General features: G+C 38.0%; 1 protein-coding gene across 4 annotated transcripts; it reads left to right on the top strand.

Annotated features, from left to right (window-relative positions):
* Positions 1-24,313: 24,313 nt before the first annotated feature.
* MINAR1 (membrane integral NOTCH2 associated receptor 1) lies at positions 24,314-71,711 on the top strand. 4 transcript variants are annotated; one of them, XR_011170324.1, is made up of 6 exons: positions 24,314-24,426; positions 30,268-30,466; positions 55,801-58,149; positions 61,780-62,034; positions 62,436-62,502; positions 67,491-67,591. XR_011170324.1 is itself a non-coding variant. In XM_069098670.1 (6 exons), exons 3-5 carry the CDS (start codon positions 55,852-55,854, stop codon positions 62,799-62,801), a joined length of 2,694 nt encoding a protein of 897 aa, XP_068954771.1. In that variant the 5' UTR covers positions 24,314-24,426; positions 30,268-30,466; positions 55,801-55,851; the 3' UTR covers positions 62,802-62,817; positions 67,491-67,625. The 4 variants fall into 4 exon arrangements, 3 of the variants coding, with proteins under 3 accessions (XP_068954771.1, XP_068954769.1, XP_068954770.1); XM_069098670.1 differs by lacking the exon at positions 62,436-62,502 and adding an exon at positions 62,661-62,817 and having other exon boundaries at positions 67,491-67,625; XM_069098668.1 differs by lacking the exon at positions 62,436-62,502 and having other exon boundaries at positions 67,491-71,711.
* Positions 71,712-144,179: the final 72,468 nt, after the last annotated feature.

Here is a 144,179-nt window from a genome sequence, read left to right on the forward strand (position 1 = left end):
ATCTCATTTTATAGATGGGGAAAGTGAGACCGAGTTAAGTGACTTACCCAGGGTCACACAGCTAGTGTCTGAGACCAGATTTGAACTCAGGAAGAGGAGTCTAACCTGATTATAAGTCCAGTACTCTATCCACTGAGCCACCTTGCTGCTAAAAATATATCCTTTAGGCCATCAAAAATACCAATCTACAGTTTAAGGCTAGAGAGAAATTTAGGATTTTGCTGCGTAGTGATGACACTGCACTAAGGGAGACACTGCAAATATAAGGAAAGGAGGCCAAAGACAGAACCTTGGAGAATATTCACATTAAGAGATTACTTTAAAAAGAGAGGGGAATTGTTTTCTAAGCAAATATAAACTTTCATTTTCTATCATAAAAGTCCACATTTTAAACATCTGTAATGCCAAGCACAAGCAACTTCCAGGTTCAGATTACAAGCATAGCAAACTCCATTTATTCAGTGACAGATTAAGGCAAAACATTCACAGAAAATCAAAATCAAAATACAGAGTAACTCAGTCATTTAGCAAGTTCTCAATTCAATCACAAAATACTAAGGTCCAAGTACTCCACTCCTGGAAAGTACATTCATTTAGTCAATCACAAAGTCTTCTCTCTGTTCAACTGGAGACTAGTTTCCAATCATAAACAAAGCACATTCATTTGGTCAGTCACAAAGTATAAAAGTCAAAAGTTTTCCACCCCTGGATCACAACTGAATTAAAATACCATCCATTACCACCAAGCACCCTCTCAAAGGGGAAGTATAGAGCACATAAGCCATTTGCCCCTAAGCCAAAACAAGGTTATGATATCATCACAGCATTCAATACCCAAGGAGAGGTCTTTTCTTCATCTTGACAGGAGGCAAGTTCTCAGCTCTGTTCTTGGGAAGACAAAGCTTAACAAAGCCACAATATACATTGCCAGTGTCCTCATCAATTCACTCTCTTCCTGCAGAATAATCTCAGGACCCCTGAAAACATCAGCAAGACCCTCCTCCAGGATTTTTGTAAACATACAACAAGGAAATCTTCCTTCAGGGCTTCTGAACCAACAGCAAGTTTACAGGACCTCTGCAACAATAACACTGTCCTTTACCAGCAGACAAATCTGGCAAAGTAACATCAAAACAGACAGAAAAAATATTGGCACCACAGTCATGCTTCCTCAGTTCTTGGCAGCTCCAGGTGGCAGTTCTCAAAAGTCCTGGGCAGCTCCAACTGGCCTTCAGCAATATGGGTGTCTTTGGCTGGCAGTTCTCTCTCTCTCTGGCCCCCTGCAATTCTCTCTCTCTCAATCTCTCTCTCTCTCTCTCTCTCTCTCTGCCTCCACGACACTGCTCCCAAAAGTTCTTCTGGCCTCCCTGTGCTTGGGCCTCTCTCTAAATTTATGGCACCAGCTTCTCCCAGTTCAGCCAACTCTCTTCAAATCAACAAATCCATCCCACAAGTGGGATTCACAAGCTCTGGGTTTTAACACTTAACCTGAAAAAAAAGCCAATACAAGGAGATCTTTAAATTTTATTGCCATTACAACATCAAACTCATAAGATAGCAATTTATCTAGAGAAAAGAAAAAGAATTGGGAGTTTTAGTGGATGCTGAGCCTCATATGAATCAATAGTGTTTTACAGCATCCAAGAATACTAATGCAATGGAATATATCCCCTTTGTCCTTCTTTACTGCCCAGCTGAGATGTCTCTGCACTCTTAGATAGATGGATAGATAGATAGATAGATAGATAGATAGATAGATAGATAGATAGATAGAGAGAGAGAGAGAGATAGTACATATACCTGTATGTGTGTATATATGCACACACATATATACATATACACACACATATATGAGAAATACATTGATACATCGATACAGGCAGAAATTAGGCTCACTCACAATCTTGGAGCAAATCCATAGAGCCATAGAATGTCAAGGCTAGAAGGGACCAAGAGAGATTATTCTATATGACTCCTTATTTTATAGATATGGAAAGAGAGATGAAATAAAGTTCCATAAGGAACTCAGATTTCATTGATAGCCCTTTCTCTCCCAACATGTGTATTCCTATGCCAGTGTTTTGATATGATGGGGCATGCCTGTCAGTGTTTCAAATTATAATTCTCAATGACCAGAGTTATCTTGTCACAGGACACTTCCTGCAACACTATAGGAGGCATTAAATTCAGTGACTATTCTAAGACAAATACATTTAAGCCAACCTGCAAAAATATTGCTTTTGCTCATCTAAGGTTATCCAGACAATTCCTGGGAAACAATTGGGTCCCAAATTTAGACCTAGTTCCTTGTCTTTCAGATCAAGATCCCAGACTAGGAAACAGTGAAATCTTATCTTATCAGTAGGACAACACTTAATGCACTAGAAAATTAAGTTCAGATTATTACTACCCATAAAAATGGATTTTCCACAAATAATCTTTTCTTTTGAATTTTCTTTCATATGAATGATTCCTTTCAAGTTTCACTGAATGATGATTCAATTTCATTTGAAGCTCAGTCTAGTATATAAAATGGTGTATCAATGGTTGAGAAACAAAGCTGTGAGCCCTGACTTTACTCCCCACACAGTAAGCAACCTTGGTGAAGTCATTCTATCAGCTGGAAAACATTAATAATGAAAAATGCTTATGTCCTACAAACCGCAGAAGGATATTTTGAGAATTAAAAGTTGGCAGTATATTGAAGATTCCTTGGGTAAAATGTAGCAGATAACACATAGTCACTGTGCCTTCCTCTTCTATGAGTCCCCAATCACAGACAGTAAAGTATTTAAACCAGGACAATTAAGATCAATTTCATATAGCCAGTGAAATCAAAACTAATTAGGTGTAAGTATAAACCTTAAAGAAACAGGTAAACTTTGGTTTTTTAAATATTCACAACCAATGGATAAAAGTGGAAGAAAAGAGAAATTGTCATCTGCATAGATTCCATTAAATGTGGGGAGGGAACTGACCACCATCAAACCTGCCTCTTGTCTTGGGCCCAAATGTGTCTCATCTGATTGTGGTCATTGAAAAAGGCTTCAACCCTTTCCCCTTCCATGCTCTGCCTATGCAGTGTTCTCACTCACCATCATCTCTACTAGCCCCAGACTGACAAGAAAAAGTGAAACCTCATCTGAACCTTTCAACCACTTGTGCAGCTGCCCTGTTGGTTGGGTCAAAACTCTTGGTGAAGAGGGACCAGGAGTCCATCCAATCTATCATCTTCCCAATCCTCCCTGCTGTCCTACTCCATACTCATGCACATTATATGAGCGACATACATTAACTTGGAGAATATAAGTATGAAGTAGTTGAATCTTGGCAAAAGGAACAGCTTGGAATCATTGAAATTTCTTTACAATTTCCCAAATGGGATGTAGTCCACGATTCTGAGGTCATACAGTACATTGGGAAGAATGCTGGCTTTGAAGTCAGAGGACCTAGGATGAAGACCATTTTTGATAGCTTACTACCTGCAAAGCCTTGTAAAAGTCATTATCCTTCATAGGCCTCAGTTTCCTCATCTGCAAAATGAGGGAGTTAGACTAGATAACTTGTGAAGTCCCTTCTAGCCATAGTTCTCTAATCTTCCTATTAAATTATATATGTGTGTATGTGTGTGTATATATGTATATATACATGAATGTATATGTGTATATATATGTGTATGTGTAGGTGTGTATATGTGTGTGTTATCCAAAAGAGGACTTTCATAATGTTGAACAGACTTTCTTATTACAGTGGATAAAATGATATGGCAAATTGTGAGCTCTACCAGTGAAGGAAAAACCGACATTGATTAGAGCAGCAGTTCTTAACCCTTTTCTGTGTCATGGATCCTCTTGGCAATAAGGTAAAGCCTATGCCCCTCCCCTTGGAATAATGTTGTTAAATGCATAAAACAATATTCATAAGGGTACAAAAAATCCATTTAAATTAAAGATGTAATTTTCTCACATCCATGTTCATAGACCCCCTGAAGTTTCTCCATAGACTTGTTGGGGGTGGAGTCCTTGGACCCCAGCTTAAGGACCCCCAAATTAGAACCATTGATGTAAGTAGAGAAGAATGCAATAAATAGTGAATCACTCAAGTACTAGCTCTCTGTAAGCTTTTGTGCTGTTAGAGAGTACCATGTAATTGCCAACTGACCTCCAGATATGTTCATTAATTCAACCACTCTTCACCTAGACCTCCAGCAAGGGGAATATGAAGCTTTCAGGGAAAGCTGTTTATTTACCAGCCAAGAACTTGAATAAATGTTGTTATCCAAGTGACATTAGAAAGAGAGCATTGAATCAGTAATGATTTGGGGGTTCAATAAAGAATAAAGTCAAGACAGTATCTCCCCTTTATTAGAATATAGTATCCCAAAAGTTTTAGTGCATTTTAAGCTATTGAAGCTTAAACTGCATTGGCTTTTGAAACACTTTGAATATGTGTGTGTATGTATACATGCATGCACATGCATATATAAGTTATATATATGCACACATACACATACACAAATATATTAAACTAGATATTAGATAGATAGATGATAGATAGATGATAGATGGATAGATAGATGGATAGATAGATAGATAGATAGATAGATGATAGATAGATAGATAGATAGATAGATAGATGATAGATAGATAGATAGATAGATAGATAGATAGATAGATAGATAGATAGATAGATAGATAGATGGTAACTGGAAAAGATCCTGGTGATTATCTAGCCCAACCCTCTCTGTATATAGATGATTAGACAGTCCTAAAAAGTTCAAGAAAGATCTGAGACTAGAACCTAGGTTTCTTGAATCCCAGCCCAGTTCTCTTTCCACTAAATAACAATGAATACTATCAAAAGTAATTTTTCTAAGGACCCTTCAGACTTTCATCTTACACTACCTGTTAGGCAGGAAGGAAAAAAAGAGTCATTCTGAAGTTTGATCTGCAAATGAAAACAACAGCAACAATAATCCTCTGCTACTCTCCATGTCAAGATGTGTTTCCTGAATTAAGTGTGGTTACCCTTTCCTTCTACTGAGTAAGTGATGAATAATTGGATCTAGTTTACCAGAACAAAGACAGTCAGAGCACCTCTAAGTCATTTTAAAAAGATCCTTTTCCCAGAGGAAAAAAAAATTAGGCAAAGAACATTCAAAATATAAAAATACATAATTGTAAAAACAGAGATTAGGGAATAAGGTAAAGAGAATTAGGAAACAGAAAAATAATGTTTTTCTTATAGGTATACAGTGTGTGTGTGCCTGCAAGGGATTGAAACATTTGAGTTATCTCATTAAAGCATTTAATATCCCTATTAAATAGAAAAAAAACCCAATATTATTAATTCCACTTTTGCAGAAAAAGGAATAATAATAGTAATACTTTGTATTTGTACAATAGTTTTGGATGTTTACAAAGCACTTTTACATATAGTATCTCATTCACAACAAACATATAAAGAAGGCAGAGAAGGTACTATTATTATTCCTATTTTTAAGATGTGTCAGGGACCCAAGATTCAGAGACTATACCTAGACTTTGCCCTGAAAACAGTCCCTGGAAGATAAAGCACTTTCATCTCTGGAACTTCTGTTTGGAGACCTTGCTCTCTTGATTGGTGAGCACTTTACATGGCCCACCATGTCAGGCCAGAGTGGCTGCATTCCTGCTTCACCAGACTTCCCTTGTCATCTCACCAGCCTCCTTATTGCTGCTGCTGCAAAGAACCTGTATCCTTTTGTGCTGCCCTTCCCTGAGCTCCAGCCCCTCCCGAATTGGAACCATAATCAAATAAACACTCTGATTGTTATTTTAAAGTCTGTGTCAATCTGTTACCCCATGGCTCTATTCACCATCATTGTAACTTTCCAAGCCAAACTACCCCTCCCTGAGTGATAGTCCCCCATGAGAGGAGATGTGAATGCTTTGACAAAATAAGTGCTTAATTAATGTTTTTTCATTGGTTCATTCACTTCTACAGATAATCAGTGGCAGAGTTAGGATTTGAAGTTATCTTCCAAATTAAATTCCATCCATTGGCTTATTGGTAGAGGTAAGAATGATCTAAGCAGTTAGTCAGGAGGACTCATCTTCTCAAGTTCAAATCTGGCCTCAGACACTTACCAGTGGTTTGACCTTGTACAAGTCACTTAACCCTGTTTGCATCAGTTTCTTCATCTGTAAAATGAGTTGGAGAAGAAAATGGCAAATCACTCTAGTATCTCTGCCAAGAAAACTCCAAATGTGGTCATAAGATCAGACACTATTGAAAACAACTGAACAATGAAAGAAATAATCCAGAAATAGTGCTTATCAGCAAACAAATATTAATTTGAAGGGAATAAAGATAATTTAATTCAATTCAACCAATATTTATTAAGTTCCTATAATGTTCCACACATTGTCCTAGTTGCTGGGGATGCAAAGAAAAATTAGAACAGTCCCTGCCCTCAGGGGGCTTTCATGCTGCTGCAGATATAGAGATGTAAAACAAAAAGTTTTACAAAACAGAAAGTAAAACAAAGTAACGTCAAGTGATAAGGAGATGAAGTGTTATGTAAAGGAAACAGCTTATAGGACAATTTGACTGAAATAAGACTAGGAAGGCAGTTGGAAACAAGATTCTTAAGAGTTTTAAATGTCAGATTGAGAAGTCTATATTTTATTCCAGAGGCAATAACAAGACATTGAAGATTTTTTTTGGGGGGGAGAGGAGGGCACAGTAACATGGTCAGATCAATATTTTAGAAATCTCATATTAACAGTAGTATGGAAGGTCGATTAAAGAGGAAAGAAATAAAAATTTAAATGATCAAATAGTAAGCTATTATAATAGTGCATGCAATGGAGCGGCCAGGCAGCACAGTGAGTAAGAGTACCGGACCCAGTGTCGGGATGACCTGGGGATCGAATCTGGGCTCAGATACTCAGCACCACACCCAGAAATAACTGGCCGTGTAACCTTGAGCAAGTTACTTAACCCTGATTGCTTAAAAAAATAATAATAATAGCACATGCAAGAGATGATGAACATCTGAGTTAGGATAGAGGCTTGGGGTCTTGTGAGTTGAAAGGAGGGGATGGAGATGAGAGAGTAAGGACTGGAAGAGTTAGTGAGAAAGAAGGTGGCATTGCATTTGTGGATCTGGGACAAAAAAGAAAGGCCAGTGAGAAGAAAAGTAGGGGAAACATTTGCAAAGAGGGGGAAATGAAGGGAAAATGATACAATCTAACATACCAGTTCATTGTAAATGAATTACTATTACTAAAGACTGCAAGATTTTCATCAATTATCCCTTTATTAGGGGAACTTATTGCTTCTCTATAAAATATACTTGCTCGTTCTTGTTTTTCAGTATTCACTGAGCTCTGATAATAGATTTTCAGAAGCTAGAGAGAGGTGTTATAGAATCAGAACAATAGAAAGAAAGGGTCTTAAAGCATCTGTAGTCTAATCTTCATTTTACAGATGACTAAATGAAGAATATCAACTGTCTTGGCCATAGTCACACAGATGGGACTTGAGCCCTAATTTCTTGTCAGCCACTATACCATTAGGTCAGAGATTTTAAAACTTTTTAAACCTCTTTAACAGTGTAAAGTCTATGAATCCCATCTCAGAAAAAAAAAATAAAATATATAGGATTACAAAGGAAACCAATTATGCTGAAATTCAGATATCAACTTTTAAAAAATTCACAGGCCCCAGTTCACAAATCCCTGTCATGAATGGGTCATATGATGTTTTTCTTGTTGATAATTTGTTATTTTAATTGTTTTCGTCATCTCAATCACGTCTGACTCTGTGACTCCATTTGGGGTTTACTTGCCCAAGGTCACACAGCTAGTAAATGTCTGAGGCCAGATTTGAACTCAGAAAGAGGAGTCTTTCTGACTCCAAACCCAGTTCTCTAACACACCACCTAGAAACCGTAATTTATCATTAACTTGGAGTACATCACAGTGTGATATATGTGGGAAAGAGGGGCAAGGACTTCATTTATCAAGATTTTGTGGCTTCCCAGAGATCTCTTTTGATTCTCTATTTCTTATCTATACTCCTTCAATCACCCTTACTCAATTAACCTGAGGCACAAATGGCCTCACAAGAATTAGAAAAATTCCCAATTCTCCCAATAAGCATTCAGAATTTGGACACAAGTATCTTAGCAAAGGTGATCTTTCTCCACATCAGCAGTTCATGTTACATCCTAACCTGAACTAAAGGATGAAAATGATCATCCTCCAATTTCCCTCTACTCATATCTTTTATAATAGGATAACAGAATTGTCAGTTATAGTCTGACCATGTTCCCTCCCTATTCAGTAAACCTAGGTGGTTCCCTATTACTTCCATGATCAAATGTAAAATCTTCCTTCATAACTTAGCCCCTTCTTATCTTTACTCACCCTTATGTGATCCATTGACTCTGGCTTCCTTGCTGTTCCTCAGACATGCTGCTTTATCTCTCAGCTCCAAGCATTTTCACTGGCTGTTCCCCAAACCTAGAACTCTCTCCTTCCTCATTTCAATCTCCTGGTTGAATGTTCCTAGTTTCCCCCACTTCCTTCAAGTATCAGCTAAACTCCTACCTTCTTCAAGAAGTCTTTCCCAGTCCTCCTTAACCCTAGTGGCTTCCTTCTGAGAATATTTCGAATTTGTTTTATATATATATATATATATATATATATATATATATATATATATATACACACACACACACACACACACACACACACACACACACATACATACATACATACATAATTTGTACACAGTTGTTTGCATCTTGTCTCCCTCATTAGACTGCTTAGTCCTTAAAAGCAAGGATTTTTTTTTGCCTTTATTTATATAATAATACAATGCCGGATATATAGCAGGTACTTAATAAGTGTTTGTTGGCTTACTAAATAACTTGGAAGAAATCTCTGAGACAGTCAAGGCAAAACCAAAATATGATCCCATCTACAATGTATCTCTGACAAATGATTAACCAGTCTTCATTTTGAAGACTATCTGTGATATGGTAATCACTATTTCTTGAAGTAACCTGTTCAATTTTTGTACATTTGTAATTATTAGGGAGTTTGTCCTTATACGTAGGCAAAATATGTCCCTGTACCTTCCACCCCCTTGCATCACAGTTCTACCACCTGGGGCAAGAAGAAGATAAATATTTGAAATTTTATGAGATAAATATTTTAAATATCTATTTTACAAATATTTTATATTTGTATAAACATTACATATTTATATAAATATGATATAGTTACATAAATGTTAAAAATAAATTTTCTATGAGATAAATATTTAAAATTCCAAATATTTGAAGACTACAGTTATATCAGGCTTAAATCTTCTCTAAACTAATTATGTCCAATTTTTTCAAGAAGTCCACATATATACCACAGTCTCAAGTCCCTCATTCCCCATCAATCAGCATACATTTATTAAAGGTCTACTATGAGCCAAGAACTGGCCTAGGCACAAGGGAAATAAACATAAAAATGAAATGATTCCTGTGCTGAAGGAGCATCCAATATATCTAGGGAGACAACATGCACATAAATAAATAGAAATGAAATGTACAGAAAGTAAGAACAAGGTTGGAGATGGGCACTGACAGCTGGAGATGTGAAAAGGTCTCACATAGGAGTTAGCACTTAAATCTGGCCTTGACAGAAGCTAGAAATTCTAAGAGGCAAAGGTGAGGAGAAAATTCCTGCTAGGCATGGGGACACTCCTCTGATCTATTAATATCAGAAACTTGTAAAAAAAAAAGTGCTTAAGAATGGCCTTGAATATCTTCTTAGTAATGAACCTATTCTGACTCATAATAAAATGGGAAAAATGATTTATTATACTGTTCAAGAAAAATTATTATAATCTTTACATTCAGCCTTATGTGATTAAAGGTTGTCCACACCCAGAATGTCACTTGACCCCAGGAACTCTCTAGGAATGCTAGAAATGGCTAAAAAGCATTTTGAGTTCCCCCTTTCTTTTTTGTTATCTTGAAAATTCATTGTAAATTCAACTCATATTGTGCCACTCTTGTGTTCATCTTCGGTTACTTTCCATCACTTTCATCTCGGGCTCATATGGTTTTAAAATTGTACATTAAAGAATCCCTTGTCCACCCACATCACGTTCATTATTGTAGCAGCAAGCACCCCAAGCGTCCTCAGGGTTTGCAGCTACCACAGGTTCTTGGATCTGCTTTGTTAAAGGAAAGCAACTCAAAATGGGTTAACAAGCTTACTTTAATCAGTCAGACATATATCGTTTACCTTGTTCAGGAGAAAAGGTCAGCACCCTGAACCTCAAAGTATACAGGCATAATTATCAAGACAGAAACATCAAGTAGACAGATTTTCCAAACTGTCCAACCATTACATCCATACCCAGTCAACATCTGGGTTTCCACATTCTGGGTTTTTCAAAGCCGGGGGACTCTCAACAACGGCTTCCCAGAATTCAGATCAAATCACAGAACACTTCTCAAAGTGAGTCCCAAAACAAAGCTACACATCAGGGCTTATATAGCCTTCTCCTGGCTCAGAGAATGTAACAACCTTATTGACCCACTGGCCAATCAAAAAGTATCTACTGAAAAACAAGCCTCCCACCCCAGGCTTCAGGTGCACATTAGCCTAGGGGCAGGGAAGATCTTTAAAATTTACATTCACATTACAATTATACACCCCAACCTCCCTTTATTTTTCATTGGAATCAATTTTTACTTTCTCAAAAATTTCATTCTTGAGATACAGACTTTCCTTTCAGAATTCCAGGCAATGAACTTTTGCCTATTTTATTTTTGAGTCTTTTGAAATTCACCCTCCTACAGTCCCTTCAAACTTAGTCTGGTGGTAGAGTAGAAGTAGTATAGTAGTAGTAGTAGTTGTAGTAGTTGTAGTAGTAGTAGTAGTAGTAGTAGTACTAGTACTAGTACTAGTATTTATATAATGTTTTTGTCTGGGGAAGTGAAAACTTCTCAGGCAGTTTTGGATTGTTAACTTCCCTCTTCCTCCCTCCATTACTGCTGTCAACCAGCAGCAATCCCTTTAGGAAGTCTTTTGACCCCCACCTTCAGTCCTTTGTCTGCTTTCCCACCTCTGTGGGCCCCTCCTCCCAGACAGTGGGAGTCAGGGACAGCCTGAGCTCACTCCCCAATGAATGGGAGTGAGAGGCAATGGGGGAAATATGACCCTGCTGTGTTAGGGTTTAAAAACTTTGTTTGCCACACATTGTGTGCCTCTGATCGCTCATGGGAAAGACTGCCCTCTTCTCCCAGGGAAGAGAATAAATTCCTGTTCTTATCCTAAGAGATCTCCATGCTCTTGATAAAATTTTGGATGAGGATTTTCATCCCAAATATTTTTAAGGTTTGTGAAGCACTTTACAAATATTGTCTTATTTGATCCTCACAATAATCCTGGGAGCTAGGTGTTACTATTACCCCCGATTTACAGATAAGAAATTAAGAAAGACAGAGGTTAAGTGAATTCCCCAGGGTTACATAGCTAGTAGCTATGGCTGGGTTTGAATTCAAGATTCCTTGATGACTGTAGGTTCAGTATTCTATTCAATATACTACTTATCTGCCTTGTGCTTTGGATTGCTTGCCCCAAGAGCTCCCTGCCTAGTTATACTCTTGGGATGAGGTGCTATTTACCTAGATATTTGCTAGGGAACAATAATGGCAAAAGCCCTGAACCTTTACCATCAAAGCCAGAAAACCTACGTTTAATTCTTGGTTTTGTCCATCACTATTTGTGTGATCTCAAGCAAGCCTCAACCTCTCTGAACTTCAGTGTCTTCATTTGATTTTCCCATAAAATATCAGAACTCATAGAGACCTGATAATCAAATCCCTCTGTTACAGAGGAGGTATCTGAGTTTCTTCAAGGCAAAGAGCCTTGTCCAAGGTCATGAAGTGAATCTGTGGCAGATTCTAACCTAGGTTATCTGTCTCCAAATCTTCTACTTTAACTTTACCTTTGTAATATTAATGGAATCTGAAGATCTTCCAAGCCCCTTTGTATTGGCAAGTAAACAGGTACTTAGAACCTTGTTTCAAGTTAACACTGTGTTTAAGCTATTTAATTAACACAGAAGTAGTTAACACTTTGGGAGGAAGTTGCTGATGTAACAGGAAGGGGCTGAATAGGGAGAAGGAATACTTTATAGAAGGAAAAAACCCAGCTGGGAAAGTCAGAATTTCTCTCAGTGAACATCTGGAGGCTGGAGCTTCTCCTGAGACCTTTCTTCTGCTGAGACTTTTCCTTTGGAATTTCTGCTGAGAACTTCCAATAACCAGGCTGAGGAGCTACTATGAGTGAGAAACGAGGATCCCTTCTTGAGGAAGCCTGTTCTGTTGTGAAGGCTTGGGAACGTGGGTGTTCACTGCATTAAACATGTGTACCAACTTTGTGGCTACTGTAATGACTTTTACTTTCTGGTTCTGGAACTCGGTTTTCTGGTATTTGAATAAAGGCTTTGGTTCCATCCTCCATGAGGAGAGTCTGTTACATTTTGTGATTCACAACTACACCAGCATATTCATAACCACCATGGGTATTGTGAATATTGCATTATTGTTACAACCACAGCTTCCATGCCCAAAATAAGGAAAATAATACCTGCTTACCTCTCTGTGGAAGTAAGGAACAAATGACATAATGGATGTGAAAGTGATGCCATAAAGCACTATATAAATGTAGATCATTATTCTTATTTATTGTTGTTGTTGCTAGTTTAGAGATAGACAGTTTGCTCAATGGATAGAATACTGGAGCTAGAGCAAGGAAGACCTAAAATCAAGTGTATGACTCTAAGCAAGTCACTTAACCTGTGTCTGTTTCAGTTTTCTCATCCATAAATTAAGAATAATAATAGCATATACTTCAAAGATTGTTGTGAGGATGTTATGAGTTGATACTTGTAAAGCACTTAAAGTTCTATGTAAGTGCTAATTATTATTATTATTTTCAAAATTATCTCCTTGAAATAGCAGCATGACAAGTCTGACTAGGTGGGAATATTCCTTCTGTAGGTCCCAGGATTGATTTTTTTTAAAATGAAGTGTGAACATTTCCTGGAGCCTCTTCATTTCTATGTCTGCAGAATCCCTTTAGTCTCTCCTGATCCAAATGACCTAAATCTAGTTGATATTCAGGTGCTAATGCAAAGCATGTATTTCAAGTTTGTCTCTGTCCTCCATGCATATTATGGAGGAATTTCTTCCTTGGTTTTTATATTTATTTTTATTCAAGGTCCCTGAGCCCTTTTAGTAAAGGGCATGTGTTAATAAAATCTAATTAACTAATTAAATAAACAATGGAAACCAAATTTTTTCCCTGGTTGGACCAGAATGAAGGCTATTTGCATTTTTTTTTATCATGATTCATATTAATGAGAAGAGTTGTACATTTTGGCTGACCTTGTGGCATCACAAACTACTTTCTAGATTAAGACAGGAAAGCTGGGTTCTAGTCCAAATTTGCCATGCACTGTCTATGTGGCCTTGGACATGTCACTTAACCCTTCTTGGCCTAGGTTACAGCTATAAGATGAGAAATTAGATGATATGTAAGGATCCATCTAGGATCTCTGGGATTCTATATCCTCTATCTTCTGAAAAACTTCCACAAGCATCCGAAATCACTAGTATTGAAATTGTTCCACTGAATCCATATAACAGAAGGCTACTATTACAGTAGATAGGAAACTTGAGAAGTAAAAGAGAAATCTTGTCACTCCTAGCGATATATTTTTACCCGTTAAGGCACAAACACCAAAGGCCCAGGGAGCAATAGAGATGAACTTCATGTACTTCACCATTTTTCCTGCAATGTCAGCCTTGAGTTTAAATATAACACAGAGGGACCAGCTCCCTTCCTGGAGCTCAGGAGGATACAAATTAGGTACTTCACAGATGGAGAAGGCATCAAGGTGACTCTGTGAATTAAAATGTCAGGCCTGGAGTCTAGAAGACTTATCTTTGTGAGTTCAAATCTGGCCTCAGACACTTACTGACCCTGGGCAAATCACTTAAGCCTATTTGCCTCAGGTTCCTTATCTGGTAAAAACAAAAAATTGAGCTAGAGAAGGATATTTGCAAACCATTCCAGCATCTTTGCCAAGAAAATCCCAAAAGGAATCATGAGAAGTTGGACAACACTGAAAACTACTAAACAACACCTCACAGACATTGAGGGAAGAAGGGCCTCTCTGCCCAGCTCATATTTGTTTTTGCAATCTAGCTTATTCCAAGATCTCCACGCCCCGCCCCCCCCAGAAAAAAGTAACCTGATCAGTCTCTACCATAGACTGGGCCTTACTAAAGCTAATTCTCTGGCAGTTTAGGCCTCAAAAGGTAATGCCAATCTACCAGTTAACAAAAGGTTTACTTAGGATATTCAGAAGAGGCCAGGGTTGCTCATCGAAGACAAAGTATCGACTCAGTTAGGCTCAGTTTCCCAGTGTTCATTCTGCTGGTCTGCAGTCATTGTGCCTGAAGGAGAAGCTCCAGTCACTGGTGTCCTAGCTATTTTACTCCCAGTTTTCTAGTAAACTACATCAATGGCATGAGTCTTAGTGTCCCAAATAAGTTAAATCTTGAGAAGAATTTCAGCACCTTTAAAGGAAAAACTAACCTAACTTGAAGAGAGTAGGAGGAAGTCTTAGGATGTTGCTTCCACCACAGCCCCTGTAGTTGAATTCATCCAGAGGAAACAGTCAGAAGGGAAGCCTCGTTCTGTGCAATAAGCAAAAATATCTGAGTATATGGTGAAGCAGTCAGAGTGGTGGTGCCTTTAGCATCAACACACCCTGGGTTAGGTCCCAGCTCTACTGCTTAGAATCATAGATTTCAAACTGGAATGGACCTTCAGAGACATCTAGGTGGTACAAAAGATAGATTGCTGGGCCTGGAGTCAGGAAGATCTGAGCTCAAATCTGACCTCAGACACTTCCTAGAGATGTGACCCTGGTCAAGTCACTTAATCCTGGTCTGCTCAGTTTCCTCAACTGTAATAAAATGGAGATAACAATAACCAGTATAATAAAATGGGAATAACAAAAGAGCCTATCTTCCAGAGTTGTTGTGAGGATCAAATTAGATGATATTTGGAAAGTACTTAGCACAGGACCTGGTACATAGTAGGTATTTGATAAATGCATGTTCCTTCACTTTTTGCTTAGAGGTTTTAAGTCCAATCATCTCATTATGTATGCGGAGACTGAAGTAGGTCAAGATTAAGTGATTAGGATGCCCATTAGCTTGACTGGGAGTCCTGAAAACCTGAGCTCAACTTCTTCCCCACATACTTAGCAACTATAAGATCCTTGGCCAATCACTCCATCCCTTTGAACCTCAGTTTCCTCATCTATAAAATGGAGATAAAAAAACACTTACTTAATAGAGTTGTTTCAGGGATCAAATGAAATAATGTAGGTAATGTGCTTTGCAAATATGAAAGCAACATATAAATAGTACCTATTATTATTTCACAGGGTCACAAAGGTAGAAATGGGAAGGGTGCTATTTGGACCTAGCCCCTCCTATCAACTGAGTCATTCGCTATCTTGTACCACCTGTGTGAACTTCAGTAAGTCACTCACTTCCTGTTTGGGGCCCTCAGTTCACTGCAAAATTACTGCAAAAAAAATTACAGCAAAATTACTGCAAAATGAGATCACATTATATCATCTTTGAGGTTCCGGGGAAATAGATCCAGGAGAGATCATTTAAAACTTATTGGACTATCTGAAATCCATGATCAAAAAAAGAACCTAGAAATCATCCTTCAAGAAATTCTAAAGGAAAATTGCCCTGATGTTTTAGAACCAGAGGGCAAGATAGAGGTTAAAGAATCCACTAATCACCTCCTGAAAAATATCCTAAAAAGAAAACTCCTAAAGGGCGACTAGGTGGTGCAGTGAATAGAGCACTGGCCCCGGAGTCAGGAGGACCTGAGCTCAATTCCAGCCTCAGACACTTAACACAAAACCTAGCCATATGACCTTGGGCAAGTCACTTAACCCCAATTGCCTTCCAAAAAGAAAAAAAGAAAACTCTAGGAATGTTATAACCAGGTTCTGGAATTCCCAGATCAAGGAGAGAATATTACATGCAGCCAGGAAGAAACAATTTGAATATTGTAAAAACACATTCAGGATAACACAGGATCTGGCAGCTTCTACACTTAGGGATCAAAGGGCTTGGAATATAAATTTCCAGAGGTCAAAGGAACTGGCACTAAAACCAAGAAACACCTATCCAGCACAACTGAGTATCATGTTTCAGGAGAAAATATAGTCATTCAATGGACTAGAGGACTTTCAGGCAATCTCAATGAAAAAACCAGAGCTGAATAGAAAATTTGTCACTCAGATACAAGAAGAAAGAGAAGCACAAGAAGGTAAACAGGGAAAAGAAATCATAAGAAACTTATCAGGGCATCCAGGTAGCACAGCGAGTAAGAGCACCAGCTCCAGTGTTGGGATGACCTGAGGATCAAATCTGGGCTCAGATACTTAGCACCACACCCAGAAATAACTGGCTGTGTAACCTTGAGCAAGTTACTTAACCCTGATTGCTTTAAAAAAAAAGAAACTTATCAAAGTGGAACTGTTTACATTCCTACATGGAAAAATGATAACTGTAAGTTATGAAACTTTTCTCAGTATGAGAATAGTTGAAGGGAACAGAAATGTATGTGTGTGTGTGTGTGTGTGTGTGTGTATATATTTATACATACATATATATGTCTATATAGGAGGGTATATGGGCATATGAATACTTGTGTAAGTGTGTTTATATATCTCTACAGGTATACATAGAGGGCACAGGACCGATTTAATAGGAAGGGATGATACTTAAAAGGTGGAATTAAGAGGTGAGAGAGGAATATAATGAGAGAAGATGGGGAGAGACAGAATGGGGTAAATTATCTCATATAGAAGAGGCAAAGGAAAATGGTAACAATTGAGGGGAAGAACAGGAAGGCAATAGAGAATGGGTCAACCTTAGTCTCATTGATTTTGGCTTAGGGAGGGAATGACATACACACTAAATAGGGTATCTCACCCTATATGAGAGTAGGGGAGAAGGGAATGAGAAGGGGGATGATGGAAAGGAGGGCAGGCTGGGGGGTAGGGAAGTTGGAAGCACCCACTTTTGAAAAGGGACGGGAGCAAAGCAGAGAATAGAACAAGTAGTAGGAGGGAAGGAGGGAGGGAAATATAGTCAGTCTTTTACAATATATACACTATGGAAATGTTTTTTTTTATAGCTACAAATGTACAACCTATATTAAATTGCTTATCTTCCCAGTAAGGGTGGGTGATAAGGGAAGAAGGGAATTAATCAGGAATTCAAAGTTTTAAAATCAAATGTTTAAATATATTATATATATATATATATATATATATATATACTTTTATTAATATTATTTTACATGTAACTGGGAATTAAGATACACAGGGAAAATCAGGGAGAAAAATTGTAGCTGAAAATCTCACATAAATGAATGATGTAAACTAGAAATTAATAAAACTTTTTTTAAAAGCAATTGTGGTTAAGTAACTTGCTCAAGGTTACACAGCCAGTTATTTCTGAGTGTGGCACTAAGTATCTGAGCCCAGATTCGATCCCAGGTCATCCTGACTCTAGGGCCAGTGCTCTTACTCACTGCGCCACCTGGCTGCTCCTAAGCAATTGGGGTTAAGTAACTTGCTCAAGGTTACATGGCCAGTTATTTCTGGGTGGGTGCTAAGTGTCTGAGCCTGGATTCGATCCCAGGTCATCCCGACTCCGGGGCCGGTGCTCTTACTGTGCTACCTGGCCGCCCCTAATACTTTTGATAAAGTGGAAAAAAAAAGAGTACAAAGATCTCCATTTTGCAGATGAAGAAATTGAAGGTTGGTGAGTTTAATTGATTTTTGCATGGTTCCATAGCTAATAAATATAAGCAATGAAATATGAACCCAAATCCTTCTGAATCTTGGCCCACCATTCTAGCCTCTGTCATATTTCTTTTTAGGAAAGAAAGAAGAAAAAATAGAAGAAAGGGCAAGGAAGGAAGAAGGGAAAAACAGAGAAGACCATTCACATGTTTGATGTTTTATAGTTTACAAAGCCCTTTATTTTGTGTGCATTATTATTACTTTTACAAGACAAGAGATACAACAATGCTGTTCTTATGTAGATGTGTATTTTTCTTTTTTGATTTCTGTTACTGCATGATTCTTTATGGATCCCTCTTATATGTTTAACCATGATTATATTATTGACAATTTTATTTTTAGCAAACATTTCAATTAAACAAACATTTAATAAGCACTTACTATGTGTAAGGAACTATGCTGGGAGATGGGTGTATAAATGTTGATAATATCCATGCTATATTTTCCAATCTAATAGGGTATATAGATAATAACTATGCTATGAGAACCTATGATAGGTCCAAAGGAGTACTAATTAAAGTACTGTGAAAGATTTAAAAGTAGAGAGATTCAGTGGAGTATTTGTAACCAGTTTTTATTAGGTTGAAGAGAGCCAATTCTTAAATTTTCAGTTTGTACCTCTGAAATTTACACTTTTGAAATCAACAAATACTACAAATCAGAGCTTGATTTATTGTTCTGTTGATTTTTAGGCTTAAGAAATTGATGTATAAAAAGGTTAATAATGTATATTAGACTTAAAAGTATGTTGAATTAGACAAAATTTTGGGGTAGATTTATAATTATAGATCTGTGATTATACCCCAGCATACCCCTAGAGAGAGCTCTTGTACCTAGTCGAGTCTTGAAGGTGGTGGCCCCTTAGTTGGACCTTAAAAGAAGAAAGTAGCTTCAAGATGCAGTTATTATGAAGGGTGATCCATTTTACCCAGAGAATGTAGCATGCATGGAAGCTGCTGTGTAACAGCAAGGAAGTAGGATACCATTCAGAGGTGAAATAAATAAAATCACTGGTTTAGAGCTGGAGAGAACCTTGGAGGCCATCAGCCAAACTCACTCACTTTATACAAGAGTCACAGAAAGGTTGATTGACTTTCCTAGGATCACCAAGTTCATGCAGAAGTATCTGAGGCAGGATTTGAACCCTATTCTTACCAGTTCTCATGTTCATTCAGGTGGCTTGCCCATGGTAACACACCCAGTGTGTGTGAAGATTGAACATAAATCTTCCTGGCTTTAAGGCCAGCTCTCTATCCACTACTTCATGCTGCCTTCCTAGAGAATGAAACTACCTACAAATTGATCGAGACACTTTGCTATCAAATATGACCAAAGTGAAGAAGTCCTTTTCTACTACCTCAATTATGCCTCTACACTTTGCCGTGATTCTTTCTAAATAGAAATGTTCACTCTTAATTACTACCTTTCCCATTTGAAACATTCAAGACTTTTAGACAACATTGATTACAACACGATGGTCATAGGCCTGAAAAAGCAATATTGAATGCTGGTTCATTCTGAGACATTTGGCACAATAGATCACATTGTGTCAGTCCTATCTCTACTGGATAAATCTATGTTAAAAGACATCCCTGACCCTTTTCAAGTTAATCAAATCACCTAGTTCATTGCCCCAAACCTCAGATTAACTTACGTTTTGAGCTGAGGTATAGTGGCATGACTGGAAGAGAAACTGCCTGAGGAGCCAAAATCATCGGCATGAATTCTCTGTCTACAAAAGATGCCTTTTGACTCCTGTTGTTATGCCAGTAGACAGCTGCCACTCTATCTGGGCCACACTCTTTGCAGAACATCAGGAAACTGTTTACATGAAAGCAATAGCTGCAAGCTATATCTCCCAGTCTCGAATTTATTCTATTATTGGAAAGGTTGGAGAGTAGTGTATCACATATCAAACTACATAGCATATTTCAACAAAAGCACTTCATTTCCCATGGGAAGTGACCAAGTAATCTTGGACAATAATTCATATTATCTTTTTTGTTAAAATAATTATTTCATGTGAAAAAATTCTTGATTTGTCAATGCCTTTTCAACAGTAAAGTTTGCTTCATTTTCAAATCAAATCTCTACTGAAATAACCATTCCTCTCTTTGAGTTCTGTGCAGCACAGCGATTGGCAGATGTATTTATTCCCAACAGTGGATCTCCATTTGCCTGAGCTGAGTTTAACAAATTTGCATATAAGACTCATAATCTGAGCTGTCAATATGGCACTTTATCACCTTCAAGCATACGATCAGCCTGAAAGACTAATGTGGACCTCTGAAGAATGTTCTCAACTGGAATACTGTAGATGACCAAACAACAAAATTTGATAGTTTTCTCATTCTTTGACATAATGTTCTTTATTCAATCAATCAATCAATCAACCAATCAACCAACCAAGTATTTATTAGCTCTTAAAAAAACCCTTCTCTCAAAGAACCTATGTTCTAATGAAGGAGACAAGCATACATAACATCCTAAAAAATTCTTAGCAGTTTGAAACTATTAAATCTTAAAACTAAATTGAAGCTTAAAAAATGCACTGATATTTGGGGTATGCTCTATAAGTATATACAGAATAAATGTAAAAAGAATACATATAAATAAATGCAAAGTAACTAAATATATGAGAGTTTGGGAGGGAAGATACTAGTCATTGAAAAGGATCAGGGAAATGTTGTTTTCTGGAATAACAACATGTAGACATATTGCTTGATTTTAATCTTAAAGGATAAGAGGGATTCTGTGAGGCAGAGTTGAAGAGGGAGTTCATTCCAGGCATGAGGGACAGAATAAAGATAAAGAGGTGGGAGGTGGAGCACTGAGTGTGAGGAATAGAGAAAATGCTCTTTCAGCTGGATCCTAAATTGTAGGAATAGTTATAATGTATATTGAGGCTGGAAAGATACATTGGGGTCAGGTTGTAAAGGACTTTAAAAATGAAACAAAGGAGTACATATTTTATCCTTGAGGAACTAAAGAGCCACCAGAAATGGTTACGTAGGGGAATGACATGATCAGATCCACACTTAAGGAAAATTTTTGTGGCAGGAAAATATTTGTGGTACTCTAAGGACGACTGAATTAAGAAGAGACATGAGGCAAGGGGACTAACTAGGAAGCCACTGAAATAATCTCAGGGAGCTGAGAGGTAATAAGAGCTTAAAGTAAGGTGACGGCTGTGTGAATATATGTAGATGTAGAAATGGCAATATTTATCTACTGATTATCTATGTGGGATCAGAAAAAGTGAGAAATTGAGGATAATGCTGGGGTTGCAAACCTGGGAGATTAAAAAAGTCAGTTCTTCTAAATTACCAAGAGAACAATTTCTCAAGACTTGCCTTGACCATCTCTATTAAGACTTAGCTAGAGATTTATGAGATGAAATAGATGTTGCTCTGTCTACAATTACTCTCTACTCATTTTTAACATGAGTCAATCCTTGCTAGGGATAATGGAGCTGGATCAAGATGGATTTCAGCCTCTGTAAGTGAGATCATAGGGATTACATAATACAAGGCCCAGAGTGCAGGGTGAAATGTTCTAGCATTGCCATATTGACTGATTGTGATTGTTTTACTCCTAGAATAAACTGAACACATCAGAACCATTAGAAGTACTTGAAGATTACAAGTACTGTCCCTGACATTTTTGCTCTCCCCCTTGAAACCTCAGCAGTGTCACAAAGCAAAGAAAGTGATTATTTTTATTTAGCTTGTGCAACTGCTGAAATGGAATACTCTTACGGTTCCATACCACCAGCATATACGCACCAACAGCACAGTCTAACCAAAGGATGTCTTCTTCCTTTTTGGTTAAATGATTGTGTTAGCTAAGGGTATTATATGCATATTCTAGGAACTGTTGTAGGGCAGTGCTATAGTTTTATTCCTTATGAGTTTTTTGCTGTTTTGTTCCATTTGAGGCACTGCGTTTCTATGCTGCAGAATGGAGTTTTGTCCAAAGTATATATTTTGTTAATAAAAGAATATCATATGAAGACCTCCTCAACCCTATTATTGACTCTGACATTGATAACAACATAGCAGTTATTTCATTTGGTCCTTACATCTGTCCTATTCTAAAGATGAGGAAACTAAGGTTCAGAGAAGTTAAATAACTTTCCATTGTTGTTGTTGTTGAGTCATTATCAGTAGTGTCCAGTGCAGCATCCAGTCATGTTTGACTTTTCATGGACCCAAAATAATTTACCCAAGTTCATATGGTAATTTCTGCCAAATGTGAGTATTTTCTTGCTCACCAAAAAGTAGGCTCTTTCCCTGACTACAAACTCAGATCAAAAATTGACCCTTAGAGGATTTTTCCACTACTCACATTGGGTTAATTAGGATTTTTGCTTGTGAATATGTGTTTGTTCATACACGCATACGTGTGTATGTTTTATACAGACATAAGATGATATGGATGCAATTTTTTGACAGGCTTTCATACCCTTTTCTCTAATTCAAAACTACTCCTTCAAATGATCTTCCCCAAATGATAAAATACTTATTTAAGCAACCTTCTCCTCTTACCTCTGAATAAAGTAGTAATTCAGCCAAATATCCATTTGGGAAACATTTTAATTATCAAACCAAAGGACTAGAAGGAAGAAACTGATATTAGCTCTTTTATTAACCTCTCCAAGCCTCAGTTTCTCCCTAAACAAAATGGGATTCTTAGTCATAGAATTATGTAGAGAGACTAATGGAAGAATAAACACCATGCAATCTTTTAAGAACAAAGGGTATTAATAATCCGTGTGCTTTTTGGCTACTTATGGGCATGGGAAGAACAAGGAAATGGAAGAGTCAATATCCTAAGGTTTGGCACCTGGGGTAATAAAGTTTCTATTTTCAACAGAAAAAAATAATCCATTTTCTCTGATCAGAGGAAGTTTTGTATATCAATTATATCTATATCTATGTTATTCTCTTCCTTTCTAGTCCTATACACATGCATGCATATATGTGTGTGCCTCTGTACCTCAACCAATGAAATGTAGTTGTGTTCTGAGATGGCACCCGTGAACTTTAAGGCAGTTCTTGTGTCCCAGTACTCCCAGGTAGCAAATCTTTAACTGGTGTTTTCTTTGCTTCTCTAAAAGGCTTGGACAGTTTTCTCTTCTATGTGATCATGTCACCTCCAAATTTGTTCGAGTTTTTACATTGCTGTGCTTCTTCGTTGAGGTGAAAGACGCTCCACTGTTTTGTGCTTTTCCAGCCCATTGGGAAAGGTCTTGAATTCATAGTTGCTGCAACTAGGTTTCAGTCCTACTGCATTGATCTGTGTGATTTATAAAGGGTTTCCCTGGAGAGATGGATACTGTTTTACTTTTAAAACACATTCTAGCTTAGGTATGTTTGGTGAGGAAGTATGTGATCACATGACCAGCCATCTTTACAACCTAGGTACCAATTAGACCAAGACAGGACCCTGGAGGGAAAATCAATAACAAAGCTGGTCACTTTGCTCTGGGTTTTCCAAATGGCTGCGGAGTTCCTGAAATCCGGAACATTAGCCTGCAAAGGGATACAGAACTGAGGGTGCACCAAAGGGAATGATATTTTATTTAGACATATGTGCATGCATACACACACACACACACACACACACACACACACACACACACACACACACGCTATTTGCTGCTCAGCTGAAGGCTGCAGTCACCTTCAGAAGGGAAGTCTAGGAGAGGAAAAATTGTTCCTGAAAACTGGATCTCAAATAGAGGGTTCCTTCTCCCGCGCTGCAGATGGAAAGGATCCAAACAAATCCAGTTCAGTGCAGTTGTTGGTCCTCCCTCGTGGTCCACAACAGTTCCCTCCCTCCTTCCCTCCTGCCGCTCAATCGGTCCTGCTCCACTCAAGTAGGAGCCCAGGCTGCTACCCAGGTTTGCAGATGGTTTCTACCCACTCCTCCCGGACCCACCCCCTCCTGCAACTGAGCTCTGCCCCTCGCCCAGAGCCACTCGCCTGAGTGCGAGGGGAGCCCGCAGAGGGAGATGGAGGACGAGAGGCAGCGGCAGGTGCAGTCGGGGCTGAGCCCCAGTAGTCCGCCTGCTTCCCACCTCCAGCCTCGAGACTCCCTCGCTAGCCCTCCTAACTGGTCTTGAGCCGGCGGGTGACGTTGCGGCGCAGCCAGAGACACAAAGGCGACTAGTGGAGGCAGTGGCGTTGGTGGCGGCAGCGCGCCGGGCTGCAGGAGGCAGTCCCGAGTCGACCAGCGGGAGCAGCCGCTCGCCGGGTCCCGAGCCTTCCCGGGGCTGCCCGCAGCGAACCTAGAGAGCCGGAGCACCATGGCAGCCCGCGCAGTCCGCCCGCCCCCCGGACTCCAATCCGGGCCCGCCCCCTCCCCGGGATGCCGCTCCTGCTGCAGATGAGCCTGACCTGGGCCAGCCCAGTTCCAGACAAAGCCAGGTGGGGAGCCACGCAGGTGAGGAGAGCGAGCGCCTACAGCCTGGAAGCGGTGGCGGCATCAGCTACGAAGGGGGCGTGAGGGAGGGAGAGGAAAGGACCCGGGCTAGTCCGGTCTCTGAAGGAGGCAGGGGGTGAGGGACTCGGGGCTATCCCGACCTCCTTCCCGGGGGCTGACTTGGCCGGCAGGAGACAGGCAGAGGTTTGGTGATGCCTGGGACTCACAGCTCCTCCGCATCTGTTAGGGTTCCGGGAGGATGTAAAGAATCCAGGAAGGGGGTAAGTACCATGCCCTGGACAGAGCAAACCTAAAGGCAGCGGTGAACGAGGAGAAGCTTTCTTCAGTAACTTGAGAGGTTATTTGTTATATTGTCAATTTGCCCCCCCTCCCCCCACAGTTCTTTACACAAAATACAGGTGGACATAGAGGTGCAGGATGTATAGGACATGTGCATGCGTGTGAAAGTCTGTACTTAATGCTTTCCTTTAAATCCATTTGATCTCTTGAATAAAGCAATTCATGTTCAGTTTATTATCAGTGGGATAAGGTTGGTGGAAGTGTGTTAAAATGGGGAGCTTGGGATGGCTGGAAAGGAAGAGCTGGTTTTCAGGCTCAGGAAATGTTAAATGTCTTGGGTGGAATAAAATTCACAAGAAGAAAGCTGGGTTGTTTGGTTTTTTTGTTTGTTTGTTTTGTTTTGGTTTGGTTTTTTACCAAGTTTTCGGTGCCTGGGGTCTTCATTCAAATGAGAATGCTGACCTCCAACAAACCTCTGATGGGGTACCTTGTGCATACATTTAAAAAAATTTAGATCTCCCGGCACATTGACATGTGAGACTTATACTTGTATCTGGCTGGTGAGATGAAGATTTTCAGTTAAATATACCCGGAAGATGGCAAAGCTGTGTGTGGAATGTGCATTTCTATATGCCCGAGATGCCATACCTATGTAATAAATAGTTAATGACAATGATTCATAAATCATAATGTGAAATTCCTGCAGGTCATAGATCAAACTGTAATCATGATTTGTACACTTCCTTGGCACGGAGCGGGCATCCTCAACCAGCATTTCAGTTACATAACAGAATAATACAAGCGTGAAGCTGAGCATTGTTTGGCAATGAGGTGCCTCACAAATTGTAGCCTGTGTTTAAGGTGTTGTACACACAATGGCAATGAACCTTTCATTTATTAACCCCTTTAGGTTGGAGTAAAGTTATATTTTGTAAGAACAAGGAAAACATCCAGAGCTACTGGAGAAATCTCATGTGATAGAATTAATCCTTTATGTAGAGGATTTTGGGGGGACCTGTTTATTTTGGGTGAGGAAATGATTTAGAGTGGAAATCCAGAGACAGCAAATCCCATGCCAGACCATCCTAATTTGTTTGTAATGATGAGGTGCTGCGCCCTTCTGTGTTTAATACAGGTTTTATTTTTATGCATCATAAGAAGAGTTGCCAAGGGCTGTTTGCCAGTCTTAATGTGGCCAATTATAAACCCCACCCAGAAGCTTACAAGCTGCCACTGCCCTCCTTGATGAAGAGTGAATATAAATGACAGCCCCCTAACCCCACTCTCCCCCCCCTTTCTTTGACTGTTGGAATATTTCAGACTTCTCTGAAGGTAGAAGCCAGCTGGAGCCAATTCATCCATTAGGTGCCATTCTGAACCACAGATCTGTTGTTACTAACTCAGTGTGAGCTTGGCAGCTTTGTTTTGGTGAATGTTGAAGTTCGGGAATATTGGTGTAGTGTGAATTTCATGGAGCACCTCTGTAAAATCTAAAGCCATTTCACATAAGCCATGCAGATCAGATTGGGGGAGTGGGGGAGGGGGGGGATGGAGGGAGATGAGCATGCAGAAGCAGCGATTTTAAGGTTTGGTTTTTGTTGTTGATGTTTTGATTGTTGTTTGTTGTTGTTACCATAGCTGGAAGAGACAGTTTAGATAAGTACCAGATTAACAGTCTGGTTTGATCCTTGTCAGGGATGTTTGTAAGAAGCTGCAAATGGGTGAGAATTAACTTGGTGTTGACAGTTCAATGGGAAAGGAACTGTTCAGATTTATTTATGAGTTCAGTAAGGTCAAGGAGGCAATGTCAGTACATAAAAATACTAATGAGCAATGAAATATATAAATTCTGGATATTAAGGGCTTTTATTTATTTATTATGTTAGTATTATGTTCCTTTAGGCATTTATTTAATTTTACTCTTTTAGTATCTCCAGTGGTAACTGCTTGGGAAAGAATTCTGTGGCCTTTCAGTTTCTGAGACCATTTAAGTCATTGACTATCTGTGATATCATCTCTCTCCACCTGTTGTACATTTTCTGTCTAGCTATGTGAAGAGTTTGGTAGCTTCTACTTATCAGCAAAATGCCATAAAAGAGGTTAATCAAAGGAGATTTCTTCTGGGGCTGTGTTTTATAATCCATAAAGGATTGTGAAAATTTGAGGGATTGTTTTTTATTTCTTATACTATTCATGATATGGCAAAGAAGTTGGTGGAAAATATCCACCATTTTCAAATCTTGACAAATATGAGGCAGAACCAAATCTTGGAACAATGACTTAATTTCATGATTAAAATGAAGGAAAAGTCACAGCTCTACTGATTCCAGTTTAATACACATTAGGAAGAAGTCCTAGATGTCAAATTCTGTGAGAACTGCCTCCCTACAATTTAAACCCTGAGACAGAATCAATATGGGAAGAAGAAAGTAAAGAAGTAAAGGGTTGAAGAAATAAAAGAAATCCACTCTTAGCTGCCCTCCCTGGTCAGGGAATAAAGTGTATGGTTAATCAATCATGTATCTTTGGTGTATTTTACTTCTTCCCCTCTTCCAGTCAGTTTAAAGTTAAACAGTAATCAAAATGAAGCTACTAGTGAATGGAACTTCTAAGAAAGCTAAAGCAATCTTGAACCATGTTATTACAATTCTACAGTCCAATTGGAGGGAAATGGAAATCTCAGTAGAATTCTTATTTTTATGTTTTATTCATGCCATTGTTGTTATTGTTGTTGACATCATTGTCCTATTTCCCAATACTACCCCATTTTCTCTCTCTCTCTCTCTCTCTCTCTCTCTCTCTCTCTCTCTCTCTCTGTCTGTCTGTCTGTTTTTCACACACACACACACACACACACACTAAATCAGTTAAGCAAAACTAATAACAAATGAAATGTTAGAGTGCGAGAATTAGAATTAAGAAGAACTGAGTTTGAATACTACCTGAGACACTTTCTGGCTATAAGTTTCTGGACAAGTCATTTCCTCTTTGACCTTCAGTCTGTTCCTCTAGAAAAATCTGGATAATAAAAACATCCAGCTCACAGGGTGGTTGTGAGAATTAAATGAGATAAAGTGCTTTGTAAACCCTAAAGTATTTCATAAAATGAAAATAGTTTTTTTTATTAACAACATTACCCCTTATCACACTAAAAATTCCTGAAAAGTGAAGAAATCCACTTTATCCTTTGTTCCCCAGGTCTAAGATCTATCACTGCAATTGATCTAAGTACATTTGCCTTTTAGCATTGTTTTAGTATCAGAGGTTCTTAACTTGGAGACCACTGGATGGATTCAGGGTGTCTGTGAATATGGATGGGGAAAACCTGTATCTTTATTTTCAGCCATATCTAATGAGATTCAATTAAGAATGAAGATAATAGTTTGTAGAGATTCATAGATTTCACCAGACTACAAGGGGTTTCAAGATACAAAAACAGGTTAAGAACGCCTGCACTACACTGCCATCATTGTGTGTGTGTATACACAAACGTATAGTTTTTCTTTTTCTGCCTACTTGTTCTGCATCACATCATTCAAATCTCATGTTTCTCTCAATTCTTCATTTATCACTTCTTACAACATGATAATATTGTGTAACATTTATTTATCACAGTTTATTCAGTCATTCCTCAAATAAATAATGGCTGCACAAATTTTTTCCAGTTTGCTGTTATCACTAAGAATGCAAGTATGTGTACTTTAAGTATACATGGTGACTTTCTGTTTTTGACCTCTGTTGAATATCAATGCCCAGTTTGAGAATCAAGGTTAACTGGGAACCATGTTTTATGAGGAACACCAACAAAGTGCTATATATTCAGATAAGGGTGACAAGAATGGCGAGAAGTTTAGAAACCACGTTAAATGATGAAATGGAGTTGTTTAAATTAGAAAAGTTATATTTTAGTTAATTCATGATAGGCATATTCAAATATTTGACCAGCTGTCATTTGGTAGAGAGAGTAGACCTTTTCCAAGTTACTATAGTAGACAGAACTGGGACCAATTGCTAGAAATTATAAAGAGCAAAATTTCAGCTACATAGGCAAAAGAACACTAGCAATTAGAGCAGTCAAAAATGCTTCATGAAATAATGAACTTGCCATCACTGAAGGTACTGAAGAGACTGTCAGAAATGTTGGAGAAGGAATTTCTGTATTATACCAAATGATCCTGGAGGTTCTTTTCAATTCTTAAAATTTAGTGAAATATTCTAGTTAATACAGAAAAAAATATATATTATATATATATATGTACTATATGCAGGTCATTAATGAGTGTCCATTTTCAAATTATATATTTTAAGATAATGTGTTGCAACAAATCAGTACCAGTTATAATATAATCTTACTTTATTTATTTGCAAAACATATGAACATCTTACAATCCCTGATATTCTATGAAGTTATTATATTGCTTTGCCACTAAATAGAAATTTCTGGTCAAATATTGGGTTAGTAAGAGTTTCCTGCATAAATATTCTTAGCTTCTTGAGTAAGAAGTGTGACTATGAGAAAGAATAAAAGTTGCCTCTGAAAGTTAATCTTAAAGAAGTAGAAAAGATAGAGAAATGGGAAAAAAATCATTTCCATTATCCTTTAGGTTTCCTCAGTGTCTAAGGACTCTCCAAGAGAAAGTTAGTCTCAAAAGTAATTACATTAACTTTCAGAGATAAGAAATGTGTCTTTTGATAAACAATATTTCTAGTACAATGAATTGAATGGAACCTCTTGGCCTGGAAGAACTGACATGTTTAATTTACTCCAAGGAGTAATTTATTCTTTGAGAGAATCTGTCTGACCAATGTCCATGTGGAAAAATGAGCCAGGAAGGCCTTAGGTTGGGAAGAAAACATTTCTCTAATCCAACAACTGAAATTGAACTTAGTTAAGAATGTACACACTTGTCAGTGTTATTTAACACATTGCTAGGCAATATAGGCTACTTGTGCATTAAATAAGTGGACATTGTAAAAACTAAGAAATACAGCACTTTCTGTATTGGTTTTCTCTCTCTATGTATATATGTATATGTGTATGTTTGTTTATCGCTACATATGTGGCAAAGTAATAACTCATATTTATATAATGCTCTCAAGTTCACAAAAACCTTTTACTTTTATTAAGCATTTTCCATGTAATAATTCTGTTAGGAAAAGCATTTTTATACCCATTTTAGAGGTAAAGAAACAGAGATAAAGAAGGTGTTTGGATATACCTACAATCACACAGATAGAAAGTGTCAGAGCTAAGATTCTAGCCCAGATCTCTTGACTGTAAATTCTCTTGACTCTGTACCATATTCCTTCCATCATAAGTCAAAGAGTTTTACCATACCCATATAAAACAAAATGTTTTTGGAAATTTTACAAATAATAGGTTTGCTTTTGATATCATAAAACCTTCCAGTATAAGATAAGTCAATCCAGTGATAATTATGAGGTTCATTTGGAGAAGAAAAAAAATGAAACCTGGAGCTAGAGTTCCTCAATGGCTAAACTGAGACCATTAAATTAAACCAAAGATACTAACTGCATTGTCAATCATGTGTTCTCTTTCAGATACTCCACTGGACTAAGAGTCCGCAGACTGGATTTCTATTCCTGGTTCTGCCACAATTTAGCTGGGTGACTTTGGGCAAGTTCTTTCCCTTCTCTTTCCTCTCCCATATTTTCAGGGGGTTGGACTAAATGTTCCCTGAGATCCCTTCCAGCTCCACCATTCTATCGGTCTATGGTCACCTCCCTCTCTTGCTTTTGGGTAAGAGTACTATATATAAATTCTTGACTTATACTGTATTCATTTGTCTCTGAGTTAATAAATCATCTCAAATTCATTGTGAAATCCAAACAATTCTTCCAGTAATCAAACCATATAGTGCCATATGCGTCTTGTCTAGAGCCTGCATTAGTGTGTGCATTTATTTAACTGATGTCAAGTGTTAATAGATTCTTGTCTATCTGAGTATTAAGACTGATTTGGGCACTGCAGAATGTATCTGCACTACAGCAGGGAGTTTGAAGCAAGCTGTCCTTTGATTCCTCCTTATCTGAACTAGGTCCTATGGAATTGGTAATACTCCTGAATATGTGAAGAACAAGAGAATGTGTGACTTGTGCTCAGCAGACTTTTCCTGTTTTTATTATCTACTATGGTAGTGACAGTAATGACCAGGTCAAGATGGCAAAATCTGGGCTGCCTTTGTCCTACTGGCTGTCTGCCAGTGCACAATCAACCTGGTAAGGGTGATAATATTAATAAGGTTTTTTTTTCTTTTTTTGGCAGGCACAAGTCTCCACTCATTTAAATTTTAAAACAGAATTTGAACAATGACTATGCATTAGTGAGCATTTTCAGTGACATCTGAAGAATAGAATCACAGGATTCGAGAGCTGGAAGGAACTAAAGGGGTTGCTTTGTCCAACCTCTCCATTTAAATGATGAGTAAATCAAGGTCTGTTGAGAGGCAGTGTAAGATAGTGGATAGAGAGGCAGGAAGACCCGGGTTCAAGTCCTACCTTTGACACATATTGGCTGTGTGACCCTGGGCAGGACACTTAATGTTTCAGTGCCCCAGGAATCTTTCTGAGACTCTAAGCTGAAGAGCAGTTGGTAATCTATATTGGTAGAAGGAGTTTCCTCACTGGGAGTACCCTAAAGTAATATAAATCACAAGTCTATCTCCCCCCCCAAAGGATGAGACCTTACTTTCAGCCATGAAATATTTGAAGTATACCTAAAAGAAAGTGTCATGTGAAATGAATATCAGAGATTTTGAGAAACCTAGGAAGATTGATATGAACTAGAAAAGCTAAGATTTACATGGATAAACAGTGTTAAGAGAATAGATCCAAGAGAGCAAAATACATGATTACACTAATGTAGTGCAAATAACACCAAAATTCTCCCAAACTAAAAGTAATTACAATAATCCATTCTCACCTCATAGGAAAAAGAAACACTGTTTGACCTTCATGGTAGTGAGAGAACTAGAGGAGAATAGTTTCGCATATACTGTCAGATGCAATTATTGATCATTGGATCTTACTCAACACTTTCTTTGTTACAAAGGAGGATTAAGTAGAAAATATGTTGGGAAATGCTCCAAATAGGAAAAGATACAAATAAAAGTTATGAAAAAATAAAGGCAATTGGTCATAAGTTGATATTTCCCAGAGTGCCAAGTTCTCAAGCCCTATTTACTTTTTTTAGAGTAGTCTGTAGCCTGAGGTATATCTAGAATTTGTCTTTGTTGTCATCTCAACCCCTGTGGATTGAGATGTTTTTGATTAAAGGAATTAATTTGTTTATTTCGGTTTTCTATCCTACCTATTTTTACAAAATATTTGAAGCAGTTTACAAAATTACAAAACACTACAAAATGGTACATTTCAAAATAAAAAAAAAGTTAAAAGGAACAGAGATATTGATGACATCAGGCACATGAGATAGGTTAACTTTTATATCCAAATATTATTAAGTTTCCTTGTGACTGTCAAAAATGGGAAATGCTTTGACTTATATAGTATTCCTTTCCTGAGAAAATAAAACAGACAAGTTCATCATGAGACATTTTTTATGGTTCTGAATTGAAGGAGGAATGTGTCAAACTGCAAAGGGTGCCATGAACTTTTTTGTAGGGTGCATTTGATAACATAAAATGTAATACATTGTAGGTGAAAGAAAGTTGTCCTTGTAGTCAGAAGACTCATGTTCAATGTCTGACTTTTCTATTTATTAGATATATGCAAAAGATGTAGAAATATTGCTCAAATAGATGCTTCTTATAAACCCTGTATCAGGGTTGAGGAGATTAATATTAAATCATAACTCAGTAAAAGAATTCCTACCATAAAACAAGAGTGGAAATGAACCTGACCTTTCCTCTTAGTCACTTTTCCTAATCTGAGCTTTAGAACTATTCCTGGTCACCAAGCCTATTGGAATATGTACTCAATTGCAATTTCAACTCACTTCAATTTAACAAGTATTAATAACTGTCTACTGTATGCAAGGTAGTAGCAATATAAAAGATAAAAATTAAATAGTCCCTGCTCTCAAGGAGCTTATATTTTCTTTGAGAGTAAATGCCATGTACATAGCTAACCAAGTTCATAATATATACAAATAAATAAGCAATAGTTTGGAGTGCAGTATTGTTACCAATTGGAATGATAAGGAAAAGCTTTCTGTAGGAGCTAGGATTTAAGGCATCCTTTAGGATACCTGTATTACATGGAGTAATAGAATCAACCTAATTTGAACTTCAATTACAGACTGTACTGAGAAATTTCTGAATGACTAGACCCAAATTTTAGAGCTCAATATTGGAATTAAGTGCTTCAGAGTGATGATAGATCTGTGAGCCAAGTCAGTTTTATTGTAGCAAGCACTGCTGTGAACAAAACGGAAATAACAATAATAGTGCAGTGAAATTCTTCAGTGATGCATTCCAAGGAAGGAAAAAAGGGAGGGAGGGAGGAAGGAAGGAAGGAAGGAAGGAAGGAAGGAAGGAAGGAAGGAAGGAAGGAAGGAAGGGAGGGAGGAAGGAAGGGAGAGAGGGAGGAAGGGAGGGAGGGAGGGAAATGGGTAGGGAGAAATGAAAATGGGTGGGGAAGAATGAAAAAGAAAGAAATGTATGCTGGCACATGTTTATTTGATGTGTATTGGGTAAATTTTATGAATATTAATGTAATGTGATATGTAGGAAAACATCCAGAAGACTATTTATATGTGAATTTGGCCAGTTCTTTGACACAAAGGTTCATTATGAGTATGTTCACTTGACTTTTGTGTTGTAGATAGCTGGGGGTGGGGCAGAGAGGAAATGGTAGAAATGATATTCAGAGGATGTATGCACAAAGGTTCAATGGCAAATTGGTGATTTATATTCTAAAATCCTACCCCTTTCTATTTTGAGAGGAGACCTTACTTAATGGACAGAGTTGTATGTGGAATCAGTATGATGTAGATTCAAATCCAACCTCAGGCATCTACTAGTTGTGTGATGGTAGGCAAGTCACATAACCTCTCTGAGCTTCAGTCTCAGCTGTAAAACTGGCATAATAATACCTGTGTAATCTACCTCATAAGGATGTTGTGAGGTTCAGTTGAAGTAATGAATAAGTCTGAAGACATAAGGGCATAATAACAAATGTGTACTTCTCCTGGATCATTGAAAAATAGTTTTCTGAGTAATTTTAAAAGGTTGGATCAACTGAAAGTTATTGTAAATATTGTCAGAATATTCAAGCCGGAAGAGAAGTTAGAAATCATTTAATCTAAAACCCTTGTGTTGTAGATGAGGAAACCTCAAAAGGCCTAGAATGATTAAGTGCTTTGCCAAAGATCTCATAGCCATGTGGTCACCAAGCTTGAAAGAGAATACAAGTCTGGCTTCCAGGTGACCGAGGCTATAGCTTTTCTTTTTTCTACCATGCTATGCTGCTGCTATATCCCATATGACATTTGGTGTTCAAAACATTTGAAAATAAAATTCTCTGCTCAGAAACTCTACTGAGCACCATACAGAATGCACTGCCAAATCCTGCTAAGGCTAAGAAATCATTATTTTTAATGATTCTTAATCACTATCTATGAAGGTTCAATTCTATAGAAGTAGATAGTTTCAGAGTTTGGGTTAAATCTATGTTAGTGCTTATGACATGTCATTGAAGTGGCCTTTAAGAATAAATCCCTGCTATCAGATTTAAAAAGAGAGGCAAATTAAGATAATAGAATATACAAAAATATTCAAATATTTAAGCTTTCCTTTTGTTGGGGATTGGTGGAAAACTTTGGATGTTAACACTGTATAGTGGACAGAGTATGAGTTCTAAAATTGGAGAAACGAGGTTCATATACCATTTTTGACATGATACCTGTGTGATCTTGGGCAGGAGTGATCAACCTCATTTAGCCTTAGTTTTATTATGTATCAAGTGTGGTGGCTGGACATGGTCTAGCCCTAAGTTCATGAAAGAGGACCTCAGACTCATGGTTGAAAAGAGGAATTTTCTGTAATAGTCAGTTGGGGACCATTATAAGCTTTTGAGCAAGACAATAATAAAAATATTTCGTAAGTAAAACTCTTGCTGCTTTCAATTGGATAAATTCATTCATTCATTAAGAAAGTGAATATTGAGTACCAATATAGAGGTATCAAACATGAATCAGTTTAAAAAATATTTAATAAAATAAATACAAATATAATAGGACATAATTAATATTTGCATATGTCTAAATCAATATTCAGGCTGCAGGAATGCTTAGACTATTGGTCTAGACCAATGTTGTCAAACTCAGATAGAAATAGATCTCTGTAGCCACATATTTATTTAGAAAGCCACACATCATTATCTATATTATATTTCATTTTTATTTATTTTTGTTAAATATTTCCTGATTACAGTTTAGTCTGAATTGGTGGGCATTTGGGAAGATTGCTTGGGGCCCACAGGCTGTGAGTTCGATACCTCTGCTACTTATTATGTATATGATTTTGGACAAGTCACTCACCACCTGAATTTCCTCATCTGAAAAAAAGAGTCAAGGATTACATAATCTTGAGAGAGTCTTCTAGATCTGAATGATGCTAAGAAGCGACAGAAATTCTGCTACATAAGAGGAACCAAAGAAGATAGTAAGGCAACTAGGCAGCACAGTGGATGGACTGGTAGGCCTGGAGTCAAGAAGACTCCTCTTCATGAATTCAAATATGGCCTCAGACACTAGCTGGGTGATACTAGGCTAAGTCACCCTGAGTGACAACCCTTTTTGCCTCAGCTTCCACAGCTGTAAAATGAGATGGAGAAGGAAACAGCAAATTATTCTAGCATTTTTGCCAAAACTCCAAATGGGATCATGAAGAGTTGGAAACAACAGAAATGACCAAACAACAATACAAAGATAGTACCTGTCTGTTGCTTAGGACCTTCCATATATTTCCCAGTCCTCTGGAATTATAGTTTAATTAGGAATATTGACCCTGAATGTGTGAAACAACTAGGAAATGATTCCAAGCTAGCATATGACTATGGAGTATGGTCTCTGTATTGGCTGAAGGACAAGAGAACAAAACATCTTGGAAAAGGTAAAGCTTTTGCCAAGTTTGACTGAAAAAGCCAAGAAGAGGTGGGCCAAAGGAGGGAGGATGAGTAGCAGTGGTCTAGCCGTAAAACAAGAATGGCCCAGTAATATATAAGATATATCAAGCACAAAATAATAAGACCTGCTGCCATTAATGGAAGTCAGAAGTGAATTGTTGGTTTGTGAACGAAGAAATGAGGCTTTTTCTGTTTTGTTTCGTGCTAAATTTTAGGATTGGCACTATATCCAAGTAAAGATTCCCTATAGGACAGATAGAAATATGGGACTAGAAAAAGAGTGCAAAGATGTATCAAGAAACAAAGATTGGAGAAGAATCTACATAAATGTACCCCTTTCAGTTCTGAGAATAGATTTAAGCAACCCTTACCTCTTCGTTATTTTTAACATTATTATATGACTTTTTTATTCTGGAAGTCATTTTCTTTTTTTTTCCAGTCCCTTCTGGTCATAATAAATAAACGACTCTTCTTTCTACTAGGAAAAACAATTAAGTAAAACCTAATGGTATAGTGACCAGATTTGAGAGCATATGTGACATTCTGCATACCTTTTCTGCCATATTTCTACCAAAAGAAAAGATGTGTATTTCATCATCTATTCTCTAGAATCAAGACTGGTGACTGTATTTCATCTGAGTTCAGCTTCCTTTTAATGTTTTCATTTACAATGATTTTGAAAGCAATTGGGGTTAAATAACTTGCTCAAGGTTACAGGGCCAGTTATTTTGTGTGGGTATTAAGTATCTGGGGCCAGAACCAATCCCAGGTCTCCTGACTCTGGGGCTGGCGCTCTTACTCACTGCACCACCTGGCCGCCCCACATTTACAATGATTTAATGATTATGTACCATATTAACTTTATTCAGTTTCCATCACTTCATACAAGTTGCCCCATGTTTCTCTAAATGTTGCATATTCATTATTTCTTACAGAACAATAATATCACATTAGTCATATTTCAGATATTTTTTTTTCTCAGTCATTCCACAATTGATTGACTATCATTTGCTTTTCAGCTTTTCTTTCTTACCAAACCTCACTTTTTTCTCCCTCAGGTAGAAAGTTTTCTTTTAAGAAAAGAAAAAAGATTTTGTAGACTGATTGTTTCTACATACCAGTCTGGGACCCCAGAGGTCAATGGAGGAGACAAATAATGAAACTGCTTTTCTAAAACACTTGGAGCAGGGCACCAACAGTAAATTTGAGGAAAGATGACAAGCCCTGTAAACTAGGCATACATACACAACCACTCATACTCAATTCATGCTGGGCAGATAGTAAAATAATTTTGATCTTTAAAAAGATTTCCTCTTTGAATCTCCTGGAGACCAAAGAAGTGAGTGGCATCCAGCTGTCAAAATGGTTTCACCATCTTGGAAATGCTTATTTCCAATTAATGCCATCCTGAGTCTCTAAGTAGTTACAAAAAATCAGGAGTTCTGTGGACTTTCCTCTGCAGAAATGATTTGCTGATTATTGTTGTCATTGCCGTTGTCATTGTTATTTTAAGTAGAACTGGTTGTAATTCTACTTTCTTTTTCCTCTAGAGGCCCTAAACCATAACACTATATTTTAGCAGAATTTATTAACCTAGTTTGTAGACAAACCATTTCATTTCCTATGTTTTCTAATGGAAGGGAGACGTGATACATTCCAATTCCTCTTTGATTTGCATGTACTGGGCATACGATTTATACTGAGAAATTCACCAGAGTGACTACTCTATTATCACAGCATCACAGAGTTGGAAGACTCCTCAAAATTGAAAGACCTCTGATCTATACCTGAACAACAAATCATGCTATCAGGCTCTTTGTGATCATTTCTTTTCTTTTCTAGATGTTCAACAAGCATCCCTCTACTATCACACTATAGAGTTTGACAGGAGCCTTAAATTCATGACATATGAGTATGATATATGTGGTCATAAAATAGGAGAACAAGGATTCCCCACTATTACATATCCAAGAAGTGTCATCCAGCTTGTTCTTCAGAAGTCCAATGGATGGGGAACCTACTACTTCCTGAGGCATAAAGAGATGTTGGTTTATAAACGAAGATATGAGACTTGTTTTGTTTCATGTTTTATTTTAAGGATTGGTGCTATATTCAGGTGAAGATTCCTTATAGGATGGGTAGAAATATGGAACTAGAGAAAGATGAGAAGGCATATGAGGAAGCAAAGATTGGAGAGTGATCTATATAAATGAACTGGGTTTAAGCTCTGAAAATAGATTTTTTTTTTTTTGCTTTTTGGAGGGGAGAAGGTAGGGCAGTTGGGGTTAAGTGACTTGCCCAAGGTCACATGGCTAGTTTTTGTGTTAAGTGTCTGAGGCCACGTTTGAACTCAGGTCCTCCTGACTCCAGGGCTGGCATTCTATTCACTGCATCACCTAGCCACCCCTGACAATAGATTTAAACAACTCTTGCCTCCTATTTGCTTTTTAAAGTTATTGATGACTTTTTTAGTCTGTATAGCTTTTTGGATAGCTCTAATTTTTCAGAAGTTTTTTCCCCATTTGTATCAAGATTAAATTTCCTCTTTTCAATTCCTACTCTTTGTTCCTAGGTCTTCCTGCCAAGGCTATAAGGCAAGTCTGTTTCCTCCTCCATAAGACAGCACTTCAAATATTTATAGATAAATATGAGCCCTGCCCCCACCTCCATCCAAGTCTTCTCTTATACAGGTTAAGCATCCTTAATTGCTGTGAGGATTACTCATATATCATGAACTCCAGGTCTTTCACCATCTTTCATGCCCTTTCCTGGATGCTCCCCAGCTTATTAGTAAGTGTTCCTCATCCAATGTGAAGCACATAACCAAACACAGTACTTCAAATGCATTCTGACAAGGGGAGAGTACAATAGGACTGGCCTCTCTGGCATTGTGCATCTTCTATAACTTGATTAACTTAGCTTTTGGGACTGCCATGTCACATTACTGACACAGCAAGTTCACAGTTCTACAAAATTCTCATATCTTTTTTCAGATGGATCACTTGCAATCAATGCCTACCATATATCTTGTGCTTGTGAGGTTTTATTTTTTTTTAGCCCAAGTATAAGGCTTGACATTTATCCCTATTGAATTTCATCTGATTAGATTTGACCTAATCAAGATTAGATTCAAGCCTGTCAAGGTCTTTTCAGATCTTGAGTATGTCATTCAATGCATCAACAATCCCTCACAGCTTTGCACCATCTGCAATTTTGCTAAGCATGCCATCATCTCTACCTTTTATCAAATCATTTATGTAAATGTGAAATAGCATGCTTTCCTAGTGAAATCCACTAGAGATTTCCTTTTAAGTTGACACAGAACCATTGTGATCACTCTTTGGGTCTGGTTATCTAACCAGTTCCATATCTACCCAATAATTGTATACCTAGTCAGTATCTCTCCATCTTATCCAAGAGAATAACATGAAATGCTTTGCAAAAATATCTAAGACATTTCTTTCCTTTATCAATCTAGTACCCTGCCTCCCCCAAAGAATTAAGGTTAATCTGGCATGGTGTGCTATTGAAACGGTGGTGGCTCTTTCTAGATACTTACTAACCATCACTTTAATATTAAGGATAGGGACTGGATCTATCATTTTATTAGTATAAGGAACTTCCAGGTAAGGAAACTCCCTTTACCAATGAAAGTTGATACTTCTATAACAGAGTCTTAGAGAATTGCCTAGAGCATTACAAGGTTAAACAACTTACCAGGATTATAGAGTCAGCAGACAGAAGTAGTATTTAAATCTAATTCTTCCTGCCTTTTAGGCATTCTCTATCCTTTACTCCATGCTGCCTCTCAATTATTTCTAGATATGCTCTATGATTTTGCCAAGAATTAAAAGTTAAGCTCACTGGTCTGTGGTTTGCAGAATTCTTCTTCTTTTTCTCTATTTCTCCTCCTCCTCCTCTTCTTCAACCTCCTCTTCTTCTTTGTCCTCCTCATCCTTCTCTTCCTTCTTTTTGGAAACGGAGACATTTTCCCTTCTCCAATTCTGTAGTCTTTTCCCTTTTTCGAAATCTTTTAAAGGTCCCAGATAGTGACTACAATTAAACTTGCCACTTTTGTTAGTACTTGAAAATGTAATTCACTTGGGACATGAGATGGGAGCTCCTCAAAGGCAACTCTTTTCTTGCTCTTTCTACTTATCTTGGATGTCAATTTCTTATCAACCATTTTTATTCTTTCTCTCAGTCCAAAGATCATATTTCTTGGCAGAGAAAACAGAAACAAAATAAAACTTTCATTTCTTTCATTCCTTCATCTTTTATCATCATTCCAGATACTCTGAACGCACCATTTTACCTTTTCCCCCCCTCTTCTTTCCTCATTTGTATTATTTTTTGCTTTCTCTGATAGCTTCTACTCATCCTGAACTCTAGTTCTGACTACCAAAAAGATCCATGATACAAAAGAGATTAAGAACCTTGGCTTCAGAGAGCCTCAGTTTCCTTACGTATAAAATAAAGAGTTTGAGTTAGATGATCTTTAAAAGCTCTAGTATAATAATGATAATAATAATAAAATAAACATTTATATAGCACTTTAAGGTTTGCAAAGTACTTTACAGATGTTAACTCAATTGATCCTCACAATAACCATATGAAGTAGGTGCTATTATTATCCCCATTTACATGTGAGGAAACTGAGGCAGACAGAGGTTGTTACTTGCCCAGGGTCACATAACTGTGTCTGAGGCAGGATTCAAACTCAAGTCTGTTGAAATTAAAGTCCTACACTCTATCCACTGTTCTATCTGATAGTATTGTCTATTATAGATATTACTTTAAGTTTGCATAGTATTTTTACAAATATGATCTAATTTAACCTCACACCAATCTTTGGAGCTAGGTACTATTATTATTATCTTCATTTTTACAGTTGAGTAAACTGAGTCTGAGGGAAGGTCAAATGACTTGTCTAGGATTATACAGCTAGTAAATGACTGAGGCCATATTTGAACTCAGATCTTTTGGAGTCAGGTCTAGTCCCCTATCCATGTTACCACCTTGCTAACCCTATAACCATAGGACTGTTACCACCCACTTAACATTACAAAGACCAAAATTTAAGTGGAACTCAAAGTACCAGCTATGTTAAATGGTGCAATTAATTTTTTTATCTGTATTGCAAAGAAAAGAGTCAGGATGAAAAAAAATATTTCAAAGTAAAATTATAGTAAAATTTTGCTTATAATTTTGTGGATCTAGTAAGAAATAAAATTCTACTCATCTGCATATCAGCCCCTTCACTGTGAGATTTCTAGCTTTACCCCAGAAACAACCACTTCTTTTCAATCCCTCCCCGAGCTGGAATGATATGATACACATAGCCTTTTTGTTCATGGAGAATTCTTGAGTCTCTTTCCCAAAAATCTAAGGCCAGATCGCCATTTCATATGGTTGCTATCAAGACCAATTGTTATCCTGCTAATAGTATTTATTCTAAATGTCTTTTCATAGTCAGTAAGGGATGTGGCCATTAATCAGCCAGCCAGTTTTGAGTGTTGTCTTGATTCATGCTCTGAAAGTCATCACAGGGACTTTTTCCCCCTCTTAGCAGATATTGCTACAGATATGGTGCTGATGTATAATGGCTATTGATATTGATTTTGTTCAGTTAGAAGTAAAAAGCTATCACATGATGAACTAAGTCTTTGGAAAAGAGCTCCTGGTTTTCTGTGCATCAAGAAGTGTTGATTTCTTTACCCCTGTGATTTGACTGAAATATTCATCAAATTATACCAAAAGGTGTTTTGATTTAGAGCTTGGGGGGGGGTATGTTTTAATACCCATGAGGCATACATAAATCCTCTTCATGAATTTGTTAGGTAAAAGGAATTTGTAGGTGTATATGCGCGTGCACACACACACATATTCAGTATGTCTTAGCCTTGGGTGTGGAGAAATGATCATGCAAATAATACTCATCTTGTTTGAATCAGCAACGATTTTTAAAATTTCTTCTGACTTATGTTTGATGGACTAGGAGTCATTAATGACAGTAGAGGCTAGAAAGCTAGCCTTAAAGCCAGGGAGATCTGAGTTCCAGACCTGCCTCTGACATATTTTGAGTGTATGATGCTGGGAAATTTAGTAAACTTCTCAGTATGTAGTCCAGTGGTATCCGGCTCATGTAGAAAAGGATGCCTGGGACTGCCTATCAATTTAGAAAATTATAAATTAATCTTAGCTGTGTTGTATTGTATTTTCATTTTAAGTGTTTCCCAGTTGCATTTCAATCTAGTTCAAGCTCTGCTCATTTTGTAGTTCTGGTCTAGGCAACTCTCTGAGACCCTAAGGGCTAACCTCAATAGGTAGAGGGGGTGTTCCTCAACCTGGGAGTTCCCTATATCAGTAAAACTACAGATCAAGTCCCTATCTCTAATAATAATAATTTTTATTATAGTTATTTATGTTTGTATATTAAGTTTGCCAAAGTGTTTTACATACTTTATCCAATTTGAGCCTAAAACCACCCTTTTATGTATGTATTAGAGGCATTATTTCCCCCATTTTACAGATGAGGAAATTAAGGCTGAGAGGTAAGGTGTCTCATCCTTATATATGTCATATAGCTAGTGTCGGGTGGCAAGAATCAAAAACAAGTCTTCCTGACTCCAAGACTTTCACTCTCTCCCCTATTCATCACAGAGGTAGAGCAGTCTAAAACAAAACACGCTAAGACTAATTAATCTTGTCAAGAAATAAATGAATGCTTGCCTTCCTCACTTCTACCATCTACAATTCCTAGATTCATTTAATATTCATGTTAAGAGCCCCATGACGTGAAGCCTTCTTGGATCCTTCTAGTTTATTCATCTCCATCTCACCTTACCCTCAAATTACATATTATTCACCTTGTATATAGTCTGTATTTTATTGTTGTTGTTATTGTTGCCATTCAGTCATTTCAATTTTGTCCAACTCTTTGTGACCCCATTTGGGGTTTTCTTGGCAAAGGGACTGGAATGGTTTGCTATTTCCTTCTTCAGTTCACTTTTACCAATGAAGAAACTGAGGCAAACAGGGTTAAGTGACTTGCCCAGGATTACACAGCTCATGTCTGAGGTCATATTTGAACTCAAGTCTTCCTGACTCTAGGCTCTATGCTCTACCCACTGTGCCACCCAGGTGCCATATTCTGTATTTACTTATCTGTGCATATGTTGTTTTTCCTTACAAATCCCTTTGGAGAATTTCTTAAGAATGAGGATTGTTTTCATTTTTGTCTTTGTGTGTTTAATACCTTAGCACAGTGCCTGGAACATATTAGGCATTTAATAACTGCATATTACATCAAATTGAAAGTGCTAGATTATCCCTGGAAGAGAGCATATAAATCAGGCTCCCTCTGACATTGGGACCAGGGTAATATAAGGAAGATATTAAGAGGCTTCCCAAGAGAGTGGCAAATCCCCAAGGTTCTCAAATGGCTTGAGATGGGTAAGGGGAGGGGTAAGATATTGACGATTCTTTTTGTGTATAACATATAAAAGAAATATTAGACATGGTCACTGCCCTCAAGAAACTAAAAGCAAAAACAAGGAAGACCTCCATTACCCTGCTTGCCACCATGCTTATGAAAGACAGATGCTTCATTGTGCTGTGTTTTGCTCAAATACCACCTATCACTTAAATCAGTGATCCTTAACCATTTTGTATGTCCTTGCCCCTTCTGGTAGTCTGGTGAAACCTATGGACTCTTTCTCCAAATACTGTTTTACATACATAAGACAAAACACACACACATTTAATAGTATAAGAAAGGAACCTAATTATATTGAAATATATTTATCAAAGTTATTTTTAAAGAGTTTAAGAATTCTTGACTTAAGGTGTGTTCACCAAACACCAGCATTTCTCTGATGAATGTAATGCCCTATATTTATTAAGATTTCTTAGATTTTTATACTATTCCCTTCAAGTAGCACTATAAGCTTACTTTCAAATAGGTATCAACAAAGAGATTAGGGGTAACCCCATTTTAGACAATTCACTATTGAATAATCTCTTGTTGTTGAGTCGTATCTGAGTATTTGTGACCCCATTTGGGGTTTTCTTGGCAAAGATGCTGGAGTGGTTTGCCATTTCTTTCTCCAGCTAATTTTATAGATGAGGGAACAGATGAGATAGAGTTAAGTGACTTGCCCAGGGTCACACAGCTAGCAAGTGAGGTCAGATTTGAATTCAAGATGGGAGCCTTCCTGACTCCAGGTCTGGCATTCCATCCACTGCACCATCTAGCAGCCCCAAATAATCATTAGCCTGACTCAAATATTAAGCAACTGAAATGAATATTAACTAGAGTAGACATCTTTGGTGCTTTAGGGAAAGGGGTTGAGGTTTGCTAGTACTCAAAGAGTTAAGAGTGAATTTGCCCTTCAAGAGGAATGGCATAGACAAGGCATGGCTCAAACAATACTTTTTGCAGCCAGAATCATTTCAAACAATTTGCTCTCCAAATTTCACAGCTGCCCAACTCCAAGATACTCTCTGCCAACAGGCAGTACCCCTGCTATTGCTGCAGTGAAGGAATGATACCACCCCCACAGTCCCTACTGTGGTTCTTATAAGGGTTTTGACTTTCTACTCATCAAGGGTGATCAGGCAAGGATGATTTTATGATGTTCTAGAGCCACTAATTGATGACAACATATTTTAAGTGGGAGGCAACTCATACAATATAGAGTTGGAAGGGTCCCCAACTGTTAATTACAGTATTTTCATTTTGCAGATTAGGAAATTGAGGTCCTTAGTGATGAAGTGACTTGCTTGTGGTCACAGAGGCAGCAAGGAGCAGATCTGAGATTCAAATCTTTCTGTGAATCCATCTGACATATTCCATTCATAAAGCTGTACTGTCTACCTAACATGGAATCAAAATAAAATAGAGTTGGAAAAGACTTTAGAGATATTTTAATCCATGGGTTCCTGTTTTGGATCCAATGGGTCCATAGATCGATTTCAAAGAGTCTGTGACCTTAGATAAAAAACAACTTTATTTTAACTAATATCTAATTGAAATTTAGCATTTTCTTCAGTTTCTGATAGGGACAATAAACATCAGTATGAGAAGGGTTCCATAAGCTTCACCAGACTACCATAGAGATAGATAATGCAAAAAAAAAAAAAGTTAAGAATTCCTGCTTTAATTCAATCCTTCATTTTACTGATAAGGAAACTGAGGCTGGTAATGGTTAAGTGACTTGCTTTGGAGTAAACAATAATGGCCAAATATTAAACACTGAGTACCACCTGTAGAAAGATGATTAGTGAATGTAGGACTCTATCCTTTATGTACATTGTATCTATCTATTGATGTGCATGTCATTTCCCTTATTAGACTATAATCTCTCTGAAGGCAAAGATTGTTTTCATATTTTCTTTGTGTCCCCAGTGCTTCCAACAGTGACTGGAACAAGGGGAACACTTAATTAATCTCTATTGATAGATTGATGATTAAAACTTCGTCTTACAATGATGTCACAAAAGGGACTCATTTTTGGTTAATGTAAGACCCTGTCCCTCCATTTTGGGTATCAGTGTGTGAAACAATTGGCAATGCCTGGGTCTTTAATGCAGAATGCAAGACATATAAATGTTCAAATAAACTTTAATTGACTCAGGAAGCCTTAAGCAATTAATTAAGGAATATCATTCAAAAAAATACTGATGTTTAGCCTTTACAGCAAAAAGTAAATAGGACCTTGATTTCATGAATTTGTCAATTTATCTTGATATGAGAAAGTAGTTTGTCCTTAATATTGATCCCAGTTGCCCCTTAAGTCTTCCCCCATTAGAATGTAAGCTCATTAAGGATAGAGGTCATTTTACTTGCTTTTATTGGTAACTCCAGCACTTAGTACAATGTATGAAAATAGTAAGCACTTATTTAATATTCTGTCTACCTTCCTACCTACTGACCCACTTTTCTCTATCTATTTCTGTCTGTCTGTCTATCTATCTATCTACCTGTCTATCTCTGGACCTGTGTTTTCATGACATTTCTGATGAGGAGGAAACTTCCTCTACCAATGTAGATGGTACTCAATCTACAATTTAGAGTCTTAGAGCATTGCCTGCCCATTCTGAGAGAAGTTAGATTAGTCACTCAGAGCCACCAATCATTTATATCAGAGGCAAGACTTGAACACATCTCTCCCTGATTCCAAGGTTACCTTTCTATCCACTCTATCATAGCTGCCTCTTAGAGTCCATTACACTAATGTAAAAGTTAACTCATTTCTTTTGAATACTTGCCTCTTCCCCATTCCTGATGATGGTATCACCAGACTCACAGTTACCCAAACTACAGTCCTTCTTTCTTGCTTTTCCTACCCAACCAGGTTTGCATAATACCTTCAATTGACCATGATAGTATCTTTCATACCCATCCCTTTCCATTTCCACTGAAATAAATCAACCAACCAACAAATATTTACTAGTGCCTACTTTGTGTCAGACACTGTGCTAAGTACTAGGGATACAAGTACAAAGAATGAAGCAATCCCTATCACAAGGAGTTTATATTCTAATGGGTAAGACAATAAGCTCATGTATAAATACATGTATGATACATGCAACATAAATATAAAGTTAATAAAAACACAATTTTACAAAGTAATTAAATACAAGGTAGTTTGGGAAGAAAAGTAGCAGTTGGGGGGATCAGGAAAGATTTCACTCAAAAGATGATGCTTTATCTGCATCTTAAAGTAGGAGAAGAATGCTGAAGGGAGGAAGATATCAAGAGGATGCATTCTAGGCTTTTGGAATAGCCAGTGCAAAAGTACTGTAGATAGGAGATGGGGGTTGTATTGTGAGGAAGAGAAGGAAAGCTAATTTGACTATCTCAAAATAAGGGAGGAGGTATAATGTTCAATGGGGCTAAAAAGGTTGGTTGGGGGCAAGGTTTGCTAGAGTTTCAAAAGCTAAACAGAAGAGATTATACCTCATCCTAGATGCCACAGGAAGTCACTGGATTTCTCTATTAAGGGAGTCTAGTTATCTTCTTTCACCTGGTTTAGAGCTTGAACACCCATAGAAACTACCTAGTCTAATCCCTCATTTTACACAAGATGGAAATTGAGACATAAAAGGGGTTAAATGCCTTGCTCAGATTCAAAGCCAGTTTCCTACAGAAATTTTCTGCATTTAGAAATTTTCAGAAACATTTTGAAAATCTACTAAAAGGTTTAAAGTAAATCCTAAATGTCCAACTAAAAAAAATGTATTTTTACATCTTTCAGTATTTGAGTAATGGATTCAGGCTAAAATTCAATTGAGATTTTTTTCCCCTACTTCATGCCAGTTGATAGCATTAACATACACTTAGATGATCAAAAGTGAATCTTATTTTATGTCTAAAAAATCAAAGTTCTTTTTGACTTTCAAAGCGATAACTTGGTACGATATAAGGAGGACCTGGGAGCAAATTCTGCCTATGCTACTTATTCCCTGTGTGATCTTAGAGCAAGTAATGTTACTGCCTTGGACCTTGGTCCCTTCAACTGAAAAATGACAGAGTTGAATGAATGGTCTTTTCTTTCTAGAACATTCTTTGATTCCCTAGAGGTTATTTACTACATCTTTTACTCATTCAGCAACCTATTTGTTTTCACTGAGAGGTAATTATTTTTCCATCTTATGAATGAGAGACAAAAAACCATTGTGTGTCCTCAGTGGTCCCTGAGCTATGTATCATTACACAAGAAGAAATATTATTTTCTCCTTCAGAGATTGCACTATTGACCTCCACATATTTCACCTTTAAAATAAAACTGACCAGAGTCAAACACGTGTTCTGTCTTTTCCTAACCCATGTTAGGAGCTACTGTGCTTCCTTTGTCTTTGAAACCATAGCTTTGCCTTTTTAACTAGAATCAAACCAGTGTAAGATTGGAGAACAAACTGCTTTCCAGGAAGGCTCTCTCAAGACGCTGCCTTAAAAAAATGAAATCTTAGCATAAGAAGGAACTTCAGAGATAATCTAGTTTATCCAACCAACCAACTTATGTTTAAATAAAGAAGAAGAAGAAATGCACAGAAGATGGAAGCAAGGCAACATTATAGAAGTTGAATAAGAGATAGTGATAAAGCCTCGAAAAAAGAGTGTCAAGAAGGCTAAAGTTCAGGTGAGCAGAGCCAAGATGGTGGAGAAAAAGCAGTAACTTGCTTCAGCTCCTGGTCCAACCACCTCTAATACCTATAAAATATTACTTTAAACAAATTTTAGAGCTACAGAACTCACAAAGTGACAGAAACAAATCTCTCACTGAAGGCAGCCTGTCAGGCAAACAGGAAGGGACTATCACACCAGACTGGGAACCCAGCACAGTCCTGCTTGAGCCACACAGCCCTGACCCAGGGTGGCCCTGACCAGGGGTACAGACCAGCCAGAGCAAACTTCAGGAGAGTGAATCACCACCAACTGTGGTGGTTTCCAGATTTCTCAACCCATAAATGCCAAAGAGAAAATAAAAGGTCAGTGAGGAACCCTTTTGGAACTGGGTGACAGAAAAGCATGGTCTGGTCCCTGCCCCTAGGGTGAGAAGTAGTGGAGGTGTAGCAGCTGCAGCTGCTTCCCCATTACTGTAGGAGTACCTGTCCTACAGATTGTAGAGGGACCAAGCAATAATTCTGAGGGTAATCACTCTTGCTTTGATGAGCTTGGATCTGGGTAGCAGTGGTGGTCCTGGGGTGAGAAACATCAATGTGCCATTGCTTGTGGTGGCTGTAGAGAGAGTACCCTCCCCAAACCTCTGACAATAGTTGAGAAAACTCCAGTGATTTGGGACACCACTCTCTGTACTAAGGAAGTAGAGTTCTACCATGGCAAAGAGCTCAACAGTCAAGTAATTGGCTGGCAAGATGAACAAGAAGAGGAAACACAATCAAATCATAGAATCCTTTTTTGGGGACAAAAAGGGTCAAAACATGGAACTAGAAGAAGACAATAAAGTCAAAACTCCTGCATCAAAAGCTTCCAAGAAAAATATGAACTAGTTACAGTCCATGGAAGAAGGATTTTGAAAATCAAGTAAGAGAAGAGGAGGAAAAATTGGGAATAAAAATGATAATTATGCAAGAAAACCAGGAGAAGAGAGTCAACAGTCTGCTAAAGGAGACCAAAAAAATAACACCTTAAAAATGGACTAACTCAAAGGGCAAAAGAGGCCCAAAAAGCCAATGAGGAAAAGAATGCCTTAAAAAGCCAAATTTGCCAGATGGAAAAGGAATTTCAAAAACTCACTGAAGAGAATAATCCCTTCAAAATTAGATTGGAGCAAATGGAAGCTAATGATTTTATGAGAAATCAAGATACTATAAAACAGATCCACACAAACCTGGAAAATAGATCCAGGAGAGATAATTTAAAAATTATTGGACTACCTGAAAGCCATGATCAAAAAAAGAGCCTAGAAATCATCCTTCAAGAAATTCTCAAAGGAAATTGCCCTGATATTCTAGAACCAGAGGGCAAAATAAAAATTGAAAAATTCATCGATTGCCTCTTTTTTTAAGCAATCAGGGTTAAGTAACTTGCTCAAGGTTACACGGCCAGTTATTTCTGGGTGTGGTGCTGAGTGTCTGAGCCCGGGATTCGATCTCCAGGTCTATCTCAACACTGGAGCCGGTGCTCTTACTCGCTGTGCTACCTGGCTGCCCCCATCGATTGCCTCTTGAAAAAGATTCCCCAAAAGAAAACTTCTAGGAATATTATAGCCAAATTCCAGAGTTCCCAGGTCAAGGAGAAAAATATTACAAGCTGTTAGGAAGAAACAATTTGAGTATTGTGGAAATACAATCAGGATAACACAAGACCTAGCAGTTTCTACATTAAGAGACTGAAGGGCTTGTAATATGATATTCCAGAGGTCAAAGGAGCTAGGATTAAAATCAAGAATCACCTACCCAGCAAAACTGAGTATAATGCTTCAGGGGAAAATATGGTTATTCAATGAAATAGAGGACTTTCAAGTATTCTTGATGAGAAAACCAGAGCTGAACAGATAATTTGACTTTCAAATACAAGAAGCAAGAAAAGCATGAGAAGGTAATCAGGAAAAAGAAATCATAAGCAATTTATTAAAGTTGAACTATTTACATTCCTACATGGAAAAACAATAATTGTAACTCATGAGACTTTTCTCAGTATGAGGATAGTTGAAGGGAATATATATGTATGTATATATATATATGTGTGTGTGTATGTATATATACATACATATATGTATACATACATACATGTATGTATAGGAGGGTATATGTGCATATAAATACATATGTGAGTGTGTATATGTGTATACATATATACATAGACAGAGGGCACAGAATCAGTTGAATAGGAAGGAATGATATCTAAAAAATAAAATTAAGAGTTGAGAGGGGACTATAATGGGAGAAGGAGAAAGGGAGAGATAGAATAGCATAAATTATCTCACATAAAAGAGGCAAGAGAAAACTGTTACAATGGAGGGGAAGGGCAGGAAGGTGAAAGGGAATGGGTCAACTTTACTCTCATTGAATTTGACTTAAAGAAGAAATAACATACACACTCAATTGGGTATCTTACCCTACAGGAAAGTAGGGGGGTAGTGGATAAGAGAGGAGATGATAGAAGGGAGGGCAGATTGGGGGAGAGGGTAGTTAGAAGCAAACACTTTTGAAAAGGGACAGGGTCAAAGTAGAAAATAGAAGAAGTGGGGGGGCAGGATAGGATGGAGGGAAATATAGTTATTCTTTCACGATATAACTACTATGGAAATGTTTTATGCAACTATACATGTACAACCTATATTGAATTTCTTGTCTCCCTAGTGAGGGTAGGTAAGGAGGGAAGAAGAAAAATAATTTGGAAATCAAAAATTTAAAAACAAATGTTTAAAAAAATTTTTTTAACATTCAACTGGGAAATAAGATATACAGGCACTGGGGTAGAGAAATCCATCTTGAGGGGGGAGGATATAAAAGAAAGCAGATTGGGGAAGTGGTATTCAGGAGGCCCACTATCTTGGGGTGTGGGGTAGGGGAAAGAAGGGGAGAAAATTTGTAACTCAAAATCTTGTGGAAATGAATGTTGAAAACTAAAAATAAATAAAATATTAAGAACACTGAAGTTCAGAATAAGGTGAAGCTGGTGAGGAAGCTAAGGTCAATAAAGACAATTTTTAGTATATAATAGGGGTAAAAGGAGGCAGAGATAGGACCTTGGCTGGGCACAGGGGTGGGAGTAGGGCAATGATAAATGACAACAGAAAGAAAACGTTACAGCTCAACTCTTACCTCATGTTTTCTCTGCAAAGAAACCAACCTTTAAACTAGAAACAACAAAACAAAACTGAGTAATAGGTATCTGATATTGAACGTAAGGAAAAATATTGTGAGAGAACACATAGCAGTCCTTGATTAATCTAAGTTAACCAGCCCAGATGAATGACATGCTTGGGTCTTAAAAACAAACAGTTGATGTGACTGCTTGGCCATTGTCAGTGGTATTTGGAAGATCATAGAAAATGAGAAAGCAACAACAAGTTTGCAAAAAAGCAAATGTCACAATTTTCAACAAAAGCAGAATAGAATCTTCAAAGTATAGGCTAGTGAACTTGACTTCAATTCCTAGAAAAATTCTAGAAAGAGAATCATTGGCTACAAAGAGCCAGCATTGTTTGATCAAAATGTCATCGCACACTATCTTCATTTCCCCTCCTTTTTTTGAACAAGATTATTTACCTAGTAGATGAGAGGCATGCTGGGATAAAGTTTATCTAGGTTTTAGCAAAGGTTTTGACAAAGTATCTCATCTTTTTCTTGTGGGTAAAATGGAGAGATATGAATAGACATCTAGGTGGATTCATAACTGTGGTTGAACTCAGAAAGTATTTATTAATGCTTCAGTAGCAACATGGTAGGTTCCCAATAGAATAGTTCAATTATCTGTGCTTGGCCTCATGCTATTTAACATTTTTATCAATTATTTGGATAAGGTTGTAGATGAAATAGTCATTACATTTGCGAATGACACAACATTATAATGACAAGTATCACACTGGATGATAATCTGTATTCAAAAGAAACTTGATAGGCTAGGTAGGGCATTGGGCTTAAATCTAAGTAAATGAAATTCAGTAAAGATAAATATAAAGTCTTGCCCTAGGGTATGAAAAATTAACTCCACAAATATAATATGAGTAAGGTATGTGCTTCTTGTTGTTCAGTTTTTTCAGTTGTGTCTGACTGTTTGTGACCCCATTTGGGGTTTTCTTGGCAAAGATACTGAACAGTTTTGCTGTTTACTTCTCCAGCTCATTTTACAGATGAGAAAACTGAGGCAAACAGGGTTGAGTGACTTGTCCATTTTCACACATCTAGTAAGTACCTGAGACTAGATTTTGAACTCAGGAAGATGTCTTTCTGATTCCAGGCCTTGTCAGGCTCTACTGACTGCATCATCTAGCTGCCCCAGTGGCATGCATAGACAGCTATTATTCTAAATTGGATGTGGGGTTTTAGTAAACCATAAGCTTACAAACCAGCAGTGTGATATGGTGGCCAAAAAAACTGATGTAATCTTGAGTTATGTTTGGAGGAGCTTCCAGACATAGGGAGGTGATAATCTGACCATACTTAGCACTTGTGTATGGTATTTAGTCTAGGGCATCACAGTTGAGAAAGGACATTCATAAACTGGAGAGTGTCCAGAAGAAGGAATTCAGGATGGTAAATGACTATCCTTGAGTTCAAGATATTTGAGGATCAGCTGAAAGAACTGGGAATGTTTAGCCAAGAGAAAAGGCTCCAGTGGAATATGAGAGCTATATTAAATTGTTTAAAGGGTTGTTGTGTGGAGGAGACATTGGGCCTGTTCTGTTTGGCCCAGAGAGTAGAACTAGTGGTAAAAGGTGGAAGCTTCAAAGAGGCAAGTATAGATTTGATGTCAGGAAAAACTTTATAGAAATTAGATCTATCCAAAAGTGGAATGTCTTGCTTTTATAGGTGGTGATTTCTCTCTCCTTGGAGTTATTCATTAAAAAAACTGGATGGTCATTTGTAGAATGTAGTAGGGATTCCTCCATGTATGAGCTGGACTAAATGGCCTCAAAGGTCCTTCCACTTTCTTTTTTTTTTAAGCAATCAGGGTTAAGTAACTTGCTTAAGGTTACACAGCCAGTTATTTTGTGTGGGTGTTAAGTATCTGAGGCCAGAACTGAACCCAGGTCTCCGAACTCCGGGGCCAGTGCTCTTACTCACTGTGCCACCTGGCCGCCCCATTCCTTCCACTTTCAAACTCAGTAATTTATGCTGTGTTCCCATTGAGAACATCCCTCTACAATGTTCTTGATATGTGGTTATCTAACCTTTGTCTACACACTCCAGTGATATCACACTCCAGTGATAATGGACTCACTACTTCAAAGGTTAGCCATCCTCAAACAACACTCATAATTACTGCTACTAACAATCATAACTAACATTTTTATAGAACCTCAAAGTTTACAAAACATTTTCTTCCCATCAACCTTGAGAACTATGCAATAAAGTTATTATTATCATCCTCTTTTTACAAATGAAGCAGTTGAGGTTCAGAAAGGTTAAGTGACTTGTTCAGAATCACTCAAAGTTCTTCCTTACATACAATGGAGATTTATCTCTTTGTAATTTGCCTCCATTGTTTCTAATTCTTGTCCTGGATAAACAATAAGCACATCCTCTTTCATAGGATAGGTGTCCCATACTTGAAGACAACTGCATATTGTTTAATTTACCCAAGTCATCTCTTTTTTCCAGACTGATAGAACCTGGGACTATTCCTCATGTGACATTGTTCTAGACTTCTAATACTTCTGGTTATCTTCCTCTGGAAACTCTAGTTTGTCCTTATTTCCTTTAAAAATAATGATAACTAGTAATATCTAATATTTATATTTAACATCTTTATATTTATATGGCACTTTAAGATTTATAAAACACTTTACAAATATAATCTCATTTTATCTTCTCAATAACTCTGGAAGGTAGTGCTATTATTATCCCCATCTTACAAATAAGGAAACTGAGGCACACAGAGGTTTAGTAATTTGCTTAGGGTTACCTATCTAGTAAGCATGTGGGCTAGATTTGAAGTCAGGTCTTTCTGATCCCAGGGCCAGCATTTCATAAACAGAGCCACCTATGGTGTTCAGAAGTGGAAAAATGTATTTTAGGTATGACCTGAGAAGTGAAGAGCAGAGTGGACTATCCCTTACCTGAATCATTTATTTCTCTTGTTGGAGTCTAAAGTTCCATTTGTGGAGTTTTTATCTTTGTACGTTTGTTTTGTTTTGTTTTTGGCAATGCCATCACATGATTGTTTCTTACTGAACTTGTGTTAACTACCCCTGCCAGCTCTTTTCAACATGAACATCCAGTCTTTTTTTTTTTCAATTCAATTTTGCAAGCATTCTTTAAGCACCTACCTTAATTTGGTCCCTTCCTCATTTGCTGGGGATACACTGACAAATGAAATGGTCTTTGTCTTTGGAGAGCCTACATTCTATTTGTGGTGGAGGCTAGGTAGGAGAAGGCTTACCATAAACATACAGATAAGTAAATACCAAGTAATCCTGGAGCTAAAGGCTGCAGCAGGGAGAAGAGAAACCACTCAGGGGAATCAGAAAAGATCACCTTGTGCAGTTGATTCTTATTTGGATGCAATTTAATCCCTTACTTATTTCAACTTCAAGTAGCAGAGTCTGTCCACCCCCATCAGGAACATTTCCTGGTAGGTTTTACATAAAGCAGGACTTAGTTAATGCCAAATTAAAATGCTTAGAACACTGTAACTGGATGTTGTGATGTACCTGCCTGAATTCTAATTCTTCTCCTTTCTGAGATTTGCTGTCTCTTTGGTCATTCACCCCTCCTACCACCCACTCTTTTTCCCATGACCTGCTGTCCCCCATTATATATATATATATATATATATATATATATATATGCATATATATCAATTCAAATCAATTTTAACAAAATGTTATTAAGCATTTACCATGTACAAGATAGATGGATACTAGTGATACAAAAAAAGTAAAGAAAAGAAACCTCTTTTGTTTTTTTCCTATGACTCTATTTCCTCTTCCATAAAATAGAGACCAAGCTATCTGCCCCTTTGTGTCCCTCAGGAATCTTACAGAAGTGAAAGAGTTCATGTTTTATAAAATTCTTTAGGAGAAGCTGCTATTCATGACTCCATTCCAATCAATAAGCATTTATTAATCACCTACTGTGTTATGTGTAAGGCAGCATGCTATACATTGAGGATACAAGGACAAAAATGAAAAAAATCCCTGCCCTCAGGGAGCTTGCAATCTACTGGGGGGGGGTAGAGAGGAAATATATTTATACAGATGAGTAAATTCAAAATATATGGAAAGTAACCTGTAGGCACAAAGGTGGAGAGGATGTTGACAACTGGGGAGATTGAAACAGAATGTAGAAACAGAATGAAATAGAATGAGGTGAGCCTTGGAAGGAGCTAGACATTCCAATATAAATGTAGAGAGTTCTTCCAAAAAGAAAAAGATGCAGCCATTGAATATCAATGTTTATTTTAAAATATTCTGCTCCCTGCTGCACTGTGGTAGATATTCATTAACTAAGTCATCTTTAAAATCGATGGCCAGTGAAGCATGAAAAATGCCTGTTCTAAATGTGGTGTGACTTAGAGAAAATCAAGTGTTGTCAAACGCTATGATGTGTCTATCCTTTCTGATGACTCCCTAGACATGGAGCAGACGATGACAGTTATGTCTCGTGAAATCTCATCACTCTCATGACTTGATGTCTGTGATACACCCATCCCAGATGAGTTAGTGTAGTCATTTAAACCTATAGTCATGGAATGCTATATGTGCTTCATAAATTCTTACTGATATCTCTATGGTTTATTTGTGACCATTTGATCTTTTTTCCTCCTTTGGTGTTTGTTTGTCCCTGTAGAACTGACCTGCATCTTTCAGTGTAGACAGTGAACCTTAATCAATCCAGATCATGGAGACTAGCCAGGAATCATCCCTCTTCTTGGTGAAGATTTTGGAGGAGCTAGACACCAAACAGAATACAGTTTCCTACCAGGACCTTTGCAAATCACTGTGTGCTCGATTTGATTTATCTCAGCTAGCCAAGTTGAGAAGTGTGCTGTTTTACACAGCTTGTCTTGATCCAAATTTCCCAGCCACTTTATTCAAAGACAAAATGAGATGCACTGTGAACAATCAGCAATCAAAGAAAATCATGGTGGCTGCAGATATAGTAACAATATTCAACCTGATCCAAATGAATGGGGGTGCAGCGAAGGAAAAACTGCCTGCAGCAAGACAGAAAGTTAGGAAGAATGAATCATTTGAATCATGCAGGTCTGACACTGAGATATGTAATGTGATAGACTGTGTGCCTCCTAATTGTGAGCCGAGAGATAGAGAATTTAACCGGGGCTATTCAGCAAGACGATCGTCGAAGTGTAGGAAGATGGACTGCAAAGATTGCCAACAGTTTGTACCTGCCTCAGAGCCTAACTTCCTGTTGGGAGTTAACAAGGAGACAAAAAGCCGGGCAGCCTCACTTGACAGGCTGCAGGCCCTGGCATCCTACTCCATTGCAAATTCTCAACCATGTGAAATGCAGAGCACTTATTTTCCCATGAACATTGAGAATGAATCTATATCAGATCAAGACTCCTTACCCATGAACCCTGGGATCAAAGAAACCTTCATTTCCAATGAGGAGCCCTTTGTGGTCCAGTCCTGTGTGCAGAAGAGAAACATTTTTAAAGAAGATTTTCATAATCTGATCACAGTGTCACCGAGCTTAGTGCCCCCTGGCAAGAAAGCAGATGATGTGCTGGGAGAGCCGCAGACCAGAAAAGAAACTCATAAGCCAGCCTTCTTTAATCACAGCTTTGAAATGCCATACAATAGCCAATATTTAAATCCCGTTTACTCTCCTGTCCCTGACAAAAGACGGGCAAAGCATGAGAGCTTGGATGATCTCCAAGCTTCTACATATTTTGGACCCACTACAGTTCTAGGGGCCCAAGAAGGGAAGAGGTGGTCAGGAAGGGCAAGTAAGCAGACTGCCTGGCCAGCAAAGAGCTGGAGCTTAAACACTGAGGAGGTTCCTGACTTTGAAAGGTCATTTTTCAATAGGAACCCAAATGATGAGAAACCTCGATATCAGGGTTCAAGCAATCAACCTTCCAATTTTTCAGCCCCGGACAGGCACCAGACATACTTAAATCCAAAAGATCAACAAGCAATTATCCCCACCAGCTATGCAGTGAAACAAAATGTTCACAAGCCTAAAGATATTCCTTCTCCCATTGACGTCGAGAAACATGAGCCGATCAAAAAGTTTAAAGACAAAAGCATTAACTGTACCACGGTTCAGATGAGCATTGACAAAACAAGCAGTGTGGGGACTCAAACTGACCAGCACATTCTGGAGCTCAAGAAATGTAAAGACCTGTGTGCCTCCAGTCAGAGCAAGTATGGTGAAAGGCATTCGATGAAGCAGTCAGACGAAGACTCAGAAATCGTTAGCGATGACATCAGTGACATTTTTCGGTTTCTGGACGACATGAGCATCTGTGGTTCCACTGGAGTGATACAGTCCTCTTGTTACAATAGCACTGGGTCCTTATCTCAGCTGAATAAATCAGACTGTGATAGTTCACCTGAGCACAACCTCACCAAGATTGCCAGTGGGAGCACCAGCACCAAGATAGATAAGGGGGTACGATCTGAAAAGGACAGTCATGAAGATGAGTTGAAAACAAGCGTTTGCAAACTAGTGCTCAGGATTGGTGAGATAGAAAGAAAACTGGAATCTCTGTCAGGGGTCCGAGAGGAAATCTCTCAAGTTTTGGGCAAATTAAACAGGTTGGATCAAAGGATACAGCAGCCTGAGAAAGTCAGTGTGCAGATCGATCTAAATTCCTTGACAAGTGAGGTTCCTTCTGATGACAGTGCCTCTCCCCAAATATTCCATTCCCACAACAGTTCACATGGAAGCAAGTTGGAAAACAGTCCAGACTGGTGTTGTTCTGATGCTAGTGGAAGCAACAGTGAAAGCCTTCGAGTCAAAGCCTTAAAAAAGAGTCTGTTTACCAGAAGGTCCTCAAGGTCACTGACTGAAGAGAATAGTGCTACTGAGTCCAAAATAGCAAGCATTTCCAATTCTCCCAGAGACTGGAGGGCGATCACTTACACCAATGAGGTTGGCCTCAATGAAGAGGAGATAAAAGACAGAGGAGCTGCAGAAAATAAAGACTGGCACAGAAAATCAAAAGAGGTAATTTCAATTTAAGCTCATGTAATCAATATTGTAGTAAAGCATGGCCACAAGCTGTAAAATATTCTCAGCTTGTCTGAAAGTCCAGCCATTGCATTACGGGGCACCCCCTCCCTCTCTGCCCACTGCATTTCCATCTGGATTTAGCCAATCTTCTCTTTGCTGTAGAAAGCTCCTTAAACAGCTCAACAGGATTGAGCTGTTCTTGACTAAAGGAGTCAGTCAGTCCCAAGATGTACATGCTGGGCCGTTGCAGGGAGAAGATAATTTGATCCAAATGTCACACCATGGCCTGGAACCCCAGATTCTGGGCTGATAAATACTAGGTTCAATAGAGGGATATTTCCCATTCAAATCATATCTCTGGCTCATTTTGTCTGTATCCAGAGTATCCCTTGGGAATCTCAGCTTCCTTTCTGCATGTCTCCCTGATAGACTCTGGCAAATCTCCCTGAACCCTTTTATATGCCCAGTGCAAAGAGTTGGCTCTGATTCACAATCGTCTTAGCCAACTGAATCATCCCCATGCTGAGACGTAATAACATGGTGGGGGGGATGGAGAAGCAGGGTACGGTGGAAAGGGCACTAGCTCTGAAGTCACAAAATCTGGGGTTCAGATACTGCCTCTGATGCTATGTGACCTTGGGCAAAACACTTAGCCTTACTCAGCCTTGTTTTCCCCATCTATGAAATGAGGGGGTTTAAGGAGATAACCTCTGAGATCACTTTCTAGCTCTATGTCTATGATCTTTTGTTCTCTATGATATATCTAAGAGGTACAATCAGGGTCCATATGCAAAATCAAAATCCCAAACAATGACTTAATAATCCCTTTAGCCTCATGAAGTTAGTCAATCGAGAAAAAGTTATTAAGTTCTTAAGGATGTCAAGAAAAGCCCACATGTGGTTGCTGCTCTCAAGGAGCTTATATTCAAATCATGGAAACCACAGGCAAAAAAATTATGCATACCAATTACATACATGATTGGTTGATAACCTCAAAAAGAGAACCCTAGAATTGTGGGAGGGGGTTAAGGGACATGGAAAAGCCTTCCTACAGAAATTGAGATTTCAGCAGAGACTTGAAGGGAACCCGAAGATTTGTAAGGAGACAGAGAATTTTTCTGATAACTATTGCGAATAAGCTAGGTCATGGCAGATGGCCACAGAATAGACAGTATTTCAGAAGATACCAGAGTCACTAAAACATGTTTAAATCCTTTTGGCAAAAGCAAGATTTCTTTCAGGTGCCCCATTCTACCCTCACCCCACCCCAATTCCCAAAAATGTTCAAATAAAGTGAAAACCTGTTAATGTCATGTGAACACTTTGGGAATGCAGTTGTTGATGGGTTGTTGGGTTCCATATAGGCACATTTTCTCTCCAAAAGCCTCCATATGTGGGCAACCTACCAAGGCTCAAATATGTCTTCTTTCTCCCCTCTTTCTTGATAGGAATGATTAACCTTTTAGTCAAGGTTCATTCTTATAGAGTCCCCCACTAACAATATTCATTTTAGATATTGTATAGAGAACCCCTTTGGTTGAAGTTTCAAGTCTGATGTGCCTTTCTTCCAAAAGGCCAGAGAGCAGAACCATCACATGTAAGGATGAAAGGTCATTGCTCACTGGTATATGGAAGCAGTAATGAACAAAACTGGGAAAAGAGGGCAAGACACTTACTGAAACTAGGAACCATGGAATTTTGAAAGGAAGAACATAGAAGGCTTGAGGATTTGTGAAATGGCCCCAGAGAGAGAAGGGGAACATTTGTATTAGGAAGTTTTGTAAGGGAAAAAAAGGAAAAAACATAGAAAATATTCATGTCATCAGAGTGTAATATGATTCCAATGGAAATTTGGAAAATGTCAGTGGAGTAGATGAGTGTATATGAATTTTTACAAGTTTCAGGATAAAAATATCAAAGCTGCATAGTACCATAGAAGGAGTGTTGGAGTTAGAATTAGAGGGCCTGCGTTCTTGACCAAATCTTGACCTTGCTGCTAACTACATGTGTGAACTCGGGTAGTCACCAACAAGCATTTATTGAGGGCCTACGATGTACCAATCATTGTGCTAGATGCTGGGGATACAAATATAAAAAGCTAGATAGTCACTGCCTTTAAGGAGCTTACACTCTGGGTTTTTTTGTGGTTGGATTTGTTGTTGTTATTGTTTGTATTTTAATAGGTTTTTATTGGATCCTCTTTTTATATCATGTAGATTTTTCCCTTCCCTGCCCCCAACCTATCCTCCTCTTCTTCCCAAAGACCTATCCCTTAACACTGTACAGCTTATGATGATTTAAAGAGAAAAAAAATATTCAGCAAAACCATTCAACACATTGAAAAAATCTAGTAGTTATATGTCTTATACAACTGTAATCCTTGACCTCTGCAAAAGAGGAGAAGTTTACATTCTAGTGGAGACAGACAACATGTACCAGGAGTGGTGGCCAGAGACAGATGTTTTGGTCTGGAAAGTCACAGGGTGGTGAGTGGAGCCATAGAGTAATAACATATCCTTGCCAAGAGTGGTGATATGGGTTTGACTTCTTTCCCAGATCAAGAGATGGAAAGTAGGGGGTGGGGTGAAAATGGGAAGTATCTAGCCATCTGGCTACAGATAGTGAACTCTTTGCCAATCAGGAATTCAGCAGCCCAGGGTGGGAGATAGAATGCTTCTGAAGAGGAAGAAGAGGAGAAGGAGGAGGAGGAGAAGAAAGAGGAGGCTGAAGCCCAGCACCTCATCAGGAAGATAGTCAGTACAACATAGAATTTCTGGAAGCTAAAGACTCTGAGACTCAGAATCAACCCATGGCTATTAATTGGCAGAACCAAATGTTCTGATCCAAGGCCAGTGCTATTCTTCCCATCACAATGGCATAACCAAACTCCTCTCTCTCTTATCCTCACATCCGTTACTGTCTGTCTCTGTCTCTCTCCCCTCTTTCTCCATCTCTTTCTCTTCTGTCTATGTGTATATATAGAGAGAATCTCATTTATGTGTGTAAATATATACATCTATTTAGATATGGAGAGAGAGGTTATACCCATATCTATTTTTTTTAATTCCTGGAATCTTGCTATATTACAGATTAATGTAATGTAGAATTTGATGTATGTCACATAAAAATCACCAACCAAAAGGAGATAGAAATTAAAAACAGCAGAAAACTCTTGTAACAAAATTATCTCACCTAGAAATGACCACCATCTGTAAGCATGGACCCCAAAGATGATATTACTATAAGACCCCATTCTTTATAGATGATTACATATAACATTGAGCATTACAAATTTCCCCAAAGGGAAAACAACTATTAAGTAGGAGAAGCATAATAGTTTTCCAAACTTTGCAGCTTAGCCTTTCTTATGCCTTCAGTAATGTTTCCTTGGCAATTTGATAAAATAAATACATACAATCTTTTTCTCAGAGTAGTGATGCTGTTATTGTGGTGGTGGTGTTTGCTGTTATTGTTTTTCCCTTGGGGATGTGGGGGAGGGCATCCTGGTTAACATAGCTTCAATTTTGAAAAGCAAAGGTATATCCCCTGAAAGTAATGTATCCAAGTCCTTTCAAATCATCTGGGTTTATCCCCCCTTGGGAATTCTTTTGTATCACATTGCAGGCAGACAGACAATATGAAATCCCTCAGCCCCACCGAATAGCTAAGCAGCCTAAAGATGGCTTCTTAGTGGAACAAGTCTTCAGTCCTCACCCCTACCCTGCATCACTCAAGTCGCACATGAAAAGCAACCCAATGTACACAGACATGAGGCTGACCGAAATGGCTGAAGTAAAACGAGTCCAGCCTTCTTGGACCATAGAAGAATATGCAAGGAATTCTGGGGAAAAGGGGAAGCTGACGGCTCTGGATCTCCAGGTGAGTTTTGTGCCTATTTGCAGGAATCACCCCTTTCATACACCCACAAATCCTTAGCCAGACTTTGTAGTTAAAAATATGGTCAGGGCTCCTGCAGTGAGTAGTAAGTCAGTACCTTTTCACCCACCCTAAGGACTCTGATATACATTGACCAACAATCATGTGTTTCTAAATTTGCCCAAGTCATAGAAAGAAAGAAGGGGAAAAACATATATGAAATAATATATATGAAAGTGAAGTGTATTTAACCATGAGAGTGATTGTTTGACATTTGCTTAGATAAAGATTTGTTTAAAATTCTAGCATAAGCCATGTCAAATACAGTGTCTATAATATTTGGTCTCAAACCTCAAGACAAACTGTTTAATGAAATACAAGCTGATTTCTCCTTCCATATGTAGAACGTGGGATAAACATATTTTTGGGACCCAACATATGGATTGTGTCTCCATATGGAGCAGTTCTGAGGTAAGAGTCACCACCAGAACTCTATGTGCAGTCATAACTTAAGAGGCATGTTTTCCATGTACTTACAGGACCAGTTTTCATTTTGGTGGGCACCTTTCTTGGCACCTGCAGTTAGTTTCACTCACTCCCCAATTGTCTTCTCTAACACATCACTGCAGGAGCAAAGGCGCAGCTATGCCCTCAAAGTACGCGATAGGCCGTGGAGCCAACGGGGCTTCATCCACAGGGGAGTGAATGAATGTCCCTGTTTAGTTGCAGACACTGGAATGGAAGCAACCAAGGCTCGCACTGGGTTTTAGAGACCCAGCCTTGAAGGTTGGTTTCACAAGGCCCACATAAAATAAGGGGAATCTAAAATGAAAAGGTTTAAAATGTGTTGTGAAATAAAACTAAGAGGGTTTATCCATTCACTCAGTAAACATTTGTTAAGCATCTCTTTTGTGTAAGATGAAAGGTGGCACATTGTAGTAAAAGAAGATTGGCCTTTGAATAAAAAACCTGGTTATGATTTCTACCTACTGGCTATGTGATGGGGAAGTCACTCAACTCCTCTAAGCCTCAGGGAACTCTCTAAGACGAGGAGTTACAGATGGGTTGTCAGCCTGCAGCCCCGATGGGCATTTCCATGCAGAGATGTCTCAGGATTCATGAAATTTCACGTCCAGTGCCACACAAAATGTTGGGTATTATTTAGGTAATATGGAATATATATATAAAAGCAATAGGAATATATAAAAAAGCAATCCTGCCAATTGCAAGTTTATGGCTCAGCTCAAGCTTTATGCATTTTTCCCATATTGTAGGGAGTTGTAATGTTAACTCTAAATATTAAGGTATTTAAATAACTTTTTTAAATATTAGTTGCAGAAATAGAGAAGTAAGGGCAAGAAATATGTGTCAATTATCTTTGATCTTCCCTCTCTTCTCTCCCCTCCCCACTCAGTGACTCATTCAGTGTTCTGTACACAGAAGGTGCTTAATAAATGTTTGTTGATTACCTGAGGTAGGTAATAAGTAAAGATCAGATGACATCTTAAAGTTTACCTTTCTATACTAAATCAGAAATATTTGAAAACTTCTTTTTATTATCTAAATACTATGCAGTTTTGTTTTTATCATCACTTCTATGTATATCATGTCCCACATGTATATGTCATGTCCCATCATCTTTCTAGTTGACCTTTCAGGTGAGCATGCCAAGGTTTTGGACTAGGTAAGAATTGCCTTCTTTCTTTGGAAGGTTTCTGTATTATTTTAGCATCCTGGGCGGCCTTTTGGCACAGGGACAGTCTAATCCCTAAGTCAAGGAAGTTGAGTTCTAATCCTGGCTATGTCACTCAGAAGACCTGAGACCTAGGGCAAAGCATTTAGTGTCTGTGGGCCTTGGTCTCCTCCTGCTATAATGTGAAGGTGTGAACAGGATGACTTTCAAAGGCTGTTCCAGTTCTAGAATCCTCTCTTCCTGTATTTCCTCAGCATGAAGAAGCATAGAGAAGGGTAAAAAATCAGATGAGTGTTAATAGTATATATAGCACAGAAGGGGACGAACCACCACTAATAGGGTTTATAAGATATTTTCCATATAATATTTCATATGGTCTTCAAATCAGCACTGAATTAAAGAGAGCAAGTGTTTATTCCCATTTTATACATGAGGAGACTCTAAATATAGCTGTTTCCACTTCCTTAGCATAAATAATGTACTGCGATGATGTTGGTGGTGATACTAATGAAGCATGGGGGCCAACCAGCAAAGTAAATAAAGCTTTGTAGGTTTGCAACTGCATAAAAAGTTAGGATGAAAACACACTATCATGCTGTGCCTACTTTGTGTATGACAAGGTGTAGACCCTGCTTTCATTTAGCATGTCTAGAAATCAGCTGAGTTATTCTTGCCTGCATTGATTGAAAAACTTTTTATTGTTGTGTACAGTTCTATCCTGTACTTATTTGAGTCATATTCCTTCATGAATCTTATATCTCCTTGGTAACATCTGTAATTTTTGACCTGGGTTTTCTAGGGTTTATGCCTTAACCCTAAGAGGTGATTCCCTAGAGTAGAGGTCAGCCTACATTACCTCTATAGCTCTCTCTCTCTCTCTCAATCTCTTTCTGTCTTTGTCTCTGTCTATCTCTGTGTGTCTCTGTATAGATAGATAGATAGATAGATAGATAGATAGATAGATAGATAGATAGATAGATAGATAGATAGATAGATAGATTTAGATACAGATACAGATATAGGTATAGATAAAGATATAGAGATAGATATCCTATAAGGATATGGTCACGTGGCATTGAAATTTAACTCTGGTTAACCAATAATGAAATACACTTATGATTAGATACAAGATCAAATGTTTTAAAGATGGAAGGAAGCTTAGAAGTCATCAAGTCCAACCCCAGACCCCAGGGATAAGAAAATAGAAATGCAGTGCAGGCACATGACTTTCCCATGGTTACCAAAGTCTTAACTGCCTGAGGTGGGATTTGAGCCCAGTTACGCAGTTCCTCTGACTCTAAATCCAATGTACTCTTTCTCCTTTACCATGTTCTTTTCCAGTACCAATGATGGCCATGATGTCATTTATCATTCTATTTTCATCTTCTTCCTATAATTTCCATGCCTCACCAAGACAGAAGCCCAGATTCCCTATGTGTTTCAGCATGGGCATTCATAGATGAAGAATATGTCCATATAAAAGCTATATGATATATCATTGCCAGCAGGAATAACACATGCTGTTGGCACCTCCACATCTGTTGGCATCCTTGAATGGTAGAAAAAAAACAAAGTTTCAGCAGCACATTTCTGACATTACTTGGTTTTTCCCACCTTCCTTTTTTTCAGGCACCTGATTCTGAGGATCTAAATGTTTGTCACCTCCTGGCCAGTACTAACAATAATTTTCAGTTAGCCAAGACTTCCATCAGAGAGCATGTTAAGTCTAGGCATGGGACAGTGTTGATTTCTTCCTTCACCACAGTCCCATTTCCATATTTTCAGAGTAGTGTGGATCTGTCATCTTCTAGTCCATAAGATGTACTGATGGGTCAGCTCCTTACAGCTTTGTGATAATGAAGTTAGATATCAACCTGGCCTGCCTTGGATGGAAAGATAGAAGGGATGTAAGAGGACAACAGCAGCTCAATAGCTCTCAATGATACCTTTTGTGTAGTTTGTTAGCCAAGCTGCTGGTAATTGGATACAGCAAGGGTGGGTGGGTAGGGTTTTGGGGGAGTAGGGGAAGTCATTTAGGCAAACTATTTTTATGGATAATACAACACTGATTTTCAAGGACTGCTGAAAGGTGGTCATTGAGAAGCATCCCATTACAGGTTAATATTATTTTTTGCTCCTGCAGGAACATGTGGGACTCTAATGTACCTCAGTTCTTAAGCATAAAAAAGCAATGGCCACAATGGCGTTTTCTTTCAAATACAGGAACAAATAACCCCCACCGACCCCAACTAATGGAAATTTTGGCTTCTGGACTTTAGTTGAACATTAATTAAAAATGCAAAAGAAAACTGCTTCTATTTGGTTTTCATATATCATACAAGTATTACCATGAAATAAGGAAACTGCTCTGCTGTGTGTCAGAGTCCTTCATGGTTCAAATTATCCATATAAAGTAGAATACACAGGCAATATCAAAAATGAAATGCCTCTTTAAGAGTCTTCATTCATCTCAATGAAGCCAAGAGAACTGATGCTATTAATGCTCCCTATTGGGGGAAGATAAAAGGAATTTTCAATCATAACTAAGACCTAACTGGAAGGGGAAATTCCTAGATGAACCTGAGGGAGCAGGGTTTTCTAAATAATCATTCAAACCAATGGTATTGCCATGACTTTGTGGTTGAATTCAGGTCTGCCTATGTAAAATCATGATGCAGTCAAAAGTTCTGGAGTATCATATGACGGGGTTCTCTAGCCCTGTCTCTGTCAGTAACTTACTAGAGGACTTTTACTCTATGACCCTATTTGCTCATTAGTAAAATAAGAATTTGAAACTAAGGGGCGGCCAGGTAGCACAGCGAGTAAGAGCACCGGCTCCGGTGTCAGGATGACCTGGAGATCGAATTCCGGGCTCGGACACTTAGTGCCCACCCAGAAACACCTGGCCGTGTAACCTTGAGCAAATTAGTTAACCCCAATTGCTTAGGGGCGGCCAGGTGGCTCGGTGAGTAACAGCACCGGCTCCAGTGTCGGGATGACCTGGGGATCAAATCTGGGCTCCGATACTCAGCACAACACCCAGAAATAACTGGCCATGTAACCTTGAGCAAAGTTACTTAACCCCGATTGCTTTAAAAAGAAAAAAAATAATTTGAAACTACATGATGTCTGAGGTAATTTCCAGTGCTAAGATCCCAAGATTCACTTGAATTGTTTATTTTGTTGTTGCTGTTGTTCTAGCATTTTGCAAGGAGGAGTCTAATTTTTCCAAATAAATCTTTCCTACATAGTTCAGAATGGCATCATTCTTGTGATCATTTTAATTCTATTTAATTACTGGCCTGTTGGCCTAAAGACTATTGTCCTGTTTCTATTCAGTCCTTTCAATGGGCCTGCTCCTGGAGTGAAAACCTCCCCCAATGTATTATGTGAGTGGAAATAGCAAGTGTAGATGGATTTCTGATCAAATCTACACAGTAGGTTTGCACTTCACAACATTTCACTTGTTTGTAGAGATACAGCCAATGTGTTTTCATGTTTCAGAAAATTCATGGCATTTGTGGTGGAGGGAAGAGGGGTAAATATGCATTGTGAGGTTTAGTGAATGGATGGAACAGTTTGTTTTCTAACTGGGTAACTGAGGGAGGGGGAAACATCAACTTATTTAATGTTAGTAGCAGATAGTTGCAAAACTAACATAAGTACTAGGACTTACAAATGTCAACATTTTTGTCTTGTTTTGTTTTTTAAACAATTCCAAGTATTCACATCTTGTTTGTTTGTTTTTTGTCCCTTTCACTTTTAGACTCAAGAATCTTTAAACCCAAATAATTTAGAATACTGGATGGAAGATATTTATACTCCAGGCTATGATTCATTATTAAAACGTAAAGAGGCCGAGTTCCGAAGAGCAAAGGTCTGCAAGATTGCTGCCTTGATTACGGCAGCTGCTTGCACAGTCATCTTGGTCATTGTAGTGCCCATTTGTACAATGAAGTCATGACTCCACAAAGAGGCCCAAGGATTCTGGACTGTCTGCTGTATATAATTACACATATCTTCTCCTGTATTTTCACATCTTGTGGCAATATAATAACAATTTGTTGGAATAAATGTGGTATCATGGTGGTTATTCTGTAAATGATGAAGATAATTTTCAAGAAAGTCTACTTTTAGAAAGAAATACACCTATTCAAGTCAACTCAGTCAAAATTTTTATGCATTTTTAAAAGTGCAATATTTTTCCTACCAAAACAATGCAACATTTTAACAGTAAAACTAGTTGAATTCCAAGCAAAAAAAAGAAAAAAGAAAGTATGTCTTTGTCTCTGGTGACAATTTTTTTTATGAGGGTGGGCAGTAGCAATTGTGTTATGTTGAAGACATTTGCTATATATCTCCTTGGGGAGACCAGGAGATATTAAAATGGAAAGAAATATGAATGTATTATATTTTTACTTAGTCATATATTCATTGATTATCCAACAGAAGCAGGTTGTCTATACATAAAGGGACTTTATTCACATAGTGAAATTGCTAAAGGGCTCTTGATTATTCATTCTTGCCCTTCTACCTTCATTACCACCCATGTGAAAATATTTTTCCACTTGGCAGATCTCCACTTTATTACGCTGTACACCCCTCTTGCTTCTGCTCATTATTGATTTGTGAGAAGGGAGAATAGGTCAATTCAATCAGGGGCTGGCAGGAAAATTCGTCCTGGAAATTTACTTGACTAAAGCACTGAGTGTTTTAGACTGACACTGCTCCCCACACTACTACTACTACACACACACACACACACACGCACACACACGCACACACTCAAAATTATGTTTAGTAATATCTAAAATATTTTAATTTCATTCTTTAAAAAAGTAACATTTGAACATTATGGATAGCAAAGGATATAATTCCTTCCTTTGCAGGGGCAATGAGTATCAATCTTGATAACATTCCTCCTACTTGTACCCTGCACACTATTTTCCTTACTAATATAATTTAGAAAGGTTGGAACATATCTTTCTTCCTCACAGGATAGAGATATGAGTTTACTTCTTATATTTTCACTGCATAATATTTTGAATGTATTATTAATATCAGCAATTTCAAATTTTTTTCATATTGTTTTCAATGTTTGCCTAATACTATAATTCCATAATTGGATACTGAGGTATCCCCTCTTCTTTTGATTTGTAAAGACATGTTTACAGTGCATTGTATTTTCTGATACTTTATTTGAAAAATTTCATAACTCTAGTACACGGAAAATTCTCATCGGTATTTTATCTCTTATAATTTGGTGAATAATAATCTTACTTAAAAAACCTTTCAAAAAAATCTGATTTCAAGTTATATAGTTTAAAGGGAAACAAAGACTAAGAGAAGTTTAAAAAAAATGGTTCTTTCCAAACACAATGGATTCTTACAATTATTTTGGTGTGGAGATGGATTGCCTATTTTTGTACCAATAGGAGTCTAAACACCGACATTATAAAAACTCCAAAGTAATTATATATAATTTATGTTTTTAATTGCATATCTTGGATATACCTTACATATGGTAGGAAGGTGCTCAGTAAATATTTAATCAATCTGTTAGCACATTAGAACTGGTTAATTTACTACATGGTTGAACTTTAGTTTAAGAAATAGCCACATTAAATCTGTTTGCAATCCATGGGTTTTCATTTAGGGCATTGAAATCTTCATATAAGAAGATAAGGATTTATGGATTGAAACTGAAAAGGATTAAAATTCTGTTTATGGATAGAAATTGCCTAATATTTAAATGCATCTCATCTGTGTCTGAGAGTTGGAGTATTTTAGTCTGAGCTGGACAAATCATTCATTGTGTCATTTTTGTCCTTCTCCAAATAAGGAGATCAATATATTAGCTCCTGTTGAGATACAGAAATGGAAATGAACCATCAGGTGTGATTTCCCTACCCCTCCTCACTCAGTTTTCAGCCTCAGTCCCACAATTCTCTCCTTCTTCCAAAATGAAGCCAACATGGAGACAAGAAGAGCCTGTAGCCTGTATTCTTGTTCTGTGGCTTCCAATTGAGTTGAAAAACTATCTTCCAGGGCCATTTTTCTCTCTTCTTAGCCAAGTGTAAGATCAACAGGAATGATGCAATCACTTCTTTCTAGAAATTCAGCTCTTTTTTGCCCCCTCTTTGGGGCTGCCTGAAACCTATATGCACAGAGCAATGTGGCTATATGTCTTATACTTAGAGACATAAGAGCCTGTGAGAACATGTGCCTTCTCGTGTGTGTTTGCCATGAGAGAAGCTAGAGAAAGCCAGACTAATTATTTACTTCCAATATAACCTCTGAAAATAAAACTCAGTTTCATTGATAAATAATAGATAATTCCATACCTGTTAGTTCCCCTATTCTAGATTTAGAGCTAAAAGGGGATTATAGAAATCATCTTTACCTTCATTTTGCCAATGAAGGAAATGAGACCTAGAGAAGACCTGAATTGTTCAAGGCCACTTAGTAAATTTCAGAACTGGGATTTGAATCCAGGTTCTCTGACTCCAAATTCAGCATGTTTTTCCCTTATTCATAGCATAGGGGTAAGTGGTGTAGAAAAATCATAAGGATAAGGGATTCTATAGAGCACAGAGCCCTTTGGGATCATATTAGATCAACCTGGCAAATATTACCAAAGCAAACGTTCTTTTGTCAGGAGGTCATTACGGTCAGAGACCCATGCTAATCTTAGTGACTGTGAAGAAGAGAGCCCTGTATCTGTAAACAGTAGGTTCTGAGAACTTGGAATCTAGGGAAGATGAGGGAGGTGATCTGCTCTTGTCTTTCCTCAGACACAAAGCTTTCTCCTAGCACCACTTTTCTTAGCTTGTGAACTCTCCCAAGTTCTCCTACATTCCTTCATTTGAAGGGGAGTGAGGACAGGACTCTAGTCCTGTCCAACATTGCTGAAGCCCAGCAAGCGTCTCTGAACTGTGGCTACTCAGCAAGTTGCAGTGGTGTTCCGTGTCTCCTTTGCCGTTCCTGTATAGCAGGCACCACATTCTCTGACATTTTTCTAAATGATACAGTTAGTTCACTGTGCCTGAGGATTGATATCCTCATAGCAAAATTCATGTAAATCCAACCTCTCTCAATATCGGGTCATCTTTCTTGGATGTGTGTGTTAAGTGTTTTAAATAAATATTCAGATGCAGTTGTATGAGAAATATATGCTAAAAACAGTTATTCTTAGCCAATGATTAAATTCATAATCATTTCATCTTTCTTTGTAGATCTGTTTGATTTCAGTTGTTTTTTTGAACACAGCCTTGCAGATAAGCAAAAATTATTACCAACTCATGACTTAAAGAAAAAAAAAACTCTTTTTGTCCTCCTTACCTATGCTCTCCTTTTTTTAGACTACATAGTCTGTGTAACAGAGTGTAATAAACAAAATTGGCATCTTTCCCTATTAGCTGGTCATAAATTATTAGTAGTTCAGGGCATGCTGCTATATGACTTTCTGCAAGGCTAGTTTAATAGACGTGCTTCAAATCCTAACTTATATGTTTCATGGCTTACCTGTAGCAGACTCCAACAAGCAAAGGTTCTGTTGAGTGGTGCAATAATTCATGAATACGTTGGAGTCCTACGTTTAACACATAGTAGGTTCATTGTGGACAAAACCAACCTACAAGAATATCGTGGTCAATCTTGTGAACTAATTACCGAACTAGTATATACTGTATGTTGTACTATGAAAACTTGTATAAAAAGGAAAAGATATTGGTAATCTTTGGTGTGATTGGGGGAAAAGATATTAGACAATATTTAATATTTAAGTAATAATTAAAACTGCAATGAACTGTTTTTTTTTCTTATGCCTTATAAACAAAATGATATGTAAAGAATGAAATGAACTTACAAGAATGAAGACTATTAAGGAATGTACATCCTTTGGGAGGCAAGCACTGTCTTTTATATGTTCTATACAGTACTCAGCACACTCAGTGCTTAATAAATATTATATAATGCCAACAACTGAGCACATTTTTAGATCTTTTTCTTTCCAAATGGTGAGCATAAAATTTCACTAATATACAATTGTTGGTTTGAAGGTATCAAGTAAAATTTGCCTCTCCAAATAAAATAGCAAGTAAACTTGAAAATTACAAATATTTTCCAGTGAGGCATTAATATATAGAGATTTTATTCTTTCATAACTTTCTTTTCCCCAGAGGCAACAAGATATTTTCTTTGTTAGATAAGTAAAAAACATATACTGTTTTGTCAGGGATCTGGCCAATACTCATGCTTCTGAAATAATGAGGTAGAATATAATGAAAAGAGAATTAATAGTATTTTTGCCTTGAAATCCCAAGGTGTTACTGAACAGCTTTAACATCTCTGCTTTAATAATTAAAGAAAAATTATTGTTTTGCAAATTAGCATTTATACATTATAAAAAGAAGTAAACATTTTGTCGTCTGGAAATGTGAGTAATGATCATAAAAAGGATCCCAGTGAAGTTTGCAGAGCCCTAAAATAAAGGCATGAGAAAGCATCTTGTTTTTGTAGGAAAATTTCATTAATTTGGACCTCACCAATAGAGAATTATTTTAATTTGGACTCCACTTAATTGTGTCTTTGCAATATTTGCAAAATTTCAGTAAGGAAATAAATACATAGAAAAAAAAGAAAATAAATACATGAATGAGATTGCAAGAGAGGTACTTACCCTATATTTTTTTCTATTAGTGATATCATAAATGTGGGTAATGTCTAGTGTGGAAACTCTCTCTACTGGTACAGATGGGAGTTTATTTAAATTATTTATTTATTTAAATTTATTTAAATTACATCTATAATTTAGTTTTTGTAGAGTTTCCTGGAAGCACTGAGAAGGTATGTGACTAGCTTAAGGTCCAACTACCCACTTCACTCTACATAGTCTGCATTCCAGCCCATCTATCCTGCTTTCTCTTATGTATACAAGAGAGGTTACCTCCTATAGCCATGCTTTTCCACACTCCTGTCTCTATACCCAGAATGCACTCCTTCCTCACCTCTACCTCATAGAATTCCTAGTTTCCTTCAAAGCTCAAATCAAGTACCATTTGCTACAGAAAATTTATTTTTATCCCCACCCCCAGCAAGTTTTCTTCCCCTAAACAAGTATCTTTTCCTGTATTTTGGCATTTGATTTTTTTTTTAAATTTATATGCTTCCTGAGATAAAATGTCAGATTCTTGAAGAAAAGAAGTGTTTTGTTTCTGTCTCTCTAGCTCTAGAACCTAGGGTAGAACCTGCCATAAAATAGGTGATTAGTAAATGCTTAGAGAATAAATGAATGGGCTTCTGACACCAAAGCCAACCCCCAGCAATTGTGTCATTCTGCCTCTTACTATGTGAGCGAATAAAAATTTTCAAGAATTTTTGAAGCATCCTAAACAGTATCTCTAAGATTCTACGTAGGAGAGGAAAAAGGCTTTACAGATAATTTAGTCTAATCCCCTTATTTTATGGATCAGGAAATGAGGTTCAGAGAGGCAACATAAAAACCACACATTATTTCCCCCTAATCTAAAACATGCCCTCAGAGGCTCATCACTTGACAACACTTTGATAATCTACTTCAAATCACTAAATGAATTCAAAAGTAAAAAGTTACATTTCTTTTTGACATGTGCTATAATTTAAACAGACCCAAAATTTAAGAAGGCCTTCCCACAGTAATTCAAAATGCATAAAATTTGACCATACTTGTGATTTAATTTGCATCTGTATAATTCCACCTTTTGATTTATTTTGTAAAACAAACAATTTAAAAAAAAATCAAAACATGAGTCTGAGTAACAGGATTTCACAATTTTGCCCAGAAGACAGCAATGGTACAATACATTGATAATATGTGAGCAGCAGCAATGAGGGAAAGAACATCAAAGATATCTGATTTAAAAAAAATAATAAGACCCTATTTCAGGCATTTGGAATTCCATTTCTTTAAAGTAGGGCCTTTTGAAGTCTTCAAATTAGCTTCAGCTGGGAGCATCTACATCTTTAGAAAATTCCTGAAAGATTCATTAAAGGGGTAGCATAAATTTATTGTTAGGAATCAACTGTGCAGTCATAGTTAATTGCAAATCAGAGTTTCCTTCCATTTACAAAGCAATGCATTTAACAAATTGCTTAGTGGGTCATTCATTAATAGCAGAAATATAAATGGTATTTCCCACTGACTGCTCATGATTATTTTGCATCCATTGTACAAATCCAATCATACTAAAGGATTAAAACTGGTGCAATACTACTTTTATTAAGATGCTACAATATAATATGGGGATGCATTGGAAATAGCTGGAAGTCAGCTTTATAGCAATAGAGCTAGAAGAGACATTAAAAGTCATCCAAACAAAATTCCTCATTTGATAGAGTAAACTGAGGGGCTGCAAGATGAAGGCTTCCTTGCTCAAGACATGTTCATGACTACTCAGACGGTAAGGATATTTTGCACTTCAGAAGCTGGACTTTTCTGGAGGTTCAGGGGCTTTAGGATCTACTCCACAGAAGTCACCTGTGTTTCATACTCAGCCAGAGCCTAGATCCACTATGTTAGCACTCATTCCTACCACACTGAAACCATTTAAAAGCCTTGAAGCTAAAGTAGGAAACTTGGTGCTGCAGGTTTATGGTCCTGCTTTTCTACTTGTTCTTACCATGATTTCTAGTTATGTGATAGGGTGTATGGGGTGCTAAGAGAGGACTAGCCCCTCTGATGTGAGGTGCATAGCATTTTTTAAGTTGATTTTTTTTTACTAAAGTGGTCCAGAAATTATCAGACAGATACAATAATGAAGTGTCTTCCAAGAAATATTGAACAGTAGCTAGTTTTAAACATGTGTTTTCTAGCTGGTTGAAGATTCTACCTGAAGTGTTCAGACCTAATTTTTGTGCATTAATTAAAAATCAGTATATATTTTGGATGAGCTAGTGTACACTGTTTTGAAATTCACAGTAATACAGTTTGATTCTTAACTACAATTAAAAGAACCAATACTTTTCTATTCATCAAATGTCTCTCACAAGTAAAATAGTAAATTGAAATCCACTGTATTATGCATTACACAATTGGAAAGCAACATAAAACACTGAAAATCAGATCTGTAAGAAATATAGATGGTTAAAACAAATACATCAAGTATCGTAGTTCTTAAACTACTATTTGATAAAAAGATGCTTCCTTTACACAAACAGCATAAAATCATAGAATGATGAAATGATTTAAGAAAGCTTTACAGAAGTTTAATTCCAGTTGTATCTTCCTGAGGGAGGTGGCAAGGGTAATTCCTTCCAGGGCCATATCCCTGTCTCCCTCTAAGATCATCACGGTCTTGGTAGATAATCGCCTCGGCCTCCTAGGAGCTGATACTGATTTTGTTGAAATGCTGCATTTTGGAGAGGTTCAGCTGTAACTCTGTCAAATCTTGGTTGATAGAAAAGGGGAGTAGGGCTTCTCCATGAATCATGTGGTCTCATATTTGACATAAGCTTTGGAATCTGTGCGTGTCCCCTTATCATTGTCCTGTATAAATTTCCCTGGTAATTTCCAGGTGGCACAGCATTGCTGTAAGGTCCTGGACCTCTTGGCATTACGTGACTGATCAGGGCTGCTTATCTACCTATGGTGTCTACCTTTCACCCAACTCTCTCCTGTGGCTCCAAGAAGCTGTAGTATGTGCAGCAGCCACAACCCAGTATTCCATCTTGGCAGACAGGCTAAACCATGTCAAAGGTAACCAATGAGTCTCAAACCCATTAGGGAGTTAGGGGGATGTCTATCCCAAGCATGTGAAGACTTTCCCCAGTGCAATGGGGAAGTGAGAACAATTTGCTCCAATGGCCATGAAGGTGTCTGATGCAGGGGCTTATGGAGTGCTTAGAACCTGGTCAGAAATTGAAGATGCCAAGGTCATCTCACTTGAATCCAACTCACACACAAGTCAAGAAAGAAACTGGAGTACAGAGAAGTTAAATACCTTCTCTAAGGCCAGACAAGTCATAAGTGACAGAGAGAGGGCTTGAACACATGTCTTCTGACTCCAAATGAAATTTAATTTCCTCTGTGCCAGGTTGGTTTTCTAAGCCAAGGTGCAGTTGTGAAGTATTAATTAATCAATTAGATAGCAAACTCTTACAAAATGCCTAACACTATGCAAGGCACCTTGGAAAATACTGATGAGGAAGGACCTTGCTTTTTCAAAGATAAAAAATTTAATTGGGAATTTACAGCACCATCAACCATAATGATAACACCTACCTATTAAGTGCCTACTATGTACCAGAAATGGCACCAAGTACTGGGGATAAAAATAGAATAGCTATCATTTATTTGAAGATCTCCAAAGTGCTTTACAAATATCTTTTTTATCCTTACAACAATTTTTGGAGGTCGGTGTTATTATTATCCCCTTTGCACAAATGAGAACACTGAGACAGACAGAAGTGAAAGGTCTGTCCAGAATCACGCATCTGAGACTGTCTTCAAATTCAGATCTTCCTACTCTAGGCTCAGTTCTCAATCCACCGTGCCACCTTAGCTGCCTACAAAGAAAGACAAAACATGGACACTGCTCTCAAGAAGCTCACAGTCTAATGGATTCAAAATCTGGTTTTCTGTTTCCAAGTCTAGTGTTCTTTACTCTATATTGCTCATCGTGCAAAGATTAAAGGGGAAAAAGGAAGGAATGTTTTAGATCAGTGATATATGAGTACGAGGGACTATTTCTGTGTCAAAAATTTTCACAACCTATTGGGGGAGACAACAGGAAAATAATTCTGTATAAAGAAGATGTATATAGGATAAATTGTTGGTAATCTCAGAAAGGAGGCACTAAGGTTAAGATGAGGAAAGAGTTCTTGAAGCAGATGGAATTTTAGGAGCCATGCCTCAGAGAGCTTGGAAATTGGCACCAAGGGAGCATAAGAATTAGAAGTAGTACACAAGGAGGCGGCTAGATGGCACAGTGAGTAAAGCGCCAGCCCCAGAGTCAGGAGGACTCGTTTGGTTCCAGCCTCAGACACTTAACACCCACACAAAAAATCTAGCTGTAGAGCCTTGGGCAAGTTACTTAACCCCAATTGTCCTCCAAAAGGCAAAAAAAAAAAAAGAAGTAGTACAAAAGAGTGAAAACACTCGCTCTTAAAGGTTACTGTTGTTGAATTGTTTTTCAGCAGTGCCCCATTCTTCATGACTCCATTTGGGGTTTTCTTGGCAAAGACACTGGAGTGATTTATCATTTCCTTCTCCAGCTCATTTTACAGATAAGAAAAGTGATAGAAACAGGGTTAAGTGACTTGATCAGGGTCACACAGCTAGAAAAAGTCTAAAGCTAGATTTCAACTCATGAAGATTGAGTCTTCCTGATTCCTGGACCAGCATTCTATCCACTGAGCCACCTTGCTGCCCCACTCTTAAGGTACTGAGGTGCAAATTTGGAAGCCCAGATTTTCAGGATCACATAGAAGAAAATCCAGATTCATGAGAACCAAGATTTAATTTTAGAGGAGAACTAGAAGCAAGACTGACTTTATTACGGAGACAGATAGGGCTCCATAGATCCTTCTCTGATTAGCTAGGGCTGGGTTTAGTCTCACATATGGGACAAGAGGAGGGTTCATATTGGGGCTAAATAGTCAAAAATACCAAATGTAAAGGGGATGCATTAGGTCTTACATATTATAGACCATTACATGTTTTCTGATTGGCTTTTAATGAGATTTTTTTTCTTACACTAGTCTTTATAATAAAAGGGGCTTTTTATTCCTTACAATCCTTTTGAGATCTAGAAGGCTAACAAATCAGAATCCCCTTTGGGAAACACTGGATGACCGTGGACATTTCATAAATGTTGTTTGACTGACCAACTGCATATCTTAGACGGATACGACAGTGACACAGGGGGGAAAAAAGCATAATTGGATACATGCTAAAATTAAGTTTATTCAAATTGCAACATAACACTGAATTTCAATCCCAGATTCCACATGTTGAAAGTCACACATACTTCTCAGCACCAAATTTGAACACAATAAATAGAATCTACCTTTTTAACTATGTTCTTTCTAGTGAAAGTAAAAATCACCATCTCCCTAGAAAATAAAGGGAGTAATATGATTCAGGAGCAAAGAACAGTTGTCTCTGAGTGTCTGTTCTGTCTAAAATAAGAGGCTGCAGGGTTAAATGTTTAAAACTTTTAGATGAGGAAATGTGAAAGGGCTGCTGTTTGCTTTGACTAGCTTTTGTTAATAGGTCAGTAAAAGCTAATAATTGCATAAAACTTCATTTTCTCTCCAAGGGCTTGGATTAAACAGTCCCTCTGTGGAGACTTTTATGTTTAGCCTGTCTGAATGCTCCCTTCTAGCTGTGATTCTCATGTGACTGATTTTCCATATTTTATCACATTTTATCCTAGAACACTTTACCTATAAGGGACTTGAGGAATCAACTAGTTCAATGCTCTCATTTCACAGATAATAATAGCTAGCATTTATAAAGTGCTTTAGGTTTGTGATGCACTTTACAAATATTAGATCTTTACAGCAATTATGGGAAATAGGCATTGTTATTGTCCCCATTTATAGATGAAGAAATAGAGGCAGACAGAATTTAAGTGATTTGCCCAAGGCCTCATACCTTCTAAGTATCTAAGGCTGAATTTCTGCTCAGTTTTTGTTTCTTACAGGGTCATCACTCTATAAACTTCATCACCTAGCTGTCTCTTAGATGAGAAATGGTCTAAAGATGTGCAGTGACTTGCCCAGAATCACGAGGCTATTCAGGTGGTAAGTTACATCAACTCTGTGGGCCTCTGTTTCCTTATCTGTAAAATGAGTTTAAACAAAATGATTTTTGAGGTTTACTTCTAATTTTAAAACTCTTTGATTAAGTGGAAGAATTAGGATTCCTCGTCTCATGTCCTTTCTATGATTCTGCACTGCCATATTTTTGGTGGTTTTCTTTAGATTTCTTAATTAGCATTACACATTTATAAATCTCTAAAAAAAGCCTTATAGTTAAGAATCTAGCTAACATGGTCATAGTTTTTCTTATCAGGGAGGTTTACACATATTTTTTGCTGTTTTTCAGTCATGTCTGACTCATCATGATCCCATTTGAAGTTTCATTGGCAAAGACTCGGGAGTGGTTTGCCATTTCCTTCTCCAACTCGTTTACAGATGAAGAAACTGAGGCAAACGAGGTTGTGACTAACCCAAGGTCACACAACTAGTCAGTGTCTGAGCCCAGCTTTGAACTCAAATATGAATTTTCCTGACTCCAGGCCCAGCATGCTATCCATTGTACCATCTAGCTGCCCTTCTATGTTTTGGTTAATATTATTAAAGAATGTTTTAGAACCCTGCTGCTAATATTCTCCTCCAGTTCCTCATCACAGTATGAGATCCCATGCGTTCTTGAAGGCTATACTACTGTTGTGCTCCATCAAGTGCTATTAAATTGGTAAGGTTTCAGGTACTGACTGGTTATGCCTGCCCTACATGTGCAGGCATGTGTGCAGTCAGACTAGACTAGCTTGGCTGACAATCAGTGATAAAGTTTTGGGCCATGTTAATTGAGTAAATAGTATTAAGGAATGGAGGTAAGGTACTAAGGCATGGAGTTATCATGATTCACATCAGAGAATATGTGCACTCCCATAAAAAATTCTGAAAGTATTAAAGAACTAAGCCACTATCACCCAGACAATTCCAGCATGTATGGTAGAAGTATTCTGCCAATCTCAATTAACATAATATAATCATTGTAATGGCATGGTGAAATTTTAAACGATAATTAAAATGATGGGTAATGTTTTGTGATCTCTTTATGAGGTCTGAGCTTCTTTGACTGGGTCAAGAAGGAAATAGTTGATTGCCTAACCAAATAAGGGAACAAGGTGTCTAGGGGCTTTAAATTGTTGAAGGAATCACAGCAGAGGCCGATACAGAAGTGAAACAGTCAAATAGCAAGGGATCCAGACTAAGAAGCACCTTAAGGATGTGAAGACATCTGGGTCTGTGCCAGAGGATAGTGAGGAATAGGAAGGGGAAAAGAAACATTGTACCTCCCCCCTTTCCAACTCCTGAAGTTGACCACGATATTGAAGATACATGACTAGTAGCAGACAACACATCCAGCCAAGGACAAAGAAAGCCACACCAAAGACAAACAAGGATTACTTTATGGGTAGTACATAGACTGTCCTTGAGATTCTTTAGAATGAGACTGTGAAGGATATTCTAAAAAAATGATGCTGAACCTTCCCAAGTCACTAGATAATTAACAAGAATATAGGACTATGGACTTTGCCCAAAGTATTCCAGTTGATTTACAGGGTGCAAGATATGTTTAAGATTGGGGGGGGGAGTGCAAGATAGAGATCCCTCCCCACCTCCAATTAATAAGAGAAGGCCCAAACATTTTAATTAAATCAGTCAAGTAAATATAAACTTGTGTGAATAAATCCTTAAGTAATTTGAAAGAATAATTGGAATTCTGGGTCAGTGGATAAAAGCATACGATACCACATAGGAAATATGAACCATTGAAGAAAATCAATCATGTCCCATTGGTGTTATATTAAAAACAGCAAACTAATTCAAAGACAGTCAATTGAATGGTAGTCAAAACTAGCAGGGAAGGATTACTAACAGAAAACACTAGAGCATATGAGATTTTTTTTCTCTCTTTTTGACCCTTCCTCCTCACATCAAGAGGTGAGGTCACTGAGAAGGTAACTGCTTTGTGAACTTCAAAAGGTCAGATATTCTAGAGGCCCCTTCAGAGTCAATAGTAGTGGTCCTAAAACAGCAGAGGCTGATGGGAGTGCCTGCATCAGCAGATGAGAGTCATAATTAGGACAAACCAAGTGTACTTAAGGAAAGAAAGACTCAGGTCTCCACAAGGGTGTTGATTCTTGGCAGAGATGTGCAGCTAAGTGGAATTTCTTGAGGATTCCAAGAAGAAAGAAAAGAACATCCAGTACTCTTAGGAGCTGTGACTTTATCCTTTGGCCATATATGCTAGCTATGTTTGAGCTTGTTATTCCCAGGGACCTTCTATGTACCAGGGGAAAATGTACCCCTGCTTTAGGGGAATATTTCTGTACCAACAGCCTTTATTATACCTTTTTAGTAAATACCCTTTGTTGATATGTTTCTGATGCCTCTACCATCTTAATTTGGATTAGATATTAAATGAAACATGGCCCTCACAAGCCATTGAATATTGAACACAAGATTTATTTTGCCCTAACATAGCAAAGATATACAACAAGGATATAATGAACCTTAGTTTCTCTGTATACAAGTCCCCTAGTCTCCATATGGCAATGTATCTGTTCATCAGGATATCAGAGCATCAGGGTACGGTAACTCAAGTAGTTTTTTACACCAAATCTTAGAGGCCTAGACTCCATGTAGCTGGATTTTGTATGCCCTTAGATGACCTACATCAGGGAAGCCAGGGCCAATCAGAACCAGGCAGCGGTTTTAGGTAAAACCTCCCCATGTTGTGGGTAGAATGAAAGAAGTTGGATCAGGAAAAACTGATCCTATCACATTTTCTAAAAGCTAATTCTGATGATATTGGGGAGCACACTGAGGAGAGTTTGAGAGTAACAGAATTAAGAAATCTCCATTCACCATTAGGATTACCACTAAGACATTAAGAATGTTGTAGTAGCAGCTCTCTGGGGACTAGGCCAATATGAGTGGGATTTAAAGATATAGCTCCAGACTAGTGTTATACTAGTAAAACTTCCTACATATGACCCACACATAGCTGGGGCTCACCAACTGTTCAATATTCAATAAGAATTTATTAAACTCTTACTATATGCCAAATATTGGACATACAAAGATAAATATGAGTCCCTGTCCCCAAGTAGTTTGCATTCTTTTTTTTTTCATTTTTCAAATGCTTTATTAACTTCTGATTTACATCATTCGTTTCTGCCAGATTTTGAATTACAAATTTTCTCCCCATTTTCCCCCTACCCAATGCCCCAAAATAGCAGTCCCACAGGATATTCCCTCCTCCGATCTTCTCTTTCCCATATTTTCTCCCATGCCCCTTTAGTAGTTTACATTCTTTTGAAGAAAATACCATATGAATAAAAAATTCAACATAAAATATATAGAAAATAATTTCCAGTAAGATATTAGCAGTTGAAGATAACCCAGGTAGGCTCCTTTTAGGAGGTGTAATCTGAATAAAGTATGAAGGAATATAGTGACTCTATAAGATGATGGTGATGTGCAAAGAATTGTGATTTTCATATTACTTGATATGATATGTACAACAAAAATACTAATTATTTAGACTTCTCACAGCTTCCTTTCCTGACTTTGGAGTCGGAAACTCACAATGCAGCTTGAAATGATCAATCAGACCTTCGACAATGTTCTCAAATCACTACATTCCTGCGCCTGTGTACCTTAAATGAAGTGAATCAAAGATTGTAGAACTTTTTCCTGTCACAGAATTCTGGTCCTGTGCCCTACCAAGTGATCACAAACCCCAAAACTTGTGCAACTCCAGCTATTCACAGGTTAGAGACTGTTTTTTTTTTAAATGTTCAGAGTACATTTAAAATTCTGCTAACAGTCAGGAGGGGGTGAGTTCCAGACATGGGGAGCATTGCCTATGCAAAAGCATAGAGATAGGAGATAGCAGATCAAGTATGTGGAAAAGCAAGCAAGATTGTTTAGAATGCAGTGTGGGAAAAAGTGGTATACTATAAGCCTAAAAAATTGCTGATACCAGGTTATGAAGGGTTTTTAAAGCCAAACAGAAGGGTTTGTAGCTTAATTAATTGGCAAGAGGGAGCTATTAGAGTTTCTTATACAAGAGACAGACATGATGAGAACTGTGTGTGCCTTAGAAATATCCATGAAAGTTATATTATGGACTGGAAAAAGAGAGACTCGAGGCTGATGTGATATTAAGAACTGTTGTCTCCTATGAACATTGCTGAGATAAAGAACTTCAAGGTGCAATTGATTTTCTTTTTAAGTAAATAACACTCAAATTTTTTTATAAACTATCTCATTCTGTGAGGGGCTAAACCCCACTCAAAAATTGGAAAGAATTTTGATATATATGAGAAAGACATAAATGTAGAGAAAGAGATAGATACAGATACAGATATACAGCTGTATATACATACATACATATATAGAGAGAGATCCATAGATGATAGATAGATGATTGATAGATAGATAGAGATCAATTTGTAATATATCTGGCAAAATTCATCTAGATAAATATGTATTATATGTGCACATACATAGTTATATTTACCTATATGTGGAAAAGTCATTCTGTTTTTAGGGGACTATAGATAGCTAGAAATAGAGATAGAAACAGAGAGACAGAGATATTAATGAACTTTTGGGAAATTTCCTAGTTCATTATAAATATTCAAATACTTCAAAAATGACTTCTACAAATTAAGGACATAACTTCAAACAATAACTCTACCTCCCCTCTCCCCAGACCATGCAGATAAAACATTTTTGCAAAGATGACATTAAATTTCAAATCAATAACCTCAGCTAGGTGGTGCAATGTCGGAGTGTTTGGAGTGAGGAAGACCTGCATACAAATCTTGCCTCTGACAGTTAGTGACTATATAACCCTAGACCAGTCACTTAGCCTCTATCTGCCCTAGTTTCTTATCTGTGAAATGGGGATAACAATAGGACCCACCGGAGTTGTTTTAATGAGATAACATATGGGCCCTGCTTTTCAAACCTTAAAGTCCTATGTAAATGCCAGCTAGTAGTAATAGGAGGAGGAGTGATTAGTAGGAGTAGCAGCAGCAATGACAGTGGTCATCATCATCATCCTGTAATTGCTACACAAGAACACCAGCTCAAAAGAAGGGGTAGAGAGAATCCGACAAAGACAGAGAAAAAGAGAACCACATCTGAGTGTCCCCCTGATTATCAGAGAAGAAAAGAGCAGTTTTTACTAATGTGGTCCCAAGAACAGGATCCAGCTCTGCCCAGAAGAGAAAGCGCGGACCTCTCTCTGGCATGGAGCCAGGAACAATATTTTTGAACTGCTCTTCAAAAACAAAAGAAGAAAGAGCTGCTACCTGCTTCTCTGTCCACCATCACAGAGAGACTAAACCTCAAGGATTCATCAGGAGCCTTATGTGAATAATTTTTTTTAAGCAATCGGGGTTAAGTAACTTGCTCAAGGTTACACGGCCAGGTGTTTCTGGGTGGGTGCTAAGTGTCTGAGCCCGGATTCGATCCCCAGGTCATCCCAACTATGGGGCCGGTGCTCTTACTTGCTGTGCTACCTGGCTGCCCCTGTGTGAATAATTCTTATCAGCAGGTCAGTTCTGAATCAAGAAGATCCCACCCAACTAACAACAGAAAGCTGCCTTTCTGGAAGGCCTTTCCTCCTTTTGGTGAATCATTGGTTTCCCTTTTGTTTTGTTTATTGTTGGAATATGATGTCAATACCCTTGTAGAGTCCTACAACTTCCTCTTGTCCTCAGTGTATCTATTCATCCTCAGTCCCCTCTGTAGATACCACCATCAACTGCTGTGGGTTTAGGGATACCGTTACTGAGGCTAATGTGAAATCCTAATATTCCCATCCTTCAAAGTTGACAAGGTTTCTCTCTGGTCAATGGGGAAAGGAGGAGACAGAGACTATCTCTTACTCCTCAATATGATAATATCAGAGGTATGGTGGGAATTGTTCCAACACTGGGCTCCTGGAATTTGGAACTAACTGGCTGACTGTTTTATCCAAGCTCTGCAGGGCCCTTCTCTTCAACCAACCACAAGACTGTTCCTATGTGGCTCTCCTCTCATCTAACAAACAAAGCTCCTACTCCTTCATATAGATTAAGGATTTGTTTGCACCTAGTATGCCTCTGATTGATTGATTCTATAACTCAGTCCAAAAGTCATCCTCATGTTATATTATATTAATTGATGTTGCCCCTACCCTAAATATATCTTCTAGATGTTTTGCCTTTCTTTATAGCAATAAAGGCACAAATCTTTATAAATTAGGGGTGCTTTTGTACAGACTTTATTAAAATATGACTGGTCTGACCTACTTTTGAAACCACTCCTAACATTACTGTCCTTTATCTACACTAATCCCTGTACCAAACTGAGTTCTCCATGTTCTATAACCATGGTTCTTCTTTTCCCTTTTCTATTCTTCCATTCCTTCTATTCTCAGTAACTGAATTGTCCTCTCCATCCCATCTGACTCAAAGGTCATCTCTTTTAGGAAGCAATTTTTGCAAGTTATTTACATTTTTATAATCACCATTGAGACTGTTTTGCATTGTGGTTATATGTGGATACAATAGATTTGAAACTTCTTGAGAGCCAGATCCATCTCTTAGAGGCTGTGTAGTATAATGTAAAGAGTGCTAAATTTTGAGTCAAGCAAAACCTGGATTACAATTCTAGATCTGATGCTTATTAGCTGTGTAACCCTAAGCAAGTCAACTTAATTTCTCTGAACCTCAGTTATTTCTTAACATAAAATGTGTATAATAATCTCTGTAGTAACTTCCACAAATGGTTATTGTGAGACCCAAGTGAAATAATGTATTTAGAGCAAATTGCAAACTTTAAATTACTTAATAAATATAAACTACCATTATACATTATTTCTCTTTAGATTTCCTCAGGCCCTAATTCTGTGCTTTTAACATAGTAGATACTTAGAAGACATTTATTGACTTTAAATATGTTGAATGTTGTGGACATGTTGGTAAGTCTTTGAAATTATTTTTTTTATGGTGTGAACTGAATGATAATAACTGATTACAAAACACTTTAAAGTTTAGAAATGTTTTACAGAATATTACCAAGCAATTTTGTTTTTTAGAGTGATTTATTTGAGTGGGAAGATGTATATTCAGTGGGAAGGAGGAAAGAGAAAGATACCAATGGATAAATAATTCCTTGAGGCCACTGCTGGGGGAGACTGCAAGGTGGAGAAGGGACATGATCACAGAAGACAAAAAGACTCAGAAAATGAGTTCATTTGAGGTATGACTATGTTGGGAGAAGCAATTGCCTATTTTAACTAATTTTCTTGTGAATTAGATGATAAGCTCACCTCTTTTTATACTATAGGAGGAGTGTAAACATTGCCAACACCACATAAATTTTAGCAATCTTGGTAAAAGTTCTGATTGCCCTACTCTAGTTATGGGTTTTGCTTCATATATATGATATTTATGCCTCATATCAACCCTATGAGGTAGGCACATAAGTTATTACTATTCTTATTTTACAGGTAAGGAAAACAAGACTAAAAGAAGTTAAGAAATTTGTCCAGATATATAGACAGTAATTGTCAGAGACAAGATTTGAACATAGGTCTTCCTGACTGTACCCAACCGAAAAAAACAAAACAAAACAAAACATATTGGAAAACATTTGGGAAAACCTGGTTGCCTGTAGACAAACCACATTGTATCATTCAATTGAAAGTTACAGGGATGACATTCTAATAATGTAGATCATTGAACTTAGTATTTAACTTAGCATAACTCATATACTTTATCTGAAATTAATTGACTTTTATTCTTTAAATCTCAATGTAAGCAAACATAGTTACAAGGGGGAAAAAGAGCTTTCTATTACAGGCTAATAATTAAGAAATGGTGAAGGATCCTGGGTCAGAAAGAACTTTCACAAGGTCAGTGAGGCTTCTGTCCCCTATCTACTCAGGACGCTAATTATTCACACCATCTCAGAGACATATTCTTCCCTTTTCCTCAAAAACAGACCCTATTTTTCCATTTTCTTAATAAGCATGTTATACAGAACTAAAGCAATATAAGCCTGTGTTTGTCATTAAAAACCATTTTATTTATTTTTCCTTTCTTTGTATTGTACTGACAAATTTGTTAAAGTGAAACAAATCTTTATTTTAATGATTTCTTATTTAACAAAAGAACTAAAAAGGAAATCAGGCAACTCAAGTCGTATTTTCCCTACTTGTTCTTGTGGTGAATTATTACTGTTGGAGTTAATCAATTGCTCCTGTAACTATTCTTTTACATGGTTCCCTTTTAAAAGGTTCATAAAATTGCATTACTTGAATTTATCGTTACAGTAAGATTTTCTGTTATACTGGGATGTGTGTATGTGTGTGCATTAATTCAGCCCTAGTCTTGTTATAGCCAAGTTAATATTATGAGATTTTCTCTTATACCAAACCATTTATAGGCTTGAGTTTAAGAGTATATATCTATTTTATGAAAGATCATTAATAGAGTAAGAATCTTATCCTCTAAAAGTGGAAGGGATCTAGCAGATCACATACCTTAACCTTCTAATTTTTTGAAAAGGAGACCAAGGCCCAAAGAAGCAAATACTGGTTCTGTCACTTCCCACCTTTGTGGCCTTGGACAAGTCATTTAGCCTTAGTTTCCTCAACTATCAAATGAAGGTGATGAACTAAATGACCTCTAACATATCTCCCAGCTTTGAATCTGAGATCTTGAGAGTTCGTTCTGACTCGTGCACTTTGTGATTGGGGTGGGGAGGGAGTTTGCAATTTAACCCTATACCTCAGAAGTAAATAATACTTTAACATCTGCATGGTATTTAAAGGGACTTGTAAGCATTAACTCATATGATCTTTAAACAACCCTATCAGGTAAGCAGGAAAGGTCAGATCATCTTCTTAAAAATGAGGAAACAGGAAAAAATGTTTTAATTTTAAAATGAGTAAACAAGTTGAGGGTAGCTAAATAGCTAATAACAAGTTTGCACAGCTTTTATGAGGTAAACTAGGAATAGAACCTAGATCTTCTAATTCATACCAAGTCTTCCTTCTATCATACTATTTCCTTAACTTATAGGGTACTCATTTTCTTTAAGTTGTGCCTGCATTCACCATATATCAAGATCTACCTCATGCACAGTTGTGACATCAGTTGCAAGAAGCCATCTCACTCTCCATGTTTTATCAATCAATAACTTTGGAGAGCATTCCTTTAAGGTTCACAAGGCCCAAAGGCAGTGTTTTTAAGTTTCCCTTACTTCCTAAAATCTATGAACAATTTCTTCTCTAGAAGTTCTTTAAAAACCCAAACTTTATCCACATAATTTTAGAGTCTAACCATCTCCTTTCATAGGATCATAGTAATTTCCCAAATGTTAAATAGTTGCAAATTTCAATGGAACTCTATGAAATATAATAATTTTCAACTATCATTGCACATGTAGCTCCTAAAGCATCTCCTTTTATATGGGAATCCTTTAAAAGTTTATCCAGGCTTAGTACTTTGTGGATCTTCATTTACACATAATCATAGCTCATGAGCCCCTACCAATACCCTTACTTTTATTGTTCATCCAAAAGACATAATTCAGTTGAAGCAAAGACATTTAATGAAATAGCATAGTAAGAAAAATGATAGAACATTTCTCCACAAATTTGAAGGCATACTTTTCCACATATATACACACCAACAGTGGGAATACAAAACCATTTATATCATGCACAGTACAGACAGATATGGAGTACTGTGGCCATGTCAAGTAGCAATTCATCTCTCTGATACTGTAGGACTAGCCATAACCTTTGATACCATCACCATACTGCTTTTCTGTGTCTATGGCCCCCTGGACAATTCTCACTTCCTGCTATGTGTCCCAAGTTTCTAGTGGTCTTACTGTTGCTGAGTTTCTCTCTATAACCATTTTCTCAGCTTCATCTCTGGAGGCCGCCTTTTAACCTTCACAGTTTCCATCTGCTAGGGTGAAGCAAATAAACTTCCTCTCCCTAATCAGAGCAGAGTGACAGTTCTTCACTCATAGCTTAGGCGAGTAGTCTCCAAAGCGGTGTGTAAAAGAGAGCTCTTTGGAGTGCTGGAACATATGAGCTCCATTTTTCTTTTTTGCTGTAACAGGAAATAAATGAAGCTTTACGCATATTTAGGGTCTGGAACATCTAGATAGACGGACACTGGTCACCTCGCTCGTCATACAGAACCCTTCAAAAATTGCTTCAAGTCACATCCCCAATAGGGTGGCATATCTGTGCTGCTGTGGCCCTTGCTGCCACAAGTAGCAGGTGATTCCTGTTTCTTTCATGGGACTAGCTTCCTCCGCTTACCCTTTCTTTCTCTCAACCTGTTCTATAGAACTAATGATAAGATCGAAGGTTCGCTCGTTAAGTGCAGAAATGTCTTATTTATCTTGGAGTCCTAGTATTTTGCATATCCTAGGTATTCAAGAATTGCATTCTGGGGCGGCCAGGTAGCACAGTGAGTATGACCGGCTTCAGTGTCGGGGTGACCCGGGGATCGACTCCGGGCTCAGACACTTAGCACCCACCCAGAAACACCTGGCCGTGTAACCTTGAGCAAGTTACTTAACCCTGATTGCTTAGGGGAGGCCAGGTGGCTCAGCAAGTGAGAGCACCGGCTCCAGTGTTGGGATGACCCAGGGATCAACTCCGGGCTCAGACACTTAGCACCCACCCAGAAACACCTGGCCGTGTAACCTTGAGCAAGTTACTTAACCCCGATTGCTTAGGGCGGCCAGGTGGCTCAGCGAGTAAGAGCACCGGCTCCAGTGTCGGGATGACCTGGGGATCGACTCCGGGCTCAGACACTTAGCACCCACCCAGAAACACCTGGCCGTGTAACCTTGAGCGAGTTACTTAACCCCGATTGCTTAGGGGCGGCCAGGTGGCTCAGCGAGTAAGAGCACCGGCTCCAGTGTCCAGGATGACCTGGGGATCGAATCCGGGCTCAGATACTCAGCACCCACCCAGAAACACCTGGCCGTGTAACCTTGAGCGAGTTACTTAACCCTGATTGCTTTAAAAAAAAAAAAAAGAATTTTGTTCTAATTATCAAATACTTCATGCCTCAATTTACCACAAACCCCAGCTTGGATGTAGGAACTGTCACATAGATATAAAAGATAAATGTATTTTTTATAAAAGCAAAAAAAGAGAGGGAGTTTAAATGATGTTTTAAAAACCCTTTAAAAATCTCCTTAGTAGACAAATGAATGCTTTACATTAAAAAAAAAAAAAACCTGTTGAAGCTTACTTCTTCTGTGCCTACCAAACATACCCTCAATATTCTATCTAGGCAGGATATGACCCAATTAACTGTGTAACTGTTAATTCTCTAGGTAGCTTTCCCACTGTAGACCCAGCCTTTAATTAATTGTAGTAACAGTCATGGATGCCAATGGGAAAATGGAAACTAAATCTCTGCTGATAATTCATCTCTAACTTTCCTCTAGGTGTACTTTCCTACATTTATTTTGGAGATGGTTGAATCTTATTTGCATAGAAACTTAAATGATTGGTCTAAGAAGTATCTACATAAATGGTCTTTGAGAATATCAATCAATTTTTCACTTAGCTTTCTGTATTTCTTGGCAATTTCCTCCTAGAAAACCTAATAGACCCACCAAAATAAAATATCAGTAGAAGAAATATGGAAAACTCACTAAGCATTCGCAAATCATAAGGAATCTGTATGATGCAGTATTATGAAAAGAACACAAAATGCGGAATTAGAAGACTTGGGTGGAAACTGTAGCTCCATTATTTATTTGTGTAGACACAAATACTTCTGACATGGGGCAGCCAGGTAGCGCAGTGAGTAAGAGCATCAGCCCCAGAGTCAGGATGACCTGGAATCGAATCTGAGCTCAGACACTTAGCACCTACCCAGAAACACCTGGCCGTGTAAACTTAAGCAAGTTACTTAACCCCAATAGCTTTAAAAATAAATAAATAAATACTTCTGTCTGTCAGTTTCCCATTTCTAAAATGAGAGTATTGGACTAGATGATCTCTAAGTCCCTTCCTGGCTCTAAATCTTATCTTATAATTCATATGAGGGATGGCACCCTCTACAAAGTAGTTAGATGTTATATTAGAGTAATTGATAACAATAATAATAATAAATAGCATTTATGTAACACTTAAAGGTTTGCAAAGCTCTTTACATAAGCTAACTCATTCTATTCTCACAACAACTCTGGGATTTCGTGCAATTGTCATCACCATTTTAGAGATGGGGAAACTGAGGCAAGAAGATTAAATTATTTGAGGTCCAGCATTTCATTGCACCACGTAGCTGCCTCTGAACTACTAGGCTTTTCTGTTCAAATAGTCAATTCAGAAGAAATATACAGAGAAAAAATGTGCTTCTTTCTGACCTAACTAGGAAATCATTAGGTGAAAGTAAAGAAATAAACTATAACATTTATAGACAATGTTTAAAGCCTTCCAGGACTGACAAAAACATCATATCACAGTCTTTCAAATGGTACTTCATGATTTCATGTGAGATACACATCTTCCATTTGGCAGGCTCTGGAAAGGGAATGGTATAATTTAAATAGCATCCCAAAAGAACAATGATGCCAAAATGTATAATTATCTAGCCTGTGCCAGGAAGGCACTGCTCTAGTTTCTTACCAATTTTCTCTCATATATTTAGAAACATGGGGAATAATATGCAAAACGTTTATATTTGAACCTTTGTACAGGAAGCAAGGTAAATACTAAAGCTACTTATAGTCAAAAGCATTCAACTCTCATTTTTCCCCACCTGGATTTCATTTCCAAATTACAGTATTACAGATTTTTAAATAATATGTCCAGAGGTGCCAGAGAGGAATAAAAATAGAACCTAGCATTGCACTAAGAGCCCAGTATTCAATGAGAACTCAGGGCTCACTGGAAGCAATAAGAGAAGCTGATTTATCCAATAGTAGTTAAGAGTTTAAGAAGTGCTGTTCTACAGCCACAGTGTGTGATGACTGGTTTTGATAGATTTAGCCCTTCTCAGAAATTCAAGGACTTAAAACGATTCCAAACTACTCCTGGTGGTAAATGCCATCCACATCCAGAGAAAGAACTATGGAGTCAGAATGCAGAGCTAAGCAGACTATTTTCATTGTTTTGTTTTGTTTTGTTTCTTTCTCATGTTCTTTCCCATTCATTATAATTTTTCTATGCAACATGACTTGTGTAAAAATGTTTTTACTAGGAATGTATGTGTAGAGTCATATGGTAGTGTCAGCCATCTTGGGAAGGGAGGGGGAGAAGATTTAAAACTTATGGAAATGAATGTTGAAAACTAAAATAAATAGATAGATAAATTTGAAAAAGAAATAAATAACTTTTTAAAAGTGCTCTTCTAGAAGTGAGTATCATTACCCCCATTTCTTTAGCAATTGAGATTATAGTACTAAAAGAAACTACAGAATCAGGGAGAAAAAAGAGCCAATTTCATTTCCTCCTAAACTCTTGAAAGAGGCCCCTGGAGACAACTCACTGTTCATAGTGGTCAGAGACTTATCAAATCTTCCAAAGTTCAGAAGTTAAGCTTTTGCTCCTGGAACTATTTGATGATTATCAGTCCTGACTCTGCTATCCAAAATCAGCAGCAAGAGATTTAGGCATTGAGGAAAATGAGGCCAATGGAACTCTTTGCAGTAAAGTTCCTTCTTCTATAAATTTTGGTTCCCAATTTCATTTCTTGGCATTATAGGCTCACAGATTTAGAGCTAGGTCATGTAGTCCATCATTCTTAGTTTACTGAGGAGGAAACAAAGTCCCAGGGAAATTCAATGACTTTCCCACATCACACAGATAGTAGTAAACAGCTAAGATAGGATTTGAATTCAGGTTTTCTCATTCCAAATTCATCTCCCTTTTCAGTACATCATGTACTTTTCTCATTGGCAATATATACCATCTTTCTTAGCATCAAGGCTTAAATAGAGGAATTTGAATCAGTTCAGATCAACTTTCAGTAGAGTACTGGCACACAAAGTTTCACTTTAAAAGGAAATTAATAGCAATTCTTCCCCCCCTTAGTGAGCCTTAAGGTATAAGAAATTAGGTTTGACTGGTCAGCTGAAACACATGCACCATCAATATATTTGTTACTTTGGGGTTGCTTATCCTCAGCAAACAAATTCATTGGATTCTGAGAAGAATTCTCACAGTGTCTGTAAACTTGAATAGGAACAAAAAAAATTACAACTTTATTTTCAGTGACTTCTAATGAAAACTTAGCACTTTTTCAAATCATTATTTTGAGAAGGGGTCCATAGATACTTTTTTTCTGCCAGACTGCCAATGGGGTCTATGACACAGAATGGGTTAGGTATCCTTACTCTAGTTAGTTATTATTAGTAAACTGTTAGAGATGACAGTAGGCCCCATTTTCAATTAATTATCATAAAAGGATTTATTTTTACTCATGAAAGACATAAGAATTTGACCCCTAGCTAACATTACTCTCCTTGCTATACAGCTACCCTATTTTCTTCCATTTCTTGTTGGGATAGGTTCCCCTACTCAATGATGAATGAAATGAACTCTGTTGGGTATAGTCAAATAGGTTCCTGGATGAGAAAACTCCTGGTAAACTAGAGGGATGTGGATCCAAGAATAGAAAATAAAATCACAGACTTAGGGCTTGAAGAGATCTTAGAGGTCATTTGAAATAGCAGGTTTCTCTGAAGCGAACAGAGGGTCAAAGAGGTTAAGTGACTTTTCCAAAGTTCTTCAGTATGTGTCCAAGCCAGATCCGAACCCAGATCTTCCAACTCCAAATCTACTTTGAACGGGGGGAAGCTTTTCACCAATAACTCATGTCACACTATAGTCTTGAGTTCTCAGGTAAACATTTTTAGGGGAAGGGATAGTGCTAAGGCCATATCTATAAAGAGTTCCATTACTGAAGAGTAGCTGAGGTAGCATGTGGCCACCCAAAAGGACACCATCTCTGGCTAATTCTTTATATGAAACTTATATGAAATGAAAATGTCAGCCCTCCATCACAAAAAGATTGCTTCATCTGACAGTCAACAGTTTTTTGCTTCTTTCCCTCCTGGATCATCAAATACTACTAATCTTTAACATCTGTTAGATTCCCTCATTCTTTCCTCCACATAGGACACCTGACACCCTTGCCTCCTTGACATTCTAACTCTATGAAAGACCCCTAAAAATTAAATACAAAGTTCACACACACACACACACACACACACACACACACCAGGAATCACTAATCCCATGACTCTTGTTTATACTTTCAGTACTTATGAGGCTAATGTTTATCCCTTAGGTTATCGTTGTTGTTTTGGTTCAGTCATATCCTACTTTTCATGACCCCATATGGAGTTTTCTTGGCAAAGATGTAGGTGTATCTTGCCATTGTCTTTTCCAGTCACATATCTCTTAGGAGCCTACTGCTTTTATAATATGGGTATTATATATCTACATTCAGGTGAAGATAGTAAGGCATATTTAAGCAACATTTTTTACCTTTATTGTCAAGTTGATTTTTCTTTGAATAACCTCATCTCACAGATTGTTTAATTACAAATTTCTAAGCCTAAATATATATATATATATATATATATATATATAAGGAGATTGTACTCTGGAAGTCAGCCTGTTACATTTGACTCACAGGGTGTAAAGCCAAGCACAAGCAACTTTCCAGAGGACTGTGAACAGCTTTCAAGGTTCTGATTACATAGTATGGCAAACTCTCTATTTATTCAAAAACAAGTCAGAGCAAAACATTCACAGAAAATCAAGGTATAGCATTCACAATGTTACAACTTATCACAGAAAATCAAAATACAGCATTTACCATGTCACAACTCAACAACTTATTACTAAAGTGGCCACAGAGTTTTCAACAAAGTGGCCACATAGTTTTCAACAAAGTGCAATCATTTAGTAACTCAATCATTCAATCATTCTTAAGGAGACTTGCCTCTTTAAAGGACACACAGTACAAAATCAAAGTTCTCCACCCTTAGGTCACAGTAAATCATAATCTTCTCAGTCAGTACACAGTATCCAAGTAAAGTCTTCTTTCAGTTTGACTTGAGGCTGGCTCTCAGCTTCCATGGTTCTTTTTCCACGATCCCAGCTCCAGCTGTCGCCTGGGTTCAAAGGCAGGCAGGTCCTTGCCCAGCTCCTTGTCCAGTTCTTCATCCAGTTCCCGTTCCATATTGAAGTTCACAGTGTCCAGTTCACCTAAAGTCCTTCACAGTTCCTATTTCTGGGAAGACAAAGCTTAACAGAGTCACAATAATATTCATGCACATTGCTGGAACCATCATCAATTCACTATCTGCCTGTGAAATCAACTCAGATACACCAACAAGGTCTGAGAACTCAACACAAATCATCAACATAGAAATCAACACAGACCCACAAACAAGGTCTAAGAGGACAGCACAAATCATCAGTAAAGTCCCAGGACCTCCAAAACCCTCTTCCAGGACTTCTGTAAACACACAGCCAGAAAATCCTCTTTCAGTGCTTCCAGTAAGGTCCCAGGGTTTCTGTACAAAGTGTCACAAACAAACATCAACCCAGACAGAGCAGACAAACAGAGTGCTGTGATACCACAAGTTTTCTCCTTCTTGACTCTGCCACCACAAGAGTCATCTTCTCAGTTCTGCTGTTTCTATCCTGGAAATTCTCCTTATACATGGTGATTAGCTCCTCCCCTTCCTGTTGCAGTACTTCATGAGTTCTAGTATTCACAAGTTGTGGGGTTCACATGTTCTGTTTCTTAACAGACTTGATACAATTCTCAAAAGACCCTTGAAATGAAACAAGGTGTTAATTCAATAGCTGAAACAAGGTGTGAACTATTTCTGTGCTTGCCATTACACAGGGTTCTAAGGTGCCCTGAATGTTTTGTGAGTATCCCTACTCTTTTGCCTTTAGATTGAACCTGTGACTATTACCAATCAATGTAAATCAGTTTCAGAGAATACAGTAGCATTAATGGTTTACTTAAAGTAACTGGGCAGATGAAATCTGACCAGCTCTGTTCCTTGGCTTCATTAGGCAAAACAAATTTTGGTACCTAACTTGAGTTAAAATATGGGACAGACAAGGTTTACATTTAGTTTTATGTTATGTGAATTATGCAAAGCAAAAATTTTTAATCCTGAGATCTCTCCTCCCTCCCCCCTTCTCCCAGCATGCTTCTAGCCCATCTGGTGTGTGCTCAGGGAATAATTTTAATATTAGCTTGAGTAAAACGTAATTAGAAAGGTAAATCTGCTGGGGGAGAAATCATTTAATGCATCCCAAAGCCAAATATAAAAAGTTTGAGATTATGTGCTGTTTGGGATCTCAGCATTACTGTTTCTCTCCGTCAGCTGAATAATCAAAAGTATTTGTTCCCAGTGATTTATTATGAATCACCATTACCTGCACACAGGCCAAAAAAAAGTTTCTTTTCACATCTTTGCAAGGAAACTGCTGGTGGTGACCAATAATATTCCAGGTGACCAACACCATCCCAGCAGCTTCCAAATAGAAAAGACCTAGCTTTTAGATCTCTCTTTAGATATGACCCTTTCTGTGCCCTGTCTTTGCCCTGCAGTGATTCATCTGCTGACTCACTTACTTTTAGTCAGTTAGGTGACAGTAGGGTGCTAAAGAGAACATAAAGGTGAAAGGTTCAGATAATGAGAGGAAAGGGGAAAGAAGAGGGAGGGCTGGCAGTTCCCACCATCCCCTTTATTTACTCCAAAGAGAAAAGATGCCAATGAAAAGTAGAAGCTTGGTTTAGTGGACAGGATTCTGGAGATTAAGTAAAGAAGACCCAGGTTTGAGCCCCATGTCAGACACTTGCCAGCTTTGTGAGCCTTGGCAATAACTTAACCTCTCCGGACCTCAGTTTTCTCATCTATAAGGAGAGAAAAGTTGGCCTCTGTGACCTCTATCATCCTATGGCTGGCTGGCTAGATTAGGGGGAGGAGAGAGATGTAGCTCAAAACAGACAGAAAGAAGAGGATAATAATAGGAAACCAAAAGTTACTTCTGAACCAAGAGCTCCACAGTTCTCTATTCAACTTCTTTGAAGGCCACAGGGGTATAGATTATGGCAATGACAGTCATTTCCCCCTGATCCCTGTGAAGATTATCTGTTTTTGTGACTTTTTCAAAGCAAAGCTTGCTTTCCATTTCTTGTTAGCATTATCACCTTCTGGGTTTACTCTTGCTCTATAGGCAGACTGCAGCCCAACAGGAGCCAGAAAAAAAAAAAAAGAAAGAAAAAAAGAAAAAAAAGAAGGAAGGTTTGAAACCTATTTCCTGCTATCAGGAAAAAATTTGTTAAATGTAAATGCTCCATTAGAATGACCTTGTTTTTAGCCTTTTATTAACTGTTTCCTCTCTGGTTCTACTGCAATCTCCCTTCTATCCTTTCAATCCCAGGGTAACTCAGAGTGATAGGAATCCTGACTACCATTTACAGACCCGTCACTTTCTATAATCTACACTCCAAAACTAAAATTTTAGCAAGTTGTCTTCTTGTTCAGCCAAGTTTGACTCTTCATGACCCTATATGGGGTTTTCTTGGTAAAGATACTGGAGTGGTTTGCCATTTCCTTCTCCAGATCATTTTACAGATGAGGAAACTGAGGCAAACAAAGGTTAAGTGACTTGCCCAGGATCACACAGCTAGTAACTATCTCAGGTCAAATTTGAATTCAGGTCTTTCTGTCTCTTAGCCAGGCACTCTAACCACTACATCACCTAGCTGACTACTCTTAGTTCCTGCTAAACTAATGTTTATCTAGAGTATAAAATAGCCCTTACACACAATTTCTTTTTGTCACATACATTTAGTCCCAGATTCATTACAATAAACTTTTATTAACAGCCTACTATGTGCCAGGCACTGTGCTAAGTGATAACCTATATGCATGTTTTCCTGAAGTTAGTTCATGGAGCCTGGCTCAGCCCTCCAATCCAAGCTGAGCAAGATGAGTTTGTATATATAGGTATGCAATGTTGTAATACTCATATACATGATTTGTACATGGACTATGTATATGAGTTTGTATATGTATAGAGATAGGAAGACTGTAACATCACATCAAGTGAATAAACATTTATTAAGCACCTACTATGTGCTAATAACTGCACTTAGTACTGTCCTTCCAAATCAGTCCCTGCTTTCAAAAAGCTCACTGTTCAGTTGTGGAGACAACTTGCAAACAGCTATATACAAGCGAGATATAGACTGAATAAACTGGAGATAATCTTACAGGGTGTCATGGGAGGATGGGGTAGAAGACCGATAAGAATTGTGAGATAGCCATGTTTGGTCTTAGACAGGAGGTTAAAGTTCAGGGACAACCCTGAACAGGTGGTTTGTCTAGTGTCCTTTCTTTTCTATCTTTATCTATCTCTAAATTCCTGCAGCCTCCCCCAGGAAAGGCAAGTCCAGTGCCCTTTTCCTGACTTCTGTGTGTCTGAAGTCACACTGAAGTGCTTCCCCCAGACCTGCCAGCCCAAAGTACTCTACATTCCAAAGCTGCTGCTTACTACTTCCCTTCAACTCAACTACCAACTCAACTTCCAACCATCTTACTGTACTACATGGTACTTAGTTAAAGGAAGCAAGAGAACCTGAAGACATATCCCTGCTACTGATCACATCCCAGCTACAGCTGAGTCTACGTTAGGAGGGGTGTGGAAACCACCGACATTAGTTTCAGAATCAGATGACCTAGGTTCAGATTCCACCCCTGATACTTGCTACCTGTGTGACTTTGAGTACTGAACTTGGTTTCAAGAAGAACTTGAGTTCCAAACCTGCCTTAGTCACTGAATGGTTTTGTGATCCTAAACAAGCCATTTAACCTCTGAGTCTCAGTTTTCCTGGCTGTAAAATTAGAGACTTAACTGGATGGCTTCTGCTATCTCTTCCAGTTCTCAATCTTTTATCCTATGACAATGATAAGTCACTTGAGCTTTCTTGGTGTTAGTTTCTTAAACTATAAAATGAAAGGGTTCACCAGGTGATCTCTGCAATCCTCTTTAGCTCCCAATCTACCTTCCTCTGAGCCTATCCAGCTCCTAAAACTGATTTGTTGTGATTTAAGTGAGAGCCCTCCAGGTCTACTCTCTGAAATTCCAATGCTATGAATAGATATTATAATAACTGTTTAATCATAGGACCCTAGAGATTAAATGCCCTAATCAGCTAGTTCTCCCTACGGCTGGCAAACTCTTACTTCTTATTCCCATGGTCTATGAATCTATCTGTCCCATTAAAAAAATCTATTTTCCCTAATCCAGCCTATCTCTACACCTTTACAGACTCCATCCTTCTCTCTTATGCCCTTCCAATGGGCCCTCTGGAACCACAGATCTATGGTTAATGAAGTGCCATTTATTCTATATCTTTTCATTTCAGACACTTTTCCTCTTCTGGGATCTGGCTCTCTAGAAGACACTATCATCTGTCAACCACCCTTATTCCTCAAAAAAAAAAAAACAACTCCTTGTTTTATTCTCTTCCCCTATACCCTTTTATACTCTTTCACACTTGGGAATGTCAATATATATGTTGGCGTCCCCTGTAATATCAGGCTTCCCAATTCAATTTTCTCTCAACTCTTATTCTCCACTGTGGGAAAAATTTATTATATTGTTTGAATCTAGCCTTGTGTGGCTATATATTGCTTAATGTATATGCCATATATGTAGATCATGCTGACCCCAGAGACCCTCTAAGCTCCTCAAAGTTTCTTGCAAGGAATGACTGGATGCCACCCAGGTCTTCTGTTAGGACCTCACCTAAAGCTTGTGTTTTGTCTTTATCCAAATTTTATTGAATGTTTAAACTTACTTGTTGATATAAGTCTCAAGCAGCCTATGTGCCTTCTCTGAAAACAGCCCTTTGTGGAAACTGCCAGGCCACTTATTTGCTTGTCTTTGTACTCCTGTTTGAATTATAACGTAAAATTCACAAAGACTGAGGGGGAATGACTCACACCTTTTTTCCAGTTTTCCCTTCTGCTGAATTATTTAGTAAAATTATTTCTAAACCCTTTTCTTAGTTTGGGGACTTATTTCCAACCAACATTAAATCCCCATTCTGCCTCAGCCACCCACAGAGATGGCCACCTCTTAGATCTCATCATCATGGTAATTGTGCTACTTGCATGATTTTTAACTCTGAATTTTCCTTTCTAATCATAATCTCCTGTCTTTACATCTTATCCTCTGCTTCATTCCTCCTAAATCTATTCTTTATCCTCACTGTAATCTCCATTCCCACATCTCTTCATTCCTCCTTACTATTCTAACTCTATCTACTCTATCCATGTTCTTAACTTCACTTTCCTTTTGCCACAGTCATTAATTTCTAATTAACTTATTCAATGACACTCTGTCCTTTGCCCTTGATTACCCTGCCTTCCTTGTCCTATCGCCATTAATACCTTGTTGATCCTCAGTCCTAGGTCACCACCACCATCTCCTTTTTCTGCTTCACTCAGACTTGAGAAAGGCATGTAATTATGCAGACTGGATTCCATATACATTTATGTTATCTCAAATGGGCCCTCACTGCTGCATAGCAATCTTCTTATTCCTTCCTGATTGACTATCACACTTTCTGTGCCAGTTATTCTAAAACTTTCCATTCTTCTTTCAAGTCTCATATACTACTTTCTTTCCCATCCCTCTTACCAAATGATCGCATTTCCTAAGTTCCGAAAAAAAGAGGCAGTTTTCTATGAACTCTAAATTTTCCTCTAATTAATTCCTGAAACTCCCTCTCCCTTATTCCTTATTCTCTCCTCTCTTGCACAAATCTCTGGGGAAGAACTGGGCCTCCTGATTGCCAAAATCAACCCCTCTCTTTATGCCTTTGATCCCACTTCCATATATTCATATATTTTCTATGGGATTTTGACTCTTCATCCCATTAAAAAAAACACTTACTTGACCCTGACATCCCATAAAAACTAGCACGTCTTTGCTTTCAGTTCTGAATTCCTAAAAAAGGACAATATACTTTTCACTGACTATTTTCTCACAAACCACTCATTCTTTAACACTTCACAACACTTCACACTTCTGCTTCTGACTCCACTGATCTCTCAAAATTACCAACGATTTCTGAACTTCTAAATACAATTACCTGTTCTCAATTCTTTCCTTTCTTGTTGCCTCCACTAATTTGACACTGATGACAATGTGCTCATCCTGGATGGTGTCTCAGCCCCTATCTTCAGTCATACTGTCCTGGCTCTGGATCTCCTCAGGACTCCATTTTGCTGGATCACCAGATCATCCATGTCCCTCTGCCAGGTATAACTAACCCCAAACTTTATCATTGGTCTTTTTTTCTCTCTTCATTCTTTCCTTCAGTTTACTCAGAAATCCAGAATAATTTAGTTATCATCTCTTTGCAGATAATTCCCCACTCCATCCTGAACTCCTCAATGGAGCATCAGTCCCATTTCTCCCATTGCCTGCTAGATATCATGACCTATATGTGTCATTGACATCTTAAACATAACATGTCTAATGTGGAACTCATCATCTTCCCCCTAACCCCTACAAACTTCCCTATTTTGCTGACCACCATTGATCTTTTTCACTCGGGCTTATAAACTCAAAATCACCCTTTATTTTTTCTTCCCCCTTTGCTCCCTTATCCAATCTTTTCCAACTTTTGTTGATACCACCTCCAAAATTTTTTCTTGTATCCATCTCCTTTGCTCTGCTCATACAGATATTATTCTAGTTCAGAGTCTTATCACCTCTTCTCTGGACAATAGTAGGGTAGAGGTAGGAACTTTGCCTGTGATGTCACTGGTCTAGAAAATTCTCTGGTGGGAAGTCTCCTTTGCCAATGCAGGTTGGCTTCCAGAATACACCTTATAGTTCTAGAGAATTGCCTAAAGCATTGAGTGTTTAAGTGACTTGCCCAGAGTCGTACAGTCAATATGTCTTAGATGTATAAGGTCTGACATTAACTCTTTATCCACTACGCAAGATTACCTACACTATCACAATCATCTCCTAATTGGTGTCCTTATTTTCCTTTTATCTCCCTTTACAGTGTATCTTCCACAGTCTACCAAAATACTTTTCCTAAGGAACAGGTCTGATCATGTCACTCCTGCTTAAAAATCTTCAGGTACTCCCTACTTTCTTTAAGATAAAATACATACTACTCAGCCTGGAATTTATTGATGGCTTTCTGTATCCTGATGTCAACCAATCTTTGCAACCTTGTTTCACAATCATCCCTTTCACTCCCTAGCTAGAATGCACTACTAATTGTTCCCAGAACTCAGTATTCCATCTTTAGCCTACACATATTCACATGAGTTGTCAGTATGATCAGAATATATTTCCTCTTCATCTCTAACTCCCTGTAGCAGCAAGCACCCCAGGTGTCCTCAGGGTGGCTGCCAACACAGGTTCTTGGATCTGCTTTAATAAAGGAAAGCAACTCAAAATGGGTTAACAAGCTTACTTTCATCAGTCAAATATGTATCATTTACCTAGTTCAGGGGAAAAAGGTCAGCACCCCGAACTTCAGAATATACAGACAGAATTATAAAAACAGAGAAACAGATCAAATAGACAGTTTTCCAAACTGTCCAACCATTACATCCATACCAAATCAACATCTGGGTTTTTCAAAGCCGGGAGGCTCTCAACAATGGCTTCCCAGAGTCTTATCTGATCAAATCACAGAACACTTCTCAAAGTGAGCCCCAAAGCAAAGTCTCACATCAGGGATTATATAGCCTTCTCCTGGGTCAGAAAATGTAAACACCCTCTTGACCCACAGCCCAATCACACAGCATCAAGGTGTGGCCATTCCTGAAAACCAATCCTCCTGCCACAGGCTCCCACTCAGCTTTCAAATCAAGGAAGATTCTCAGAGTCTCTTAAGCCTATCAAAGGGCCTAAGGTCAGGGAAGATCTTTAAGTCTGCATTTCTGTTACACTCCCTGAATCCTTATTTTTGCCCAAGGCCCACCCCTTGTGCCAACTTCTCTGTGAGGCCTTCCCTGATCCCTCCAGCTATTAATGTTCTTTCCTCAAATTACCTTTATATGGACTTCTTTGTGTATGGGGCATATTCCTTCCCAGTGAAATGAAATTCCCAATGGTAAGGACTGCTTGTTTATGCCCTACTGCCTAGCACAATGTCTTTGCACACATGAGGCATTTAATAAATATATATTCAATTACATTGAAAGGTTCATAAGACTATGTCAAACAAAATCTAATTAAATGAATTGAGGATATTTAGCCTGCAAAAGGGAAATTCTCAGGAGAATATGATAGGTTTCTTCAAGCATTAAATGGCTGTCACATACAAATTATATTAGACTTGTTCTCCTTGACCCCAAGAGGCAGAGCTAGAACAATGGACAGTGGCTGTGAGTGGTAGGTTCTGACTTGATGTAAGGAAATCTTCCTAACTAGAGGTGTCCAAAAGTACAATGGCCTACCTCAAAAGGTAGGGCTTTCTCCCTCATTGGATGACCACTTTGGGAATGTGGATTGACCTAGATGCCATCTGAAGACCCTGCCAATTTGGAGATCCTATGAGGATGAATGACAATAAATATGTCAGATTACTCAATTACAACATGAAACTCAATTTCTAAATACTCAGTTTACTACTCACATATGATTGGGTTTTATTTATGATTATACCCTAAAAGGGAAAAGAGGGTTACCTTTTGTTACCTTTTGTCAACTGAAACTTAAACATGTCTACAGGAGAAAGGGAACTCTATCTTTATGGGCATTTTAAATGTAAGGATAAAGCTGTAGCTTTTTTCTGTCACAGTAGCCTATCTTTTCTAATATGTGAATGTGTAATAGTAATAGTAGGTTTTTTTTTAGTCCATATGTGATTTAATTAATACAACTTTAATTAAGCTTTAATAATTAAATAACTTAAGTCTATTAAAATAATTTAATAATTAAATGATTTAAGCTTTAATAGCTTAAAAATCTTTAAGTTTCAAACTATTTAAACTTTAAATAGCTTAAATCTCTACTAAGACTTTTGGGACACTCTGGGTAGATAACTTCTGATGAAGAAACTCCTTTTACTGATGCAGATGTGCAAAGGTCCTGCAACTGATAGTCTTAGAAAACTGCCTGGGAAGTTATCTTGCCCAGGATAAGTGATTACTCAGTATATGTTAGTTATGGTATTTGAGCCCAAGTCTTCCAGACTCCAAGGTCAATTAGCTATTATGACATCTTGTCTATTTTTGTTGTCTATCCTAATAAAAATATGATCATTTTCAGTGCTTGGTTTCAGGCATCTTCATGGTACTGATAATATCAGAAATATACTTCATTATATCCCAGTATAAAATGAGTAAATTGGACTGAAATGTAAGGGTTTTTCCTAATATAAACATTCTATGATTCTATAAGACCATATAATAAGACATACTAAATAAGTGTTTTATGCTAATTATGATTAGAGTGGTAGAAATTTGGTTATTTTGTGTTATGGTTGGAGGGATAGGATGGCAGTTGGGAGTATCTAGGAGAAACCACCCAAAGGGAGGGGAGGGGAGTGGAAAATCAGTAGAACAAAGGACAATTCAAAATCAAATGTTGTCAGTGAAAAAAAATCTTCCTAGGCTCCCACAGTAGTTAAGGGATCAGCTATCTCTGAACTACCTTGAGCAGCACTCATCCCTGAAAAGGAAGTTTATCCTCTTGGATGCTAGTACCATGAGGTAAAGGGTAAAGACTGATTAACCTTTCCTAGCTAAGACTTGGGTAATAAGAATGAAACTGATCTAAGAAGAGGAAGAACAAATTGCAATCCAGAGGAATCCAAAAAATGTTGAGAGCCTTGGTTGCCAGAATTATTTTCCCAAGTAATGATGCTTCACATTTTCAATGGTAATAACTTATTGATATAGTACTTTACTATTTCCAAGTACATTCTCATATGTTATATTATTCTATCCCTGCAGCAAGCATAGGGATAGGTCACATCATCATCATCATCATCATCATCTCTACTACTACCATTTTGCAGCTGAGGTTTAAAAAGTTTAAAAAGCTTGGCCAAGTTCATACAACTAATCAGTGATGGAATCAAGACCTCCCAATTCCACGTTGAACATATTTGTCACTGGACCCTACTTCCAATGTAGTGTAATCCAAAAATCACACACCACACTATATTCCCACTTGGTTTAGAGACTTTCTTTTGCCTTCTTTCTTGTGTAAATGATCTCAGTGCAATTAACAAACGACAAGAGGCAATAATTGGTTTCAATGAGTATAAGGCCATTCGCTTCAATTTGAGGAATTGGCACTGGATTTAATAAAGAAGGGGGTAAATGGCCTCTAGCTTACTAAGCAACCATGGAAGAATAATTAATTGGCTACAAGAAACTAAGTACATGCTCTTGAATTTTATCATCTTGCAACCATTATATACCTGGAAAATAAAAGGAAAAATAACTAATTTTATCTAATTGTAGTAACCTTATGACATGATTTTTGGAATGATATTGAAATATGTAAAACAAAGATATTTTTTGTACTACATTGAAAGTAGGCATCTTTCCCCTAAGTTACTCAAAGCTTATCATAAATAGAGGAAACTCCAAATATCTCTTTCAAGGAATAATTATGCCTATAGTCTCTTAGGCAAAAAATTATCTACCTCAATCTGAAAAAAAATTCTGGGCAGGAAACTTGCATAACTTCATCTAGTAGTATTCCTGTGTATGATGTAAGGTAGAAGAAAATTGAGTGACAGCAAGATTAAATTACTTTCACAAAGTGACCTTATCCACTTTAGTACAGTTACAAAGAATGCCAATAATGCAAAATTAATCAAGTGATTAAAATTGCAACCCTATTTGGGGTTTCTTGGCAGATATACTGAAGTGGGTTTCCATTTTCTTCTCCAGTTCATTGTACAGGTGAGGAAACTGAGGCAAACAGGGTTAAATGACTTGCCTAGTTTCATACAGCCAATAAATGTCTGAGGCCAGATTTGAGCACAGGAAGATGAGTCTTCCTGACTTCCATACTATCCACTGCAATGTCTCATTAAATTTCCCTACTTGTTTCTTTAACAACAATTTATTAACTATGTACAATTTACAGAGTACAGTGTAAAACACACACAAATGTATATGTATATATGTAAAATAAAACTAAAATACATAAAATTAGTCCTGTCACCATGGAGCTCACCGTCTTATGAGGGTATACAAAACATACATACGTTAGTCTACACTCTTCCCTTCCAACCCCCCATAAATAATCAGTTGTCAAGTTTTATCTGTTCTACCTCCATATCTCCAATCACATAATCACAACCTTAGTACAGACCCTTGTCTCCTCTTGTCTGAACTATTGCAATAGCTTTCTAGTTGGTTTTCCTATGTTCAGTCACACAAGAAACCACCAACCAGGAATCTCATCATCTTGCTACCTGAAGCAGCTTTCCTACTCATACCTCATGAGTACCTTCAGTCTCTGATCTACCATCTGATTAAAGGGCCAGAGGTCCAAGCAAAAAACTCCTTCCTAAGCCTTCATTTAAAGAGGACTCACATCCCAGCCATTTACCCCCAGTTCCACTACTTGCCCAAGGCAAGGTGCCTTCTCCTCCCAACAGCTCTGCTTTTCCATTCTTGCTTTGGTGTGAGCTTCCTGGTTAGATTATAAATCCTTGAAGTCAGGGAATGTCTTTCTTTTTCTTCTTAATAGACCCAATATTTAGCATAGAGTCTAGCTGTTGTTGTTCAGTCTTTCAGCCAACTCTTCCTGATCCCTTGGGGATGCCAATGCTGTCCATGGGGTTTTCTTGGCAAAGATACTGGAGTGGCTTGTCATTTCATTCTCCAGTGGAGAGTGAGTTTACGTGATTTACCCAGGGTCATTGCTGTTTGTCTTTCATTCTTGAAGAGGACCAAAATGTCATCACCATGTCAGGGTCAATGTACAGTGTATCTGGGTGTGGCTGACCATACCAATACTAGCTCAGAAGGCTCTCTACAGGTACAAAGAGTTCATATGACCATTTGAGAGGGAGATTTCTCTAAATATGTGTACCTCACATTTCTTTTGAGCTACCACAGTTCTGTTTTGCAGAATCACAGTGCCTTCTTAGATGCAGGCATGCCTTGTTGGAGGATCCTATACCAGTGTCTCCCACATGTCACAATCAATACCAAGGGTCCAGGATCACACTGTTAATAAGTGTTTGAGGCCAGATTTGAACTTGGGTATTCTTGACCCCAGGCCCAGAGTTCTCCATTGGGCCATTTCTTAATACATGTTTATTGTATTGTATTGTATTGTATTACATTTGTATTGCATTACATTGTATTTGTATTTTATTGTAAACCGTCTTCTACATAGATGCCAAAATTATATTCCTAAACTACAGATCTGATCATGTCACTCCCTTGTTCAAAAAGCTCCGGTGCGTTTCTATTTCTTCTAAGACCAAATACAAACTCCTGGATTTGGCATTCAAGGTTCTTTGAAATCTCACTCAAACCTACTGTTCCAGGCATTACTTCCCTGTGCACATATTACCTACTAGTCAAATGGGCCTACATGCTGCTCTTCACACACAATATTCCTTCTTCTATCCCTATACCTTTGCACAGGTTCTCCTCCATGCCTGGAATGCACTTGCTCTTCACCTCTAGCCCTTAGAATTCGTTGCTTCCTTCAAACTTCAGTTCAAATCCAAACTTTGATCTGAGACCATTCTTGTTTCAAGCAATTACTCCTGCTCCCTGACTCCAATTACATTGTATTCATTTGACTATATTTAGTATTAACTTGTTTTGTATACATATGTTGTTTCCCTTCACAGAATGTATGTTACTTGAGGGCAGGAACTATTTTGTTTTATAGCTATGTGGTAGTACACTAGATTCCAAGTGCTTGAAATCAGAAGGACCTGAGTTTGAATCCTGCCTTGGAGACTTGCTAGTTGTATAAACATAGGAAAATCATTTAATCTCTTTGGCATTGGTTCCCTTATATAAAATGAGGGTAATAATAGAACCTACCTTACAAGGTTGTCATGAAGATTCAGTGAAATAATTTATGTGATGTATTAAATAAACTTTAGTTATAGAAGTACTAGTTCTTATTATTTCATCTATCTTTTTATTCCCATAATCTAGCACAGTTCTTAGCTGATTGAATAAAAAACTATACAGTAAGAAATAAAGATTCCTTTTGAGTGTTATATACAAAGCATCATGCTAATTACAAAAGAAAATAGGGATTAAGGATTCTACCAAGTAGAGAGAGACGAAGGAAAATTGTCCTATGTAATTCTATACACGTCGGAAAAAAAGGCATGTGCAAAGTCATGGAGGTGGGAGATGAAATATTGAATACAGGGAAAAGCAAGTAAACTAATAATTATAAATGACTTTGTTGTTGTTCAGTCATGTCCTACTCCTTATAACCCCATTTAGGGTTTTCTTTACAGAGATACAGGAGTGGTTTGCCATTTCCTTCTCCAGCTCATTTTACAAATGGGAAACTGAGGCAAATGGAGTTAAGTGACTTGCTCAGGGTCACACAACTATTAAGTGTCTGAAGTCAGATTTGAGCTGAAGAAGAAGAGTCTTCCTGACTCTAGGCCCTGGACTCTATCCTCTGTGCCATCTAGTTGCCCCAAAAGTGATTTTAGGATTTTTCATTTAGGAATTCCTAAAGCAAACAAAGATAAACAAGAAGGAAATTATAACTCTGAAAAGAATGTTTAAAAACTAGATTTGTTAGACGTGACAATTTTTGAAAAGTGATATTAAAGTATATGCCTTTTTTTTTAGCATCCCAACTATCTTTATGAAAATTGACCATGTAGTAAGGCATGAAGAAACCATAAATAAAACTAGAAAGTAAAAAATAAAATCAAGCCAGGAAGGTCAGTACAGGATCATATATGAACTGCAGGGAATGAAGCTCATTTTTATAAAACTATCACTTTAATAGAGCAGAGAGTTCCACCTCTACTCTGTTTATAGGCTCTATGTCTTATCTTTACTCTCCATACCCAGCTGCATTATAGAAGGTAAGAGAATGGGCAGCCTCTGTTTTCCCAGAGTCTTTTCTATGGTAGTATGGTCAATACCTCATTTTCTTTTCCTAAAACCTCATTCCCAATCAAAACTCATAGGTATACAGTAGAAAATAAATCTATGTAAATGTGTTCATGACTGACAACAGCTTAATATACTCCCCTTTGGGGATAACATTTGTATTTAACATTAACTTTTAGAACCTTAACCCAAAGCAATATGATTTTGTAAGAAAACTGGGAAAAGGTCAATGCCCTATTCATCACATTGTATTTGATGGTATAAAATTCAGGAGAAAGGAGAAACTATCTCAATATGGAAGCTGCTTTTCACGCTTCTATCTAATGTGTGAAGGCATGGAATGGAGAAACATTAGCAGGTGACTCAAGAGAAAAGGGGAATAAGGCCTTTGACAAAAAATGTGTACTATTTATGTGAAACAAGATAACCTCAACTAAAAATATACACTAGGCAGAAAATTCTTGTTCCTGATGTGAGGATCCTACAGATAATAAAAATAATTTTCACTGTGACCCATCCATCTCCCTCTGGAGTACGTGTCCAGAGTATTTGTAGCATATGTTAAGTGGTGTTTGGGAGAGGGTTGGAGCTAAGAAGAAGTGAATTTCAGGAGGTTCCCAGGGAAAATGCTCCAGGCTAAAGAGTTAAGATTATAGCCTTTAGTTTTACCACTAGTTAGTTGTCTGAGCTTGGGCAAATCTGAGCCTTATTTTCTGTCAGAAATGGAAAGGTTGATCTTGATTAAAGGTTCTTCATCTTTTTGTGTGTCATATCTGTTTTTTGTGCCCTTTTGCATGTCTGGTGATGCCTATTGACCCCCATTTCAGAATAAGGTTTTAAATGCATAAAAATACATAGAATTGTAAAGAAAACCAAAGATCAGGAAAAATAAAGATGTAATATTTTTCTAATTCAATTTCATAGACCCTTTGAAATCTGTCCATTGACCCCTTGGGAATACATGAAGGACAAGTTAAGAACCCTCAGAAAAAGCTGATGTGTGTGTATTTATATTCATGTATATATATATGTGTGTATCCCAATCACATATTAAAATAATATTTTAAGCATTTGTGGGCTATTTTTAAGTTTTGAGTTCCAAATTCTATCTCTCCCTTCTTCCCTTCCCACCTTCCAGAGATGGTAAGCAATCAGATGTAGGTTATACATGTGCATATAAAACATTTCCATATTAGTCATTTTGTAAAAGAAAACTTGAATAAAAGAAAAATAATGAAACAAAAAGTAAGAAAACTACATGCTTTGGCCAATATTCAAACAATTTCAGTTCTTACTCTGGAGGCAGACAGTATGCTAGAGAAACTCATTTTTATAATCCTTATAGGCTCTGTGATTTTGTGGTTTTCTGTGTATAGACTATGGGCTTCCCGAGGACAGGGCTTGTGTCATATTCTTGCTTTCATCCCCCACCATCTAGCTCAAATCTAGTGGACCATGTCTGCTCAATAAGCATGTGTTATATGATAAATGAAAGAGTGAGTGAATAAATGAATATAAATTTGTGCTGTGAGAATTAGCAGTATACTTTACCCATTACACTAGCAGAGAAAGCCCCCAGAACAGATAATCTGTTCATGAGTGGGTGGCCTAGGGACACTCTTCTAGGTAAGTATAGGAGCAGGTTTAGTCACCTCATTAACAGCTTGCAGTCTACCTTATTTATTCCCTTTAAAAATAAAACAAAACAAACAACCCTCCCCAAACTCTATCAATCTGGGGGTATAGTTTTTTTTTCAATCTGGCTCCATGTCATCTCTTTGGGTAAGATCTATTCTTACTAAGACTCTTCTCCCAGTGAAAAACAACACCAAAAATCTGAAAAGCTGATTTTGTTGTTGTTCAGTCATTTTTCAGTCATGTTTGACTCTTTGTGACCCCATTTGGAGTTTTATTGACAAAGATACTGGAATGGTTTGCCATTTCCTTCTCCATAAAAGCTAATTATGGCCTACCTTCAGGAGACCACAAGAACTGTCATCAGTGTATTTGAAATGAAATTTCAATACTGTAGGGACCAGGATCTTTCAGAAAGGCAATTCCCTTCAATTATATGCATCTGCTCTTCTATTTAAGAGTTAGCTATTACAATTATTCAATTGGTAAATATTGTACCATCAGCAAATAACTGTGTTAGGATGCTGGCATAGGAGAAAGAATGTAGAGACAGGGTGTCTGTCCTCAAGGAGCTTATATTTTGGGAGATAACACAGGAACATCAGAAAATAATAAAATGAACAAAGGACAAACTGTATAGTTCTTATAAAAATTATAAAGCTGTGTCTATAAGGGAATCATGGAAAATTAGATAATGTTCTCTCCTAGAGGGACTATGATTGGAATGTGAGTGAGTATAAGCAAAGCCTAAGCTGGGTCAAAGCTAAGCTTTATCAGAAACACACCAAGATAAGGGTCAGAGGCCAAAATCTGAAGTCTAGGGACTGGAACAGAAATTTCTAAGCAAGAAAATCTCGTGGGAATAGGAGAAGTACTGGGAGTGAATGAAAAATAGTAGTTTGTCTGGCACAATATCTTCCCATAGTTCCTGTAGGATTATACACAGCTTTGCAAAGTAAATTATTCTTGGTTGTAAGCCTGAATCTTTTGCCTTTTGGAATACTGTCTTCAGTTTTTAGTAGATGCTGCTATGTCTCATGTGATCCTGACTGTTCCATTACACTTGAACTGCCTCTCAAATTATAGCTGAGAGTGGGTTCCAGTCTGTTCCAATTGTTGCTGGAATTTCTAGGTAGGATGGGGTGGAGAGGGTAGAGGATGAGAGCAAGGAAGCAAGCAATTACATGATTCTCTTCATTATGGCTACAAGGAAAGGAGATTGAAGGGCATCAAATAATGTTCTGATAATCCTTACAACAGTGAACATGCCCATGATTAGGGCAATAAAAGGGCTGGGTGTGTGGGTAGTGAATTCCCTTCTGGGTAAAAGGGTGACTGGATCCAAGTAAGTACAGTGGAGAGGATGGGATAAGTCAGGAATCAAGGATTCTTAGGAATCTCAAATATCTAAAGGTCTGACACTGAAGTAGGAAAGCTGGGATCAAAAGAGATGTGATTTTAAAAAAGGAAACTTCAAGTGAGGATAGGAAGCAGGAGACATAGTAAGAATGTCAAAGAAAGGGCTATTGGTTTGACACAGCCTGCCTCCCCAAAGCTTCTACCTTTCATGATGACAGCATGCCTTAACTGCTTCTGCCCTGCTGCTCTGCTCTGATATGTCCTATGGTCCTAGGCTAGATCTTCCTGGTCCCCCACTGATGCAGCTAGGTCAGTCAAATTGTGGGCTTGGACAGGAGTGCTCTAACTAATTTCTCAATACAGTGTTTTTCCCACTCGTGTATTTTGAGCAATCTGTCTACTTCACATATGGAAGCACTGAAATGCCCCTAAGCTTAGTAGCATCTGTACTTTTTCAGCACCATTAGCTGATGGAGCCACTTCCCAATGGTGTGACCATCTTTAATTTCCACAACACCAGAGGCAAGAACAGCCACATAGCTGATAAGACTCATTTCTCCTGTTTGCTTTTCCCACTCCTTTACAGATCTTTATCTCTTCATCCTTTTCTGGGGGGTGGGGTGGAGGTGATGGGGAGTGAGGAGCCTGTCAGCTTCTGCTGTGAATATTCTCCCCAGATGTACCATGCCCATTTGCTTCTCTAAGTCATAACACCACTTTATAAGAACGAAGATGATTAGATAAGATGCTCAGATGGACTGCAATTGGGTCAACTGAGTCCCTGCCCCATAGTAGCATAGCCAGGCTCTGCTTTCCTAAATGATACAGCATTCAGTTGCTTGGAAATATAGTGGGGACTTAAATAAAGTGACTTCCCTCCACAGGTCTTCAGGATTTGCACAATGGGAGACTGCTTGACCCTGAATTTTTTGTTCAAATAATATTTTTTCTTAAACTTTTCAATGAAAGTTAATTAAGGATTGTAATGGGCTACTAATTTATTTCTCTACTGCATCTGGAGAATTGTGTACAATTATAAGTGTCACATTTTAGGAAGGATGTTTGCAAACAGAATAACAGTCCAAGGAGGGTGACCAGAATAGCTAGGAGATTGGACACCATGCATTATATATTATATGCATTTGATAAATGTTTGTCATTTAATTTTTACTACATGGATTAATTAGAAGAAATAATGCTCAGACTGGAGGAGAAAAATGGTTTATGGGAGATAGGGTTTCTATCTTCAAATATTTGAAGGACTTTCTTAAAAAGACTTTCTTTAAAAAAAAAAGGAACTGAACTTTTTCTTCTTGGTCCTAGAGAAAAGAACACGTTGCAATTGGAAGAGATTGGGAGTCACTTTGGTACATTGGACAACATGTTGGATTTGGCCACAAACTACCTGATTGACCTTAGACAAACCAAATAACCCCACTAAGCCCTAGTTTCCTCATTTGTAAAACAAGAAGATCACACTAGATAACCTCTACTCAACTTTCTAACTCTCAATCAAATCAAATTGTAGCTCTTATCAAATTGCAAAGAAGCAAAATTAGATAAACTACAGAAGGGAAATATAGAGGAAGTGTTGCATAATGGTTAGAAAACCAGTCTCAGAGCCAAGAAGACCCCAGTGCAAGTCTAGTCTTTGATACAAATTGGCTGTGTGATGCTGAGCAAATCCCATAAACTCCAAATGCTTTGGGCAATGCTCTAAGATTCTACATTTCAGAGGTTTATTGCTGTTGTTCAGTCATATCTGACTCAGTGTCATCTCATTTAAGTTTTTCTTGGCAAAAATACTGGAGTAGTCCTTCTCCAGCTCATTTTACAAATGAGGAACTGAGGCAAACAATGTTAAGTGACTTGCCCGGAGTCACAGAAAAAGTTAGTAAGTATCTGAGGGCAGATTTGAACTCAGGAAGATGAGTCTTCCTGAATCCAGGCCCAGGGCTCCATCCACTTCACCACCTACCTGCCCTTCAGAGAAGGTACCAACCCACATGATGGAGGGTTTCCTCATCTGGAACTTCCCTCTACCAATGAAATTACAGGTCCAATTCCTATAAGGAAAATAGCAGAAGTTCCCAATAACTGAAGATTGAAAAATGAATAATCAATTGGAAAGAAATGAGTATCTCATCACTCAACAGGGATTTCATGCTGGAATACATATTATACTAAATGAACCCTTATTCCTTCCTTATTCAGAGATCCCATAAATTCTCTTAAGTAGACTTGGAAAATTCTTATGACATTAGACTACTGAACAGATTTTCCATGAGTGACTGGTCCCTCCTTTTGCAATAAATAAATAAATAAATAAATAAATAAATAAATAAATAAATAAATGAATGAATAAATGAATAAATGAATAAATAAATAAATAAATAAATAAATAAATGAATAAATAAATAAATAAATAAATGCATATATATATCGTCCCATAGGTCACTGGGAAAATGTCCAATAACCCAGGAAAGAGTCCAACCCTGACTATAACCTTGCTACCTTAACAAAGTGGGCAAATGTAAAGGCTGTAAAGGCACCATTGCTCTTCTAGCCCAGTTAATTAGGTTGTCTCCATGCTTCATTAGGACTACAATATGCTTTTTCATCCCAATGTAACCCCACTGGGCCACATGAGCCATTTCCTTTTTAGTCAGATGCCTCTTTACATCAAAGAATCATACTCCTATTTGAAAGCTTGGCTAAAACTATAAACAGTTCAAGTAAGGTGAATCATAGAAGGTTGAAGTTGGAAGGGACTTCTGAGCTCAGTCTAATCCAACCCTTTCATTTCAAAGCTGAGGAGACAGGTCTACAAAAATGAAATGGCCTTCCCAAAGTCATACTGGTAGCAAGTAGTAAAGGCCAGATTCAAGCCAGTCTCTCACCAAGGGGGGCTAACTTCAAGTCTGCTTTCTGCTTCTCTTTGACCAGGACACCTCTCTTTAAGATCTTTGAATCAAATTCATTTTATTTTTGTCCTGTTATATTTCAGGGAAGGTGAATCATTCCTGAATCATCTAAGTCCTTTTGAGTAATTATTATTCAGCTCTATTTTTTCTAATGCCCTAGTTACCCTCCAGGAATCACTTAAGTGATTAGGGAAGTAAATCAGCTATTTTAGACCATCAATGGCACTGTGAAGTGAAGTTGTCAGATAACCAATGAGGTTGGGACAGAGAGGGGCCTTAATGGGGAGCTTCCAACAAACAGTATAAACTGGGACTTAAGCAGTCTCCTTGTTATTTGTCCTCGAGGCCTGCTTTTTCCAAGGTGTGGAATTCCATACATACAAGACTAGCTCCTAAGAGAACAGGCTCAATGGATAGTCTTTTTGCCCTCTTCTCCCGCAGAAAAAACAAAGAGAAGCAAAAAAAAAAAGAAGAAGAAGAAAAGGAACCCAGGATCACTGTAACACTCAAAATTTACTCCTATGGAAGATTACACCACCCCAAATCGAACTCAACTATCTCCGGGTGGGGAACTTGCGGCATCAAGGTGACACATGGCCTTCTAGGTCCTTGGGTGCGTCATTTTGACCTAGTCCAAGTTTTACAGAACAAATCCTTTCTTAAGGGATGTGTTCTGTGAAGTTTGGATTCAGTCAAAGGGCTGTACTTGAGGACCTAGAGGGCCACTCGTGGCTTCCAGGCCTCAAGTTCCCTACCTCTCATCTACTTGCATTGAATGCATTTTACCTAGGAATAACAATAGTGGTGAGTTTAAGTAACACCAAAACTCCCAGCTTTAGGCCTCCTTAAACTGTGGCTAATTACATTCCAAGGCTAGAGGCCTGGGATCAGTAGGTGACTCCCAAGGGTAACTTCTGTGTACTTGCTACTACTTCCTTGCCTCTGTGTGATTGGTTGTGCCAGGCCTACCTGCTCTAACCTTCCTAATGACTTTGGCTCCCTGTTATCATCATCTAGCCTTCCTATTAAAGACCATGGCTGTGTAGGGTGAATGACCCTATGCTATAATAACATCTGTTTTTAAGATAAAATATGGAGTCATGTTTTTAAATGACTAATTCAAGTCAATGCACTGCCTTTAACTGGCAGATGGATACTGTGAATGCTTGCATTAGGATGTAGTAATGTGAAATGATACCTAGGCTGGAGGGTGGCAGGCACTTAGGCAGACTGAACAAGTGGTGACAGCTGAAGAACAGTGTTCTGGAAGACTATAAAGAGTGTTTGTGGAGGGAAGGAGGGGAAAGCAAGGGACAGAGGCCAAGAAAATAGCTGGAAACAGGACGGACTAACATGTCTAGCCTTAGGCCAGGCAGTAGATCAGAGAGAGAAACCAGGATTTCAGGGGCAAAATCGAAAAATCAATCAATCAGTCAACATGCCTTCTTCTGTCAGGGAGCTAGTACCCGAGCTGGGGACAGCAGTGACTGCCCTGACAATTGGTTCATCTAGAAGCTAGCTAGCAGTGTTGTGCCTGACCCCACCCCTAACAGATCTCTGAATGGGGATTTCAGCCTGGGGTGAATTCCCTGTTGTGCATGACCCCATTCTTCCCTGTCCCTTCCCCCACCAGATATCTGCCTTTACCCAGTCAGCTAACCTTCACAGAGTTGGGCGGACTTCCAGGTCAGGGAGACTTGGTGCCCCTGGGAATTTCGAGGTGTGTACTGACTGACCAGTCACTGTTCTTGGCCTCTGCAAGTTTCTGCTTATGTAACACCTAACCATTGGCTACATGGCACCCCTTTAAAAACTGGCCCATTGTCGGAGCACACTCACTGTCTGACTTGGGCCTGACCCCAGACAGTCCCACTGAAAGTAAAATCCACTTCCAAATTTTACTCTCGGGGGTCTCTTGTCTCTCTTCTTTTGGCACAACATTAGTATAGCTAGAGCCCAAAGTTGAGAGCTTAACATGAGTCTCACAACTATGTATGAATAGATGGGGAGAAAAAACAGATTAAGTGGTTACTGTTTGCTAAGCACTGTGCTTAGCAAATTAAAGTTTACAAAGCACATGAAAGTTTGCAGAGGCAGCAAACTGCTGCTGTGGATGAAATACTAGACTTGGATTCAGGAAGACCTAAGTTAATACTGCCCCAAACCCTTATGAGCCATATGACCCTGGGCAAGACACTTGACCTCTATCTGCCACAGTTTCCTCAATTGTGAAATAATACTAGGGCCTACCTCCCAGGGTTGTTGAGAGGATCAAGTGGGATGAAACTTGTAAAGTGCTTAGTGTAGTGCTTGGAACATGGCAAGTACTTAAGAGATGTTTGTTTCCCTCCTTGCTTCCTCAGAACAAGCCAGGAAGACATAGGTATGATTAATACTCTGATTTTGCAAATGGGGCAATGTGAGGTTCAGAGAGCTGAACTGCACAGATAGAAAAATAATGGGGTCAGCATCTGAACCCAGATCTTCTGCTACCCAAGCCAGTACTCTTTCCATAATGCCTGCTACTTCTCTCATATGTGGAAGTAGGCTTTTTCTTCAGGCCAGTCAGTAGCTAGTCAGGTTACACTAGCAATCAGGGAGCCTAAGGAATCTATAGGGAAGGATAACAAATAGGTATGCTAAAGGGAGTTTAAACTCCTGCAAAGACAAAAGAGAAATGTGAAGAGATACTTGTGACAGACCTCAGACTGTGCCCTCCACATTTCCTCCCATTCTCAAGTGGGATTTGATGAAGAAGAAGATGCAAATTTGAACTGAGCTTGTGCTCTAGAATACAGGGTATCGGGTGGGATAAATGAATATTGCTAGACAGGAAGAACCAGTGGGCAAAACCCAGGAACTGCAGTCTTCTCTTAAGGTGAGAAATCTCCCCTGCTTTTGCCCATGGGTATATTTGATCCGGCAAAAAAGAGTACAATTGAAATCAGCCAGCACACAAGATGGGGTGTCATGCCTGTTTCATCACAGAACCTCTTCTAAATCCTTCCACAACATCTCCTTAATCCAGGCTTAAACTCCACTGGAGAAGAAAATTGTTTTTACACCCTCTGGCTCCAATACTTTCTACATTGTTTTAGAAATCATATTGAAAAGGCAGGGTGTTGATAGAAAGTAAAGAAAGCAGAACTAAGACAATGATATAAACAATAATTACAGAAATGTAAACAAAATTAACACTGAAATGAGCATGAACTGTGATTCATTTTAAGGACTGTTCTCAGAACTGGAGGGCAAATGATGAAATAGCAAAGAGGTCTGGGCTACAGGTATAGAATGTGGTTTATACCATCATATGAGGTTGGAGAGTCTGTATATAATATATATATAGACACACACAAAAATGTATATGTGTGTACCTATATGCACATACATGTATATGCATACGTGTGCATGTATACACACATGTGGTGATGGATAGTGATATATAGTCATATATACATATAGATTATGTGTCCATTTAAAGGAGAGAAAAAGCAGACTTCAAATGCTATCCTCCTCTAGAAGAATGCTATCATGCTACCAAAAGTCAAGCTACCCAGAGAGACTACATTGTTAGAAGAGTTTTTCCATGGGCATGAGGGACATTTACCCACATTCAGTCTGTTGAAACGGAGAGAGGAGGGAAGGAAAACCATTTCCCCAGGGTATGAGTTTTGGATGGAGGTAATAAGTAATTTGGTCATTTTGCTAGCAGATCTTGATTTTATTTTTCATGTCTTTTCATCTTCACTTAAGTTTCTTAAGGTCATAGGAGTTTGAGCTAGAAGTGACCTATGAGATGAGTTTGGCCACTTTACAGTTAAGGAAACTGAGGTGTAGAGAAGCAAAATGACTTGCCCAAGATGACACAAGATAGTCTGTCTCCTATCCACTAAGTGTGGCTGTCCTTAGGCCATATATTTTCTCGCTTCAAAGTCTCATCAACTCCCATAGTTTAAAATTATCATCTCAATCACTGACAAGCACTTATTGAGCACATACATATTGTGCCCAGCGCTGTGCTAGGCATTGAAAATACATCTACATCTATAAATCCAGCACAAATCTAGACCAGGAGTCAATCCCCACAATGGCAACTGTGTGCAGGGCATTTTTGCAGGGAGGGTATTGTGCCCCATTGACAGGCAGGCATTATTAATGAGGAATTCTAAAAAAAAAAAAAAAAACGGCTTCAAGAGAATGGTTGACCAGAAAAAAAATGATGTCATGTCAAGAAAGATTAATTTCCACATAATGTCAAGAGAATTTGAGAAAGGCCCCTGGGATATTGGATTGCAGAATGAGAGGCATTGAGCAAGAGTTGCCCAGGATGAGCAGGTATAATCAGGTTGTGAATATATCATTAAAGCAAGCGCCCACATTAATGAGTTCCCATCTCCAAAACATCAGATCAACAAGCATTAATTAAACACCTAATATGTACCAGGGGCAGTCCTAAGCTCTATGGATAGATAAAAAGAAATGCAAAGGAAAGCCCCTGCTCTTGAGGAGCTCACCACCTATTGAGAGAGACAACATGCAAACGACTGTATAAAATAAAACATGGGCAAAATAAATTGGAGACAATCTCAGAGGAAAGAAACTCTCATTGAGGTGAATCAAGAAAGACTTCTTGCAGAAGACAGTATTTTAGCCAAGACTTAAAGGAAGCCAGGAGGAGGAGATGAGAAGGGAGAGAATCCCAGGCATGGAGGAAAGCCAGTGAAAATGCATAGTTGGGAGATGGAGTGCCTTGTGCCAGAAACTGCAAAAAAGCCAGTGTCACCATATTGCTAAGTACATAAAGGGGAATAAGGTATAAGAATACTGGAAATGTAGGAAGGGGTCAGGATATGACTTTAAAAGACAAACAGAGGATTATTTATTTGACCTTAAAGGTAACAGGGAGACACTTGAGGTTATTCAATGGAGATCTGACATGGCCATACTAGTTCTTTGTGAAGATCAATTTGACCATTGAGTGAAAGATGGAATGGAGTAGGGAGAAACTTGAGACACTACCAACCAGCAGTCTACTGCAATAGTCTAAGTGTGATGCAATGAGGACCTGCACAAGGCTGGTCCCAAGAGAAAGGAGCATATACAAAAAAATGTTGTGAGGTAAAATTGAAAGGACTTAGCAACAGTTTATATATGGGATGGACAGCAGGGTGACAGAGTGAGGAGTTGAGGGGAGACACTCAGGTTTTGAACCTGGGTGACTGAGAGTATGGTGGTATCCTTGACAATAATAAGGAGCTTAGGAGAGTATTAAGAGTATAAGGGTTGTGTCTGTCTAAGAAGAATGTGATTTCCTTGAGGCCATGAACTTTGTTGTCTTTTGTCCATGCACTACTTGTGTCAAAGACAATGGTTTGCACAGAATAAGAACTTAGCACATTTTTGCTGAATGAAATTAAATTGAAGCAGCAGACACAAGATTTGTACCTAGATCCTTTGATTCCAAACCTAGAACCCTTTCCAAATTTTGAGGGTCAGAGAATATTGGAGTAGGAGGTAGAATGAGGCAGTAGAATCTTGATCTGGAGTCAGAAGAATGGAATTCAGGCATCCCTATGCTCAATGCATACCAGCCTGCCACATGGATCTGGGGAAAAGGAAAGAAAGGGGAGGGGGTAAAAGATTTAACTGAGCTGAAATAGTTGAAAAGGATTTTACCCATGGCTATTACAAGATATTTTCTCTGAATGTTTAATAGAGAGAATTCTAGTCCTTTTTCTTTAGGTTAAGCCCAAGGAAGAGTGATTTTGTTATTGCTGTTTTTTTTTTGGGGGGGGTGTTGATTTTTTTTTTATCGACAGTTTCTGTTAAATCCTTACAGGGATGGTGTCAGTAGTAAGAACAGCCCCCTACTTAGGCTGCAGCTGGCAGAGGCCAGGTACTGATTTACCAACTCTGTCGGGTCTTGGCAAATATGTAAAGGGTTCCAAGGAGACCCTGCCCACACGTCCTTCCCTACCTCTTGCTCTCCCAAGGTTCAGAGCAGACTCAAAGCAGAGAATTGGATGGGATGTGCCATCTCCCTGTTGGACAGCCGAATATTCACTATCAATGATGAGATCAAATACTGGTATAGATATCAAATGATGGCAAGGGAAAGCTGGGGGAGGGAGACCCCAAACAAGGCATGATTAGATCAATTAGAAGTGTGCAGATGGAAACATCCATCAACCCATCTGCTTCAGTGACATTTCCCACCATACTACCTGGAGGCATCAAATCAGTGTGCTAAAATTGGACCAACAGTATGTTCTTTTGTTAGTTTATTTCCAAGGACATTTTACCCCAAGCATGTTCTTCCCCAAGCAGAGAACTCCTTACAGACTTAAGCAGAGATTGAATAGAGACAAATTTAAAGGGTTTATGGATAATTTTTGTACAGTTATTGAGTCATGGGACCCTATGTTTTAAAGGGATCTTTGGTAGTTAGTCTATCTTCTGGCTCTTAAATCTGTCATTAAAAAAAGACTAACTTGGGGCTCTTTGTATATCCTCACAAACAAAATGGCTAAGGCCTAAAATGTTACCTGGCTTTGTGACTTTAGGCAAATCATTGCTATTGACAAGCTGGACTGTGTCCATAGGACCAGGATGATGAAGTGACTAGAAATTATGTTAGATGAAGATTGGTTGAGAGAAATGCATATGTTTAGCATGGAAAAGAGCAGACAGTGAGGAACATTATAGCTGTTTTCAAGCTGTCATGTGGAAGAGATATTAGACTTTGAAGGCAGAACTAAGTACAATGGGTAAAAACAGCAAAGAAATCAATTTAGACTGTATAGAAGGGGAAACTTCCTAACAAACAGCTTGTCCAAAAATGAAATTGCCTCATTTGTAAAGTAATGAGTTTCTCATCCTTTGAGGTCTTCAAGAATTTGGACTAGAGGATGTCTGAACTACCTTTCAGTTCTGAGGTTCTGTGATTATCTGGGCTTCAATTTCTTCGACTTTAATGATGACAATGATCTATAAAAGAAGGAAGTTGGACCTTTTCTATTTAAACCCCCCTCCCCCAAGTCCTTAAATTCATAGGTTTGGTTTGTAGGTTGAGGTTTTGGGTGAGTTTCAGGGAGAAGGAAAAATAATAAAGAATTAGATTTACATAATAAAGTGGCACCAGCATCATAGATGGCTTAGCTTTATATTAGTTTTCTCTAGGGAGGTAATCTCCATCGTCTATATTGATTAACCATGGAAATAACTAGCAACACCTATAGAACAAGGAATTCATTAAATATCATATATTGTGTTAAGATGACTAAACATACATGTCCACCCTGTTGTAATGGAAACCCATTTCCTTGAAGTTTGACCTTTTGGAGAGAGGAAATAATACTCTCAATAAACTTTGTGATAATTCTTCATAAACTTTTATTAAGTATATCTTCAAGCCCCCTTTCTCCAGGCTACATCATTTTAAGCTCTTACCATCATTCACAGATACTATTTTTTCAACTTTTTAGTCATTTTCATCACTCTTTATTGGACCAGAGTTAGTTCTGATATTTTGTTAGCTGTTGGGAACCTCACTGATTTTCGTTTTCTCCTTTTTAGTAAATCTTGAAGGGAGAAGGTTGCTCCTTCCCTCTTCCACACTCCTTCTAGGACTATGACTGGACCAAAAGATTGTCACAGCACAAGAGGAGGCTGTTGCTCAGTCCCAGCTGCAAAAGGAAAATATTTGTCCCTCACAGGACCCAGGCCTGTGATAGAACCAGCTCAAACTAGCTCCAAGAGGTAATTGTTAAATTTTAAGTTTTACACATGAGAAATTGGCAAATGCTGCATATTAGGATTTGATATATGGGTTTTTTAATTGCCTAGAAATAAAATTATGGAGGAAATGATAATAAATATAAATTAAACTTAAAAGTGTGCCATATGTACATATTCCTCTCAGGACTTGATTATTAAACATTTACCAGCATACCCTTGGATGGATCCAAGTGTTGCTACTGACCCCCTACAATATACTCTTTCCAATTACTCTGTTTGTCCTTTAAGATAGAGTCCCAGGGGCAGCTAGGTGGCACAGTGAGTAAAGCCCCGGCCCCCCGGAGTCAGGAGGACCTGAGTTCGGGTTCCGGCCACAGACGTTTAACACACACACACACACACACACACACACACACACACACACACACACACCAAAAACAAACAAAAAAAAACCTATCTGTGTAACCTTGGGCAAGTTACTTAAACCCAATTACCATCCAAAAGGCAAAAAAAAGGGGGGTCACTATGAATATTGGGACGGCCAGGTGGCGCAGTGAGTAAGAGCGCTGGCCCCAGAGTTGGAAGATATGGAATCGAATCAGAACTTAGATTCTTAGCACCCACCCAGAAACACCTGGCCGTGTAACCTTGAGCAAGTTAGTTAACCCCAATTGCTTAAAAAAAAAGATAAAGAGTCCCATACTTTAAAAAGTACTTGAATGCTACTTCTATAACCTCAACCCTTCCTTCCCGGCAGTTCTCAGTTCTAATTTCCACAAGCCCCAGCAAAGCAGGAAGGTATAGTGGGGGAAAGTCCTGAATGTGATTTCTCTTTTCTGGGACTCAGTTTCCTCATATGAGAAAGTTGCAATAAATAATATTAAAGGTCTATACTAGGTTTAAGAGTCAACAATTCTTTCCCCAATTGATAAATGGTCAAAGGATATGAACAGGCAGTTTTCAGATGAAGAAATTAAAGCTATCCATGGTCATATGAAAACAATTCTCTAAATCACTATTGATTAGAGAAATGCAAATCAAAACAACTCTTAGGTACCACATCATACCTATCAGATTGACTAACATGACAAAATAGGAAAATGATTAATATTGCAGATGTGGGAAAATTGGGACACTAATGAATTGTTAGAGTTGTGAACTGATCCAACTATTCTGGAGAGCAATTTGGAACTATGCCCAAAGGGCTATAAAAATGTGCATACCTTTTGACCCTGCAATACCACTTCTAGGGATGTATCCCAAAGAGATCATACAAATGGGAAAAGAACCTACATGTACAAAAACATTTATAGCATCTCTTTTTGTGGTATTGGAAATTGAGGGGCTACCCATCAATTGGGGAATGTCTGAACAACTTGTGGTATATGCATGTAATGGAATGCTATTGTTCTGTAAGAAATGATGAGCAGGCATATTTCAGAAAAACCTGGAAAGACTTACATGAACTGATGCTGAGTGAAGTGAGCAAAACCAGGAGAACATTGTACACAGTAACAGCAAGATTGTGCAATGGCCAGCTTTGACAGACTTGGCTCTTCTCAGCAATTCATGACCTAAGATAATTCCAAAAGACCAAAGATGGAAAATGTTAGCCATGTCCAGAGAAAGAACTATGGAGTCTGAATGCAAATCAAAGCATACCATTTTCTCTTATTTTTTTTTCTCTTTCTCGTGGTTTTTCCCTTTGGTTCTGATTCTTCTTTACAATCTGACTAATGTGAAAATATGTTTAATTGATTATACATGTATAGTCTATATCAGATTGTATGCTGTCTTGGGGAGGCAGGAGGGGAGGGGAGAGAGGTAGAGAAAATGTAAAACTCAAAATCTTATAAGTATGAATGTTGAAAAACAAATATATATATATATATATATGGAGAGAGAGAGAGAGAGAGAGAGAGAGTTACATAGTTCTATGTAACAAATGATTGTCCTGAAGTGTCTATGGTTATTTTTTCATCTTTTAGCATGTACCATATCATAAAATCTATACATTCCTTGTAATTTCCTATATTTGTGCATAATCATAAATCAGAAGAAATATTTTCATTATACATTTTATGGGGAGAGAAAGCAATGGAGAGAAAACTTTTATAGCCTTATAACAAAAACTCTTGATGGAGTTGAATAACATTTCTATTTCACAGAATCATAGACTATGAGAGTTGAAAGGGTCCTTAGCAGAATCCTCACTGTAACAGGCTGGACAAGTGGTTATCCATTCTTTGCTTGAAGTTATATTTCAATATCTCCTTCCTTGTTTTCTATATAACCATTCATTTATATAACACTTAAGGGTGACTAGGTGCTCTCCTCCTGACAACCCATAGGTAGGGTAAAAACTATCGATTCATTTTATTAATAAAGAAGATGAGACTCTGAGAGGATAAGTGGCCTATCTGCTATAGATCTGAGATTTAAACCTGGTTTTCCTGAGTGAAACTCTAACAATCTTTCCATGACATCAATATGCCCTACTCTTATTGGATTATAAGACTAGCTTGAGTTGGAAATCACCTTAAATGTCATCTAGTCACAGGTTCATAAGATCTCAGATTTAGAGACACCTTAAAGATAATTGGGTCAGTCTCCTCTTTTTACAGATAAAGTAACTGAGGTCAAGAAGAGAAGTGACTTGCTTATGTTTATATAGGGTAGATAGTGGAAGAACTAAGACTGAAACCCAGGTTGTCTGATTCCAAATTCAGTGACCTTTCTACTGTAGGGTGTCATTTTCCTTCGTCTGTAAAGTAAAATAGTTGGACTAGATGGTCTTTGAGCTCCCTTATGGCTTTGCATCTATGAGCCTATAATGCTGTCTTATCCTTATTGGATCATAAGATTTTTATATAATGAGATCATAAGATCATAAGTCTTTGGGGTCTTGGTCCAGTGATCTTTGCCCTACACATCCTGCCTTTAGTGGTTACTTGAGTATGGACAAATCACTTTACCTCTCTGATCCTGGGTTTCTTCATCTATAAAATGCAGATAATGATAGTCACATTATCAATCTCACAAGATTGCTGGGAGAAAGAAAGCATGCTATCCAGTTGCTTACTATTTTGACTAATTGATAACTAGGGATTAAACTTGGTCATTTCTAAAAGGAGTTTAAGTAGTTTGCACCCTTTGAATTTTGGGCCCAGGGTGAAACCCCTTATTTGTTTGTCCTAGTTACAGTTCAGATTTGAAACATCCTTCAGGCTTATCAACAAATGTACTCAATCAATGAAAGGCCACTGATTTAGATCTGGAGGTCAGTCAAGATGTCTTTGATGATGACTTTGATCAAATTGTTTCATTTCTTTGAGCTTCCATTTCCCTCTCTGCTAATTGAGGGGAGGAGGTGATTCTAATTACATTAAATTTTCTTTATTCTTTCCTTTTCTCTACTCTCTCCTTCCCCTCGCTGACAGGGGTACTATATAAATTTGAATTATTTTTATTTCCATTATTATTAATGTCTCTATAGTATAGAAAATACTCCTAAAATTATCTGACCATCTTGTAAATTTTCCCTATTGGTACTCAGAAAGCTGGTACCAAGGAAGAATAATACAATAAATGTAAGAAATATTAGGCCTGGGATGGCTAGGTGGCACAGTGAATAGAGCACCGGCCCTGGAGTCAGGAGGACCTGAATTCAAATCCGGCCTCAGACACTTAACACAATAAACTAGCCCTGTGACCTTGAGCAAGTCTCTTAGCCCCAATTGCCCTCCAAAAAAGAAAAAAGAAAAAAGAAAAGAAAAGAAAAGAAATATTAGGCCTGTTAGAGTGGCACCTATATTCAAATAAGACCTGGCATACAGACCCGTGAAAATCTCACTTCTTTGGAATCATGGATGCCTAGAAGAGTAATTCAGTCTGAGTCAGAAGGGACAAGTGAAAAAAAGAAAAAACTTGAGTTAGAGAAAAATGTTTTAGCTCTACGTAAGGGGAAAAACCCCAACAACTTCCAAAATGATTAAAACTAGACCCAAAGCTGGTATGATGATTTGTTGGACAGGTGTTAGAAGAGAGTTTTAGGTGATAAGAGGCAATATAGTATAGCGGGAACATGTACTAAATTTGGAGTCAAAGAGCCTGCACTAAAATCTTGCCTCTACTACTTTCACTAATGTGGAAATTGCTTTAAAGTAAAATAGTTGATTTTATTGACCTATAGAATAAACTTTGCAATTTTTTTACATCTGTAAAAAAAACTTTCAATATGAAGCCTATCCCACTTTATTGATATCATTGATTATACATGATTTGGCGTTTAGTTCACAAGATTTTTACATTCTTTAATTAATTAATTTATTTTTAGTTTGCAACATTCAGTTCCACAAGCTTTTGACTTTTAAATTTTCTCTCGCTCTCTCCCTTTCCCTCTCCTCAAGATGACATGCAATCTAATATAGGCTCTACACATACATTCATATTAAACATATTTTCACATTAGTCATCTTGTAAAGAAGAATTATAACCAATGGGATGAACCACAATAAAGAAGAAACAAAACAAAACAGAGGGAGAGAACAAATAGTATGCTTCTATCTGCATTCAGATTCCATAGTTCTTTCTCTGGAAGTAGATAGCATTTTCCATCATGAGCCGTTTGGAATTGTCTTAGAACCTTGCATTGTTGAGAAGAGCTAAGTCTATCAAAGTGAACCATAGTGACAATGTGTCTGTATCTGTGTACATTGTCCCCTGGTTCTGCTCACCTCACTCATTATCAGTTCATATAAGTCTTTCCATGTTTTTCTGAAATTCACCTGCTCATCATATCTTATGAAACAATAGTATTCCAATAAATGCTTATACCACCAGGTGTTCAGTTATTCCCCAATTGATGGACATCCCCTCAATATCTGATTCTTGGTCACTATAAAAAGAGCCGCTATAAATATTTTTGAGTATGTGGGTCCTTTTTTTCCCATTTGGGTGATCTCTTTGGGATACAGCCATAGAAGTGGTATTGCAGGGTCAAAAGCTATGCACATTTTTATAGCCCTTTGGGCATAGTTCCAAATTGCTCTCCAAAATGTTTGGATCAGTTCACAACTCCACCAACAATGTGTTGTTAAATGTTCCAATTTTCCCACATCTTCTCCAGCATTTACAATTTTCCTGATTTGTCATAGTAGTCAATCTGATAGGTATGATGTGGCACCTAAGAGTTGCTTTGATTTGCATTTCTCTGATCAATAGTGATTTTTTTTCTTTTTTGTATTTATTTATTTTTAGTTTTCAACACTCATTTCCACAAGATTTTGAGTTCCAAATTTTCTCCCCATCTCTCCCTTACCCCCCACCCCAAGAGGGTAAACATACTGATTACAACCCTTCCCTGAATCTGCCCTCTCTTCTATCCCTCCTATCCCCCCCCTTTCTCCTCTTACCCCTTACTTCCTGTAGGGCAAGATGGATTTCTATACTCCATTGCCTATATATCTTATTTCCCAGTTGCATGTAAAAACAATTTTTTTAAAGATTTGTTTCTAAAACTTTGAGTTCTGATTCTCTTCCTTCTTCCTTCTTCACTTGCCCCTATTGAGAAGATAAGCAATTCAATATATGTTATACATGTATAGTTATGCAAAACATTCCCATAGCAGTCATATTGTGGAAGACTATATTTCCCCTCCCCATCCTATCCTGTCCCTGATTACTCTCTTTTCTCCTTTGACCCTGTCCCTTTTCAAAAGTGTTTGTTTCTGACTACCCCCCTCCCAATCTGCCCTCCTTTCTATCATCCCCCGCTTAAGCCTTCCCCCTACTTTCCTGTAGGGTAAGATACCCAGTTGCTTGTGTATTTTGTTTCCTCCTTAAGCCAAAACCAAAGAGAGTAAGGTTGACTCATTCCCTTTCACCTCCCTGCTCTTCCCCTCCATTTTCAGCTTTCTCTTGCCCCTTTTATGTGAGATAATTTATGATATTCTATATTTCCCTTTCTCTTTCTTCCAATATATTTCTCTCTCACCTCTCTATTTTATTTTTTAGATATCATCCCTTCATATTTAACTTACCCTGTGCCCTCTGTCCGTGTGTGTGTGTATACACACACCTATACATACATACACATGCACATATTATTCCCTTCAACTATCCTAATACTGAGAAAAGTCTCATGAGTTACAAATATTGTCTTTCCATTTAGGAATATAAACAGTTCAACTTTAATAAGTTCCTTATGATTTCTCTATCCTGTTTACCTTTTCATGCTTCTCTTCCTTCTTGTATTTGAAAGTCAAATTTTCTGTTCAGCTCTGGTCATTGAATGATCATATTTTCCTTTGAAGTATTATACTCAGTTTTTCTGGGTAGGTAATTGTTGGCTTTAATCCTAGCTCCTTTGACCTCCAGAATATCATATTCCAAGCTCTTTGATCCCTTAATGTAGAAGCTGCTAGATCTTGTGTTATCCTGCTTGTATTTCTATAATACTCAAATTGTTTATTTCTGAATACTTGTAATATTTTCTCCTTGACCTGAGAATTCTGGCTACAATTTTGGATATAATATTCCTAGGAGTTTTCTTTTGGGGATCTTTTTTCAAGAGGTAATTGGTGGATTCTTTCAATTTCTAGTTTACCCTCTGGTTCTAGAATATCAGGGCAATTTTCCTTAATAATTTCTTGAAAGATGATAAGATGATATCTATACTCTTTTTTTATCATGGGTTTCAGGTAGTCCAATAATTTTTAAATTATCTCTCCTGGACCTATTTTCAAGATCAGTTGTGTTTCCAATGAGATATTTTACATTGTCTTTTGGATCTGTTTTATAATATCTTGATTTCTCATAAAGTCCTTAGCTTCCATTTGTTCCATTCTAATTTTGAAGGAATTCTTTTCTTCAGTCAGCTTTGGGACTTCTTTTTCCTTTAGGCCAATTTTGTTTTCTAAGGCATTCTTCTCTTCATTGGCTTTTGGGACCTCTTTTGCCATTTGAGTTAGTCTATTTTTTAAGTTGATATTTTCTTCAATATTTTTTGAGGTCTCATTTAGTAAGCTGTTGACTCATTTTTCATTCTTTTCTTGTATCACTCTCATTTTTCTTCCCAATTTTTCCTCTACTCTTATTTGATTTTCAAAATCCTTTTTGAGATCCTCCATGGCCTGCAACCAATTAATATTTTTCTTGGAAGCTTTTGATGCAGGAGTTTTGACTTTGTTGTCTTCTTCTCATTCCATATTTTGATTCTTTTTGTCCCCAAAAAAGGATTCTATGGTCTGATTGTGCTTCCTCTGCTTGCTCATTTTCCCAGCCAATTACTTGAATTTTGAGCTCTTTGCCACAGTAGAACTCTGCTTCCAGAGTGGAGAGTGCTATGTCTCAAATTTCTCGTGTTTTGTGCATCTATTGTCAGAGCTACTTCTAGGCACCTGCCTCAGAACTGTGAGGAGAACTTCCTCTCCACAGCCTCAACAAGCTCTGCTACAACAGCACTCCTCTCCCCAGCACTGCCACTCAAGACTGCAACCCAGATCCAAGCAGGGCAAAGCAAGAGAATCCTGCCTCAGCACCAGCAAAGAGATTCCTGCAATTTCCCTCTGATCAGCCACTTGGTCCCCCTACCATCTGTGGCCCTGGAGCTCCAGAAGCAGCTGCTGCTGTTGCTGTTGCTGCGACCACAGCTCTGTAGCTTGGGGGCAGGGGCCAGACCATTCTCTTCTCTCACCCAGGTCCAACAGAGTTTCCCCAATGACCTTTTACCTTGTCTTTGTTATTTGTGGGATTGATAAGTCTGGAAACTGCCACAGCTGCCAGTGATTCAGTCTTCTGAGGTCTGCTCTGACCATGTCTGTGCCACTGATCTGTGCCAGCACAGTCCACATAGTACTGTGTTCCGCTCCTAGCCTGGTGTGATAGACTTCCTTTCAGCTTGACAGGCTGTCTTTAGCTGGAGATCTATTTCACTCTGTCATTTTGTGGGTTCTGTGGCTCAAAAATTTGTTTAGAGTCATTTTTTACAGGTATTAGAGGTGATTAGGGGATGAACTCAAGCATTCCTTTTACTCCACCATCTTGGCTCCCTGTCTATCAATAGTGATTTATAGCATTTTTTCATTTGACTATAGATAGCTTTAATTTATTCATCTGAAAACTGCCTGTTCATATCCTTTAAACATTTATCAGTTGAGAAATGATTTGTATTTTTTACAAATTTGACTCAGGTCTCTATATATGAGTCCTTTATCAGAGGCACTGGTGGTAAAAATTGTTTCCCAGGTTTTTGCTTCCCTTCTAATCTTGGTTGCATTGACTTTGTGCAAAAATTTTTCAATTTAATGCAATCAAAATTATCCATTTTGAATTTCATAATGTTCTCCTTCTCTTCTTTAGGCATAAATTCTTCTATTCTCCACAAATCTGACAGGTAAACTACTCCTTTCTCTCCCAGTTTGCTTATAATATCAGCTTTTACATTTAAATCATGTACCCATTTTTGCTTTATTTTGGTATATAGTGTAAGATATTGGTCTATGCCCTGTTTCTGCCATACTATTTTTCAGAATATTTTTTAATTCATCAAAAAATGTAATTTCATCATAGTGTCAGGATCAGAGTAAATCTTTGATCAAAATTATTCTGCGGAGTAGAGTATCACAGTATATGCTTGTAATCCAAGCTACCAAGTTCTAACTGGGCCAGGTTGGACCAAGTGACTCAAAGCTTCCATGCCAATACTAGTGAGACAACGGTGAAAAGCTCCTGTGCATCCAGCCTAGGCAAGACCCAGCCTTTAAAAAAAACGAAACAAAATACCATTCAAAGTATATTCCCAACTGACAGGAAGAAATTCAATTCCAGAGAACTCAGTTTGTGCCATCAATAAAGAAAGCAGGCCTAAGTTGGAATCAATTTGCCTTTAATCATTGTGGTAAAATAGGTATTTTTAAATCTTCTATTTATTCCATGGGCAATATTAAGCTTAACCTAAATAGATAGATAGATAACAAAGTTTTTGTGCATATATATATGTGTGTGTGTGTGTGTGTGTGTATACACATATACAAATATGTGTTTATATCTAATTATTGTTGTTAAGTCATTTTAATTGTGTCCAACTCTCTGTGACCCCATTTTCTTGGCAGAGATACTAGAGTAGTTCACCATTTCCTTCTCATTTTACAGATAAGGAGACTGAGGCAAACAGGTTTAATGACTTGCTCAAGGGCACATAGTTAGTAAGTGTCTGAGGCCAGATTTGAACTCAGGTTCTCCTGACTACAGGACCAGAGTTCTATCCACCGTATCACCTAGCTGATATATATATATATACATATATATACACACACACACATATAAATACACATGCATACATATATGTACCTATATATGCATGTTTTCTTGTGTATACATGTGTATTTATTCATAAAGAACCTGGAATTATCTTCTGTTGGAAAAATGTGGACCAGTTGGGATTATCATAGCAAATTTTCTGAGGGCAGATTTTTTCATATTTTTATGTTGCCTCGGAAGGAAAAGGCATCAAAATGTTAATGCCCCTGTAGCTTTTGACAAGTCTCAACTTTTTAACAGTTGGCAATTTGACTGGATAACCTTTTGAGTTCCAGTTTCTTTTATGTTAAATAGGCCACAAATAGAAGCCAGCAGAAATAGTCAGGCATCAAATATCACATTCTTCACTGGGTGATGTTTTCTTGGGCAAGGAAGCAATTGCCTGGTTTTGTTTTTGTTTTTTCTTTTCCCACTAGAAGTGCTAGCCTGACCTCTCAGTATTGCTTTCTGTTTTGTACTTCAGTTCAGAAGTAAAACATCTGAAAGTCTCAACAATGGAAAACACATCTTTTATGTGGCATTCCTCGCCCAATGCCCAGTGCAAATATCCTGGTCTGCTTATATGGGGAATGAATTGGAGGTGCCATCCAGAATTCCCTCAAGGCTCTTTTCCAATAGTTATATTATGAATAGGGTCATTCTAATTAATTGGAATCACAGGTCCTGGGTTCAAATCCTAACTATGATGTTTAATGTATGTGTCCATGGGAAAGTCACAACCTCTCTGGGAATCAGCTTTCTCATCTGTATAATGAGAGGGATTAGACTACATGGTTTCTGTGGGCCTTTCCAGCTCTAAATCAATGATCCCATGACTTATAAGGCTGCTTTCGTCTAGAAATATGTGAGCATAATATGACTGTGTGAGCTGAAATGTAAATACACAGTCTCTGAATTTTTCACTAATGAGGGAAAACTCTCATAATAAGAACCTCTTTCACCAATTCATCTACTATGAGGGGTGGCTAGGTAGCGCAGTGCATAGAGCACCAACCCTGGAGTCAGGAGGACCTGAATTCAAATATGACCTCAGACACTTAACACCCTTACTATCTGTGTCACTTTTGGGCAAGTCACTTAACCCCAATTGCCTCCAAAAAGAAAAAAAAATTCATCTGCTATGATTTAATAGAGTGCAAGATCACAGGCGTAGAGCTTGAAGGCATTTGAGAGGATAGGTAGTCCAAAATTCTATTTATAAATGAGGGAATAAGCCTAAAGAAGCTAAGTCATTTACTTGAAGTCACACAAAATCAAGTCCCAGGAAGTCCATTAAAGGAGTTAGAGGTTCATCAAACTGCCTTAAGGTCACACAAGTATCAAAGTTGGAATTGAAACCCCTGCCTTCTTTATTCTAAGCCTAGCACTTTATCCACTATAGGTCTGGAAGTATTTTCTGGAAAATCACATCCCCAAATCAACTAACTAGTCAATCAACAAATATTCATTGAATATTTTCTTTTTAGATGACATTACACTCATTTTTATAGAGAAAGTGAAGAAGGATAAGGCATATTCTTCACACTCCATATTACTAATTGTGTGACTGGAAAAATCTCTTAGGTCTTCCTTAGTTTCTTCAAATTTAAATTGGGATAATAAACAACATTATCTCCTAGGATTGTTAAAAGGATCAAGTGAAATCATATTTGTAAAGTGATTTGTGAATCTTAAAGTGCTATGTAAATGCTAGTTGCTATTTGTTTTTATTTCTTTGTTTATTTCTATTAGTACAGATGCATCAATTAGTACTAATGACTGGTATCCAATGGAGATGAAAGAGGTAACTGTTTTAATGGAAAGGACCCTGGTCTTGCAGCAAGAGGATTTAGCTTCAAGTCCTGACCTTGCAACTAACTAGTTCTATGGCATAGGACAAAATACTTTAACTCTCTAAACCTATTTCTCCATCTGGAAAATGGTGATAATGAGTCTTACACAAGCGTTCTCAGTGAGTTGTTGCAGGAAAAGAGCTTTGAAACCTTAGGGCACCGTGCAAACATGAGTTATTGTCTCATGACTTTAAAAAAAAATGCATTTCACTTGCTCTAATGACAACCTGGTAGATAAAGCACTCTGTGTTCCCTATGATTACAGCGCTATGGAAATGAATAAAAAGGGCATAAACAGTCCTTCTTTTATAGCATTGCCCACAACAACAGGGAACAGCCCAGGCTTCTAAAACACAGTAAGCTCTGTTTTCTCTAATTGAACATAGATGTTGCTGTGCTTGAAGCTAACATTTTATTCCCCATGCTGTACTGATTGGTTTAGCTGCATAATCGGGGATTTGTAAATTCTCATCATTGAGAGGGGCAGAATGTAGTACCTGACAGCACTGGATTTGGACCCTGGAAGTTCAAATGTTGCATCTGACACTTCCTATCTTTTTTTTTTTTTTATCATGGCAGAACTTGGGAAAATTCCTTCCCTAAGACGTCACTGCTGAACAATAGAGGGGTTGGAATCTTCATTGGCGGAGGTAGTACCCACTAATTTTGGAAAATGTTGATCATCTTAAGCATATCTTTTCATCCACTCCAGAAAGGAGTACTTACACAACAGACTCTACCTAGCTTTGGCTGATGTTCTTGTATGGAGTTAACCTTCAATCCTCCACTTCTTTTGAGAATATAATTCCAATCCCAAAGCCCAGCTCTTTTTGGTGGAGATCAATAGCTCTAACCCGTGTGAGTCAGGATATGGTGGTGTTGGGGAGAGTGGGAGATAGCTTCAGGCTTCATATTTCTCTTCAAACTGTGAATCTCTGAACTTTGGGGGCTTCTAGCTTCCAGCTTCAAGAAAGAAGGTGGAAGATGCCAACTCCACTTCAGGTTGCTGAAGAAAAAATACTCTGAGAAGAAGCTGACTTGAAAAAAGCTGTCAGTCTCCATCATGTCCCTTTCCCCACTTGCTATACTAGAGATTTCAGGGAACTCTCTCTTGGGTGAGATCTGGGGTTTTTTTGTTTGAGCTGTTAAATTGCTTCCAATAGAAGAACTCCTTCACTCTGTATTATCTAGTACATATTCTCTCACATGTATTTTCTCTGAATTCTGTTTTGCTTTGACTTGGATAATTGGTTTCTTGGCTATCTACTGTGTTTTTTTTTCATTTTGGAACTCGTATTTGGTGGAAAAGGAATCAAGATTTGGATATAAAGCTTGAGATCCTGCTTCCCTCAGTTAATGAAATGGTGGTCAGAAGTTACCTTGAACTTAGAAATCATATTCTCTAACCTAATAATATTTAAGGGAACAGTTAGAAATAAGTGTAACCTGGTACTCCTCAGAGGAGAGCAGAGTGGCCAAGACAGGTCCCACCCTTTTACTTCCTGACCTGGTAGAAATTAAAGTCTCCTTTGAGGGGTGATGGGAGAAGAGGCTAGAAACATTTATTCTGCCTCCCTTCAACCCACACAACACCCCCACACTACATCTGAAGGACAGCCCTTGCCACACAAAAACAGAGTAAACAGGGTTCTCTGACACCACCCACAGCTCAGGAAAATTGGATAGGACCTAATCAACTGAAAAAACAAGGTTGCAAATTGATCCTGACACAGAAAGCCATCAAAAATATACAACAAAATCTTCAAGCTGTCAAAACAGTTCAATATACATTCATGTAAAGCACAGGGGATTAAAAATTCCAATTCTCCATCCAGACACTGGTGACAGGAGTGGAAAATGAATGGACCATTATGAATGTAATCTTCTGATGATAATTGTAACAGAGACTGCAACGGATGCAAACACCATCCATTCCAGTGGCAATTTTAAGATTGCCATCAGATTTGATCTGGTTCTCCTTCCTAGGTAGCCCATCTTCAACCATTTTTCCCCTAAATGGATTGATTACTGTGGTCCCTAAATAAAACCAAGGACGAAAACATAGCTGACTCCAGTATATTTTAAACTGCTGGACAATTTCAATCAATACATTTTTATTAACCATCTATTAATATGTAAAGGATTAAGCACCAACAGAGACAGTGACTTTGTCATTTTAAAAAGTCCTGAGCTAGAAGCCAGGAAATCTGGGTTCTGGTCTAGTCTCTGATTTGTTACTATATGACTTTAATTTCAATAGGACTCAGTTTCCTTATCTGCAAAATGAATTAGTCAGTAATGGGAGTAGAAAGAAAAGTAAGATGGAAATCAGTAGATCTAAATTCTGGTCCAGTTCTTCCACTTTCTACTTGTGTATCTTTTGGCAAGTTAGCCCCTCTGACTCCTTTTTCTCTTTTTTTTTTTATGTATAAAATGAGGGAGTACAACTAAATGAACTTTAAGGTTCTTGACAGTTACTACCTGTGTGACCTTAGGCAAGTTAATCTCCCTGAGCATCCATTTTCTCATCTGTTAAATGAAAGGGTTAAGCTAAATGTTCCCTAAGGTTCTATCGAGCTGTAACATTCTATGATGTATGAACACTATTAAAACCACCACATAGAACACCAGCTTCAGTGTACAATACCGCTTAGGCAACAACAGCAACAACAAAGTGCCCCTAAACCTTCTAGCTATTATGCAGTGAGAGGTATATTGGTCATTATGGTTCTGATTCCTCTACAGAAAACCTACAAGGGTATCTCTTTCTAGTATGAAGGTAACCTTGACTTAGCCCTGGCAAGCCCTACCACTTTGGAAAATCTTCAAGCTTTCCTGACAGTTCAATATTCATTGATGTAAAGCACAGGGCATTAAATAGACCTACATCTGATCACCAATCTAGCTAAGCTGGGAGAGGCTGGTCACCAGAACCAATTCAACTGGTTCACCAATTGATAATTTCTTTGGCTACAGCCACCCGTTGAGGCCATCCCCTAAGGTGGGATAGGCATGGGTCAAAATATCCACAATGATAAAATGACATATCCTTAAAGTATTGCTGTTTCCTTTTTGATCAACAACATTGGTATAAAACATTCCCAAATATTAATAGCAATTCAAAGTCTATCTTTAAATATTCCCAGAATGGACTTCTCCCTCCACACCCCACACTTCCCCTCCCTTCCTCATTATACATTTTTTCAGCACCTAAATTCCATATAAGGTATAAAAACTAAAGTATGCTGTTATCTTGGGGGAGAGAGGGGGTCAGAATACATATTCAGTGCACACATTAAGGCAATAATAAGAACTCAATTAATGATGATCTGACTGAGTTGGGGCCAAGGAAGGGGGACAAAACTAATTTCCCAGTCTCCAAGGACCCAGTTAGAAAACTGGTCCAACAAGCCTGATTTTGGTCCACTAATGCTGTGCCACACAGACCCAATTCCTTTGTGTGCTGGACATGGGAAGAGTAATAGCAGCTTACAGCAATAAAACAAGGCTTTAGGTTTGCACCAGGAAAGGCAGAGGGAAAAGAAAAAGGAAATCTCTTGAATAACTTCAACTTTAGAGGGTCTCTTGGGAGAACTTACAATTAACTACAGAACAAAAGGCCAGGTGCCTAGCAGGCCAGCCTGAGGAAAGAGTGGGAACTAGAAGTTCATTTGGGAGTGAACCTAGACAATCACTCACTCATTCTCTTACAAGATTGGGCCTTGTCAGTGGGCTGGCACCTGAGGGTTATGTTCCAGAATTCACCTGCACCCTCTAATAAATCAAAGCACCATAGAATAAAATGGATCCTCCAGAGGAAAACAGGAGAGTGCCCTTGAGTAATAATTCTAAAAGAAGGAATTGTAAAATGCTGAAACAGTCTGCAATAGCTATCTGAACAGGCAAATTAAGTATTAAAAGGGGAGAGGAAATGGTTAGTCCTCTTGTTTAAACCAGTGTAATAGCTAAGAATCATGTTCTGCCCCCACTCCTCAAAGGATGAAGCATTTTTTAATGGAGCAACCAGAGAGCTCTGTCCACTGTCCTTGTCACAGGCAGGAGTTGACTTTCTACAAGAAGTCTGCATATTGTTTCACCATGTCAACATGCACTCATTCCAGAGAGACACCTAACCACAGAGATTGGGAGGAACCTCAGAGATTATTTAGATCAACCCACTGTGGTATAGTATAAAGAACACTGACTCTGGAATCAGATCCTAGGTTCAAATCCTACTTCGGAGGATTGCTATCTGTGTGACTTTGAACAAGTGAAGCCTTCCTGAATCTCAGTTTCCATCTGTGAAATAAAGAGACTGGACCTTTAAGGTCCCTTCTAGGGGATTTGATTCCTAACAATATCATATTGTTATTCTTAATATTCCTAACAATAGCCTAACATATCTAGGGGGTATGATTCCTAACAATAGAACAAATCTCTGCCTTATGACAGAGAACTCATTTAGGAAGCTTATTCCAGTTTCAGAAAGCTCCAATTGTTGGAAGTTATTCTTTGTATCGAACCAAAAATCTGTTTCCTACTAATTTTCATACATTGCCTGACCATGCACAGGCACAAACATTTTGTACAATCAATCCTTCAAACTACTTGTGGCTCAGACTATTCCTGTATTCAATAGAAATAATGATTTCTTCATTTTTCACTGCTAAAATGTATCCACTCTTCCTCTCAGGGATGTTGTAAGGATCAATAAGAAATTAATTCTTCTAGTGTCTTGGTTGCATGCTGCTTCCTCAGGTAAACGTGAATTTCCTTAGGTCATAAGTAAATCATTTAGTCAGCAGAGGTTCTGAATTCCATGAACCCTTTTTTCAAAAGTTTTGATAACTATATTTCAATATTAATTTTTGAAAGCCTATATATAATGTACCATATATGGATATGTGCATATATATGGATATATACATACATATGTTTATGTGTGTATATAGAGAGATAATTTTATGCATTTGTTGAAGAAAAAAATATTAGTACTGTACTCTTCTTCTCCCAGACATGCTTCCTACTGGTTTTTCACACTAAAATTTCCCTCAGTACTTGGGGCTTCTATCCAGAAACATCCACCTGTCCCTGCAAGCCTTCTCACCCTCAGACATTCATCTATCATTTAGGTCCTCTTTCTCCATAGGTGAATTCCTCCCAGGGCCTTTATTCTCCCCATTCCTTCCACCACTCCCACATTTTCAGATCTCTTCTGTGTGTTACCTCCCCCTATTAAAATGTAAACTTCCTGAGGGGCAGGGCCTTTCTTTTTGTTTGTAATTATACCCTTAGCACTTAGCACAGAGTCTAGAACTCAGTAGGTATCTAATAAACACTTGTTGCCTAGCTTTATCTTGCCTCATTAGGTATGTCTGCAACAAATTTTAATAATTTTAATGAAATTTAACAATTTTATTTCATCAACGTTTTTATATCTAAGCTCTTTCTAACTCAGGGAGAGATTTCCAAATTGCCTTCATTCTCCCATGCTTTCTGACATATCTCCCTATCCCAAAATGATTTAAGGTAACATTTAAAGGAATCTTGGACAGGAAAAATATCATAACATATTACAACACAATTTTGGATGAACCATAGTAGTTTTATTTACTAAATAATAATGGTCAACAAATTTACTAAAATGATCCAACTACTAAAATCCTCCCTGGAGCACTCCCTACAAAAATTGAAAGGATTTTTCCCTAGTAATCAATATCTTAACCTTGAAATACAAAAAAGGACAATTACCCATCTTATCCAGTTGGAACTTGGTTACTCTAGTCCCATTCTTTTTTGGGCCAGACTTACCACCTTAATCTTTCCTCAAGATTCTCTGATGCTTTGAAATGGTTGGGGAGTCTCTCCTCTCTGCCATCTCCCCAATCTCTTACTTATAGTGTTCTCCCTCATTTTAGAGACCCAGTGGCTAGCAGTCTGGGTTCATATCTTAGCTCAGTGCCTACATAGCATTAATCCCATCAACTTTATGCTCAAAGCCAGCACCACTTCCAGTTTCTGCTGAGCTGGAGACCTGAAATTCTTCTTCTTTGTGTGTAGTTGTGCCACTGGCCCTGGATTCCTTCCTTCACCTTGTATATTCAAATGGAAGATGAATGAATGTCTTCAAGAGCTAGTAATGCATCTTAAAATGTAAGCTCCTTAAGGAAGGTCAAGTAGATAATGAAGATATTCCAAAAGCCCTGGATAATGCACAGTAATCAATAATCAGCTTCTGAAAATTTCCAAATGAACCACACTAAGGAATGATTCAGTCGTGAAGATAATTAAAAGTACCAAGAATCTAAAGGGCATTTAGTTTCACAGAAGTCAATGCAGTCTCTGGTCAAGATATCCTTTACTTTATTGATGGAATCTGTTACATTTCCTTTACCTTTTGTGTTTACCTCCACTGAGGGAAAAATGTTTAATAGCTAAAGGGTTTAATCCTGAAAAATTCAGGTGTCAGTCTATATTTTATTAATAGCACAAGTTGAACAGATCATAGAAATAAGAGAGCTAAGATTTAGATTGTGTCTAAGAACCCTCGAGATGATATACACACTCATCATTCTGTAATTCCTCCATTGCCTTTAACCCTAATGTGAGACAGTCAATAACAGCCATGATGCTAGATAGGAGAGAATAGGACTCCTCCTATCCCTGTCTTCCAAAGTTATATTTTAGAGATTTGTTAGATCAAAATTGTCCTCCCTTACCACCAAATGTCTTTTTTGTGTTGTTTCTCCAATTAGATCATTATTTCCTTGAGGACAGGGGCTGTCTCACTTTCATATTTTTCCCCCTGGTATTTGGCTTATAGTAAATAATTTAAATTTTTTTTTCATCTATTCAGTCTTAGAATAGAGGGTTCCTAAACTGACTCCTGTAGCAAACTCCCCCTAAAACAAATGTCCATACATATATATCACAGGGTTTTGGTGAATTATGCTGAGTAACATGGGATTTGATATATTCCCTTATAATCTCTTCAGTATTAAAATAAATACTTTCATGTAAACGAGTCATAGAAGGACTGTTTATGATGTGGCCAAAATAATGTGATAGTTGCTTTATGGAGTAGCAATGTGACTTACCCATTAAAGATGTGTTCAATGGGCCTATAACTCATCTTGATGGGCAGTCAATAGTTTACTTCCCTCAGACAATTTTTTTTTTTACTGATCACTTCCTTCACACCCACTTCAAGGCATAGCCCAATAAAGGATACTGGGTAATTAATTTTGGTTAGGCCTGAAGAAGTAGATGAAGGAGGGCTTTTAACATCAATTCCAGAGGAAGTGACATTATGTAATATAAAGTCACTACTGGCAGAAAATTTGGGGTATCAGCATTTAGAGAAAAAGGCACTTCTTTAATTTCTTTGACATGTAGCAATAAATACAACTGGCTTCCTAGGGCCTCATCTTGGCATTATGTATTTTGAATCTGTTTCAGGTTGTACCATTAGAGGAATTTGTAATAAACTTCTTATAGAAGGTAATCTTGCAATAAATGCAGAGTTAAAATAGGGTGTGTGTGTGTGTGTGTGTGTGTGTGTGTGTGTGTGTGTGTGTGTGTGTGTATCCTGTTGATAATAAGCACCTAGATGATACAGTGGATAGAGTAGCATATTCAGATCTTCCCAATTTCAAAACTGGACCCAGACTAGTTGTGTGTCTGGGCAAATCACTCAACCCTGTTTGCCTCCATTTCCTCATCTGTAAAATGAACTGGAGAAAGAAATGGCAAACCATTCCAGCACCTCTGCTGAGAAAACCCCAAATGGAGTCACAAAGAGCTGGACACAACTAAAACAACTGAACAACAATTATAAATAATATTTTTATGATTGACTCAGCTGTAATAGGCATTTAATAAGGTTATTTTGAATTGGACTGAATAAAGTATCTTCAAAAAATAACACTAAACTCAAGTCTCCTCAGAGTCAAGGAAGGAAGCTATAGTCAGTTATTTATTAGAATACAGAGAAGCAGAGCTACATTCACTGCGGCTTGTTTAGCTTTAGCAAAGTTTCGTCCTTGTCACTAGAATGGGTGTCCCCTCAATCCCAGTAACAGGCAAGGACAAGCAGGCCTTGATTGTTACTGCACTTTATGACATGGTGTCCCCAGCCATGCATAAATAAAAGTGAGCTTTATTCATTAAAGTAATGTCATGTTAACACATTCTTCCAGAAATTGCATATTTATTTAAGTGATAACCTGAGTCATCCGATTTGGCCTATTGTAAGTAAATATATTAATTCCATCTTGAAAATACACTGTTAGCAAGCATTAAGATTGAATCATTCTTACTTGGAAAAAATGAAAACCTATTTGCAGAGTTTGATGAGTCAGGTTTTGCAGTACATCTGGAATCCAAACAATGTGGCCATCCATATATTGGGATTGTGAAAATGGCATTCCAAGTCTCTGCTGGAATTTAGGGTCCTGTGAACCACTGGGAGCTATTTTCGCTTCTAGTCATGAGTAGTCATTGTATCATACCCCAAATATATGTGTGGGTTTGTATTTTCTATCCTATTTATTGCTCTCTTTACTCAGTTACCATCCTCCTTTTTTTTTTTTTTTGGTTTTGCTTTTGTAATCTTATCAGATTGGCTGGTGGTGTTTGTCCTTCGTTCTCCGGAGAAGACCAATGATATCAGGGATGTGATATCTTAACTTTCAAATGAAGTGGATTTAAGTGAGGCAGAGTTGCTCAGTCACCAGCCTCACTCTTTCCTCTAGAGTCATTGAGGGCAATGGTGAGTTGATGGAGTGGGAAGAAAGGAAGAGATTCATCCCATTGATCATGGATTCCTCTTACTCTGCTTGCACTTTAAAATGGAGAAAAGTCTGTTCTAAAAGTCTATAAAATCCTCTTGTTCATTTCACTTACACAGGAAACATCCCTGCACATTAATCAAGGAAGGCCAGAGCCAAAACCAAGATTGTCAACCAGTAAAACAAACCTGGAAGTAGTCATATTTATGCCTAGAATCACAGAAACATAGTTCTCTAGGGCTAGAAGAGAACTCAGAGGCCATACAGTGCAAACCTCTCCTTTCCATAAATGCGAAAATCAAAGCATAAAGAGTTTAAGTAAGTTATCTAAGGTCATATAGATAATAATAATGACAATAATAATTTTTAAAATATTTATATAGCACTTAACGTTTACAAAATACTTTAAATGTATTTTCTCATTTTATACTCACACTAACCCTGGGAAATAGGCGTTATTATTATCTGCATTTTACAGATTAGGAAGCTAATTCATACAAAGGGTCAGTAACTCTAAAGCCAAGCACAAGTACCTCTCCAGAGGACTGCTGCTGTGAATATCTCTAAGGCTCTCATCACATAATATAGTGAACTCTATTTTTTCAGCAATAAACTAAAGTAAAACATTCAAAGAAACCAAAGTACAGCATTCACAATGTTATAACATAACAACTTATCACTAAAGTGGCCCCATAGTTTTCACTAAAGTGGTCACATAGTTCTAAATAAAAGATATCATTCAGTAAGTCCTTAACTCAATCATCCTTAAGGAGCAATCCTCCTGAAGGGATATAAAGTACAAAGGTCAAAGTTTTCTACCACTAGGACAACATTGTCTTAATCTCTCAGTCAAAAAGTCTTCTTTCATCTTGATTGGAGATTAGTTTCCAATCATCCTTAACTCAATCATCCTTTACAAGGTACAAACTACAAAGTTCTCCCACCCCTAGGTCACAGTAAATCATGATATTCTCAGTCAGCACTAAGTACCCAAGGAGAAGCGTTTTCATCTTGGCTGGAGGCTGGCTCCCAGATTCCATGGTAATTCTTCCATAGGTCCAGCTCTTGCCTGAATCTATCCAACTGTTACCTGGATTCACAGACAGGCAGCTCTCAGTTCCTCGTCCAGCTCCTCATCCCGTTCCTTGTCCGCCTCCTTGTCCAGCTCACATTCCATACTGAAACTCAGTGTCCAGTCCACCTCAAGTCCTTTGCAGTTTCTGTTTCTGGGAAGACAAAGCTTAACAGAGCCAAAACAACGTTCATGAACATTGCCAAGACCATCATTAATTCACTGTGCTTGTGAAATCAACACAGACCCTCAAACAAGGTCTGAGAACTCAACACAAATTATCAGTATAGTCCCAGGACCTCTGAAATTCTCCTCTAGGACTTCTGTAAGCAAACAACAAGAAAATCATCTTTCAGGGCCTGTTAAACAAACAACAAGAAAATCGTCTTTCAGGGCTTCCAGTAAGGTCCCAGGTTTTCTATACAAAGTATCACAAACATAAATCAGCACAGATAAACAGACAGAGGGTCCCCTTCTCAGCTCTGCTGTGTCCCAGCTGTGCTCAGACTTTTATCTGTTATTAGCTCCTTCCTGTTATGCCCACTTGTTATGTCCTTCCTGTTCTGTCTTTGCCAAGTCCCTCCCACTGTGGGATTCACAGGTGCTGTTTCTTAACAAAGACTTGATATAATCAGCACAAAGACCCCTTGAACTGAAACAAGGTGCTAAGTAATTCTTTGCTTGCCATTACAGTAATTTGCCCAAAGTTAAAGGGCTGTAAATCACCATTTAAACTCAGGCCTTCTAACTCCAAGTCTATCCCACTATCCACTATGCCAGCTAGTAAGTACAAAGTATCATGGGTGGTATTTGGACCCAAATTCTAATGTATGATGCATGATG

Source organism: Petaurus breviceps, unplaced genomic scaffold (assembly GCF_028583685.1).
Source record: "Petaurus breviceps papuanus isolate PSGF00001 unplaced genomic scaffold, PetGlider_PUasm1.0 37, whole genome shotgun sequence".
NCBI lineage: Eukaryota > Metazoa > Chordata > Mammalia > Diprotodontia > Petauridae > Petaurus > Petaurus breviceps.

Bases quoted from the DNA above. Each gene is read 5' to 3' on its own strand.
- MINAR1 (XM_069098668.1), top strand. From the start codon at position 55,852: ATGGAGACTAGCCAGGAATCATCCCTCTTCTTGGTGAAGATTTTGGAG. The intron at 58,150-61,779 runs GTAATTTCAATT...ATCACATTGCAG, and splicing joins GGCACAGAAAATCAAAAGAG to GCAGACAGACAATATGAAAT. The intron at 62,035-67,490 runs GTGAGTTTTGTG...TTTCACTTTTAG, and splicing joins TGACGGCTCTGGATCTCCAG to ACTCAAGAATCTTTAAACCC.